Source organism: Caretta caretta, chromosome 4 (assembly GCF_965140235.1).
Source record: "Caretta caretta isolate rCarCar2 chromosome 4, rCarCar1.hap1, whole genome shotgun sequence".
Lineage (NCBI taxonomy): Eukaryota > Metazoa > Chordata > Testudines > Cheloniidae > Caretta > Caretta caretta.
This window is the reverse complement of record NC_134209.1, coordinates 143255913-143400091: the sequence shown is the minus strand read 5'-3', so window position 1 is coordinate 143400091 and position 144179 is coordinate 143255913. Positions and strand designations below refer to the sequence as shown.

The 144179-nt window shown below is 42.2% G+C and overlaps 1 long non-coding RNA gene across 1 annotated transcript; it reads left to right on the top strand.

Moving 5' to 3' along the window:
- Positions 1-66902: 66902 nt before the first annotated feature.
- Positions 66903-126150, top strand: LOC125635096 (uncharacterized). Its single transcript, XR_007356143.1, has 3 exons — positions 66903-66975; positions 124871-124995; positions 125873-126150. It is a non-coding gene; the product is annotated as an uncharacterized LOC125635096 (long non-coding RNA).
- The last annotated feature ends 18029 nt before the right edge of the window (positions 126151-144179 follow it).

Genomic DNA, 144179 nt, shown 5'->3' with positions numbered 1-144179 from the left:
GGGACCCTAGCTCAGGCTATGAGGGACTGGTTGGAATGCTAGTTTGATGGCTACTGCTCACACTCTGCTATATGGCGTGGAACATGAACTGCTCTGTACTAATTGAGAGCTCTGGAGGGAAAACTTTAGGTTTGAATTAATTGGGACACCTTGTCTAATATGAAGGGTCTACATTACTCTACACATCCATCTCTGATGTTCCTCAGGAGGTCTTCATCCACAGCTTCCTAGGCTCCTTCCACAAACACACCTAGTGGTTCTGTATTATCCCTATTGTTCCGACCCTTGTAGAACTGTATCCCTTGTCCACTCCCGCTCACCTCACAAGCTGGCATAGAAGTATGGGGTATGTGCACACTGAACCTTAGGGCTTGCATCCAGGGGTTCTATTTGCATGTGGTGGGGACAGGGAGCAGATTTGTTTGACCTTGCCCTGGGAGTTCAAATGAAGAAGATGGATGTCAACGGTCTATCCCCAAAGCCACCCTGAAGCTCCAGTGTTAATGCAATATTCTGCCACATGGAGTAAGTGTAAAATTTAAATCCTCGACTGGTAGAGGATGGGAGGGCTCAGAAGGCAGCATGCTCAGCTCTTGGCAAGTGGGACCAAGGGAAGAATCTCTTCCCTCATTGCTCCTTCTGTGGGAATGACTGAGTGCATCTGATGGGCTGTGAAAGCAGTCTATATCCAACCCCTCTCATTGTGTTGGTAACTGTTAGGATATAGATATTCAGGCCTGTTTGTAAAGGCCTATACTTGAAGAATTTAGGTGTATTTTTATTATTTGGCTAGTTATAGAGGTATAAAAGAGAGAATCAAAATCACTGTCTGCTGGTGTAAGGGCCTTCTCTTACTGTGACAGTTTGAGGCCCTGTTCTTAGGCTAAGGCCTTTGGGCTAAGCAGCAGAGGCAGCCATAAGCTGGGAAGCGACCGGTCACATCCTCACATTCCAAACTAGTTACATTGAAAGAAGGTGCTATTGGGCTCTTAGGAATACAATCCTGTCCTGATAGTGCCTATCGCCTCCAGAGAAAGGGAAGTGCCTAAAAAATGTAAAAGGAAACTTAGTTTGATAGCATCCTGTCTGGCAAGAACTCACTTATCAATAGCTGGGATGTGAAATCCTCACTTCTGTATTGTTTTGTCATTATAGTTCCAACTTTGCTATTGTTTGTCTGTATAATCTCTGTCTGGTACTGTGATTGTTCCTGTCTGCTGTATAACTAATTTTGCTGGGTGTAAACTAATTAAGGTAGTGGGATATAATTGGTTACATAATCATGTTACAATATGTTAGGATTGGTTAGTTAAATTTCAGGAAAATGATTGGTTAAGGTATAGCTAAGCCGAACTCAAGTTTTACTATATAGTCTGCAGTCAATCAGGAAGTGAGGGGGTGGGTGAGTGTGGGGAAAAATGGGAACAGGGAATGTGGGTAAAAAAATTGGAATCATGTTTTGCTAAAGGGAGAAATGGGAACAGGGAATGGGGGTAAGGAAATTGGAATCATGTTTTGCTAAAGAGGGGAAATGGGAACAAGGACACAAATGTAAGGCTCTGTAGTGTCAGAGCTAAAAAAAAATACTAAAAAAGGAAACTGGAATCATGCTTGCTAAAAGTTCACCCCAATAAACATCGAATTGTTTACACCTTTGCACTTCGGGTATTGTTGCACTCTGTTCATGCGAAAAGGACCAGGGAAGTAAGTAGGTGAAGGAATAAGCCCCCTAACAGTAACAACAAAAGGGTGTCATGGCCTATCTTCCTCATCTGAAGGATGATTACTTTAATGAGGGATATGGGGTGCACCTTGAGGCTGAAGGATATTAAAGATTGACATAGAATATGCAACCCTCCAAACTAACTTTTCTCAGAAATGTTGTGAGATGAGCAATGTATTGTGTGGTGGAGTTGGTCTGAGTAACTGTGCCCCAGGAAAAGATATTTTTTGGCAGAGGAGAAAGGAATGTTAAATTCTATTAAATCCAAAACCTAATCTTGTGACTGGATGACACAAAATAACCACTTGGATGGAATGGTTTGGTGGTGTCAAGTTTGAAATAAGGCCCACCAGTGCCAGCAGAGTTGAGTCAACCCTTCCTTTTTTAGAGAAAAAGTGACCTCATGCAATGTACTGTGTTTAGTTTATGACCTTTAACAATTGCCATGGCCTGACTTATTTCCCTCCCTCCTCCCCCACCCCCCCCGGAAAGCTGAGCACCAACAGCACCACTGAGCCAAAGGCCCTGAGACCCTGTCTGCTTGGTGTGGACAGGAAATATCCCATGCTACCTCACATCAGCGATGTTGTTTACCCTAGCATTGTTATAAGTAGTAGGAGTAGTACAGAAAATCGGGGACTCCATCAGGATCAGGACCCCATTGGGGTAGGAACTGTGCAAACAGAGACGTGTCTGAAATTCCATTATCGACATCGGTGATCTTCCTGATAACACCATCCTGGCCACTATGGATGTAGAAGCCCTCTACACCAACATTCCACACAAAGATGGACTACAAGCCGTCAAGAACACTATCCCCGATAATGTCACGGCTAACCTGGTGGCTGAACTTTGTGACTTTGTCCTTACCCATAACTATTTTACATTTGGGGACAATGTATACCTTCAGATCAGCGGCACTGCTATGGGTACCCGCATGGCCCCACAGTATGCCAACATTTTTATGGCTGATTTAGAACAACGCTTCCTCAGCTCTCGTCCCCTAAAGCCCCTATTCTATTTGCGCTATATTGATGACATCTTCATCATCTGGACCCATGGAAAAGAAGCCCTTGAGGAATTCCACCATGATTTCAACAGTTTCCATCCCACCATCAACCTCAGCCTGGTCCAGTCCACACAAGAGATCCACTTCCTGGACACTACAGTGCTAATAAACAATGGTCACATAAACACCACCCTATACCGGAAACCTACTGACCGCTATTCCTACCTGCATGCCTCCAGCTTTCACCCTGACCACACCACACGATCCATCGTCTACAGCCAAGCTCTGCGATACAACCGCATTTGCTCCAACCCCTCAGACAGAGACAAACACCTACAAGATCTCTGTCAAGCTTTCTTACAACTACAATACCCACCTGCGGAAGTAAAGAAACAGATTGATAGAGCCAGAAGAGTTCCCAGAAGTTACCTACTACAGGACAGGCCTAACAAAGAAAATAACAGAACGCCACTAGCCGTCACCTTCAGCCCCCAACTAAAACCCCTCCAACGCATTATTAAGGATCTACAACCTATCCTAAAGGATGACCCAACACTCTCACAAATCTTGGGAGACAGGCCAGTCCTTGCCTACAGACAGCCCCGCAACCTGAAGCAAATACTCACCAACAACCACATACCACACAACAGAACCACTAACCCAGGAACTTATCCTTGCAACAAAGCCCGTTGCCAACTGTGCCCACATATCTATTCAGGGGACACCATCACAGGGCCTAATAACATCAGCCACACTATCAGAGGCTCGTTCACCTGCACATCCACCAATGTGATATATGCCATCATGTGCCAGCAATGCCCCTCTGCCATTTACATTGGTCAAACTGGACAGTCTCTACGTAAAAGAATAAATGGACACAAATCAGATGTCAAGAATTATAACATTCATAAACCAGTCGGAGAACACTTCAAACTCTCTGGTCACGTGATTACAGACATGAAAGTTGTGATATTACAACAAAAAAACTTCAAATCCAGACTCCAGCGAGAAACTGCTGAATTGGAATTCATTTGCAAATTGGATACTATTAATTTAGGCTTAAATAGAGACTGGGAGTGGCTAAGTCATTATGCAAGGTAGCCTATTTCCCCTTGTTTTTTCCTTCCCCCCCCCCCCCCAGATGTTCTGGTTTAACTTGGATTTAAACTTGGAGAGTGGTCAGTTTGGATGAGCTATTACCAGCAGGAGAGTGAGTTTGTGTGTGTATGGAAGTGGAGAGGGTGAGAAAACCTGGATTTGTGCTGGAAATGGCCCACCTTGATTATCATGCACATTGTAGGGAGAGTGGTCACTTTGGATGAGCTATTACCATCAGGGTAGTGAGTTTGTGTGTGTGGTCTTTGGGAGGGGGGTGAGGGGGTGAGAGAACCTGGATTTGTGCAGGAAATGGCCCAACTTGATTATCATGCACATTGTGTAGAGAGTTGTCACTTTGGATGGGCTATCACCAGCAGGAGAGTGAATTTGTGTGGGGGGGGTGGAGGGTGAGAAAACCTGGATTTGTGCTGGAAATGGCCCAACTTGATGATCACTTTAGATAAGCTATTACCAGCAGGACAGTGGGGTGGGAGGAGGTATTGTTTCATATTCTCTGTGTGTATATAAAGTCTGCTGCAGTTTCCACGGTATGCATGCGATGAAGTGAGCTGTAGCTCACGAAAGCTCATGCTCAAATAAATTGGTTAGTCTCTAAGGTGCCACAAGTACTCCTTTTCTTTTTGTGAATACAGACTAACACGGCTGTTACTCTGAAACCTGTCATTATCAACACTGCAGTGCACTGTTTCTGACAGTGCACAGGGTGAGATGGCTTCCTTTCAGCAATGTATAGGTGATGCCAGATCCTACCATGACAGTGACACTGAGCACCCTCAGTTCCTGCTGAATTTGACAATCGTTGAGTGGTTCTGCCGAGGACGCTTGGATCGAGCTCATGGTATGTAAACACGCCAGAGGGGGAAAGCATCATATGAATATTACAGGCCTGACTTTCAGAGGTGCTGAGCACTGATATCTCCCATTTACATCAGTGGAAGCCATAGGTCCTCTGAATAGGAGGCTCGAGAAAACTGGCACCAGAGTTGTAGGCTTCTTTTCTTGCACCTTCCCCCTTGGAGGAATTTCCCCACTGCGAGCTGAAAGGGGATCCTTGTCTATAGCTCTTGGTGTTGACCACTGGTCTAAGAACTTACTTCCCCTATTGTCCTAATATTATCTACAAAAATAATTATTTCCCTGGTATGTTGCAATACATGCTCTTTCAACTTTCTTCTTTGGAATAGCTCCTACTTGCTTTAATTCAGATGGATATACTGTAATGTGCTTCTCCCCTAAACCTCCCCTGCTTGTTAGCTGATCTCGCTTTGTGTTCTGTCTTTCCAAAGATTCCTTTCTGTTTCCTGAGAAGAAACCTTCATTTGTAGAGGAGTTACTGAGACACTGGGGCATTGTATTTAATTAGCCAGGGGATATTTTGAAGAGGTTATGGTTCATTAGTGATGTTGATCTTTACATTGTCTGTCTTAGCATTGAGGGTTTTCAGCTGGATTGTTCAGATGTTTCCAAATGAGTTTCTCTAATTTGATGGCTGGTCTTTTTTCTCCTTAAAGAGAAGGGAAAAAAGGCTGGCTTCAAAGCATGTTACAGCAAATGCTAAGCAACACTGCTTTATCTCTCCTGAGTTGCTCTGGATGCAAAGCAGGGCTAATGATAAGAACTGTAATTTGGCAGCCTGTAATAGCAGTCTAAAATACCTGGATTGAAATACGGACTAGTAGAATTGAGCGAATCATGCCTTTCTGTGCCACAGATAGGTGACTACGTAAGTTAACAACTTACATGCACTTAAAGAAATCTGGCACGTCATAAAAAGAGAAATATTGATCAGATGGGAATCAAGGGATGCCTGTAAGCCTTTTGACTAGAGTTGAGTTTGATTCCTACCTACACGATTTTTGTCCACCAGCCCCTTCAAGTTGCAGGTATTCTGGGCAACTCATTTCCATTCCTCTCCTATTAAAATTAGAAAGATCCCTTTCCCGCCTCCCATCTGTGAATAAGGAAATGAATTAAGTCATCTTAAATTAATATCAAATATTTATATGATGTATCAGCTACAGTAGAAAAATAGGGAACTTAATGGACTCTAATATTGTAACTAAACTAAAATATGTATAAAAGATCTCATCTCATCCAATCCTTTTTTCAGAGAGATGCTGGATAGAAATAGTTAGAGCAGAATGGTGCAAAGTCAAGTGTCTGAACACTATAGCCATACTTATTTGTAAGGAACAGCCTCCTTTGTATCCTATGCTTGACTCTTGAGGCACCCAATTCCCATCTGTTTGTAACGGGATTTGATTACCTAACCCTCTTCAGTGCCTTTGAAAATCCCCAGCCAAATGTGACCGAGAAGAGAAATGGCTGTTATATTCTTCCTTTAAAGTGTTACGTGGCCAGGGATGCGTTAATGTTGAAGCCTTGGCTTCTTCCATGCAGTATTGAGATCTCATCATAAAATGGAACATATGTGATTTTATAGATCACCTGACAGCATCTGGTAGTTGTCTAATGTTAGTCTTGTGCAGAAGCACAGCTAATAAAACTGTATCAAGGCTATGCCTATATGGGCCTGGATTTACCCTCTCTGAGGCTGTATATATCCCCAAAACTTTAATAAAGCAGTACATTATATACTGAGGCTCTGATTCTGGTTTCATGCCTGATTGAATCTGTGGTACCTCTGGTTACTTCAGTGGAGTTACTCCAGATTTACACTGGAGTAACTGAAATCAGAATCTAGTCCCAAGTGATCTTATTCTGATCTCGCCTACATTGAAGTAAACAGATTAATAAAGTCCAAGAATAAAAGTGACTGGTGTCTGTGATGGAGACTCCATTATGCCCCTTGGTAAATTATTCCACTGATTAATTACACTCACGGTAAAGCTTCCAAACAGGCTTCATCATTTTCGTTGTTAGGAGAGGGATGGTTGTGAGTCTATCAAAGAAACTAAAGATTTGAGAGACCTATTAGAGCATCCAGCCAGTACACAATTGTGCCTTATTCCACGTGTCTATTTGGGCCTGATTCACCAGTGCATTACCCTTGCGTCATGCTGTTGTCATTCTATTGAAAGTAATGGGACTATACTGGTGTAAAATTGGAGTAACAGGCTGATGATTCAAGTCTGATTTTGTCTCTTTCAGCAGTGCCCATGGCAAACCATTGCTAGTTTTGTTACTGTTTATTCAAATATGCAAAATCATGTATCTGGATGCAAGCAACAGCTATCCCCAGCACCGAGTTACAGAACCACTTATCCTACAAACACAGTCTCTTCCACCTCTTGTGAGTTGGGAGTTCGTTTGATATTTAACAATTTGGTCTAATGGTACCATCATAAATCTCCAATCCAACCATTCTTGGAGGAAGTTGCCTCCATTTTCAATAATGCACAGGGCTCTAAATTTACTATATAGGCATAGAGGTTGTATAGTTTTTTGTTTTGTTTGTTTTTGGGGGCGAGGGGTGTTTAAAGGACCTGGCAATTCTTCTGCTTAAGGAGTCTGGGTTGGCTTAGTTCTTCCTTCAGCTCCTAAGCAGAGAGCAGCTCTGGAGGAAGAGAGACTATAGATTTGAGCAGCTTTCTGAGCCCTGCAGTGCAGTGTAAAAACTGGGGCATGTAACTTGGAAGACACAGTGGAGAACAAACTGAGAGAGGAGAAAAGCAGGCACAAGGGGAAAGGTGGAAGGGAAAAAACCCCAGAAATGAATAACTTAATCTTATGGAGAGAGTTATAGTTCAGTTTCTTCTGGTTGCTGATCAAATAACATCACTCATATTTGACTTAGTAGCCCAAAGTAACTCAGACATAAAATTCCCTCCCAACTTCTCAATTTCCTCTTAGCTCCTCCCCAACACCATTTATAAGAAACAAATGAAATTAAAGGTCTTCAAGATGGGAGCATCTCTTTGATGAGACCTGCATGAAGAGATGGTACATTATATCCCACTTCCTAAGGTTCATGGTTGCCAAAGTCCCTCACCAGCAAGGATCATAGCAAATGGGCTGCTGGACCGTTTCCCCTATAATTTCCCCTGAGCGGCAGCCCATGTATCAAATGGCCACCATCATTTTAAATGTTGTGCTATCTAGACCTGCTTAACTGTATTGAGCATTTCTCTCCACCAAGCCTTCCATCGTTAAGGACTGCTTTAAGTCATAGTCTATTTACCTCAAATGGGATCATTACCTCACTTTCAGTTCCTACTTTATAGGTTTGCTGCCTGGCATTTGGATCTGAACTTGTAACTTTATTTTCATGCCTTTCTCTTTTTCTCTGCATCAAATAAAACACTTCAACCCAGTTTCTGTGTTTGCAAGGTGCTATATACCATAAATTTAAATTAGCATTCACCTAGAGGTGAAAGTAAGCCTGTACAGTACGGCGTACCGACAAGAGCCAGTACGCCGTGCCAGACTGGACCGGCTTCCCCAGGCTGGCGATTTAAAGGGCTCAGGGCTCCCTGCAGTGGCTGTAGCCCCGGGCCCTTTAAAGTGCCATCCAAGCCCCACTGCCAGAGCCCTGGGGTAGCGGAGGCAGGGCTACGGCGGTGATTAAAGGCCCCAGGCCTCCCAAACACAGCTGGAGCCCCAGGGCCTTTAAATCTTGATTTAAAGTGCCCTGGTATTTAAAGGCCCCGCCTCTTATGGTTGAGGCCATGCCCCCTGCTCAGGACTCCGGCATACGGGTAAATCCTTTAAGTTACTTTCACCCCTGCATTTGCCACATATCCAACACCACCGTTTAATTGGTTTTCTGCTCATTGCATCTCTCTCGAGCTCACACATGTATACTCTTGTGTGTTTCCCTTCCCTCTCCTACTCAGGATGCGGACGGAACATGAGAAATCAAAGTCAGTGGCCAGGCCACGGCTGTTTGAACCAGCGTGCACTGTACTGACAGCTGTATTGATTGGCTGCAACTTCCTGAGAGGTAACAGCTCATCAGCTGCAGTGTATGTTCTTCTCAAGTCCGTTCTGCACTGTGTGGAGCAGGCAGTCTCTCTACCCAGCTTCGTACTGTGTGCTGTATTCTCATTTCTGAGTGTCAGCAGTCCAGTACCCTACCAGTCCAGTACCCTATTCACAGGACAACTTTTGCCTCTCTGCAGACTCAGACATAGAGGAGCCAGGAGGCATGGCACACAGGATGAGAGGAGTAGCTATCCTCGCTTAGATAGCAGCTTTGGGGAAATCACAGCAAGGCAGAAGTCAGGAGATTGTTGGGCTTAGTTTGTGGTTCTAGGGCAGTGGTTCCCAAACATTTCAGCATCACACCCCCTTTTTAATTTTTGATAAACCCTCATGCCCCCTCACCTCTCCTTTACCATCATCCAACCCCCCCGATCCTTGTCCCCTGACCGCCCCCCTGGGACCCCACCCCCTATCCAACCCGCCCGGCTCCCTGTCTCCTGACTGCCCCGACCCCTATCCAGACCCCCACCCCCTGACAGCCCCCCCGGGACTCCCACACTTATCCAACCCCACTCCCTGTCTCCTGACCGCCCCCCCCCCCAGAACCTCCACCACATCCAATTGCTCCCTGTCCCCTGACTGCCCCACCTTTAGACCTGCCTCTTATCCAACCCCCCTGCTCCCCACCTCCTTACCAGGCCGCTCAGAGCGGTAGGACTGGCTTATTGGAAAGCCTGGGAGGTGGGCTGGTGCAAGCTGCAATGCCCGCGCAGTGACATGGCTGTGGGGGAGGGTGGACAGGAGGGGAGGGACCAGGGGCGAGCCTCCCTGGTCAGGAGCTCAAGGGCCAGGCAGCCTCATGTCCCCCTTGGAATTTCTTCACGCACCCCCAGTTTGGGAACCAGTGTTCTAGGGGGGGTTGGTGTCCTGTGATATCCAGGAACTCAGACTAGATGATCTGGTGGTCTGTCACAGGTCGCTCTAGTCACCACTAGGACAGCACTTCCTCCTGATGGTTCCGGGGATTAGCTGGGTCAGGCCACTCCCGCAGAGTCTGGCAAGGGAACCCAGGCCCACCCTCTACTCTGGGTTCCAGCTCAGATAACCTCCACACAGCAGGCCAGGTCCATTCCCTGCACCTTGATGCCTTTCCTTGAGCCACTTCCATATCTTCTGGCCTTTCCCACTCCTCGGGGTTTGCCGGACTCTTCACTCCCTCCTCCCAAGGTGTAACTTTAGGCAATTTGTTTCTGTAGTCCCTCATACACTCCCATGGTGGTGCTGCAGACTTCTCCCTGCTGCCCCTCTGCTTCCAATTTCCTGTCTTTTTGGAGACACCCCACCTGTGAGGGAGAGGAGAGCTCTCCAATTAGCTGCCTCTAGCATAAAGCTCCCTAGTTTGCAGCATAATTAGCTGATTAGGCCCACCGGGCCTAATTTGGCTCTTGTAGAGCCAGTGTGGGGAGCACACTGCATGACATGGTCCCTGCTGGCCTTAAACTCTATGACCTCAGTAACATGGGAATTTGCGAACAGGACTATATGTGTTTGAGTAATGGAAAATATAGCCCCTTTATTTGTCATGCAGTAGTACCACTAGAGGGCTGATCAGGGATAAGGATTGCCTACCTTTACACAGCCTGCTTGGATTACAGGGGCCAAGGCTATTTTTGCCTAGAACTTGGTAAAGAGGCACAACTGAATGCTTAACTTTTACAAGATAAATATTAGCACATTTATTGCTTTCCAAAATGATTATGAAAAGGCTGTAAAGATTATTTTTAATCAATCCCATAAAAGCAATGATACATAGAATATCAGGGTTGGAAGGAACCCCTGAAGGTCATCTAGTCCAACCCCCTGCTCGAAGCAGGACCAATTCCCAGTTAAATCATCCCAGCCAGGGCTTTGTCAAGCCTGACCTTAAAAACCTCTAAGGAAAGGAGATTCTACCACCTCCCTAGGTAACGCATTCCAGTGTTGCACCACCCTCTTAGTGAAAAAGTTTTTCCTAATATCCAATCTAAACCTCCCCCACATGATACCTATTAACTTGATAATGACTTCTAATGGCACAAAGTCCATCCATACTGTCTCTTATGCACTGAAGACCACATTCTTGTCTACCGTGAGAGTGGACAGGACATGAAATGCTTTGCCAGAGGATGAACTGTCCCTGAGAGATGACTGCATTATTCCTGATTCATTTGAATGGGCACAAGGAACAATAGCTCAGAATAAACTCTTTATTATAGCAAACATAATGACCTGATGGAGCTTGTCACGGAGAGATGTTCTTTCATTTACGATAAGGGGAGTGTTCCAAAGGAATCTTCGTGGTGAATATTTTGAGAGTGTTTGTTCTTGTGTGTCAATAAACATTCCCAGGCAGACTGGCGGAGAAAAGATTGTCCAGTAGTTGGTGTGGTAGACTGGAATTCAGAAGTCCAAGGTCCAAACCCCTGCTGTGTCACAGACTGTCTGGTTTGGCCTCCCTTTCTGCCTCAGTCACTTCCCCATTCATTAAACAGGGCTAATAGCACTTCCCTACCTCCCGGGATTGTTGTAAGGACAAATACGTTGACGGTTGTGAAGTACTCGTGTATGACAGCGATGGGGGCGAAGTAAGTACCTTAGATAACTTTTCGGAGCTATAATGCCTGCTGTTTGGGTGTGGACAATTCTCGTGCACTAATGAGTGAGCAGACCTTTCCCTCGGCTGTATGTTCTGTTGATGTAATAAAGCTATGAAGTCTGCTAGAGGAGACCATGATGGAAGTTTGCTTTTCAAAGTATATCTTCTGGTGCGTGGGTGTAAGTGGGCAGATGTCTGGTCTGTGGGGACCAGCCACCATCTGGAAGTAGCCTCCCATAGGAGCTTAAGAGTCACAGTGAAGCAGGCATAGATTCTAGCATGTAACCCATGAATTGTATCTTGTGCTAATTCACAGAATTCATGCGCTTCCTCATCTTGAACACACCCCCTCCTGTATCTTTAAATTTATTAAGTTGTCTTTTTTTTTAAAGGGATTGCAAACCTGCTTATTAAGCTCACCTTTGTACATACAATAGGGTTGATAGTTCTCCTGTATACACAAAGCCATAGTTATTTTCCTTCCATAACCTCTGTGAAATAATTTCATCTTTAATTTATGATGAGATTGTTATATTATAGCAGAACGCTGTGTTCCAGGCACTTTTTCCACTTCTACACAAATGTTTGACTTTGGAAACAATATTTTTGTATGTAATAATGTTGAAAGATGTACTTATTGTTGGCAAGATATTGCTACTCATACTTCAGCTGAATAGTACCTTCATCCATGAGTAGTCCTACTGAAGGCAATGGGACAACTCAGAGTAATGTGCTGAATAAGGGCATCAGAATCTGTCACTCTGATGTTTCTCTGCATTTTTAAAGCACCTGTACTCTGTTGTATAAGGGCCTGGGCCTCCAGGATGCTGAACATTGAGAGCTCTTATCTAGGTGAAAGGTGGAAGAATTAGGCTTTAGGTACCAGTACCTATGTCTCATAGACCCTATTCCCTTGTACAGTTTTCTTGTAGAAGAATCGGTAAAAATGTATGTAACTCTGCACCAAACCAAGCTGCAACACTCCTTTAATCAGAGAAGCCACTTATGATAGTGTGACAGCTACCAATTTGGCTGAAACACCAGGGATTGAATTGGGGATATCCAAAGCAAAAAACATGAACTGCTATTACCAGCAGGAGAGTGAGTTTGTGTGTGTGGTTTTTGGAAAAAAGGGGGGGGGTGAGAAAACCTGGATTTGTGCTGGAAATGGCCCACCTTGATTATCATACACATTGTAAGGAGAGTGATCACTTTAGATAAGCTATTACCAGCAGGAGAGTGGGGTGGGTGGAGGTATTGTTTCATGGTCTCTGTGTATATAATGTCTTCTGCAGTTTCCACAGTATGCATCCGATGAAGTGAGCTGTAGCTCATGAAAGCTTATGCTCAAATAAATTGGTTAGTCTCTAAGGTGCCACAAGTCCTCCTTTTCTTTTTGCGAATACAGACTAACACGGCTGTTACTCTGAAACCTGATGAACTGCTACAGTTTGAGCAAAAGAGGCTACCCTTCTCCCGCTGGGGCTGTAACTTATTCATAGCCTTTGTGACTCTGGCACAGAGGGGCACCTGTATCCTACAGTGATGAGGTGGATTATACCATTCTGTGCGTTCCTTCTAACTAATATTAAAAACAAAACAAAACAACCCCCAACAATTTGACTAAGGCAGTGAGAAGTAGTTTGGCAAAGTTCTAATGACCAGTTTCAGTAAGTTGGAAAGGGGAATAGTAGAAAGCTAAATAAGTGAGATTGGTAGTGCTCTGTAAAAGCTAAAACAGACTGAGTTTAGCAGCATGCTGTCAGTTTCATGAGACAAACGATTAATATTCAGTAATGATTCCTGCCCCCTCTCCCCCTGTTAAAATGCAAAGTTGCACATTTTTTTCTGGGGGAGAAGGGAAAAAAAGGGGGGTGAGCTTAAATAATTCAGTTTGAATACTGTGAATATATCCTCTTTTTTTTTTTAGCAGCTCTGTTCAGCACAAAAATCATGCAGTCCAAAATACTCCCATTCATGACTTCACACTGACAAATATTCTGATGGTATCCTCTGGTGCTTAGCAAATGGTTTCCCCATCAAGAATGACCAGCGTTGCTGAAAATTAGTCAAAACAAGACACTTGCTGTCAGGTTTCATCATCATATTTGTGAGCATATTCTAACCTAATGCAAAGCTAGCACAGGAGAATCTCTGAAATTAAAGAAAAAAATAATGGAAACTAGAATCTTTCCCCCTCCAGTGCTATATGGTTGTGTCCATAAGTTATAAAGCAAAGCAGGAGTTGCTTTTGGCAGTTTCTAATTACATATGTCTTGGCTATTGCAATGCTTCTGATTCTTTGGCTTACTCCTATAAGTACCAGCCGCTCATTCAGGCCTTGATTGCCAGCAAAGCACTCAAGGCTAGGTTTTCATGGAATGCTAAAGATGCGTGCCCAAGTGGGACTTTCAAAAGTGCTTAAGGAGATTGGATGCATAACTCCCCTTGAACTCAGTAGGACTGCTCTCATGTTTAAAGTTACATGCTTTATGTATCACGCTGGTGAAATCTGGTGGTTATTCAGGCCCCATGTGATCTTTATCTGTCACTGGATGAAGCGAGCTGTAGCTCACGAAAGCTTATGCTCAAATAAATTTGTTAGTCTCTAAGGTGCCACAAGTACTCCTTTTCTTTTTGTGAATACAGACTAACATGGCTGCTACTCTGAAACCTGGTTAAGCCTCACCACCCTCGTGAGATATAAATAACTACAGGCAAAAAAACGCAAAATTAAAAGTTATTGGGGTTGCAAATTCAAACACTTGAAAGTTGAGGAATGCCAGATAGGTTCTATAGACAAACATTAATTGTGCCTCAGTGTGTGTCCAAGCTGGGCACTTAATTGGACAGGGATCCTACAGAACAAATAGTATATGGAGATGTAATTAAAGATCATATCATGCAGATGTAAGCAGAGTCAGGATGAGCTCCACCCTGACATCTGGTGGTGAGGCGTGGCAAGTTGTGGAAAAGAACTTCAGGGGCTAATCTCATTTGCATAGGCACACCCACCCCGCCTAGAATGAGGCCATAGCTGCCCAAATGGTCACTTTGGCTGCTGTGGGATCCCCAGTGTCTCTGTTATTGGGGAAGGAAGAATAAATTGTTGTTATCCTGATTATGGGAATCAAGGACAGTGGAACTGTACATAAATAAATCTACATAAATACAGTGGAACTGTACATAAATAAAAGGTATGATCCCACCTAATGGAATCCTTACACATGCTAGTTCTAGGGATACTGAGGAATTGCTTAACAGGCCATGCATTGATATTTTCCTAATGGAATCTACGTCTCAAGTAGACACTTTCCGATGTACAGAAGATCCCATTACAACATGTGATTGTGTTTGTAATTGGTGTCAGTTCATTAGTGGCATAGTCAATGAGGCTTGTGCCTTTTAGAAATGTGTACAATAAACAAGAGAAGTAGCTGTGGTGAAACATTAATCAACTTTTTATTGAACTGTTTTGGCCATTTTATAGACTGATTTGAGACCGTTAAAACCATGACTGTGTTCATAGAATCATAGTATCATAGAATATAAGGGTTGGAAGGGACCCCAGAAGGTCAAGGTGTTGAGCAGATGATAGTTATTTGTGCTAATGATGCCAATCTACCAGGTTTGATATTGTATTTTTGTGACAAGTACACTGTGGGCATGAAGGAATGGTGCAGTGGATACCATCTAACAAGGATGCAGATGCAGTTTGCTGGTGTTGGCGGGGGAAACTAGGAGGTACAGGGGCTTGGGAATGGGATGATGCCCGTCTATCTCTCTCTCATCAATTCTAATCCAGTTTGGGTTGGCAGTGACTCATAAGACATTCCGGCTGTTTAATGGTCTCTGGGAAATAAGTTAGAGCTCTCAGTTCAGTTTCCAGTGAACAGTTGTCCATGAACCACAAAAGCACAAACACAACTGGCATTCCTGTTGACAGTCTCCGTAAAGAGACCAAGAATTTTTCTTTCACCTCCATGGATGTTTCCCATTGGTCAGGATAAAGGCAAACAAATGGGGCAGAAGACTGCACTGTTCTGTGGATAAAGAAATCTTCAATCCCCGGGGCTGTCAATCCAGCATACCTTCCCTGACATAAACAAAAGGAAAAAAGAAGATCCACACAGGTACGGTGTGACACACTTCTACTTGAGTTGCTGATAACCGCTATAGAGGATATGAATCAAGCCATAGATTTGACATAGATCCATAATTTTGAGCTGACTAGTCACCATGTAGCTTGCTGGACTTCTGTTTCAGCTTGACTAGGAGAGTTGGCTAGAGAAGATAAAGCTGTTAATTTGTTTGTTTCTAATCCAGATGAAAGAGCAGAGAGAGTGGATCAGACCCAAGCACAAATGCTGCTGATAAAAGTGCATCAATTTTCAAAAGCTGAATCTGAGAAATTAAAAAAGGACCCAGAATGGATGGAGCATCTGCTCAACTTGCTGTGATACTCTCTTCCCTAGAAATAAGCCAAAACATGAAGTTTTTGCTCAATCCCACATTTTTAGTGGGTCACTTAAAATGAAACCTGCTTTTAGTCTTGGGCTTGAGAATCCAGAACCTGATGCAGGAGGTTCTGAAAAAATAAAAGCCAACAAGCATATTTTTTTCAAACCAAAACCTGGCCCCATCCACCAATCTCCCAGAACCACAAACAAAAAGTTTTTGGTCCCAGAACCAAAAGTGGTCCCAGAACCACAAATAAAAAGTAAATAACAAGCTGAATACATGTTTTGCCTATACTTAATTTAAATTGGTATAGGCCCTACACTAAACTTGATTTGTATACAAGAATCAATGTGAGCTCCACTTGGGAGTCACTTGCATGTTTGGGCCCTTAGCAATGACAGAATTGTCATACTGGTGATGGTGTTGGAAATGCAAGTTCTGTTAGAAGCATTCTGTTCTTCTAGTAGTCAAAGATTCATCATATATCCTATATCTACACTCCTGTCATGGAAGGATCACATCTCATGGTGAGCGGCTAAATTGGTCTCCTCATTCATTCAGTCCTTGTCCTATCTGCTGAAATTGCCAACCCAGGTGCCTGATTCAACAAACTATCCTTGTTCAGCTAAGCACTTAACTTTAAGCACAGACTTAAATCCCATTGATTTTGAATACATGTGTCTATGCCTTGCTAAATAAAGGCGTTTGTCAAAACAGCTGCTTAAATGAGATTGGTGAAAATATTTTATCGTATTAAGTCTATATGGACATAATGTTTTCTCTTATATCCTTGTATCTTAATTTTGCATGAAGTTTTGGAAGAGTGTCTGCTCCTTCCATTGTAAGCAGGATCAACAATAAGCAGTATCCCTTTTCTCATACTCAGCCCAGTGTGTGACCCTGGCTAGTGATTGTCAAGTACCACTTATCTTCCCTTGTATCTGAGACTTTAAAGACCACTCACTGGGAAGAGGAAAAATTGAATGAAACCGCACGGTGGTTCATGTAAATATTTATTTATGCTACTCACCCCATTGATTTTAATGGGCCAAGTTGCATGACTAAAAACTATTTCCACAAGTAAGGGTTTTCAGGATCAGGTCCTATATCATTATTCTGTCACTCAGGGAACACCGATTTCTTTCAAGACTCTACTTCAGTTTGCACATAATGAAAGTTCTGAATAGTTGTTTTTTCTAACATCCTTGCTCAGCTGATCATCTAATACCAGAGGAGTGTAAAGCATTACTCCAGTGTATAATTACACTAAATAGATTACAGTAGGCAGGCATTCTATAGCTTTGACTGGGACAGATTCTTTTGGGTTTACAAACCTGATGTATTATGTTCCTGTTGCTGGCGAGAGGTAGCAAGCATCTTCCACCCTTGCCTTTGTAGAATTACTTAATAAGCAACAAATTCGCAAGATGCATTGTGGTTCAATGGCCAGAGCACTGGTTTGTGACTCAGACCTGTGCTCGACTGCTGGTAAGTGGCAGAGCCAAGAATGTGAACTTGTACCTGTCACTCTGAGTACAAATCTACATTGTAGTGTCCATTTCTGGGCAGATGCCGATACTGTATGAGGACGGTCCAGGACTGGTTCATTATTTTCCATGATCTTGTTGCTTGTGCCGAAGACTTTGAATAATGTACTTCCAATTTTTTGCTGTTTAATTGTCAAGCAGAATATTTCATTCTGACTACAGCAATTATATTTCTAAATACCTTTCCCATCAACTCAGCAACCAGGCTTTTTTGCTGCTGTAAACAAGCAAAATTATGGCAGTAATTAGATATAATTGTTTTGATTTCCCCCCCACACCTACCGAACAGATGCAATTGAGCGTATTTTCTCTATATCTAACAATGAGGTCAGAGGGAAAGCTTGTTTTTTCTTTTTCAGTTCAAAACCACAAAATGTACATAAAAACTGAACTGCACTTGTCTCGTAGACCATAAACCAAAAGTGCTTAAGGTCATCGCCTGGATTTAGTGTAAAGAGTTGACTAATAGGAAAGCGGAATGGTCCTTTAGATAGGGCTCTGGATTGTGATTTGAGTCATGGAATTCTGTCCCTGTCAATGTCCTGCCCTCTGACCTGGGCTAAGTCACTTCTCCTTTTTCCATTTTAATTTTTCCATCTGTAACGTTGAACTCTCCTATGCAGCAGTGATAGGTAGAAGCGTGCTCATTCTCCCTAATACATAGCAGGAGGGATAGCTCAGTGGTTTGAGCATTGGCCTGCTAAACCCAGGGTTTTGAGTTCAATCCTTGAGGGGGCCATTTAGGGATTGGGGCAAAAACTGGGGATTGGTCCTGCTTTGAGCAGGAGGTTGGACTAGATGAGGTCCCTTCCAACCCTGATATTCTATGATATAGGAGTGTATGTCACATAAGCAGCATCACATTGACATGAGGCCAGATTTTCCAAGTGCCATTGTTTTCAGTGAGCCAACAGGGTGCTGAGCATCCTGGAAAAGCTGGCCAATAATGTGCTGGTGTCAACACGTACACAATATTGTCATGAGCTTGACCCTAAACCAAACAATAGCACTCATCCACATAAATAGCATGTAGCAAGAGTAATAGAATCCTCCTACCCAACTTGGTCATCATAGTCCCTTGGTTCCATAAGAGCCCACCTGCAAACCTGGTGTGGCCTGTTCTGATAAGCCAGGCAAACATACTGCTCTTTCCCACAACTAGGTGTAAATGTTCCAAAGAACAAACATGATTTCCAGCTACAGGTCACAAATGGCACAAAACCCAGATATTTTTTTCTTAAAAAGTGATACATAACCAAACTGGGAAATAGGGCCACTGCCACTCACCAATGTGTAGAATGTATATGCATGCGATGAGGCAGAGGAATGATCATTATGTGGTCAAAAGAAACAAAAAATTAGGGAAAAATCTGACTCGGACAGACAGGGAGAGAGAGAGAGAGAACACGCTGACTTGTTCCATGACTGTATTTCTAAAGTATCCAGCACCTTGGTTTCTAAGCACCGATTGGCAATGGTTATGGATTGTCAGTCTGGGCAGGTAGCATACATATGGAACTTGTCAATGTGCAATTGAACACTACTGTGGCAATGCTCACAAAAGTGTTTTGAAGTCAAATCCAAACAGTCTGGTCCCCCATTCTCATGTATATCTTACCTCCATGCTGCCCAAGAAAAGCAGTAATAAAAGGGGGATATGACTGCACGATAACAAACCGAGACTTGCTCATCTACAGAGAGCTCCAAAACACTCCAAGGTGCCGCCTTAAGTCCGGGATCCCCTTCTGGTTAGCAGCCAAAGCTCTCAAAACCTCAGGACTATCACCAAAAGACAGGTGGTGGAGGTTGTGAGAAAGGGATGTGTCCAGAGTTAAGACCTGATCACGGCTCCTACCAATCAACCACTTGGCTTCACCATGCTATCTAAGATATAGATCACAGTGAATTGTATCAGAACCTCACACAGATGCTTCAATTACCTACTATACAAATGGAATATGAAGGGGAGCTGGTGTGTGAATGTGGAGAGGACATCCAAACCACGGAACACCTAATAAACAGCTGCCCTCAAAGATATTTTTCTGGAAGGACAGTCTTGATTCATTCCATGTCACTGCAAGCCGCAGAGAGGATGAAACAATTGGATGTCAACCTTTAATGTTGCTTTTCAAGTTTCTATGTAAAAGAAGAATTAACCAACTAACTGAAATCGAATGGTCCGTAAGGAAAAAGAGAGTATGGAAATGTCTACACTTAAATTTTGCTCCCGCCGATGTAACTGCCCCACTACACCAACTTAATAACTCCCCGTCCACAAGCGGTTTAGAGTCAGAATTCATGTAATTAGGTCAACGCAGAGTCAGTATACACACTGTGTTGCTTATGTCAGCTCTTACTAGCTTTCAGGAGCCATCCCACATTATACCCTACGCTGACAGTACAAATGATACAAGCGCTGCTGGTGAGGACGCACACTGCCAACACAAAAAGCAAAGTGTAGACACGCACAAGCAATGTAATTACTGTGGTGGCTGTATGCCAACGTAAGTTAGGCCAACTTAATTTTGTAGTGGAGACATGGCCTTACATTGGAAGCTTTTTGTGGTAGGGGCTGTCCTTTTGTTCTGTTTTTTGTCCAGTACATAGTACAATAGGATGGTGGTCCAAGAGTGGTTCTCCTAGGCACTACTGATAAAAACAAATAATAATAAATGGCAACAATATACTTCTAACAGTCAATTAAATTGTGGGTGTGCTTGGACCTCGCTCAGAGCATCTTGAGTTTTCACTAGGGGTTTCCCATCTTATGGCTCCTTTAAACTGACCCTGCTTAGGCGGTGAGATCTGATCCGATTGCTGCTTGTCATCCTTCAAATTTGTTTACTTGCTTGCAGTCTTTTCTGGGACTGCACCGTTGGTAAGTAGCCATCAGAGGAGCTTGTGCTTCGTTTTAATAGCGCTATCCCATAGCACTGCTCGACATAACTGTTGTAAAAAACCGAAGTTTCCCAAAGAAGCTGTTCCTGGAAAGCTCCCTTTTGATTTTAAAGGAGAGCTGCTCTAACATCACAAAGCATGGCACAGCAGGAACAACAATAGCAGCAACAAAAAAGACGAGCTTGAAGCGCCAACTGTTACTGCTCCTTTCCCCCGGATTGTTTCAAATACTTTGATTAATATTGATTTAAATCAAGGAGTGCATTTTTTTGGGCATGGGCGGGGAGGAAATGCACTGTAGCTCAGGCATAACTATATGTCTCCTTTTTCACTTTCAATTGCCTTAAAAACAGGCTGCTCGGAGCTTTGTTCTCTTCAGCTGCTTGCACTTCAAAAAGAAAGCTAGAGATAAGTGTGTACAGGGGAAGTTAAATAGTACTTCAGAAAGTCTCCTCCCGGAAAAAAAAAAAAACAATTGCTAGAATGTGCTAGGAAAAAAAATACTGCAAGCAGCTACTGCTGCTCCTACCAATATAGGAGTGGTTCTTGCTCATAGAGTAAGTCCTACTCAGCAGGAGGAAGGATGGAAGAATCTGGTTCTTTCAGATAACTACAGTATAGCCCTGATGACCAATGTTGGTCCCATTTTTAAAAAAAAAAAATTCTCTGTGTTTGCAGAAATTTAAATAATTACTAAAGTGCATCAGTGACAGAAGAAGTGAGATTTTACAGCAGGTGAGCTTCACTCTCCTAAACAAGTAATGGTTCATCTAAGATCCTCTTTTACATGGTTCATATTGAGGCATATCTGTGCAGGGCCTCGCTAATGAGAAATGTTTTCTCTGCTGGCATTAAGCATGGAGCAGGAGCTCAACCACAAGCTATTTACTCTCCATTGCAGTCCAGTTAATTAACTCAAAAAGAAAAGGAGGACTTGGGGCACCTTAGAGACTAACCAATTTATTTGAGCATGAGCTTTCGTGAGCTACAGCTCACTTCATGAAGTGAGCTGTGGCTCACGAAAGCTCATGCTCAAATAAATTGGTTAGTCTCTAAGGTGCCACAAGTCCTCCTTTTCTTTTTGCGAATACAGACTAAGACGGCTGTTCCTCTGAAACCTGTCATTAATTAACTCAGTTACACAACATGTATCCCCTCTGACTTTACCCAGCTTGCTCTGTGGCATTGGAGGTTCTAAAGAGGAATATTGTTGCCCCCTCCTCACAACACAGATATATAATTAATAGGGGGGCCCCTTGAGCCGCTCGCGGCTGTAAGTAATTACTTAGTCTGCTTATGCCTACTGCCCGCTGTGTGTGCACTGCCCTGTTAAAGGGTCCAGGGCTGTCGTTGGTAAACACCGCAGCGTTGTTCTGCCAGCGGAAGGACATGGGGAGATTTTCAACGACACAAATGACAGTTCAGCACCCAACTCCCGTTGACTTTCAGTGACTAGTTAACTCCCTCTTGTGCCTTTGAAAATCTGTCCCCTGAAATATACAAAAGTCTAATTCTACTTACAAGGTCCAGTGGTTAAGACAGAGAAGTGGGGGAGAGGAGATCCAGGTCCTGTTCCTGGCTTGGTGACTCACTCATGGCATGACTTTAGACAAATCACTTACCCCCTCTGTGTCTCTTTACTCCATCTGTAAAATGAGGACTGTGTTACAAGATGTACAGAGCAAGCCATTTGCAGCGCATGACAAGTTGTACTGGGGCTACAAAATCCATGAACTATGCTATGTACCTTTCAGCGCCATCTATTGGCACCTTATGTATTAACTATTAACATAGAATTATAGAATATTAGGGATGGACGAAACCTCTGGAGGTCATCTAGTCCAATCCCCTGCTCAAAGCAGGCCCTATATATACAGACTTATATACAGATTTAGAGCAGTCTTGTGAGGGGACTTGCCCACCTTGAAGAGGGTGTGTGCCCATCATGATCAAAGAGGGTCCCAAGCTGAAGAGCTCCTATCTGCCTTGAATGTCCCCAAAATTCAGGGAGAAAGGGGATGTGTTTGGATTTGGGGTTTGGTTCTGAATCCATATGGAGGTGACGGCTAGCTGCCAAATTTGTATCCACGTCTGAAGGCTCAGATCTGAAAGTGCAGAAGTTTGGATGCTGGATTTGGGTTCAGGGCTATTTCTAACTATGATGAGATGCGAGCCATGGACAGATGGAGAAACGCGGTGCCCAGTGCTTGGTGTTCATAGCCAGGCCAGACACTGAAAGATCTGTGAATGGTGAGGGATGCTGTTCAGCTCATTGACTGCTCCCACCAGAGGTACTGGAATTCTGTGGGTGCTGCCACAGATCTCTCAGCCCCACTCCTCCATAGCCTGCTCATACTACATCCAATCTATGTTGCAGTTCAAGCAAAAACCAGAAGAACTGTGCTCTGCACTGTGTGGCATATGCACCATCCTACAATTTGAGAGTCCCCCTTTCCTCTATCCCACCATTTCTGTTCAATGGAAGGCTTGGTTCCTCTACTATGGGTTGCTCTTCAGCAGTGGAATTGGGACAGGATATTTCTGCCCATTACTTCCCCTTCAAAGAGAACATCTAGAAAAAAGCAAAAATTTCCGTTCCTGGGGTTCATTTTTAGCAATCAGACGCAAGTGTGATGGTATATGTACTGTTTCTTTAAAGCTGTAGCTAATAACCAGGCAGGAGAGAGTTGGATCTAGTCACAGGTTTGACAGTGAAGGGCAGAGAGAGGCAGAGTTGCTTTAGGGATAACACTGTTCTCTGGCTTGGAACAAAGCTCCTTGTTAAGTGGTAGAGTAAAGTGACTCTAGTCACATGCCATGATGTAGCTGATTAATTTGGGCAGAAGCATCCCAGGTACATGAGACGCTCTGGCCCAGATCCACAAAGGGACTTAAGTTTTTTGACACCCAACATTGCAACGCCTACATTATAGGTGCTCAGAAAATCTCTCGAATCCACAGAGCTTGGATTAGGCTCCTAGGCTTCCCCCTAATGAATGGGGAGAGATAGGTGACTAATAATGGGATCCACAAAATCAAGTACACTAGGCCTGTCTCCCTGCCTGGCCAGTAGTGGATGCTAACAAGTACAAGAGAAGTGTAGCCTAAGCCCTGCCCCTTTCTGCAACTTGGATGCCTAAATCCAGGTTGGAGGGAGCACACCTATCAGATCAGACCCCATAGGTGAGAAGGGAGGGGTGGGGAAACTCCGATCTGTATTTGGATTGAGGATTCCGGTGGAGCTTAGGTGTCCAGGTGCCCAGGGTCAGGCTGCTGAGCACATGTCGAGAGGCAGAAACTTAGGCACCTAGGAGGCTTTTATGGCAAAAAAATAGCCCCCCCCCAGGATTTTAGGTGCATACAGGGTTTTTGAGGGTCTCGGTGGTGCCTACAATTTGGATTTGGGGAGTTAAGTGCCCAAGTTTTTTGTAGCTCTGAACCTTTGTCAGTGGTGTTTGTTGACCGTTGTTCACATTTCTAGTGAACCATCTGAAGCCTTCCTGTCAGTAATGCTTAAGGGTCTAAATATCCAAATTCAACTCCAGCTGGTTCCCACCCTCCCATGCCCACCTCATGTCCATGCACTTACAGTTAATGGACAAATTGCTCTCAGAATAACATGATTGGAAAAACACATTTAATATTTTACTGCCAAACAGTTTGCTTCATCCCTCTGGCTAAAATGACTGAAAATAGAAGTCCAGGAGCCAATAAGTGACATTACTCAAACAAGTATGAAAATCTAGCCAGGTAATTGAGATATTTGTGTCTCAAATTATATATAATATGCACACAAACATATATTTCCTAATGGCAGAGCATGGCTGAAAACCAAGTGGAGCATTTTGTCTATCAGGAGGTAAGCAGCTGCAGAAGTGATAACATAATTGAGAACAAACAGCACCCATTCTCTCCTCATTATTTCTGTGTGTTTTAATATCGGGTAGGATTAATGGGGTGTTGTGATTTCTCATTCACAAAGCCATTTCAGTGGTAGACCACAGAACCAAAATTACCATTTGCACTCACCTGATGATTCTGTTCATGATCAGAATAACAACTACACAAATCCCACTTCAACATACCTATTTTACTAGGGCTGTAGTTTACAGGGCAGGCTAATGCTTTCCTTGTGTAAAATCCACGTCGGATGCAAAGCAGCAGAAGTTATTCTTGCTGATTTGAGTCTGTGCTTATGCAAAACAGATATAGTAAAAGATGTTCCTTCATACTCTGTTGTGGTGGAGTGATTTAAATCTGTTATTTAAATCACCAATTTAAATCCTGATTTAAATCAGCAAAGAGGAAACTTTAAATAATCCATTTAAATCTTGTTTTGTATTTGTACTATTTAGTTAGTGTCCTAAAGTAAGGATGGATCTCATTGGTCAGTAACCAAAATGATTTGCAACTAAATACAGCCTTCACACTAAAGTTCATACTTCTATTTGCTGAGCAGGAGGATACACTATAACTATATACATTTATTTAAGCATTTACACAGTTTAACATACATTTATTCAGATTCTTAATTGTACATGTTATGTTTGTTTTTTTTTTTTTTTTACTTTTTAATGATATGTTTACTGTGGTAAATGGACAGGATCTTATTTACTAGATTTTTTTTAAAAATTGTGGTTTTGTGTCAAGCTTCATTTGGATAGAAATTGGAATTCAATTAAAGTCAGCATTTTAAATTTGTTTTTATTAGTTAAATAAAATTACCTCAAATTTTCTGGATAAGTAAGAAAAAAATAAATTTAGCAAAACATAGTTTTAAATGCAAAACAACTGATTTATTAAATAAAGAAGTATTATTTGTAGTTACTGAATTCTGGTTACTGTGTCCTTCTAGAGTTTAGAGATAGTAGATCTCATCTGCTCACACCTCATTTTAATCACAATTGGAAGACTTCCTGTTTTTTCCCCTCCTAATCAGTTTCTCAACTTTCAATGAACTAATCACTGAACTGAACTAGTTGAATAAACTGAAATAAAGAAAATATTCTCTCAAATGTTACCTCTTCTGCAGGTGCAGTCCAAAGCTGGTTTAGGACTTAAACACGGATTCCAGGTGCTTAGCCAGTGATTACACCTAGTTCAGTGCTTAGACTGATTTTAAAATGTTGTCAGCAAATGTGTGCTGATTGAATTTTCTTTATTTAATTATTTTAATAAATTATAATATATACAGGCCTTAAAGTAGTTTAATTATTTCAAACTTAATTTTAAACAGGTTTCTTTTTTTAAAAAAAATCTAATTTAAATAAAAGCCCAATTTAAAATAATTTAATCCATCCACTGAGAACAATTAATCAGCTATGCTTTGCTGATTATATGATGTGGCTGCCTGTGATCGGACTTGTGATAGGAAGTCCTTTCTGGTTCTGTATTTCTAAAGTGTTCTGTCTTCACAGTGAAAATGGAAGGGATCCAATTAAGAGTGGAGGAGGCTGTGCAGCATTTACCTTAATGACTTTATAATAGACTTTAACTTCTGTATGTAGCTTTGTGCTACCATAAAAGAAGAAAAAGGGAGTATGAGGCTATGACATACCTAGAATCCACCAAAATGGGACCTACAGGAGTCTGTTGATTTTGTGGATTAAAAAACCCAGGCCATCCCATTCCAGTATTTAATTTATTTCAGTGGTGATTAATTGCAGAAGACCCCTTCATTACCATGACGCGGCAGACCAGTTTGATATTCCTATCCCAATGGGGAGTAAGCACCATGTGCTGCCATGCAGGAAATTGAGAGATTGAGACCAGGAATGTGTTCTCTTAACTGGCAAGGACACGGGAGGGCTGTAGGTATATCACACATGGTTGTGGGAATGTAGGAGAAGCATGCCTTGTATTGCTCCATGATGACCCTGAATATAGTGCTGCTAAAGACCTTCAAATGAAGCCCATCATGGTAGGTTTGTGGCTGTAGTGGAAAGCCTGAAGGACTGGGCTGAATAATGGTGGGGTGGGGGTAGGGGAAATGATGTGACATGTTGGGTCTCAGGTTAAGGAAAGACTTTAATGAAGACAGTACAATTCAGTGTTAAGATAGTTTGCAGGTATTAGATATAATCAACATTGGGCAACTGTCCACTAATGTCCCATGCCCTAGTCCAGTATGCACTGGCTTTCATGTAAACCAAAGACTGTCTCTAATTTCAGTTTCAAGTCATGGTCAGACACATGGTGTGGTTCTTTAGAGGATATTATATGGTTGAATTCTCAGGATTCTGAGATACAAAAACAACCACCACCAGAAAAACTCTTTATCACCCTCATGGAAACAAACCAAAAAACATGGCTTAGTGTTACGGGGATGGGGGAGCCATTGAAAAGCTTGTGTGTCTAGAGTTTTGTGTGCACTTTGGTGCTCTTAACAAGTGACAGCACAAAGAGCTCCACGTATCCACAAACCAGGCATGAGAGGAGGGTTCAGTTTATAATGTTCATCCAATTCATGGGATCACTGCCTAAGACAGCCAGGAAGTGAACCAGTTGCAACAGTGTTTGTTTTTTTCCCCCATGAGTGGGACAGCTGTTCAGAGGGAGCTGTGTGGAGATCACCATGCTAACGTCACACTGGCCACTGCCTAGTCATCAGATAGTATCTTGAATTCTAGTGCTGTGTGCAACTGCTATATGGTGTTGGGCAAAGTAGGTAATTTCTGCCTCCGTTTCCTTATCTATACATTGAGGGTGATGATAATATCTCCTGGTAGGGGATAGAGATGATTATTTAATCCTTTGTAAGCTAAAATAATAAAGCACTACATAATTGCAAAGATTTATTATCTGCCTAAATAATGTGATGGGTGTAATTAGAAAAAAAAATCCTAAAGAATAAATAGATTGAGTAATGGTTTGGGTTTTTTTTCAAAATTTATTTTCTCGAGAGTTTAGGTATACAAATGAAGGTTAATTAGAAAAGCAGGCAGTGAATCATGATCAGATTAAATGGGGTGTGTATTAGCTCAGTCTAATGGACATGCACAAGAACCTAGAAGGCACATGAGTTGAGAATCACAATTGAAAGCATGGTATTTTTAGCTAGAATCAATAGAATTTCCTTCCACTCAATTAATTTGTGCATAATGTGGGGAAGGAGCATCTACTTTTCTTGCTGTCCTCCTTATGGCAAGAGTGAGACGTTATACCAACATTCTGACATGCAGATGTGTTTGTGAAGGTTTTAAGGTATATATTTCAGTGGAGATAAATGTACCTGTGAGGGGAACTGTCAGTCATTTATAAGGTGGATAGACAGCTGGCTAGATTCTCAGGGTCAACAGGTAGTGATCAATGGCTCGATGTCTAGTTAGCAGCCAGTATCAAGCAGAGTACCTCAGGGGTCGGTCCTGGGGCCAGTTTTGTTCAACTTTATCAACGATCTGGATGATGGGATTAATTGCACCCTCAGCAAGTTCTCAGATGACACTAAACTGCGGGGAGAGGTAGATACGCTGGAGTGTAGGGATAGGGTCCAGAGTGACCTAGACAAATTGGAAGATTGGGCCAAAAGAAATCTGACGAAGTTCAATTTGGGTTTATTGTGGGTCACTACTCTTTAAAGGATTTAGTGAATGGACTTGTATGCAAATTTGCATTTCGGAAAATATATGTGAAGTAGTTTGGAAGTCTCAAGCTAAAGAATTGCAGCTGTCTAGACTGTCTAATACATGAAGAAGACAACAATGTGCAAAACTTCAGGTGGTCTGTCTCCACCTGCTGGCAGGGAGGAGTGATACTCAGGTGCTAGATTGTTATGAAATACCATAAAGAATATGATTGGGGGAAAATACCATGTGTTTCACTTATTTATTTTCTTGCCATAATATTTCTCCTGAGCTAAGAAATTATACCTCCAAAATATCTGGGAACCTGAAGGGAAGTAAATGCAAATGAAGCACTGAGAATTATGCTGTGAAAACTACTGTTTGCACAAGTTAAGCTAACACATTATAAGGAAGTTGTTGTATTTACAGTAAAACATGGTTTTATTTTAATTTATAGACTACTTTACGTTCATACTTTTGTATCCCAAAAGGGCCATAATGCAGAACATAAACAGAAAAAACAAAATGCAGCAAATGTATCTTGGCTTCATTTGTGTCAAAATTGCAATAAAATGAGGAAATATGTTCAGCATAAATGCTGGTTTGTTTTTATTTATAAATGTTACAGTCTCAGTTTCAGGTTAATTATCTTCATACTGGTTGCTAGGCTATGGGTGGGTCTACACTTAAAAAGCTGCAGTGCTTCTCCGTTGGTGTAGTTAATCCACCTCCGAGAGGTGGTAGCTATGTTGATTGGAGAAGTTCTTCTGTCGACATAACAGGGTCTACACTCAGGGTTAGGTCAGTATAACTGCATTGCTTGAGGGTGTGGATTTTTCGCACACCTGGTGTCAAGGTTCCTCCCCCACTCTGAAAGCTAGGGTACAGATGTGGGGACCTGCATGAAAAACCTCCTAAGCTTATCTTTACCAGCTTAGGTCAAAACTTCCCCAAGGTACAAAATATTCCACCCTTTGTCCTTGGATTGGCCGCTACCACCACCAAACAAATACTGGTTACTGGGGAAGAGCTGTTTTGGAAACGTCTTTCCCCCCAAAATACTTCCCAAAACCTTGCACCCCACTTCCTGGACAAGGTTTGGTAAAAAGCCTCACCAATTTGCCTAGGTGACTACAGACCCAGACCCTTGGATCTGAGAACAATGAAAAAGCATTCAGTTTCTTACAAGAAGACTTTTAATAGAAATAGAAGTAAATAGAAATAAAGAAATCCCCCCTGTAAAATCAGGATGGTAGATACCTTACAGGGTAATTAGATTCAAAACATAGAGAACCCCTCTAGGCAAAACCTTAAGTTACAAAAAAGATACACAGACAGAAATAGTTATTCTATTCAGCACAATTCTTTTCTCAGCCATTTAAAGAAATCATAATCTAACACATACCTAGCTAGATTACTTACTAAAAGTTCTAAAACTCCATTCCTGGTCTATCCCTGGCAGAAACAGCATATAAACAGACACACAGACCCTTTGTTTCTCTCCCTCCTCCCAGCTTTTGAAAGTATCTTGTCTTCTCATTGGTCATTTTGATCAGGTGCCAGCGAGGTTACCTTTAGCTTCTTAACCCTTTGCAGGTGAGAGGAGTTTTTCCTCTGGCCAGGAGGGATTTCAAAGGGGTTTAGCCTTCCCTTTATATTTATGACACCTGGGCAAAGAGGTTATAGTTTAGACCTATAGTTAGTAGGTTTATAGTGTAGACCTGGTCTGTGGGTTTACACCTTGTTGCTGGCTCTAAGTAGCACAGTGAAGAGTGTGATTTTTTTAAAAACTAGACAGACAGATAAATATCTCTCTAGTAAATAGATCAAGTGGAAGGCCTTTTATTCTGCAATCTATGCTGCTTTGACCTCAAGCCACCATTATATGCAGGTGCATCTTGTTCTCGTTAATTCTGCGCTCCTTATCTATCTGGTAAAATGTCCTGGTTTTCCTTGCATGTGAACCAAAGAAACTTTAAGTTGCACATGTAGAATGTGTACTCAGATGCAGCCCTTTTCTATTTCTCTGTAAATGGTATATGCAGCTGTGGTTTTTCCAGGGTGACCCAGAATGTATCTAGCTAGATTTCATTTGTTGGCACACAGTAAAACTTGTTTGTTTTTATCAACAAATTAGTCTGACAATGGTAAAGTGGGGAGAAAGAAAACCAGAAATTGCCTAAGACTGATGTAGGTAATTTTATTTTAATAGTTGCAAGTCATTTGAGAATTATTTTCTTTACAAAAAAAAAAAAAAAAACAAAGACATTTATGTTGGAGTCACTTTTTCTGCATCTCTTTTAAGGACCCAACACATACAGATACAATGTTGATTGAATGACAAAGTCAAAGTCATTTGATCAGAGTTGTATAGTCTGTGTTTTATTGCTGCTTACTGAAAGATGCATTGTTTGTTTGTTTCTGTTTTTTTGTGAACAGTGTCTAGTACCAACAATACAATGGATCTGAATAAAATCTATCCTGAGAGAATAAATAGCATGGTGACACTTCCATTAAGATCTGATGCAAAATATTTTGTGATGAGGTTCCCAACCACAGCAATTCACAGAATATATATATATAATAAACAAGGAGATCAAGTTCTAAAAAGCAACTCAATCCACACGCTCCACTCTTTTCCCAAAGAATCACTTCCACAATCTGGCAATGTTGATGTTATAATATGGCAGCAATGTAAACACACACAAACACATCAGGCTCCAGATTTGGTTCAATGGCTGCAAGAGACTAGGTTGACCCAATTAGGATAATTTTCCAAGACATTGGCCCATTAAGTGTACTATGTGTACATTGGAGTGTGACAAGATAGTATCTTTCTTAATGTCTCAATCAATGGAATTCAAAGCTGGGAATAAAAGTCTGTTGTACTGAGTGGCAGTCCTCTGCTCTTAGCACTAGACAATACTCTGAACAGATTATGTTTATAGGTCAACATCTTTATTTATGATCTGGATGGTGGGATGGATTGCACCCTCAGCAAGTTCACAGACGACAATAAAATGGGGGGAGAGGTAGGTATGCTGGAGGGTAGAGATAGGGTCCAGAGTGACCTAGACAAATTGGAGGATTGGGCCAAAAGGAATCTGATGAGATTCAACAGGGACAAGTGCAGAGTCCTGCACTTAGGAAGGAAGAATCCCATGCACCACTACAGGCTCGGGACCGACTGGCTAAGCAGCAATTCTGGGGATTACAGTGGATGAGAAGCTGGATATGAATCAGCAGTGTGCCCTTGTTGCCAAGAAGGCCAATGGCATATTGGGCTGCATTAGTAGGAGCATTGCCAGCAGATCGAGGGATGTGATTATTCCCCTCTATTTTGCACTGGAGAGGCCACAACTGGAATATTGCATCCAGTTTGGGGCTCCCCACTACAGAAAAGATGAAGACAAATTGGAGATACAGAGAGTCCAGCGGAGGGCAATGGAAATGATTAGGGGGATGGGGCACATGAATTATACGGAGAGGCTGAGGGAACTGGGCTTCAGAAGAGAAGAGTGAGGGGGGATTTGATAGCAGCCTTCAGCAACCTGAAGGGGGGTTCCAAAGATGATGGAGCTTGGCTGTTCTCAGTGGTGGCAGATGACAGAACAAGGAACAATGGTCTCAAGTTGCAGTGGGGAAGGTCTAGGTTGGATATTAGGAAAAACTGTTTTATTATGAGGGTGGTGAAGCACTGGAATGGGTTACTTAGGAAGGTGGTGAAATCTCCATCCTTAGAAGTTTTTAAGGCCCGGCTTGACAACGCCCTGGATGGGATGATTTAGGTGGTGTTGGTCCTACTTTGAGCAGGGGGTTGGACTAGATGATCTCCTGAGGTGTCTTCCAACCTTAAAATTCTATGATCAGCAAGTTGAAATAAAGAGGATTGATTTCCTATAGCTATTGCACTCAAGTGTACATCAGGAGGTTTGCTTTAGAGAATGTTTCCCCCCCCTCTCTGCACTGTGTTTGGGTTCAATGAACAGCACAACATTTGCATTTGCATTGCTGATTTAGAGGAATTCAGCTCTATCGCTAAACACTATTTCATGGGCCTTTTTCACAGCAAGGAACCTACTGATTCACACTGAAAAAAATAAAAAGCGTTTCTGGAACAAGTGACTCTGAGTTTTGTTCTACAGTTGGAGAGCTATTGAAATATTTGAATTTGGTACATCACAGGCTATTGGGTATATAAACCCACATGATGTTCAAAAGAAGTGTGTGTCACCCAAGAAAACTTCTAAGGATTGCACAGGTGTATTATAGTAGGCAGCTTGATGTACAGGTGAACTATTACCTTTATTGGCTAGAATCAGAACTCCTGAACTGAATAGTTTAGGCTTTATACAGCTAGGCATTAATGAAGTTTCTCCATCAGCTATGGTTTTACAGCATGAGGATGGGATGTCTACCATTGCTATCACTATGAAGATCCACATAACCCATGGTGTGTAGTGCCGTGAGAAGTCTGGGGTCCAACATAGTCATGAATTTGCTACAGTATCACTTTATAAAAGCTGTGAAGGTAAATCAATGCTCCTATTTATGTTTTCTTATAATACAGGAAAGTGAAGATATTAAATGGGTCTGCAAGACAACAACTGATTAAGCTGTGGAACTCATTGCCACAAGATAGCAAGAAGGCCAAGAGTTTAGCAGGACTAAAAAATATGCATTTGTATGAATTATAAAAAATAGACAGTGACATGAAAGCTAATTGTCCATTGTGGGTTTTCTTGCATCTTTCCCTATTGTATTTAATGTCTAAGCTCAGACATCTAGATGGACAACTCATTTGATCCACTGTTTCTGTTCTTATTTTAAGCTACATAGCATACAAGTTTCAAAAACCTGGAGCTGGGAGAAGTAGTTGGGATGAAATAAGAGTTAACTCTAAATTGACTCCAATCTCTAACTACACCTTTGTAAAAAGTCAAAAGTAGAGTTAACTTTTTCTCCCTGGGATGGGGTTTATTGCCCATCAGGGGCCTCAGATGATGGGGAGTGTGCCCAACTGAGAGAGCCAGAGGGCTCCTGGCTGGAGGGACATGGACTAATTGACAAAGCCAGAAGCAGCTGTGACTCATTTGCCTCTGATCCTCTCAGTCTGACTAAGGGATGGGAAATAAATTGCTAGGCAAACACGATGATGTTAGGGTTGTTTGCTAACTTGCTATCTAGCCGGTCTAGAAAAGCTTTGGGGAGAAGAGGAGGAACTGCAGAAGAGCAGGTTTGCTGACTTATCTAGTAACTTGACAGACAGAGCACTCCTGTTACTTTAACAGCTTGCTTTCAAGTCTTCCTTCCTTGTTTTGCTGAGGAAGAAGGACCTCCAAAAGATGGCCTTTATTTGCAGCATGGCTAGAGGCTGAGCTTTGCTTTGAAAAATAAAGGGATCCTGAAGGCAGTGTTTGTTTATAGCCTGGCTGCTGTCTTCACTACCCTGAGCACGGAGGAAGAGTTGCTGGTTGTGGGAAAGGCCATGGGAGGGATTTAATGGAAAATCAGGATCCAAGACTGACATGTCCAGATACTGTACAGTGCAGATAGGAACTCCCCTCCCTCATATGGAGGGATAGCTGTGGGAGTTCCCTGCTATATACTATATACACCTCTGTGTTTCTAGCCTCCATCTTGGCCCACAAGGGATACAATAATATTGAAAGGGGGTGCTCTTTATTTCTTGTCTCACCAGATGTACCAGGTACTCCAAGGACTGAGAGAAACCTTGTCCTTATGAACTTTTTTGATCTTGTTTCAGAGGCTGAGATAGTTTGGCCAGGCTTTGGGTAGGCACCTGACTTACTGAGTGCTTTGGAGAACCATACTTATTGTGCCTTCAATGCAAGGATCTTAAAGAGCTTTGTAACATTAATGAATTCATCCTCGCAACATGCCTGAGACAGTGTGTTTTCTTATCTTCAGTTTACAGATGTGGAAAACTGAGGTACAGGGAAGTTAAGTCGCTAAGCACCCTCAACTCACGCTGACTTCAATAGAATTGGAGAGAGCTCAGGAGTTTAAATATTTATACCCTAGGGGCCAAATTTTCAAAAAAAATCAGGGCCAGATTTCCCCCTGCTCTGGGCCCAATTACTGCTGAGACTTTTTGAAGTGTCTGGTGTAAGGGACTTGCTTGGGGAATGCAGCAAAACTGTGGCAGAACTGGAAATGGGAAGCCTTCCCCCCCAACTCCCTGTCAATGTCTTTAGCCTCACAACCGTTCTTTTAATCGTTTTCCAAATCAAGCCTCCATCCCATCACTAGCAAAACACCCACTGAGAGGTGATTAAAGGAGAACAGTGAGAAGAACAGCATGTTTTGTTTAATTCTGTCTCTTCACGCTGGTATCCAAACAATGCGAAAACATACATCAACAAAATCTGTTTGGTGGAGAGGAATGGTTCACATAAAACTGGCTGAAAAGCTACCTATTCATCAAGAGGTTGATTAAATGAACTCTTTTCCTATGTGGGAATCTTTCATTACTAAAACTGAAAAATGAGAAGATAAGAAATTTTGTTATTGATGGAGATTATGGTTCTGTCTTTACTTTATTGTAATGGTTTTAACTGCTCACTTACAATGAACCAGGCCAGCCAAAGTGGTCTCTGGGGGTTATATTTATTGAATTTATGTCTATAAAATATTACCTTGTATTAATACACATTTATATAATGCTTCTCAAGCGAGGATTTCAAAGCACTTACATTTTAATGAAGCCTCGGCACTCCAGTGTGATAAGTAGTATTACACCAATTTTACAGAGAGTTAAATTGAGGCTAAGATATTAAGTGATTATCCCAAGGTAACACATGTTCATCGCAGAGCTGGGAAAAGGACCCTGCAATCTTTACTCTGAGTCCTTTACCTTAATTACTCCCAAATAGATCTGTATTTACCTCCAAATTACTGTTTGTAGGATCATAGAATGATAGAATCATAGAATATCAGGGTTGGAAGGGACCCCAGAAGGTCATCTAGTCCAACCCCCTGCTCAAAGCAGGACCAATTCCCAGTTAAATCATCGATCATAGCTCCTTGTTGCCCAAGTCATGGACCAGAACTACAATCTGCAAGACAAAGTACAAACAGAATAAAGAGACAGTCCCTGCCCCAATGACCTTCCGAGCTAAGCATAAGCCAAGGGACAACAGAGGGATACACACAGACTGATGGGGTAATACAAAGAAACAATGAAACAATATTGCCCAGCATGGTATGGAGTGGTCTCAGAACACCCATTGCCAGCAGCCCAAATCAGGATCAGGGTCCCATAGGGTTAGCCTATGAATAAATACATGCAATGACATGTTCCCATCCCCACAGAGTTTACAATCTAAGGCCCTGGTTCTACATCAAGATCCACTAACAGAAACCTGGTGCGTTGTCCCACTGAAATCTACAGCATCAGTGCCGACATGAATTTAATTGCAAGTGACTTTGCTTCGTTGTCTCCCACCCACATACCTTGATCTTTCAACATGCCCCTGTGCTTCCTTTTAGAGTGAACATTTACCATGATACCAGCAATATGCAAAATGACTTAACTCACTGGCAACATGCGGGTTGTGCACCTGCCAAAACTACCTGGTGCATTCCGGTGGTAGTGAAACAATGGATTTCCATATAGTGCCTGGTTATAGATGAAAGCCTATGAAACAGACATTCAGGTAAAAGTTTATTTTCTGTTGCTTTCTACTGCTGGAAACCAGCTGGCTTTATTGTGAACTGAATTGTCTGGCATGCCCTTATCTCCTACATGCACATAGGGAAATTTAAAAAAAAACAACCTCATTCATGTGTTTAAAATAAATTGTCTCTTATGTAATACTCCTCAATGAGGTCTCAAATCGGAAAAAATAATCAGAAGAAATAGCTATGTGAGAATGAAAAGTATGTTGAAAGGAGCCCAGGTAAAGGTCTGTCAGGCTTTCCACTAACACAGCATTCTGTAAACATAAGAACATAAGAATGCCCCTACTGGGTCAGACCAAGGGTCCATCTAGCCCAGTATCCTGTCTTCTGACAGTGGCCAGTGCCAGGTTCCCCAGAGGGAATGAAGAGAACAGGTAATCATCAAGTGATCCATCCCGTCGCTGATTCCCTGATTCTGGCAAACAGAGGCTAGAAACACCATCCCCGCCCATCCTGACTCATATCCATTGATGGACCTATCCTCCATGAATTTATCTAGTTCTTTTTTGAACCCTGTGTAGGTAGATTGCTCAGAGTACCCGGCAAACACTGTGAAAATGAAAGGGAGAAGGCTTAAAAATAAATGAGAAATAGACAAAACGTAAGGGGGAGCATCATAAGAAGTGTGAGAAATAATGGCAGGCAAAAAACATTGAGAAAGGGGATCTCTGAAACAACTCTTCTAGAAATGAGCAATTCAAAACATAGCAGCCAATCAAATAGGTCCACGTGTCAGTTGGAGAGTGGCTGTTTTACATTGGCCAGATTCTACAACCCCTTATTCAGGCCTATATTCTTTAGTCGTGCAAATATTGACTTCCGTGAGCCTTCTGCTTCTGCTGAGAAAGGGCTACTCCTCTGAGTAATGGTTTCAGGACTGGGCCCCAGGATGGAAGAATGCTCACATACTATCTAACATATGTAAGCAATGGAGAGGTAGTTTTGGAGTTCTCAGCACAGAGGTGATGGCTGAACCTATAGGACTGAATGAGATCACCGAGGGTGGGCCAAGTAGGGGACGCTGAAGAAAGGGTGGGGAAGGTGCCCCTTCCACTCCCAAATGAGCCCTCAGCCAAAGGAACTCAGGATGGGGAGAATATAGAGGAAATAGGAATGGGCAAATGTGTCACAGGCAGCACCCAGGTCAAGGAAAACGAAAAGGAAATGGCTTTTTTTTTCTCCAGCATGTTCTTTTTGTTTGACTGGTTTGGGGTGTATGTGGATGTTCTTTAATTTGTGGCTGCTTTTCCTGCATTGTTGTTCTGGGTTTCATAAAGGTTCTTTTACATATCTTTCACTCAGAGCAGGGTTCTTGCTCTCACATAGACCAGCCTGTTAACGTCTATGGGCAGAGCGTAACCTATCCGAGTTGTTAAACTCCGAAAGCAGGTCTAATTGCCATTTTTGCAGCCTACAGAGAGTATTAACTCAAGGCTGAGGGTGGGGGTATACCTCAGTCAATGTGTTTGTGTCCATATGCTCCTTCAGTATGCTCCATCCTTTTTGGAACAGGACACCTTTTGTGCCATCAGCGACGTGTAATTTCACCCACTTGCTCAAGTCTTTGAAGACCACTTTAATTTACTTTTACTCTGGTGATTGGTTCTGTTTGCTACACAAATAGCTCTAGGGCCTGTGACTAAGGATTTAGGTGACACACTCTGATTGAAATCAACTTTGTCATACCCACACACCTCCTGTTGCAAGCCATCTCTTTTAACGTCATTCGCTTGTTCTTTTTCTATGAGCTTGTCTTCATGTTCAGGACTCACGTGAGCACCACGTCCACTGACATTCGTACAGGTGTGTTTTGGGTTTTCACCTTTGTTGGAATACTGAAACTGACATAGGTGGTTCATTTCCTCACCACCCACTTCGTTCGCCAGTCCCGTTCCTTTCAGCTGGTAAAGACCTTACTTTGTGGTAGTAAAGATCCTAGGTTTGATCTTTTGTGTGTGTGTGTGTTTGTGTGCACGTTGAAGATCCTAGGTTCAGTCTCCTCTGATGATTGTTACAGTGGTATTGTTACTGGTTATTGCAATATTGCAGAGGGGACTTGAACACCTGTCAACTCTGATACTTGGGGACAAACTTGTCTCATAGGGGGAGTACGTATTATGTTGGCCTTGGGAGTGTGATTGTTCCCTTCTTGTGAGTGTTCCTAAGCCTGCTCTTATAGTAGGGGCCTGTGTTTTGGGTACTGTAGGTCCAAGAGCGGTCCCTACTGCTAAATTTGCTGACTGCACTCTGTGTGTGTGTGTGGTTTATTATACAGACCTTTTGTTAAGAAAACATATTCAATTTGCTTCTCAGATGGAAGTTATCGGGTCCCTGTTATGTGTTCTTGTCTGAGGAGTCTTCCTGGTGTATTGTACTTCCTTTCTCTAAAATGTTAAATGTCTTGATTTGCATCTGCATGCATTGATTGAACGCTTGTTCTCTTGTTTGCATGCGTAACGGTTGCATTTCATCCTTCTCCTTTTCATTGTGACTTTAGTCCCATGTTATCCTCTCCAAACTATTGTTCCATAGGCCCAATTTTCAAGTCATTTTACTTTTTTATAACATTATCTATTTTTCTTTGTCACTGTCAATGGTGACTTTTTTTCAAAATTAAAAAAAGGGCTTTTATTTTATTGTCTTCCCATCTCATTTCAAACACTTCTCACCTTTTGAAATCTCGCATTACACATTATGACAGTGCATAAATGACATGCTGTCTTTTGTTTGGAAAATTATCCCATGCAATCCCATGTCAAATTACAGTTTTTAGAACCATCACATGTTTATAGCAATTCAGCGGTTAAGCAAAATCTGCCGGAATATTATTATGCGGATCTGTGTGGGAAGCTTGGGAAAAAAGAGCCAACGTGTTTTGTTTTGTTTATTTTTTACTAGGCAGAGCCATTTCCTGCTCTCAGTTACACCAACATCTATTGACTTCGTTGAAGCTAGTGGATATTAATAGAGGTGTCAATTATAATAGGGCCACAGACCTTACACACAGAACCTGAGAGTGAGGGAAAAGTTGTGGTGGTGAGGAATTGTAATAATAAGGAGAGAGGACACTTATTAGGTCATCTAGATCAGTGTTTCTCAATCTTTTTGATACCAGGGACTGGCTTGCTGCCTTCCTACACTGTGTCAAGAAGCTGTCAGGACAGGTGCCGATCTATGGACTGGTCGTTGAGAACCACTGACCTAGATCTTTCCACCCCCAAAAACAAACTTACATCTTCATGGCATTTGACCAAATATCCTGTCTTTATATTGAATGGTGGAATCTCTGACCCCACATTTTCAAACTCGGGCACTTAAACATTTAAATTCTTCAGACACCTAAATAGGTGTTCTGATATATGTTTACTTTAGGATGTGCTAAACTCCTCTTGACATCCCCTCTGAAAACTAGGCCGTGTATTTAAGTGCCCAAATATTAATTTAGTTTAGTTTTGGTGTCCAAGTTTGAAAAATCTCAGCCAGAGATTCACTGTAAAGACTAAAGGAGTATGACCACTTTAATCTTTGACCTAATGCTTCCAAGTATATGACCTGACTCTCTTACTCTCTCAAATAATCTCGCTGTAGCAGTAACCTTCCAATGAGTGAGGATTACTCACATAGGGAAGGATTGCAGGATCAGGGACTTCTGTAGTGTTTTTTTCCACTCCATGTCAGAAAAAGGTAGTTCCCCTGGAGGGTAAGATGAGCTGATTCCTCTTTTTGAAGACCTCTGCTTGGAATGGATTAAGAGATGGGCACTTCCTCCTTTCCCTCTGTCTGACTGTTCACTCCCCTTTCTTTTTTCTGTCTGCATTATCTTGTGCTTTTCCGCTTCTTTGTTCTGTCTTCTTCTATTTCTTCTTCTTTTTTTTTTTTTGCTCTTACATGCTTTCCCCCCTTCTTAGCGCTCTCTGTCCCCCAGCTAAAATGAATTGAGTTTTGCATTTAGGCTGGAATTTCTGAAGGAACGGTCCCTAAATCCCATTGAAATTGCCTTAGGGTCCTTTGAAAATCCCAGTTTTAGTTCTGGAATGGGCAAGTTGGATGGTCATTCTTATGTCTGGAGGGAGGGAATTTGACAGCCTCGGTCAGGAAGGTGGGGGGTGGACGTGGGAGGATCTGGTTGCCTTAAAATGATAGAGTTAGGCTGTGACATCTGCTATGTTGTTGTTATGTATTGTGACAGAGCCTAGAGATACCAATTGGATATCATGGCCTCATTGTGTTAAGTGCACACATGCAATCAGAAGGCATTTGAGCAGAAACTATAATTGAAGCATATGACAAGAAGTCATCTTGGTTGACATATCGGGAATTGAACCAGGAACCTGCAAAGCTAAAAGCATGAGCAACAGCAGCTAAAGAGTGAAGCCTCTGTTGCTGTGGGCTGTAGCAACTTACATTCTGTGTAGTTGGTACAGAGGGGACAACCTGTAACACACCCACCAGTGGGTTAAAACAGCAGGCGGAGAAAAATCAAATTGAGGGAGAACGTTATAACTGTGACATTGACTGGGTTTGACAAAATAAATAAGTCCCCATATATCCCCCTAGGGTGACCAGACAGCAAGTGTGAAAAATGGGGACAGGGTTGGGGGGTAATAACTGCCTATAGAAGACAAAGCCTTGAATATCAGGACTGTCCCTACAAAATCAGGACATATTGTCACCCTATACCCACCATCTACCTACGGACTAAATTCTACCCTCAGGTACATCTGTGCAATATTGCTGAATTCATTGTGAATACACAAGTGAGAGCAGAAATCAGCAAAGACTCCTAAACCTACACATTTTACCTGTTCCCTTTTTGTAGGATCTTCCCTCTTTGTACCATTTCCTTTCATTTAGAAAGATTACAAAGCGAGAAGGAAGATAAATGATCTTTGGCGACTTAAATATTTAAATAATGGGGCCTTGTATAAAATGAAGGTGATGTACATGTGATTGATTAGTGCATGTTGTTCTCAGTGAATTTGGAAACGAAAATGTAGGTAGGAGTGGGGGTTTCAATAGCAAAGAGGAAATGGTTGTCATCAGGATTAATGTTAAATGATCATTCATGTCTGCCTTATGTCATACCAAATTTTCTTTAGTGGAATTTTAATAATGTAGGCTTTATTTTATATTATGGCAATACAATTCTGTGGGTATTTAGTTGTGTTGGTTAATTTATAAGAGTTAATTTTAAATGCAGCTGCTATATTAGGAAATCTGTCCTACTGAAATGATAACCCAATTTTTAAGATATTTTTTCCATTGGAAATTGATCTTCCCTAGCCCCCTCCCCACACTTCCTGCTGTTGATGTATTGTTTGTAGTTAGGCAGTTGTAAGCGAGAGGGAAGAGGTGTTTGGGTTTTAACCACAAGCATTTTTAAAACAGGATGTTATAGACCAATTGGTCTATAAAACAAAATTACTCCCTATTATTTTTGCTTGTAAATTCATCCTATAAACATTCCCAATAAATGGTGTTAAGATATTATGATAAATATAAACTAAATTGGATATAATCTTGTCTGAGAGAGACTGAGAAAATTTCCTTTTGCAAACATTTAATTTTTCTGCTCATAAGTTTTTTTCCCATCCAGTATAATTATTTTACATTCATCCCAAGTGATCCTCTGTTGCTTTACAAACAGGTATTACTTCCTCTTGCTACTGAAATTTAGCCACCTGTGTGTCTGGATGTGGCAGGTACTTAACAGTGCTCAGCTACGTGATACCTACTTCTGTTCTAAACTGTTGTAAGTATTAAAGGTGGACAAATAATGCCAAATATTTTCTGTCAACATTCATTCAACTACATAAACATGCAGGCAGCAAATACACTTAACAGCCATCATCTCTGGGGCCTAAACATGAGATCTCCAGAGCTGCAATGGGAGCTTCTGTATTTTGAGAACAAGAATTCTCTTCAATACAGTTTCTTATACCATTCTCATCAACTTAGTTAGTATCTGAGTGCCTTCAAACAATGCATTAGGTGATGTGACTAATGTTTTATCTCTAAATCCTCTACCTGGCTGTTGTAGCAAATTTATACTTTCTGTGGATCAGGGACAGAGGAGATGCAAACCACACTCAGGGCAGTGGCTTTCAAGTGCTCACATTCATTTTGTGCTTGGTTTCAGCACACATTAGTGCAATAATGTTTTACTGGCAGAAAGGGTCACAGCATATGAAATTCAGAAAGGGTCACAGGCATTTGCAGAAATTGAAATTTGAATGCTTGTGTATGCTCATCCATTCAAAGAACAGAAACTATATTATGTGTCTATCTTTCCAATCAAAAGTGATAAGCAACACATCTCGAATCTCAACTATTTGCAGTCAGTCCCAAGGGTAAATTGGGAAGAATCCCATGCACCGCTACAGGCTAGGGACCGACTGGCTAAGCAGCAGTTCTGCAGAAAAGGACCTGGGGATTACAGTGGATGAAAAGCTGGATATGAATCAGCAGTGTGCCCTTATTGCCAAGAAGGCCAACGGCATATTGGACTGCATTATGAGGAGCATTGCCAGCAGATCGAGGGATGTGATTATGCCCCTCTATTCGGCACTGGTGAGGCCACATATGGAGTATTGCGTCCAGTTTTTGGCCCCCCACTACAGAAAGGATGTGGACAAACTGGAGAGAGTCCAGTGTAGCGCAACAAAAATGATCAGGGGGCTGGGGTATAGGACTTATGGGGAGAGGCTGAGGGAACTGGGCTTGTTTAGTCTGCAGAAGAGAAGAGAGAGGGGGGATTTAGTAGCAGCCTTCAGCTATTTGAAGGGGGGTTCCAAAGAGGATGGAGCTAGGCTGTTCTCAGTAGTGGCAGATGACAGAACAAGAAGCAATGGTCTCAAGTTGCAGTGGGGGAGGTCTAGATTGGATATTAGGAAAAACTATTTCACTAGGAGGGTTGTGAAGTACTGGAATGGTTTACCTAGGGAGGTGGTGGAATCTCCATCCTTAAAGGTTTTTAAGGCCCGGCTTGACAAAGCCCTGGGTGGGATGATTTAGTCGGTGTTGGTCCTGCTTTGAGCAGGGGGTTGGACTAGATGATCTCCTGAGGTCTCTTCCAACCCTGATATTCTATGATTCTAAAATACTGGTATCATAAATATAAATCTTTTAAAATCCCTCCTGGCCAGAGGAAAAATCCTTTCACATGTAAAGGGTTAAGAAGCTAGGATAACCTCGCTGGCACCTGATCAAAATGACCAACGAGGAGACAAGATACTTTCAAAAGCTGGGGGGAAGGAAAAAACAAAGCTCTGTCTGTGTGATGCTTTTGCCGGGGAGAACAGGAATGGAGTCTTAGAATTTAGTAAGTAATCTAGCTAGATATGCGTTAGATTATGATTTCTTTAAATGGCTGAGAAAATAAGCAGTGCTGAATAGAATGGTTATTCCTGCCTGTGTGTCTTTTTGTAACTTAAGGCTTTGCCTAGAGGGATTCTCTGTCTTTAATCTAATTAACCTGTAAGGTATTTACCATCTTGATTTTACAGAGGTGATTCTTTTTATTGTTACTTCTATTAAAATTCTTCTTTTCAAGAACTGAATGTTTTTTTCATTGTTCTTAAGATCCAAGGGTTTGGGTCTGTGGTCACCTATGCAAATTGGTGAGGATTTTTACCAAACCTTCCCCAGGAAGAGGGGTGCAAGGGTTGGGAGGATTTGGGGGGGCAAGACGTTTCCAAATAGGCTCTTTCCTAATAAAATAAACCCAGTTAGACGTTTGGTGGTGGCAGTGGAAGTCCAAGTGCAAAGGGTAAAATAGTTTGTACCTTGGGGAAGTTTTAACCTAAGCTGGTAAAAGTAAGCTTAGGAGGTTTTCATGCAGGTCCCCACATCTGTACCCTAGAGTTCAGAGTGGGGAAGGAACCTTGACAACTGGGGAAAGATCATGGTGAAATAAACTCAAACATCATCCAATCCAACTCCCATTAAAGTCAAAGGATTGGACCTACTGGACTGAGTTCAGCAAGCTACTTAATCACATGTAGGGGACTGGACTAGATCTACAAATCTGTGATTCAATATATAGTCCCATTGACTTATGTAAGACTAAGCATATGATTAAAGTTATGCACATGCTTAAGTATCATGCTGAATCTGGGCCATAATGAATGAAATCAAGGAAATGGTAACCTGCTATTAGGAAAAAGAGGCTACATTTATTGAATAAATGATTTATAAGTTACGTACTCAGGTTTCATAAGGATAGCCAATCAAAACTGTAGGGTAATTGACATGGGAAAAATGTAATTACCCAACTATAGTTGTGAGATAAAAAATAAAGTAAAAGAAAGACTTTCTTCAATGAGGTGTCCTGTTCAAGAGAGCACATTTAGCAGCCCATAACACTATGCTGAGCGTAGTGTCTGAGTCACCGCAGAATCAGAATGCACTGGACTGAATCACCAAAACCTCTTTCTGCAGGACACTGTGGATTTTCTTGCAACTCTTTCATGCAAATACTAGCCAAACTTGATCTTGTTTAGATTGTGCAAATCAATGAGGGCAGAGAGCTAAACGGTGTGACTGAAGATGTTTAAGAAAGTTAAGCAACATGCAGCCCAGGAAGGAATAGATTCCGCCATCCTTATTCACGTTGAGTGGGACCATATTCTTGAAGCAGTCTTGTTAACAGTCCAGTGGTACTGCTTGTAGGCAGAGCCTGAAAACCAGTGGCAGGATCTAGCCCATATTTATTGACTAGTTGGTATTTTTTAATTTTTCGAGAAGGACGGTACATCTAAGGTATACCAAAATACCTGAATGTTTTGTGTTATGGTATGCATTGGTGCCTCTAGTTTTTTAATTACTTTAACATGAATAAAAAGCACAGATGCACAATCAGTGGGAAGTGAACTGGTTAGTTAAGATTATTTAATGAGCATAAATTAGGGAGTTGACATAAGCAACATACTATACCAATACTTTGTTTCATTTAAAGTTCTGTTCTTCTCTCATTCTAAACATTTTCTTATTTTAACATTTAGCATTTTAAAGTTGTATTCAAAAAACATGCCAGTTTCCAGGTGGCTCATCAGACAAATCATTTTTATTCTCAGAAATGTGAACTCTCTTCATTACTCTCTGAGTAAATGTTTCTGTTCCATTAACAGTATTGACTTTGTCATGAAATGAAAGCAATTCCATTTCAGATTATATTACAAACTGAAAATTGTTGCCACTTTGCCTGCTGCTGTCACGATAGTTTCCATTCTAAAGACTTCTAAATTCTAATTCTCCATTCTAAATTCAGCAGCTCTCAGGTGTTTTAAAAAAAGAAACCCTGGCTTTGAACTGAAATGTAACACCCAAGATATCTGCTCAAGGTTTTCTCCCATGGAGAGGCTACCCTTGCTTACGTTTGAGTTCTTTTTCCTGGAAGTACGTATCCAAACTGTATTACACTGTATTTTTTTTCAACCGTGTTACACCATTAATTTCATTGGCATAAAATGGGAGTAATCCAGTGATAAATCCATCTCTGCTTATTGAGCTGAGGGATGGGGGAGGAACAAGATGAAGAGAAGCAAAGCATGAAGAAGTGAGGAAGATCAAAAATGAGATAAGCAAAATGGCCTGACAGCGATATCTATAATTTTGGTGTAACTCCATTACCTTTAATGGAGTCACATCTGGCTTTTATACCAGGTCACGGAAGAGGAGAATCAAAACCAAAGAGAATGAGACTTTGCTATGCAGGAATCAATACCCTTTCTGCTGAACTACGGTTTGATAGGAGGAAGAGTTGTGCTTTGTTTGCAGCTCTCCAAAATTATCCTGCCCATCCTTGGGTTCTGGATGACTTTGTTAGCTTAGTCCATGAAAAACCTAAATCAAGCAAGTATCCCCTCCTGTGGATACTATTGCCTTGACCCCTGGGTAGTTGTGAACACCTGTGCAAGTTGGGTACAGAATACCACCCAATTCTGACTGGAAGCCTGTTATACATACTGTGCAGAAATGCAAATGTCTACACAAGGAAAAAGGGCAGTGAAGGATCAGTCCCCCCTTGAATCCCTACCGAATTGCTCCTGGACCTCGCCCCTTCTGCCAAATCAGATTAAATATGTGGCTAGCAGGGACAGTAGTAAAGCATGTTGGGCTTTAAGAATGTTTGACACTAGTAAAGGCCCTAGGCCTCCACTTCAGCTTAGAAATATTGGTCTCTTGTCCTCCTGCAATTCTGAACCACCTCCTGACTCTCATTTCCATTTTAATGGGTCTTTTTTGTTGCCTCTCCCTCTTTCATTGACAAAATGATTTACAATACTCTCGGGGCAGGAATCTGTGGGGTTCATTATCCACTTTCTTTCCAAATGACACTCAGGGGAGAAGGCTCCCACACAGAAAACCTTTCACCCACATCTGCAGTACTCTTTGAAGGAAGGTTCCCATAGTCCACTTCCTAGCCATAGCAGCAGGCCATGGCATTCACCTCTTGGTCTGTAGCTTGCCTGGAGTATGGCTCATTTTTGCATGATGTCACTAAGACAAAGGCCAGGATACAGCCCGCGGAGCATCAGGCCCTATTTTCGGTTGGAGTGTAGGCAAAGATTCCAGTCAGTCTTATGTATTATCCCAATCTTAGTCTATGTTCCAGAATAGGGGAAGATCACAGTGGTTAGAAGAGTGTCCCTGCATTCAGGAGCCCTGAGTTCTACAGACCAGAATAGAGGATGCATTAAAAACCGTTAGACATCAGAAGAGGACATTTGATAGTAAGTGCTTTAAAAACCCGTCTGACATCAGTAAGCATTGTTAGCGGGTAAAGGAATAAGCCCTCTTACTTCCCTGGTCCTTCTCGCATGAACAGAGAGCAACAATAACCGAACTCCAAAGGTGCAAACAATTCAAAGTTTATTGGGGTGAACTTCCAGCAAGCATGATTCCAGTTTCATTCCTTAGTGTCCTCCTTCCCAGCTCTGACACCACAGAGCCTCACCTGTGTCCCTGTTCCCATTCCCCTCCTTAGCAAAACATGATTCCAATTTCCTAACCCCCATTCCCTGTTCCCATTCCCCCTCCCTTACTTCCTGATTGACTGCAGACTATATAGTAAAACTTGAGTTCTGCTTAGCTATACTTTAACCAATCCTTTTACTGAAATTTAACCAACCAATCCTAAAATATTGTAACATGATTATTTAACCAATTATATCCCACCACCTTAATTAGTTTACACCCAGCAAAATTAATTATACAGCAGACAGAAACAATCACAGAACCAGACAGAGATTATACAGACAAACAATAGCAAAGTGGGAACTATAATGACAAAACAATACAGAAATGAGGATTTCACAATTACATCTATAAAGACATAAGGGTTTCCATTGATAAGTGAGTTCTTACCGAACAGAAAACTGTCAAAATAAACTTTCTTTGACATCCTATAGGCTCTTCCCTTTCTCTGGAGGTGATAGATCGGATCACCTTTCTAACAGCCCCAGATTGCCTTATTTCAACGTGACTAGTTTGGAATGTGAGGATGTGACCATACACTTCCTAGCTTATAGCTGCCTCTACTGTTTAGTCAAAGATCTTAGCCAAAGAACAGGGCCCCAGATTGTCACAGTAAGAGAAGGCCCTTACACTGGCAGACAGTGATTTTGATTCTTTCTTTTATACCTCTATAACTAGTTAAGTGATAAGAATACACCTAAATTAGAGTATAGGCCTTTACAGACAGGCCTGAATATCTATATCCTAACAAGCGTCCTGAGTTTGACACTCCTGTCTTTTTTGCCAAATTGACTATTTTAAAAAAATCCACGTGCTCCTTTGATTAGACCTTGCCTGTCGGCATCAGCCTGAATGCAATTTTTACAGCCAAATAAGCCCCAGAAAATCAGGATTCCTAATGGAAACCCTTCTGCAGCTTTAGCCCTTCTGGTGTGAACAGTGGTGCTCAGTGGTGTACCTATATTGTTATCATAGAATCATAGGGTTAGAAGGACGACCAGGGTCATCTAGTCTAACCCCCTGCCAAGATGCAGGATTTGTTGTGTCTAAACCAGTGCTTCCCAAGCTATCTGATGACCGACAATTTTTTTTCCAAAGTGCGCGCAGACCGGCAGCCGATGGCTCGCGGACCGGCACCACTTTGAGTACTATCCATTATAGAAGCCTATCCAGTCTCCTTTTGTGAATGATGCATGTTGTAAAGGGTGGGTGGGCACAAAGCTGCCAGATACTGTCTGTGGTTCACATATTTTCAGGTCATTCCTGCATTGTGCTGGGTGAGATGCAAGACAGAACATCCCAGAACATAAACATCTGTGTTGGGCCCTGAAGTCTGCTTATGGTAGCACAGCATTCAATCAGATCATCTGTATAGCTAAATCTGAGTGTGTAGGTAAGACCTGTGTCCTGCTTCCACCTGTCATCACAGCTGCCAGCACTGCGGTGTGCCGCTTCGATCTCTGGGAGCTTGTAGTGGAGAGGCAAACATTGTTGGCCGTATGCCGCCTTTGATCTTTGCTCAGAACTTCACCACTAAGAGTTTTGAGCAAAGATCAAAAGTGGCATATGGTGCACAATGCTTGCCTCTCCACTACAACCTCCCAGAGACTGGAGTGGCACACTGCAGTGTTAGCAGCTGTGATGACAGGTGGAACCATGATGACAGACAGAACCATGACATAGAGCGACACGAGGAAGAGAAGTAGAATACTTGCCTTTGTGAATTACATGCTGTAAAGAAGGGACCAAATTCTTCTCTCACTTACCAGGACAGATGTAAATATGAAGAGAATTATATTACAATAGAACACAGACACTCTTACTTAGATTGGGCCCTACTGTGCTAGGTGTCATACAAACCCCGATTAGACACAGGCCCTGACTTGAACAGCTTACACTCTAGACAAGCCAGACAAAGGGCGGGAGGGGAAATGAAGGCACAGAGGGGTAAAGCGAATCATTGCCAAAGGGGGTGTTTCATTCACAAATACTGTTTCAGTTAAATACGTGAAACTTTGTTATGTCCTGTGGACTGCTCTGTCCAAGGGGCTACATTCCTTCTAATTAAACTCCTCATGTTCCCTGTTCCTCTGGTATCCCGTCAATAACAGTCCCTCCAGAGAACATTGGCCCTCTAGCTCCCATTCCACTGACCATGATACATCTCCCCTCTTTTACAAATATTTTAATATACAAATTTAAAACAAATAATTGAGGGTCAGACCCCACTCCTTGTTAGTTTTGGCCAGAGATTGCTAGCAGAGAGACAGGTGACAGACTCAAATAGTTACACTGTCTTTGAGATGGTTTGGTCTCCACAACAGGTTATCATACTGGGAATGACTATCTCTGTCTCCCTGTCACCTGTCTCTGAGTCTGGTCAGCTATCTCTCTGTGGAGTTTCCTCTCTCCCTGTGAGGTTGGCATCCAAATGGTTCTCTGACTCTCCGTTCTCTGGTGATCTCTGTAGCCTTTCTCTGTGGGTTGGGTCTACTAGCTTGTAAGTGGTCCCTATTTCTCTGGATCACTTGTCCCTCTTGCATACTCACCTCATATGACTTGGGTGTCACTGCACCCCTCACAAAGTCATTTGTCCACTCCTGATGTCTCTCTCATGGCTGGATCCTCACAGGAGGGCCTGTCTCCAGGGCTGGAAAGTCCTTAACTGACCTGTTGTATTGTAGTGGCTGCTTTCTCTGATTGTTTAGATTCATAAATTCCAAGGCCAGAAAGGACGATTGTGATCATGTACTCTGACCTCCTGTATAAACAAGTCATAGAAATTTCCCAAAATAATTCCTAGAACAGATCTGTTAGAAAAACACTCAATCGTGATTTAAAAATTGTCAATGATGAAGAATCCACCACAACTCTTGGTAAATTGGGCATCTCCTCTCAGCAGTATCTTCAACCTTCTGGCTGCAACAGGTCTCCCCTCACTGGTAGCAGGGTTTTGAACTGGACTGGACTATTTGGCATCCCTATGATGGGGTATTCCTGTGGCCAAAAATGCCAACAAGAGGTCTGAACCAGTAGAAACTGCCTTGTGAACAGGCTCTTAGCTGTTTTCATAGCTAACTCCATCTTACCATTAGTCTGTGGGTATGCTGGGGAGAAGGTATGGTGGTCAAACTCCCATTTGCATGCAAATTCCTTTAATTCTTCTGAGGAAAATTGGGGTCCATTGTCAGTGAATATAGTGCTGGGAATGTCATACTTCACAAACTGGGCCTTCAGTTTGCCAATCACTAACTTGCTCCTTGTATCAGGCAGAGCATCGATCTCCACAAAATTTGACTAATAATCCCCTGCAATCAAGTACTGCTTTTTCTTGAAGGTAAGAAAGTCTGCACACATTTTCTCCCATGGTTGGTTGGGTAGCTCATTTGGTAACAGAGTCTCTTTTTGCAGGCAATTATCACAGGACTGGAAGGAATCACACCCTTCTATCAAGGAGCAGAGTTGTATATTAGTTTCTGGCAGTAAAAACACTCTCAAGCCTGTCTAAGATAGCTGTCATATACCCCATATGATTTTTTGCTTGACGTCCTCACATAATGAGATAGGGACAACTGGTCTCTGTCTCAAAACACTACTTCATCCCGCACGCTCCGCTCATCTTTAATTTGAAAATATGGTTCTGCGGTTATCAGTACTTGCCTTTTGTCTTCTGGCCACCCTGCTAGTATCACTCACTTGACTGTCTGTAATTGGGTGTCCTTATCCATAGCCTCTTTGATTTTCAACAGCAAAGCTTACAGAAATCCTACTGAGGCCTAACGAAGCATGTTAATGTAATGTTAATATCCTGATCCCATTCCCCCAGTTTGCTAGTGCTGGGTATGTGTGCCCTACTCATGGTGTCATCTAGCACCAGTAACCATCCTGTACGATATCTGATCTCTACCTGATAGCCCTGGAGGACCATCAACATCTTTTCTAAGAAGGGGCTTTCCCATGATTGTCTCTAGGGATCTGTGGTGTGATTGCACTATTATTGGGTGGCCTTTGGTATATTGATGGAATTGATCCACTCCAAACACCCCAGTCAGAAGTAATTTTTTTTCTATTTGGGCAATTCCCCTGTTCATTCTCCGACAGGGATTTTCTGGCATAAGTGATGGGTTGATCCTGCAAAAGAGCTACGCCCCATTATTTCTTCGATTGATCATGCTGGTGGGTCAGTGGCTCTCCAGGTTGCTAGTACTTCTGGATAGGGGCACACACTATCATTTCTTTCAACATTTCAAATGCTAGCTGTTGGGGACCTGCCCAATCCCACTCAGCATCCTGCCTTGTGAGTTGACATCAGGATTCTGCTACTGCAGCCAGAACTTGGACAGAAAATGTTATCATTCCTATGAAGTGCTGTACCCCTTTCACATTCACAGGACCAGGTATGTCTCTGTCTGTTTTGATGATGTTGAGATTTGCTTTCAGTCCCTCTGCTATGAACAGATAGCCAATGCGTGTCACCTCACTCTGTTTGAATCATATTTTTTTTTCTAGGTTGAGTTTTATGTTCTTATCCCTGCATCACTGTGGAAAAGCTTGTAGTTTTATGGTTTGGTCTCATTCAGCTGCTGTATCGTTGCTCCCTTCACCTACAAGGAGGTTATCATCTGCAATTATTTTCACCCTAGGCAGTCCTTCCAGCACTAGGTGAGTCTTCTCTGGAACAACTCTGGTGCTGGGTTTATGCCCACTGGCATCTGTAGCTATCTGTAATGACCAAAACGTGTTGCAAAGGTTGTCAGCATGCTGGACTCTTTATTAAAGCTTACTGGCAAAACTTATTCCTCACATCACATCACACACATGCACGCACACACACACACGTATCCCACACAGATTATGTCATTGGAAAGTTCTGGTAAGATGTCATTAATTGTGGGTGGTGGATAGTGGTATCCGTGTCAATGCCTGGTTCAGTGGCTTTGGGTTTATGCAGATGCATAATTTGCATCATGGCTTCTTTCGATACCTCTGCTATGCAGACTTTTGAGCTCTTTGTGTACCTGATTATTGTATATATCCTTGTTCATTAGCCTATTTGTTTATAAGCCAACCCCCAAAGATGGATAGGTAAAAATAGCAAAAACTGTATGATCCTTTTTTAAGCTGAACTTATATTTCAGGGGTTGACAAACTTTGGCTCCCGGCCCATCAGGGTAAGCTGCTAGCAGGCCTGGACATTTTGTTTACCTGGAGCATCTGCAGGCACGGGGCCCCTCAGCTCCCAATGGCCACGGTTTGCCGTTCCCAGCCAATGGGAGCTGCAGAAAGCAGCGCGGGCCGAGGGACATACTGGCCGCCACTTCCTGCAGCTTCCATTGGCTGGGAACAGCTAACCACAGCCACTGGGAGCTGAGGGGCTCTGTGCCTGTGAACTCTCCAGGTAAATAAAACGACAATGTATTAGATATGCAATTCAATAATTCCATAGAGCTTAAAACCATCAAATTTTGGAGTAGACCCATTGATACGCCGACCCCCGCACTTTGATGCTTCACTTTTTTTAACAAAAAAATTCAGCTTTTGAACGAGTATATACTGTATGTAGTGCCACTGGAATTTTCCTTTGTGGGAAGCACGTACGTTCCACTGTGGGATCTACTTCCAGTTACAGCTTTTCTCTGAGGCAGCCATCTCCTTTGAAAACATCCCCATATGCTTTTAAAATTGTCTCTACTGTCTACAGGACTCCCCATTTTTTCTTCTGGCACTGCAGCTATAAATTCTGACACTGCACCCTGATCAGAACCACAGCTTGCATGGCTCTGTTCTCCAAGAGCAGTCTGGGATGCTTACCATCCACTACCACTCACTCACTTCGGTTGGTACTGCCTGTTATTTTTAGGGTTAGTTACTCTGAGGTCACATTTCCCTATGGGCTGCATTGTGCTCTGGTTGGACATTATTAGATTGTGCCTGCTTTTTGTAATGGGTGTGTTCAAGTCCGATTCACCCCGTGGAAGCACATTGCAGAAAGCCCCACTATCTAGCTGAAATCAAACAGGGCATTTCTCTGTTGACATTGTTGCATGCACGGAGGTTGGTATTGTACCTTGTTGCTTTCCTGTCCTGGAAGCCTGACCTGATAGTCTCTTGGATTTAGAGAGTCATGACGTCGTCACCACTGTCTAACATGCCAACCCCCTCTTGTACAAGTCTGACTCAATGTTTCTGAGATTTTCTGCTCTTGTATTCACTGATAAAATTATTCAACTTACCACATTCCTTGCAATGCTACCTTAGTGCAGGGTCTTTCTCCTTTACCTGCTCCTGGTGTCTCTCACAGTCAATGCATCTCACTATGGGTATGGAACCCTACCTACCTGCTCTCCTTCACTGTTTTCTCACTTCTGGAGGTGTTATGCCTTCTCGGGCTTTCATCCTTTCTCTTGAAGCTTCTGCTCCACTTCCCATGTCTAAGCATCTGTCTGATTTAAGATCACCTTCCTGGAGCAGCTGCTTCTGCAGGTGGTGATCCCAGGTGCCACAGACTATACTGCCTTGAATCAGGGAGTCTATCAAGCAGGCAAAATTCTGTGTAGCAGCCAGTGTGCATAGGGCAGTAACGTAGGGGTCTATCCCCCCGCCTTTGAATTATTATCTAATGAAAACCCTATGCTGCTCCACAGATTTTTTTCTGCCCTGGGGAGCAATAGGTCTGCTGGACCCTGAGGACTGCTGTGAGGCTTGAGGCAGCGATTAGCTTCAGAGTGGGGCAGATCTCTCTGCCTTATTCCCCCATAAGATAAAGGAACAATTTTACTTTCCTGATGATGTCATCCTCCTGCATGGCAAGGTCCGTGGACCGCTCAAAATCCTCATTCCAGTGTGCCCATTGCTGGGTTTGTGTCTGCAAAATCCAGGGCTCTGGGGGATTTCAGGGTCCCATGGCTCACACTGCCAGCCGCTGCTCTTCAAAGCACTCAACAGTTCAGACACTGCCACCAATATTTCATTTACAAAGAGTGACGCTGAATTCAGGATAAATTGAACAAGGGAAATGTCACTAAACCCTGTCCATGTCACAGAATTGCTTCCAGCCTAATTCCCCACCCTGTCCCTTTTCACTGGTGTCCCATCCAGGGAACACTGGCCTTATGACTCCAGTTCCACTGATCAGAATACAGGCGAGTGTTTCTAGTGGAATTTCTAGGCCCAATGTTGTGCAATATTTTCATCTATGATCTGGAAATAATTATGAAATCCCTGGTGGTAAAATTTGCAGAAGAATCAAGAATCAGTGGATGGGCAAATAATGATGAGGCAGGGCATTTATACAGAGTACTCCTTATTGCTTGGTAGTCAGGCTCATTACAACAAAATGTGTTTTAATACAACTACCTTGGAACAAGATATGCAGGCCAGCCCCATGGCATGGGGGATTGTATCCTGGAAAGCAGTGACTCTGAAAAGGATTTATGGGTCATAGTGGACAAGCAACTCAACCAGAGCTCTCAGGATGACGCTGTGTCAATAAGGGTGAATGTATGCACCCTTATTGACACAGCAGGGAGTGAGCAGGAGCAGGGAGGTGATTTTACCTTTGTATTAGTGAGACAGATACGGGGAATACTGCATACAGTTCTGGTGTCCACATTTAGAAAGGAAGTTCAAAAACTGGAGAGGGTTCAGAAAAGAGCCACAATCATGAGTTGATGACTGGAGAAAATGCCTTACAACAAGAGATTTAAACAGCTCAGTTTGTTCAGTCACCTCTCAATCTTCTTTTTGGTAAACTAGATTACAGTGTGTAAGTACTTTCACAGGGAGATAATACCAGGTACTAAAGGGCTCTTTAATTTAGTAAACAATACATGACAAGAACCAGTGCCTGGAAGCTGAAGCGAGACAAATTCAATCTGGAAGTAAGGCATGATTTTTTTAACAGTGAGGTTGATTTAACATTTTGGAACAAAGTACCAAAGGCTGTGATGGATTCTCCATCTCTTGATTTTTCAGGTTGAGATTAGATGCCTTTCTGGAAGTTATACTTTAGTCAGAGTAGAGGAAATGGTGAGGGAGATGGAGTCTTGAGGCAGGCTGAAATGGATGGGCAGCCAGCTGAGAGACCTGAAAATAGTGATGATGTAGCCACACAACTTTCCATGCTTGGAAATAGAACAGCCCCCTGCTGGTTCCTCAGTTCTCTCTCTAGAAATTGTTTCTGTCAATTTTAGTTTCTCATGTACTAGGCAGAGAAGGCAGAATAAAGGCAGGGTAGAAATATATTGTACCCCAGGTGAGACTTTTGAATGGTATTTTATGCAGCTTTAAACTATACATCTGTTGACAATATCTGGGGACATGCTGTCCATGTGCAAAAACATTAGGATTCAAGTGTATATCAGGAGGGGAGTACTGCCTAAAGGAACTGCAGATTGAGATGGGAATTTATTGAAAATGTACATTTAAAATATTAAATAGGAAAACTATATTAAGTGGCACAAACCAAAATAAATTGGGAAATTGAATCTGTAAATCTCATGAAAGAACTTGTTTATCATTCTATTTCCAGCCCAGTTTCTGAATGAGACAGGTTTGGATAAGTTCAGCTAAGATACAAATGTACTTTTGCATGCTTATCCTAACAAACCTCTTGAGGTTCACCGGTATCATTAATCATAGTTAGGGATAGGAAAACATCAAAAGGTTCAGCATGCTGATTCAGTCCAGATACACAGTCAGAAGTCTTCAAATACTTTTTTATATCTTCACAAGGGTAAGGCAGTAAGGAGACCACAGAACAGATATTCTATGCAGCCTCCACTTAGGCAAATAGCATTTTGCAACTGTATTAGCTGTTGGGCATTTCAGCATGAGTTTGCGATTAGCATATGGGAGCTGTTTCCAGATTTTCTAGAGTACGCTGTGATCTTGGCCATGTCACTCAGCTTTATTCCTTTATATATGTATATTTATTGTGACAGGGTCAGGCCAGATGGCTACAGGAGTGTGGTAGAAGGCAGATATATTAGCCCCAGGTTAAGCAGGTCCCTTTTCCCTGGGTAAGGTAACAGGGAAGGTTCCAGAACAATCAGGAACTTTGTGGAAACAATTAAGGCAGACAGGCTGATTAGAATACCTGCAGCCAATCAAAATGTTGTGAGAATCAATTAAGACAGGCAGGCTAATCAGGACACCTGGGTTTAAAAAGGAGCTCACTTCAGTTTGTGGTGTGCATGCGAGGAGCTGGGAGCTAGAGGTGCAAGAAGCTGAGAGTGAGCAGGTGTACTGTTGGAAGACTGAGAAGTACAAGCATTATCAGACATCAGGAGGAAGGTCCTGTGGTGAGAATAAAGAAGGTGTTGGGAGGAGGCCATGGGGAAGTAGCCCAGGGAATTGTAGCTGTCCCGCAGCTGTTACAGGAGCCACTGTAGACAGCTGCAATCCACAGAGCCCTGGGCTGGAACCCGGAGTAGAGGGCGGGCCAGGGTTCCCCCCATCCCTCTATACCCCCAACTCCCGAATTGATACCGGAGGAGTTGACCTGGACTCTGAGTTCCACCAGAGAGGAAGGTCTCTGGCCTGTTCTCTGATCCACTAAGTGGATCAGCAGAGACTGTGAGGATTGTTGTTCTTCCTTTTCCCCATGCTGGCCAATGATGAGGCGAACAGAGTGAATGGCAGATTTGAGCCATGAAAGTGGCCAAACTGAGGGCTGCCGTGAATGTCTGAGGTGAGCAAATCAGCCAATAAGCACAGGACCCACCAAGGCAGAGGAGGAACTTTGTCACACTATATTATACATAAAAAGAAAAGGAGTACTTGTGGCACCTTAGAGACTAACCAATTTATTTGAGCATGAGCTTTCGTGAGCTACAGCTCACTTCATCGGATGCATACCATGGAAACACGGGATGCATCCAATGAAGTGAGCTGTAGCTCACAAAAGCTCATGCTCAAATAAATTGGTTAGTCTCTAAGGTGCCACAAGTACTCCTTTTCTTTTTGCGAATACAGACTAACACGACTGTTACTCTGAAACCTATATTATACATAGTTTTTTTAAAGCCAGAAGGGATGTCAGGGTTCCCTGGCCACTCTGAACTCTAGGGTACAGATGTGGAGACCCATATGAAAGACCCCCAAAGCTTATTTCTACCACTTTAGGTTAAAAACTCCCCAAGGCACAAATTCTTTGCCCTTGGAGGGTAGGCTGCCACCACTAAGTGATTTAACAAAGAATCAGGGAAAGGACCACTTGGAGTTCCTATTCCCCCAAAATATCCCCCCAAGCCCTTACACCCCCTTTCCATGGGAGGCTTGAGAATAATATCCTAACCAATTGGTTACAAGTGATCAAAGACCTAAACCCCTGGGTCTTAGGACAATAGAGAAATCAGTCAGGTTCTTAAAAGAAGGATTCTATTTAAAAAAAAAAGGTAAAAATCACCTCTGTAAAATCAGGATGAAAAATAACTTTACAGGGTAACAAAAGATTCAAAAACACAGAGGATTTCCCTCTGGGCCAAACTTTAAAGTTATAAAAATAAAACCAGGGATACATCTTCCTCTCAGCACAGAGAAAATCACAAGCCAAAACAAAAATAAGCTAACACAGTCCCTTGCTAGTACTTACTGATTCTAATGGAGTTGGATTGCTTGCTTCCTTGATCTGTCAGGCAAGCACACAGAACAGACAGACAAAAACCTTTCCCCGCTCTGCCCCCCAGATTTGAAAGTATCTTGTCCCCTTATTGGTCCTTTGGGTCAGGTGCCAGCCAGGTTACCTTAGCGTCTTAACCCTTTACAGGTAAAAGGATTTTGTGCTTCTGGCCAGAAGGGATTTTATAGTACTGTATACAGGAAGGTTGTTACCCTTCCCTTTATATTTATGACAAGGGATCATTATGGTAATCCAGGCTGTCTGCCTGCCTAATACAGGCTGTTGAATTTCACCAAATGATTCCTGCATCAAGCCCATTATAACATCTGGTTGAGCTACACCATATCTTTTGGGAAGACATCTAATCTTGATCTGAAGACTTCAGGTGATGGAGAGGCCACCATATCCCTAGGCAAATTGTTCCAATGGTTAATTTGCCCTCACTGTTAAAGATGTGCCCCTCATTTCTAGCCTGAGTTTGTCTGCCATTATCTCCCAGTCCTTGAATCTTCTCTGCTAGATTAAAGACCTCACTATTGCCAGAAATCTTCTTTCAATGTAGGAACATTCTTAGAATGTGATCAAGTCAACTCTGAACCTTCCCTTGGATAAACTGAATAGATTATGCTGGTTTTGTGTCTCACCATAAGACAGGTTTTCCCAGAAGATAATCGTAAGAGGGATAATATGTTCATATGTTGCAGGAGTATTGTGAGGCTCATTTAATGTCATAAAGCATTTTGCAGTGCTTGGTTAGAAGATTCTCTACAGGTGCAGATCACTATGGTGGAGTTGGTGTTGGTGATGTCTGAGGATGCACAACTGAAGACCTCACGATAATAGGGTCTCTCATAAGGTTTGTGATGCTTCTTGTTCAGTGTTCAAGTAGAGAAAGAGAGAGACAAGACAGTGCAATGGTCGGGCTTCATTCTTGCTTCCACTTCTATTGTCCTCTCTCATCTAGCACCATTATGTCTGATCTACTGCATAACAGTAACCAAAGAACCTCACCCAGTGATTCAGTCCCCAAGCCCATAACTTCTGGTTGAGCTAGAGCATATTTTACAGGGCATGGAGCTGGAGTACAGCTCAAGGAAACATATTCATGCTAGCTCGGCTTGAGCTACTGCATTAAAAATACTAGTGTAGCTGCAATAGACTCTAGTAGACATACTCTACTCTCTCATGCAGACTTTACTTGGTACTTTCCTTGTTGTTTTCTATAATCTAAAATAAGTCTCTTCAGACTGAAAGTACATACCTACCTCTCTGGTGCATGGAAATATAACATTGCATCACAGGTTATTGAGTCTGGAGTAGCCCCAAAGGGTAAGGACCTAGTTTTCAGAAGTGCTGTGAGCTCACAAATCTGATTAATTTCAACTGGTGTTTGGATGCCTGGCATTTTTGAAATCAGACCCTAAGAACAATGGGATTTGATGCCACAGTCACCTCATCTGTGTTTTCTAGGCCTGAGACTCCTACAATGTATCGTTCAGGATACCAGCAAAGAAATGGCGCTGTTTAGGGAGAGACAAGAAGTCCTTATCTAAATCAATTCCAAAGCTGAAACTTTGATTTTAATTTGTGTTATTTGAGCCAGCATGAGTCCAGTTCTTATTTTTAATGAATTAGTTTGTTTTCCTATTCCTTATTAATCCCCAGTTTGAAAAATGTAGAGGGTATGTCTTGGATGCTCAAATTAGCTAGGTGACCAAGGTTACAGAAGGATGGAAAGCATCAGAGATTCTTGCTGTTCAGACCTTTTAGTGTCAACTAATCTCTTATAGTTATTTTGGCTCATGAATTTAATCACAATTAATACAGTACCTACCTACACACACAAATGTAATTTCTGCATTTGGAAATTATAGGCTATATTAAATTCTTGGATTAAAAAATCACATGGGTAAATGTTATTATGTAAATATTGAATTAATTTGCATTTTAAAAGGTTTTCATCCCAAACCAAAATAGATTGAAGAAGTAAAACAGATAAAGCAAAGAAAATAAGAAAAAAAAACCCAATTGCTAATAATGCCATTTATTAATATTAACAAATCAAAAGTTACAGGGTCTCCCACTGAAAGAATGTTGCTCACTTTGTAATTCAAATGAAGATACAAAGGCCACTCAGTTTTAGATTCAGAAAGGAAAAAATGTCTCTCTAGTTTGCAAGCCATTGACGTTGTGCTATGTACATTACTACACAAATAATTAGGACATTTTTCTTGTACATCTACTGATTGGTGGTTCTTTGGTGCAAAACTACTTTGAGGACCCAGAGTTTCTTTTTTTGTTGTTTCTTCATGGGAAGAGATAGGAGGATTTAAAAAGAAGAATGTGTTAAGGCATCTAAACGTTGCTGACATAACTGCTATCAGTGTCAAGCGTGTACAGCCCCGGGGTGTAACTATGAATAATGGGATAAAACTCAGGAAAGAAAAATGTAAGCCAAATATCAGTTGGGGCCACTTTTCTGAGTAATTGAAAACTGGGCTGGACAAAGAAATGTAGATTATATTATAGAGGGCAGTCTTGTATTGGCATGAGGGATGTACTAGATTATCTATACTTGTGTTTTTTTTTCCATTTTTAACTTCTCTAATATTTATGACTTGAGCAATGGGCTTACTACAGTGTATACAACAGAGATCAGAGTCTCTGCTATGAGAATGGCTTTTTAAATTCCAAACTAAAAAACTAAGTGGTTTATGTACAATGTTGCCTGGAGTGTTTGAAACACAGATGATTACATTGTCAAAAAATGAGCAGTGATTTTTTTCCAGTGCTTCAATTTTTGGTTGGCCAACTTGAATTATTAAGGTGCCAAGAAAAGGGACCTGATTTTCAGCAAGTGTAAAGGACTCACACTTTTAAAATCAGACCTTATTGAAATGTTTCAGGTTGTTCTCTCAAATACGGAGTCACCAAAAACCTAGGAATAATACTAAGTATCATCAAAAATGAGGAGGACTTGTGGCACCCTAGAGACTAACAAATTTATTTGGGCATAAGCTTTCTTGGGCTAAAACCCACTTCATCGGATGCATGCAGTGGAATGGCAACACCCATTTTTTCATGTTCTCTGTGTATATATCTTCCTACTGTATTTTCCACTGCATGCATCTGATGAAGTGGGTTTTAGTTCACGAAAGCTTACGCCCAAATAAATCTGTTAGTCTCTAAGGTGCCTCAAGTACTTCTCGGTTTTTTTGCTGATACATTCTAACACGGCTACCACGCTGAAATAAATATCATCAATATCATGATGATAGCATTTTGGCCATCATTCTGTGAATCCCAAAGATAAGTTATTGATCAAGGGATTCATTCTAAGGATCGTATCTATTTACAATCTTGGAAACATGAATTTACTTTCTCTTAATTCTATTTTCTCCATTATTCTGTTTTTGAGACTCCTCTGTTAAACCTGCTATATATCTTCAGCTCATTCTCCGGCAGGTGCTAAAACCCACTCTTTCATTCTTTTGGGAACTGTGAAAATAAATAATTATATGCACAGTATAACCTAGTTATGGTTCAGGAATGGTGTCTACAAATGCAGAACACTGTGCCCCAAAATTCAATGGAAAAATATTTGCAATAGTTTTCCAGGCCATTTCATAACCCACTCATGTAACTTTTTGTGAATTTTTCACATTGTGACCAATTTTGCTTTGAAATGTGAAAGCTTCCATTTTTTTGTAAATGTTATGAGAAATTTAACTTCATCCAAACAAAATTTCAGATTTTGAAAATATTGATGACATTATGTAAAACAACAACAAACATTTGAGTTAAACAATTTTATATACAAAATACATACATACAAAATATACAATTTTACTCAGTAATCATCCTGGTTTTGATTAAAAGATTTTCGGGGTTGGGGAGAATTTTTGTTTCATTTTGTTTTGCTTTCCTTTAAATTGGACCTTTTTTGTATATCCACAATGAACCCTAGTTAGCAAGGGAATTCACCCCAAAGTCATATAACTGTAAATGACTACTTTCAAACTACTACCGAGAGAAGGGAATAACCATCAGTGATTATAATATGAATCCTGTTTGGCCTACTGTATGTGAAATGATTTGGTGTTTACATATGAATTTCTAATGGACCAAAATCACAACCAGGTAAAGGATTGAATGGGCATAGAAAAATAACTGCATACTTCCCCATAACAGAGGCAACTCTAAAACAGAGCTGAGTCATAATGCTGGGGCAAAAAATTACGTTTGTCCTGCTTGTACCATGCTTTTCATGGAGGACTTAACATCTGTCAATCTCACACCTTTAGCAAGAATTTAGCTCACTTAAAAATGAAGAATAATATGTATTTTAGTTATTTTTAACTCATTATCCTAAATTTCAGCTGTGAAATTTACACTATTTCACCGTAGTTACATTCATAGAATCATAGAATCATAGAATATCAGGGTTGGAAGGGACCTCAGGAGGTCATCTAGTCCAACCCCCTGCTCAAAAGCAGGACCAATCCCCAATTAAATCATCCCAGCCAGAGCTTTGTCAAGCCTGACCTTAAAAACTTCTAAGGAAGGAGATTCCACCGCCTCCCTAGGCAATGCATTCCAGTATTTCACCACCCTCCTAGTAAAAAAGTTTTTCCTAATATCCAACTTAAACCTCCCCCACTGCAACTTGAGACCATTACTCCTTGTCCTGTCCTCTTCTACTACTGAGAATAGTCTAGAACTATCCTCTCTGGAACCACCTCTCAGGTAGTTGAAAGCAGCTATCAAATCCCCCCTCATTCTTCTCTTCTGCAGACTAAACAATCCCAGTTCCCTCAGCCTCTCCTCATAAGTCATGTGTTCCAGACCCCTAATCATTTTTGTTGCCCTTTGCTGGACTCTTTCCAATTTATCCACATCCTTCTTGTAGTGTGGGGCCCAAAACTGGACACAGTACTCCAGACGAAGCCTCACCAATGTCGAATAAAGGGGGACGATCACGTCCCTCGATCTGTTCGCTATGCCCCTACTTATACATCCCAAAATGCCATTGGCCTTCTTGGCAACAATGGCACACTGCTGACTCATATCCAGCTTCTCATCCACTGTCACCCCTAGGTCCTTTTCCGCAGAACTGCTTCCTAGCCATTCGGCCCCTACTCTGTAGCTGTGCATTGGGTTCTTCCGTCCTGAGTGCAGGACCCTGCACTTATCCTTATTGAACCTCATCAGATTTCTTTTGGCCCAATCCTCCAATTTGTCTAGGTCCCTCTGTATCCTATCCCTGCCCTCCAGCTTATCTACCACTCCTCCCAGTTTAGTATCATCCGCAAATTTGCTGAGAGTGCAATCCACACCATCCTCCAGATCATTTATGAAGATATTGAACAAAACTGGCCCCAGGACCGACCCCTGGGGCACTGCGCTTGACACCGGCTGCCGACTAGACATGGAGCCATTGATCACTACCCGTTCAGCCTGACAATCTAGCCAACTTTCTACCCATCTTATAGTGCATTCATCCAGCCCGTACTTCTTTAACTTGCTGACAAGAATACTGTGGGAGACCGTGTCAAAAGCTTTGCTAAAGTCAAGAAACAATACATCCACTGCTTCCCCTTCATCCACAGAACCAGTAATCTCATCATAGAAGGCGATTAGATTAGTCAGGCATGACCTTCCTTTGGTGAATCCATCCTGACTGTTCCTGATCACTTTTCTCTCATGTGAGTGCTTCAGGATTGATTCTTTGAGGACCTGCTCCATGATTTTTCCGGGGACTGAAGTGAGGCTGACTGGCCTGTAGTTCCCAGGATCCTCCTTCTTCCCTTTTTTAAAGATTGGCACAACATTAGCCTTTTTCCAGTCATTCGGGACTTCCCCCGTTCGCCACGAGTTTTCAAAGATAATGGCCAATGCCTCTGCAATCACAGCCACCAGTTCCTTTAGCACTCTCGGATGCAACTCGTCCGGCCCCATGGACCTGTGCACGTCCAGCTTTTCTAAATAGTCCCTAACCACCTCTTTCTCCACAGAGGGCTGGCCATCTATTCCCCATGTTGTGATGCCCAGCGCAGCAGTCTGGGAGCTGACCTTCTTAGTGAAGACAGAGGCAAAAAAAGCATTGAGTACATTAGCTTTTTCCACATCCTCTGTCACTAGGTTGCCTCCCTCATTCATTAAGGGGCCCACACTTTCCTTGGCTTTCTTCTTGTTGCCAACATACCTGAAGAAACCCTTCTTGTTACTCTTAACATCTCTCGCTAGCTGCAGCTCCAGGTGCAATTTGGCCCTCCTGATTTCATTCCTACATGCCCAAGCAATATTTTTATACTCTTCCCTGGTCATATGTCCAAGCTTCCACTTCTTGTAAGCTTCTTTTTTATGTTTAAGATCCTCTAGGATTTCACCGTTAAGCCAAGCTGGTCGCCTGCCATATTTACTATTCTTTCGATGCATCGGGATGGTTTGTCCCTGTATCCTCAACAGGGATTCCTTGAAATACAGCCAGCTCTCCTGGACTCCTTTCCCCTTCATGTTAGTCCCCCAGGGGATCCTACCCATCTGTTCCCTGAGGGAGTCGAAGTCTGCTTTCCTTCATTACTTCACTCTTCTTCTTTTTAGCATCTCACTTCCCTTGCTATTCACCCACCACCAGCTTCATTTATTCATAATGCCATAGGAGAGCTGTATTTGTCTGTGGTATTCTTAAAAACACTAGTTTGCAAAATGATCTTTGCAAGAGAGAATTATGCAGACAAAAAGAGAAGTTGGCAACACACAGTCGGCAAGGAGAGATTATGTGAGGTGACTTCATCCTGACATTTAAATGCAGGCAAATATTCTAACAATATTAGTAGAACATGGGATGTCAAGAATACACAGGAATATTTGTATTCTATTAGCAAATAGGTGTATTTGTATATTTAAAAAACATCAAAACCAGAAATGCCTGGGTGGGTAAGGAAAAAACTGCTAAGGAAATAATCCTCTCAAGTGAAGAAAACAGTATTGTACCATGTAACAGATGAAAGCCTCTCTCTTTGGTATGAAAGAGATAAAATAGACAACCAATAAATATTCCATAATCCAAATTCATTGTTCAACCCATATATACCTAGCTCCTGGCCGGCAGCCCAGATATAAACATCAATGGCCTATATGTAAGCACTGCCTTCACGAGTACTGAAAAATACTATACTGAGTTGCTGTGTAGCAAACAATACTCTGTATTGAAATAAATAGAATAGTGAAATATGAACACATGCTATCAGCAGCAGTACACAGGGCTTGATCTAATTCAGTCCAAATTCTGGATTGTTAGTTTAAATCTAACCCAGCAATGTGAGATTTCTCTTACAATATGTACAGAACACACAGTAAAATCCAGGCACCGCTATTCTACTCATTCTGGTCACAATAGTATTATTTTAATAGGGCAATTTAAAAATTGAGATTCAACAGTCTTGCTTTCTATCGTGATCTGGTTCTTGTACTTTCATTTTTATCATACGCTGGTAGAGTTCCATTTCTCTGTGCCATATTAAACCCTTGTTCCTGATCTGATCATATGACTGGAAAATGTACTATTAATTTGTTGTGATATACAACTTTACTGTAGCACTGTCTCTGCTTAATGTTTGCTCACAGGGGTTGAAATGTGTGTGTGTATTTAAATAAAATAAATACACAATTGGAATAGATGTGGAATTACATATATTTATGTTGTGAGTTGTATTACAGCAATGTTGATGTTACACAAAATTAACCAAAGGAGTCAACATTTATAGTTAAGGCTCAAACCTTCTATAGATAACTGTAAATAACAGAACCAAAATATATAATTTTGAAATGGAGCCTCACTGTTTGTGAAGTAGGTATTGGAGGCTTGGTTCATTGCTGTAGATTTCCATAACTCTGAATCCTTAACTTTTGTTTAAAGTGGCTTTTGTATGTGAATTCTCATTATTTATGAGAGAAGGCTTTATTATGCTAGCATTGTCACATCAAGCGTTTGACCTAATCAGCTGCTTCAAAACAACTACTGCAATATTTAGAAGAAAGTATATGGAGAACTTTCCCATGTCCATGGGACTACGTTACACTCTTAGCATGGAAACTGTTGGGACTTCTTTGGAGTTGACTACTATCTCAGTGTAAATTCAGGGGGAATATGTTAAAGTATGGATGTCAAATTTTTCAGTTTTAGTTAGATTCACATGAGTTTTCATAGGCATGGGTAGCCTCATAGGAGGCACATAAAGGAGTTAATTAACATGATTATTCAAATGGTTTTTTGTGACTAAAACAGGAGGGTATGTCACCCTCTTTCATGTCCAACCATCAGCTGCCTACTACCACTACTGGCTTGCTGGTAGTTCCACCGAATATCTGGAGCTTTCAAAATGGCTGCCAGCACTTCCTGTGCAAAAACATATCTAGGAGGAGGGGGTGGGGTCATGTGGCCACCCTTTTGATGTCCTGGTTTTAGTGGTAGCTTTCAACCACTACCGTTTCTGCAGGAATGCACCAGGGTATTAGCCCTCTTTGCTTTCACTTAAAAGAATGTCTCTAGGTCAACAAGCTGACAGCCTAATAACTTGCCAAATATTTTTTCCCAAGTTTTATGTCTTGTTTATTTTTAAGCAGTTTTTTTGAATCTCGGGCACCACATCCTCCATATGTCCGCTTAGATCAGAGCACAGGCATGCATGGGGTTTTAAGGATCCTAAGTGTTGATTTGCACCATGGCTGTGGAATTAAGTTCCAAACTTAAAATAATTGGGTATTCAATCTTCCCTACATTCACCAGATCAATGTGAGTATGATCCTGCAAACCCTCTGCTTATATTAGTAGTACCATTGACTTTAATGGGAAATCTTGAGTGAGTAGAGTACACCTGTGAGTAAGGGTTTGTGAGGTCTCGGTCCCTAATAGCATTCAGCAATTTAATAATTGCTTGCTATCATAATAGTTTTTAATGAATATTCTCTTGGCAGTGCTGCAAGAATTAAATAACACCACCACATACACGGTCTGAGGGGAAAAGGAAGAGGACTGTGACTTGGTGGCTCTGCATTGTGATGGGCTCTGCCGCAGACTTCTAATATGACCTTGTTATTCTGTTTCTGCATGTGTACAGTGGTGACCGGAAGCTCTATCTACCTCCATAAGGCTGTTGTGAGCTGCATTTGTGTTTGTAAAGCATTTTCGTAGCATTCGATGGGCAGTCCTATGTAAAGTATGGAACGTTGTTTACATGCAAATAGAAAATTGGAATAACTGAGAGTGCAACAATGTTTTGATCTAAATGAACACTCCATGCCTAGTGTTAGGTTAAAGAGTTCTTTCCCCCAAGAATCAGTCAGACACAGACAATACTGAAGGGAATTTATTCACAGTACTGGGAAGACTGACAAGCAGCTTCAAAAATATGGTACCATAGTGGTAGGTTATATACATTCTCTTATCCATTCATTTGCATTTATCTGTACGTACAGAGGCAAACATTGTTACAAATCAAGAGAGAATCCTAAACAAAGATAAAAATAAGAACAGTATGTATGTATAGAGGTCATCCTAATGCATCAAGCATCTATGGCTACCTTGCGGGGGAAGGAGGCGGGATAGGTAGGGTAGGGATGAGTGCTTACAGATATCCAGTGGGCTGTGAAGGGAGGGTTTGTCCTGTTCTAAGAACTGAGTTACTGGGCAGGCATTGACCATATAAGCTTATCGGTTGTTTACAGTTGTCAGTGCCTTTTGAGTTACTGAAACATTCCTGCTTGGTCTGCGGTTTCTGTCTTAGCTGTTAGCTAAATTTTAACACTTTCCTGAGTTAAATTGAACTTTTAAGTGAGTATAAAGTCAATACTTTAAATACTTTGATATACATGATCTGTTTTAGGGTTGTCCGAGGAAAGGGGGAGGGACAGGGGAATTGGGGGAAGGGGGTAAAGGTAGGAAATATAATAAGATTTTTAACCGTGTTTAAAGTACCCACACATGACAAGAGAGGTTATTAACACAAATATAGAAGCAGTGGCAGCTGCTGTTTGGACAATTGTCCACCAGAAGATGGGGATGTACGATGCATTATGAGCAGAATCTTCCAGTTGGGTGAGGGTTTGATTGGAGAGCTGGACTTGAATGCAACCTTTGGTGATGTGGTTATGAACGGTGGTAGACGCAGCAGCCAGGACCACTTTAAGAAGTAGCTCCTTGGCCAGTTGAACTGGTGTATTGTCCAGGTGTAGATTGTTGTACCACCGAGGAGCTGTTGTCATTCCAGTGAACACACGGCAGGGGAGGTGCACATCACCTAGGGTAAATGAGTCAGTAATCTGTAGGCACATGGAAGCATTTGCTTGGCACTGTAATGGTCCATACATGCAATAAGATGCAATGGTGATGAAACACCACTGGGTAGTGGATACTTGTACAGCAACTTCACTGTCTGCAAAAGGAAGGACATCCACAAGAACAGAAGAGGACTAGGTCAAAGGGTGAAGGGTAGAACAGGAGCACACGATGTAATTGTGTGTTTCTGTGCAACAGTCCGAGGTTGTCATCAGTGTAGCATTGTCAGGGGATGGTGCCAGGTATCCAGACAGCCATACTTTGTACACCATATTATTAGCCGCATATTCAATAGACTTAAAACGGGAAGAAGAAGGAAACATATGAGTAGGAATGACAGAAGGATACACAAGAAGGAAATTGAAGGAGGAGGGTGAGTCTGGAGGAAGTAGAGAGGCTACTATTAGTTGTGTAGAGATGCCTGCAATGTGGGCAAGGGTGTGGGAGGAAAGGGTATGGGATGGGGGAAAACCCAGGCATACATCTAATATGTTTTCTTTTGCAATGTTAAACAGATTACGAGCCAGCATATCACCAGCATGACCTTTAGCTTGTGACTTGGCCAGGTTGACTATAGCATCTGAGGTTTTCTCAATGATTTTGTAAAAATCCTCTATCGTTACATCAATTGCAGTCAGAGCATAAAATAACCTGGTGTTGGTATGCTTAAGGGCTTGGGTGGTTTGGCCTTTGACCCAAGAATTGTATGACCTTGCATCCTGAAATTGGGGGTCCTAGGTGTGTGTGCCCACATCCCCTGAAGCTAAATACCCAGTTACAGTCCAGATTTGGTGAGTTGCAGGGAGGGAGCTGAAGACTGCTCCTGGGCTGCGGTAGTGGATTGAGACTTTGGAGCCTGGATGTTTTTGAAGGGGAGCTGTAACCACAATAGGTCCTAGGTGGTTCGGTCTGGGGGTAAGCCAAGTGTCTCTTTTTTTTTTACCCATTCACCGCTGTCTTTTGTAGGGAGTTGCACATACTGGCCAGTTTTGAAACAGGTATCTTGTATAACATGTACCAAGGGCAGGTCCCAGGAGGCTGCATCAAGTATGTATGCCAGGAGGATTAACGTAGGGAGTCACATTTGTTACCTAAACGGATACAATATAAACAAAATGAATTTATTTATACATTTTAATTCTGGTTTTAATGGACCCATGTTGGAATTCCTTGCACTTTCACAGGGGTATTTGTGTGGGCCAATACCATGTGTGGGCCAGAGTATTTTGGCTGAAGTACCGCGGGATTGTATGTTCTTACCATGACCTGATCTCCCTCCTGTATGTCCGCTCAAGAGGGGATCTCTAGAGAGTCGTGGACTTAAGAGGGTGCACTTCCACAAGGAACCAGTATGCCTTGCTGAAGTAAAGAGTAAATAATATTACCTACTGCATCCACAGCCTCAGGTTTGAGAGGGTATTGCTCGGTAGATGGAGGGAGTTGATTGGTAACCTGGATGGGTGGGCAAAGATGAGCAGGCATTGAACTGCAAGACAGCTTATTTTCTGCCCAAACAGAGGGGAACCTGGAACATAATTCTTGAAAAGGATTAGATGTACCCCAAGTAAGAGCCACAGATTTGGCAACAGAAGAGCGGGATGTATCATTGCGGAGGGGGATGGTATGAGCACGCATAAGTTTATCAGTAAATGTAACTGTACTCTGAGCGAGGTTAAGAATTGCTGCAAGGTCGCAGAGGGTATCCATGCCCAAAATAGTCCCCTCTCCATTTGGAGCTACATTAACAAAAAGACTGAGTCCAGGGGACTAGATTAGATTTTACAAGAACAGGGTAGCTTTTGTAAGCCATGAGTTGTGCACCTCCCACCTCTGAAATAGTAATATACTGTTTAGTAGTGGGGAGGGGGAGGTCAGTAATGGAAACAGACGCTTCCGTGTCCACATGAATTGTGCATGGCCGGCCCCTTATCCATGCTTGTAAGTGTGGCCTTGAGGGATTTATATCTGCATCAGCAGTACTGACAGGAAAGGGGGCCGGAGGGAGGGCGCTGGATCCTAGCAGGCCATGGAATTTAAAAGCCTGGTCATTTCCTCTTTACTCAGGTGTGAGTAAGGGTTGGCAGCTGGTTGAGATACCGGTTGAGGCCGGTTGCCCAGGGCTTGGGCATTCAGTTGCCCAATGTCCGGTTCCCCAGATGCAAAACACTGTGAGGAAGGGGCGGGGAGGGTGGGAACTGGACCAGAACCAGATTGTAAGGGCAGTGAGGTGCTTCAGGGAGTCAACTGGTCGTGATTCTGTCCCTGACTAGGCTTTTGGGTTTTGCATTTGCAGTTCTTTTGGGTATGTCCAAAACATCCACAATTATAACAGTTTACATTATCTTTTTCTGTTACCATGGCAATGCAAGTAGACTTGCTCTTTATCTCTTTGGGCTGTCTGGCTTCACATTCAGAGGCCCAAGGATTCATAATCATGGCCTGGGTTCACTCCCAAATTAAGGGCTGTTTGTAGGTGGGAGTTAAAACCTTCCTTTAAAATCTTTTAAAATGCCTGATCCGTTTTCTTTGGGTCCGCAATCCCTGCAAATTGCTGGAATACATCTTCCATTTTCTCTCACAATATTGAGAGGCAGGCTCATCCTTGCATTGTACGCAGCCCAGGATCAGTCCCCAGTTACCAGCTCAGTTCCCCAAGGCTTCTTGGACGGCTTCCTTAAACTCAGTGCAGGCACGGGTCATATCATTTTGAGATTCAAATTTAACAGAGGCCCAAACACCATTTTGGTGTCCTTGTGTAGGGATTGTGGCTCATGATAGATCGGGGCATTTACCTTTTGTTAAGATATAAAGATCCCTGGGATGTAACATATAGGTGGTAACCATCTGGCTTATTCTTTTCCAGAGTATCGAATATGGGTCTTTGGGCTTTAGATCAGGGAGATCTTTCAGTAAGCCCCTCATTTCCTCTGTGCTGAGAGGCGTGTCCTTATAAGTATTACAAGCCACTCTGTTTTCACCTGTCCCTGACCACCAAGTGGTCACTTGGCAAGGGGCCAAGGGAACACTGGCACTTAATTTGAGGTTAAAAGCCGGGGGGGAGGAGGAGGAGGAGGCCAATTATCTTGATCTTCTCCCATGTGTGCCGGGTTCCAATTTTGAATTTGTTTCTCATGGTGTTTCCAATAGTTTTGTTTTGGTCTTTATGAGTATCGCTGCTTGGGTCAGTAAAAAGTACCCTTGCGTTGTATGCTAGCAACAATACAACGTGCAGAGGAGTTGTTGTTTTTTAGTTTTGCTTTTAGAGCCTTGTTTTCTGCTTCAAGCTTGTTGAGCTTGCGGCTGCAATCTGCCTTTTGATTCAGCTCTGATATAAGAGCTTTTTGGAGTGTTTCCAACTCTTGTAATTTTCTTTCATATTTGCAATACATTATTAGGATCCCTTTCCCTAATCTTCCTTTCATCTGACCAGACCACCACAACTCGCTATTCATCGTACTCGTACCTTCATTCCATCCATCTTTTGAACTTTCTCATGTTTGCCTTTTATAAAATCAATGAGTCTCCCTCCCATGGAGGGCATCACTGATGTTCCCCGGGGCCAGTCAATGAGTCTCCCTCCTTTATAGGCTATCATTGGTGCACCCTGGGGTATGCCAATGAGTCTCCCCCCCTTCCTCCCCTCCCCCGTGGAAGGTATCATTGACACATTCTGGGGCAATTCATAAGGCATTGTATCCCAGCTTCCTGAAACCCACTTCAGCGGCGCTTCAGGGGAGACTGACTGAGCACACCCTTGTACTGTTTACTGCAGCACACACCCTTGTGCTCAGTACTTGGCGATGCAGCCTTCGCCTTCAGCGATCCCTGCACCCCAATAATCTTGGCCACAAACACAGTCCCGTTCAGTCCTCTTGCCTGTGCATCCTATATGTGGTTTGTATGAAAAAAGGGGTGTGGAGGGGTGCCTCGGGGAGTCCCGAACCAAGGTGTGCACTAGAGGTGGTAAGTGGCACCTCTCTCCCTGGTTGAGAGAAACTCTCCAAGGATTCCCGATCACACCCTGCTCTCTGCGCCAAAACTGTTCAGCAAAAGGTTTCTTTTCCCCAAGAATCAGGCAGGCACAGACAATACTGAAGGGGGTTTATTCACAGTACTGGGAAGACTGACAAGCAGCTTCGAAAATATGGTGCCATAGTGGCCAGTTATATACATCTTCTTATCAGTTCATTTGCATTTATCTGTACGTACAGAGACAAACATTGTTACAAGTCAAGAGAGAATCCTAAACAAAGATAAAAATAAGAACAGTATGTACATATAGAGGTCATCCTATTGCATCAAGCATCTATGGCTACCTTGCGGGGGAAGGAGGAGGATAGGTGGGGTAGGGATGAGTGCTTACAGATATCCCGTGGGCTGTGAAGGGAGGGTTTGTCCTGCTTGGCCTGTGGTTTCTGTTTTAGCTGTTAGTTAAATTTTAACTTTTTCCTGACAGTATCTATTGCTACTCAGTGAAGAGGGGGATGGGAATTCTTCCAAATACAATGACCACTCTCAATTCCGATAGCTAGTACCTTCACTGATCCAGATTTATGGCAATGGGTATAAGCAGTACACAAACTCTAAAATAGACTCACTGTTCATAAATTGGCTGAGCACATGGTATGTTGTGCCAACGCTTCCACTTCTTTTACTGCACCACTTTAAGGCCAGGACCTGGCTATATTTCAGAAGAATAAAATAGAGCTTGTAATTCCATCAGTCTACAGGTAATACAATAGTCCTGCAGTACTCTGAAGGGAAACATTGACTCAGTACTAACTGGTATTCTGTTTTAACTCACCTCCTATATGACTGATTAGGGAACTATACCCGAGGACTGTATTACAAAGAATGGCATACTTGACTGCACATCAATAAATGTATGAATTCACTGCAGAGAGCCTGGAGATTTTACCACTAATTCAGAAAGAAAACAATCTACAAAAGGAATTCAAGCTTGAACATGGGCAGTTGCACGGCCAGTTTGCAGAATTGCAAATAGATGAATGCAGCCATGTTTTTGTTTTGCCATTTTTTACCTGCTTTATCTCTGAGCAGACTTGTTCTGGCCAAATTCTTTCCCTTGTGGTGTTTTCTATTCCCTTCGTCCCTCACCATCATATCTGACTGCCAGGTTGTAGATACTGTGAAAAATTCATTGAGGAAAAAAGGTCAGATGAATGTAACTTTACACAGCTTTAGCTGCTAAATGTCAGTGTGTTTGCTTTGTAGGGATGCATGTGTGAAGTGTTTTGCATTTCCGGGTCAAATGAACTATCAAAATTCAGTCCAAATCACCCACTCTCCCCTGGTTTCATGATGAACCCATAGAGAATATTATGTTTCATATTGTTGAACATAAAGGGTATGACTTACCTCTTCATTACTTCAGTTTTGCCCCATTTGTAACTCCATTGATCTCAGCATCTGTGTGATTTCAGTGATATTAACCTGACATAAAACGGATGTGATGCATTGCTGAATCAGGTCCAATAGCCTTAAATAGAGTATTATCCAAAGATGACTGTTCATTGACTTCTGTAGGCTAAATATGGTGATCTTGGTCCAGTTCCCAGTGGATGGAGGTACTGACCACCGTCACAATTGGCACAGATAAGCTCCCTCATTTGGCAGTGCTGGAAAAATGGTTCAGACTGGATTATCTTTGAGAAAAGAGAGTCTTTAACCCCATTATAAACAGGATTGAGGCACAGTGGCAATGAGTCCTGAGAATGCTTTTGTTGTTGAGCCACTGGATTGAGATTCCAGAGAGCTAGGTACAGCCCTCTCTGCTAAGGACTTCCTGTGTGACCTTGAGCAAGTCACTTCACTTCTCAGTTTCCCATTTGTAAAATGGGGATAATTTATTAGTAGTATTTATTTGTATTATCCTAGCGCCTAGGAGTCATGGCCTAGGAACCTATTGTACTCGGTGCTGTTCAAACACAGATAAAAAAGACAGCCCCTGCCCCAAAGAGTTTACAATCAAAGTATAGGACCAGAGAGAACAGATGGAACAGACTGGGCAGTACCAGGAGACAATGAGCCAATATTTATCAGCACGACAGGCAGCAGTCTCGGAACACCAGCAACCTAACTATTCCTTCCTAGCTCACAGGCATATTTTGAAGATAAATGAATTAATGTTTGGGAGGCATTTGAATATTACCTATGGTGGGGCATATCATGCATAGATTTTATGGATAAAAAGAATGGGTTTCATTCTCCATTGCTCAATCAGCTGCATTTTTTTAAAAGGTGAAGCACATAGTATATTTCAATTGTTTTATCTGAGCTACGGTGGAACAAGCTGTATTTGTGATGGTCAGCACTGTGGCAAAATTCAGGCAAGAATGGCTCTCATCATTTCGAGTGCATTATAGTGACTTGCCCCTGTGATTGTCAGTGAGTTGTGAATAAACCACAACAGAATAATGGATAGACGTGTGCATGGGAAAAATCTTTTCATGTTGGGGTTCAGGGACAACATCTACAATGACATATGGGTATGTAAAAGTCATGCACAGTGATATGCCAGTGGGACATGATACTTACCTTAATATAATTTCTTGTGGGCCGTAAAATATACCATTTTATAAGGTATGTTAAATTTAAAATCCTGTTGTTTTTTTTTTTTTAAAGCAGTGTTAAGATATAGTAAAATCAATATGAATCTTTGGGAGTGAAAGTCTTTTCTGCATGAGCCAGCCAATAAAACATTAAGATCTCAGGGCAAAAAAATTTCTAGTAACTAATAAATTATAATAAATTTAATCACTTGGTGAATTATTAGAATATTGCCCTTTTTGATTCCAGGACCGTCCCTTGCAATCTGGGAAATGTGTCACCTTTTACTAACAAGAGGCCCAGTGTCACTGACCATTTTACAACGTGTCCAAATGTAGAGCACATTGTCATGAAAAATAATTAATACCATAAATCTGTACTAGTCTGTGCTATACAGTAAAATATGACAAATAGTCTTTTCTCCAGGTCTAGCCATTGTTTCGCTCACTATGAATTCTCAATACCTTGTCAAGTGTAAACTGAAGATAGAGCAAGCTGTGGATCTCATCCATAAACTGGCCTATCTCCATTAATTGACTTTCAGAGAATTAAGCCAATTTACCATCGCTGAAGGGTTGGTTTTATAAACCTGTTGGAATTTTGGCACTTCAGACCTAGTTTTCTCATTGGTTGGCAGTGTAACAAAAGAAACTATTGGAATTTGTACCATTGGTAATTACCATTGGTATTAATGTGTTTCTATAGAAAAATAAGGCACGTTGCCTCACTCAATAATATGAAATATGTGGAAAATGGACTCAAAATTATGTGAGGGGTAAATCTTTTTAAATGAATCTAGTTGTAGTGAAAAGTGCTGGACAGTCAGACTATAACAGTTGCCTACAGGCAGGTAATAATCACTGGCAAAATGAGAGCATACAATTATCCACCTCATCAAAGTGTATGCCTTCAAAATAAGGCGTCAATTGATGTCCCCTCTGCCGTGCTGTTTTTGGTACTTGCTGAGGACTTAATGATTCTTTAGGTGGATATGAATAATATTGTCAGCCTGAGCTTTTTAAAATCATACCAAAAATCTAGATGTTAATACTAGGCTATTAAATGATTAATCTGGTTCTGCTGTTGCATAATTCAACACCCCAACATCCCTTGTTAGTATGACATAGCATTATTTCCTTTTATTGTTTGGAATGTCAGACCCACATTTTCAAACGGAGGTGCCTGAAATCTAGTAATTACCCACATATTTTTACTGTAACATTTCTACACAGCATCTTTTCATAAAATTTCATACTCTCCTCCCTGCCAACATTCAGACTCTCTTATTCTAGCATCATGTCCCTTTGTGTTTACAATGTAAGTAGTCCTACTATCTATTCTCTTTCTAACCTCTGCCATTTCCTTGTGGAACTCTTATGTTTCAAACCAAATTTTAACCAAAGGGAACAGCATTTGTCAAATTGCATTATAAATCTGTATCTAGAACTTTCTGTATAGGGGGAGATTTGGCAGCAGCCACTGGATCTGTCCGAAGAAATAAAGTAATTTTGCTTATTTTTTCCACATCTGGGAGCTGAGAGTGCCCTTTCTTTATATTGTCTTACTATTCTTTTAAATCTAGGCATGTTCTCATATTTGTTTGGTTTCTCTTACTATTGCCACTGCAATTGGTTTCAGGTTTTTTTTTTTTTTTCACTGTGGCTTCTAATTGCACCATACTTATTAATTCCTTCAGAAAGTAATTTCTCACAACAAATTTCTCCACTCAGAATTTTCCTGGATGGAAAATAAAATGAGTTAACTTAAGGTTTAAATAAGCATGACGTGTGTCCTTAATAGAATAGAATTCAGATTCCTCCTCAAACAGCAGTTCAACCAACTAAGCTGAGTGTCCATATAAAAGACACATCAGCATCCAGCAGTGTGTTCTGGTGGCTAGCACACTACACTGGACTTCAGCAGAGTTGAGTTCTGTTCCCACCTCAGCCCCTAACCTTCTTGGTAACCTTGACCAAGTCATTTAGTATCTGTGTGTCTCTGCTTCCCCATCTGTGAACTGGGCAGAGAAAGGTCTTCCTTCTCATGAAGGATTTTGAAGTTTTTGAAACGTGGCTTAGTTCTGATTTGTAACAAAAGGTAAACATTTCAAAATTATGTGTGTACGGGGATAGCTGCCATGGACTGTGGCAGTTCTGGGGTCCCTGGCTTCAGATCAGTCAGTCTGGTTTGCTGCTCTGCAGCCACAAACCCTGGAAGCCTGGGCTCCTCATGAGGCCACCAGGCAGACTGCTGAGGAAACAACAGAACCACACCTGGTTTCCAGAGAAACTTTATCAAAATCAAAGTGTTTCTGTGTAATGTTTCAATTTTAGTGAATTGGCAAATTCCATCGAAGAAAGCTTTTGTTGGACTATTTCCGTCCAGTTCTATGGCTGTATTTAAAGAATCCTTATTTAGGTTGCAGGAACAAACAATCCCAAAGTATGGCAGGCGACCAGCTTGACTTAACAGTGAAATCCTTGCTGATTTTAAACACAAAAAAGAATCTTACAAGAAGTGGAAGATTGGACAAATGACCAGGGAAGAGTATAAAAATATTGTTCGGGCATGCAGGAGTGAAATCAGGAAGGCCAAATCACACCTGGAGTTGCAGCTAGCAAGAGATGTTAAGAGTAACAAGAAGGGTTTCTGCAGGTATGTTAGCAACAAGAAGAAAGTCAAGGAAGGTGTGGGCCCCTTACTGAACGAGGGAGGCAACCTAGTGACAGAGGATGTGGAAAAAGCTCATGTACTCAATACTTTTTTTGCCTCTGTCTTCACGAACAAGGTCAGCTCCCAGACTACTGCACTGGGCAGCATAGCATGGGGAGGAGGTGACCAGCCCTCTGTGGAGAAAGAAGTGGTTCGGGACTATTTAGAAAAGCTGGACGAGCACAAGTCCATGGGGCCGGATGCGTTGCATCCGAGAGTGCTAAAGGAGTTGGCAGATGTGATTGCAGAGCCATTGGCCATTATCTTTGAAAACTCATAGCGATCGGGGGAGGTCCCGGGCGACTGGAAAAAGGCTAATGTAGTGCCCATCTTTAAAAAAGGAAAGAAGGAGGATCCTGGGAACTACAGGCCAGTCAGCCTCACCTCAGTTCCTAGAAAAATCCTGGAGCAGGTCCTCAAGAAATCAATTCTGAAGCACTTAGAGGAGAGGAAAGTGATCAGGAACAGTCAGCATGGATTCACCAAGGGCATGATTTAGTTGGGGATTGGTCCTGCTTTGAGCAGGGGGTTGGACTAGATGACCTCCTGAGGTCCCTTCCAACCCTTATATTCTATGTTTCTATGCCTGACTAATCTAATTGACGTCTATGACGAGATAACTGGCTCTGTGGATGAGGGGAAAGCAGTAGATGTGTTGTTCCTTGACTTTAGGAAAGCTTTTGACACGGTCTCCCACAGTATTCTTGCCAGCAAGCTAAAGAAGTATGGGCTGGTGAATGGACTATAAGGTGGATAAGAAGCTGGCTAGATTGTCGGGCTCAAAGGGTAGTGACCAATGGCTCCATGTCTAGTTGGCAGCTGGTATCAAGTGGAGTGCCCCAAGGGTCCATCCTGGGGCCGGTTTTGTTCAATATCTTCATTAATGATCTGGAGGATGGTGTGGATTGCACCCTCCACAAGTTTGCAGATGTCACTAAACTGGGAGGAGAGGTAGATACGCTGGAGGGTAAGGATAGGATACAGAGGGCCCTAGACAAATTGGAGGATTGGGCCAAAAGAAATCTGATGAGGTTCAACAAGGACAAGTGCAGAGTCCTGCACTTAGGATGGAAGAATCCCATGCACCGCTACAGACTTGGGACCGAATGGCTCAGCAGCAGTTCTGTAGAAAAGGACCTAGGGGTGACAGTGGACAAGAAACTGGATATGAGTCAACAGTGTCCCACTGTTGCCAAGAAGGCCAATGGCATTTTGGGATGTATAAGCAGGGGCATTGCCAGCAGGTCAAGGGATGTGATCATTCCCCTCTATTCGACATTGATGAGGCCTCATCTGGAGTACTGTGTCCAGTTTTGGGTCCCACACTACAAGAAGGATGTGGAAAAATTGAAAAACATCCAGCGGAGGGCAACAAAAATGATTAGGGGACTGGAACACATGACTTATGAGGAGAGGCTGAGGGAGCTGGGATTGTTTAGCCTGCAGAAGAGAAGAATGAGGGGGGATTTGATAGCTGCTTTCAACTACCTGAAAGGGGGTTCCAAAGAGGATGGATCTAGACTGTTCTCAGTGGTAGCTGATGACAGAACAAGGAGTAATGGTCTCAAGTTGCAGTGGGCAATTTAGGTTGAATATTAGGAAAAACTTTTCCACTAGGAGGGTGGTGAAACACTGGAATGCGTTACCTAGGGAGGTGGTGGAATCTCCTTCCTTAGAAGTTTTTAAGGTTAGGCTTGACAAAGCCCTGGCTGGGATGATTTAATTGGGGATTGGTCCTGCTTTGAGCAGGGGGTTGGACTAGATGACCTCCTGAGGTCCCTTCCAACCCTGATATTCTTTGATTCTATGACATCCTATGAAAAGTGTTATATGACACCGCAGTATTATAATTGCACCAGAGTCTATAAAGCTTATTATATTAATTATCTTTATGGTAAAGAACATTGTGATGAGGCGTTCTTGCCCTCCACTGGACACGGATGGGTTGACCCCATGCTCTGTTCGTGAAGACAGAGGAAACCACGCCTCTTTGTCCTTGGTGGGCATGTTCTAGCTGAAGCATCAGTATAAAATGGAGAAGCCTGTTGGAGGGCTTTCCCCTCCCCCCCTCCCCTGGTTCTTGTCACACAGACAGAAAGCAGAAGTCCGAAGTGCAGGCAATGCAATGTTCATTGGGGCTAGCTCCAAGCAAACATGTTCACAGCTCTACACACCGGCAGAGTCTGTTCCCCAGTGTTCCCTTCCCAGCTCTGATGCCGCAGAGCGTTTACCCCATGTCCCCCTTCCCAGCTGTAATGCCATAGAGCCTTGCCTGTGTCCCTGTTCCCCAATTCACCCCCCACCCCCATTCCCATTTCCCTACCTCTGCCTTCTTAGCATGCCCAAATATACCTGCAATGCATGCACACAGCCCTACCTCTTACCTTGTATGGCCATGTTCAATTTTGGGGGGTCGTGGGTCTGGGTTCTTCATGCCACCCCTTTTGTACCCCATGGGAGGGGTAAGGAGTGAGTTTGTGCTCTGGCCAAGCCCAGGCCTTTCTTCGACTTTTAGTGTTTCTTATGCCTCCCCCCACAATCCCCCTTGCCCCTCCTAACTGGTTGCTTGATCTTGGCTTGAGAGAAGAGCCAGGCAGCCTTCCAGTGTATGCTCCTATATTACACTCCCACCATACCGTGTAATACTTTAACTGCTCTATCCCTTATCTCTTCCCATTGTACTAAAAGCCCCATCTCGCTGTGGAAATGCAACACACTGTCTTTGTTCATTGTTCTTCACAAATATTAATATAAGATATAAGAGTATCAAAAATTCAAACCCAAAATTCTATCTTTGTCTGTTAAAAAAAGTCTATATACTAACACAGCCCAGCTCAGTCAGGGTGGGCTGCTGAGGAGAGAGGATACATGTTGCAGGCTCCCGCCCAGGAGCTACTAAATCCCCAGACTGCGGAGGTCAGTCACATTGAAACCCAGGTGGATACCCAGCTACCAGAGGATGCCCAGGAGACATCAGAACCATTGGGAACTTCACAGGCTGAAGACCTAGGAGAACTGTGGACCATGTCAATGGAAGACAAGGTCGGAAGTAGCCATGGGAGACTAACCATTGACCCTATTGTAGAACTGAGCAATAAGTCAGCGTGTTACAGTCGGATCCCCACTGACCCAGTAGTGAATACACTTGCTGCTGACAGGGCCCTGGGCTGGGCCATTGGAGTAGAGAGGGCCTGATTCACGCTACCCTGGCCACTCTCCCCCCTACCCCCCTCTGGCCATCAGGCCACACAACCCTTCTAAGGAAGGCAGCCATATTTACTCTGCTGACTAAACTGTGAAGCCGTGTGAGAAAGGGCAGCCATATTGACTCTGGCTACTAAGCCATATAGCCCTGCAAGGGAGGGCCACCATATTGACTCTGGCCACTGGGACGCACAGCCCTGTGAGAGAGGGCGATTGTATCAACTGTGGCTACTGGATCATTCTTCTCTGAGGCTAGGTGGTCTCAGCCGCAGAGCTATCATAACTTTTCTCCACCCCAAAGGAGGACAGGATATGCTTGCCCCGCGACAAACTGAAAACATGTAGAATTTGAATAGTTTTGTTACCTATGTATGTATCTCTGGCAAACCAGAGAGAGTCCTGATTATATTCCCTGTCATCAGCCCATGAAAATGATCAACTTGGTCTATGATTTACACACAGTGTTCTAATCATAAACTATCTTAAAATGAAAACGCACAAGGCAGACTGCCATCACTTGCAGAAAGAACTTGTCATAAATCAACAGCTGGAACAGTGTCAGTTCCTAAAACCAGATTTTTAGTCTTAAAAACATTTGTATATTAAAACTTTACTTTTTGGGGGGGGGAGGGTGCGTACGTGTGTGTGTTTTGATCAACCATAGAAAACCACAAGATGCATGGATGGGTTTTATGTTTTAGGGGCCATATCCATTTAGAGAGGTTTTTTTCTTAGAAATAAGATACCAGTAAGAATTTGTTAAAATTATTTCAGAGTAGCAGCCATGTTAGTCTGTATTCGCAAAAAGAAAAGGAGTACTTGTGGCACCTTAGAGACTAACCAATTTATTTGAGCATAAGCTTTCATGAGCTACAGCTCACTTCATTGGATGCATTTGTTTGTTTTTCAAATGGATATTTTGCTCTACTCTGGCAGGAGTATTAAAAACATGAGCTTTCTTCGTGATGATTTCAGACTGAGCCCTAATATGCTGTCCTAATACAGGTAACCATCCTCTAAATAATTAAAGTGAGTTTTATGTGCCCTGTTCTATGATAAACTTTCTTCTGGAAGGAAGATCCATGTTGTGGAGAAACTTAAGTTTTTAGAATATTGCCACAGTACAGCAATGGTAATCCCTTGAGGTCATTTGCTGTTCATGGTTCCAACTTTTACTTGCACAAATTGCAATTTTGGCATTTTCTGTAATTTGTCACCCTCTGCTTACAGTTTTTGGATCCAAATAATTATAGTGGTTAACAGGACATAGTCTTCTCTCAGCCTGTGTTAAACAGAATTTAAGAGACACCAACCTGGCAAGCAACAGACCTGGGTTCTATTCTACTCTGAGCTTTGTCATTAACTTGTGGTTCTAACCTCTTGGTGTCGCACTCTGTAAAATGGGGATCATGAGGCTTATTCACCTTTGTAAAAGTTCTACACATACTAATGAAAAATGCTATGTATTATAAATATGCTGTATTCTCCTATCCTTATAGTCGCCATGGAATTCATAGTCTGGAGTGCCTATCTGGAGGAGAGATCTCCAGTGTAATGCTTTACGTGAACAATGAGGTTGGATAGATTAAAATTGTAAGGATTGGAATTACACCCACTTCCTAACTCAGATTGAGTCCAAATCATCCCCCCCTGTGATTTAAGACATGGAAGCAGTGAAAGGCACTTTATGTACTGACCTAAAATGACCAAAACATGAAACACATGGGAAAGGAAGATAAGGAGCAGTATCCCTCAAATTTGCAGAAGACTCTGGGCATGTGTCATCAGGATGAGAAGGCATGCATTTAAGAGAGGATGGCTGGTTCTGTGGGGCTTTGGAAGATCTGGGTTCAGTGGTCTGCTCAGTCACAAATTCCTCATGACCTTGTGCAAGTCACTTAATTTCTTTGTACCGCAGTTTCCCATAGAAATAACACTTCCTTCCCCCACCTTTTTTTTCTTTACTTTCTCTATTTAGAATGTAAGCTCTTTGGGGCAGGGATTTGTACAGCACCTTGCACAATAGCATAGCATAACCTGATATGGTGATGGGCTCTAAGCACAAATGTAGCACTATTAATACATTTAAGTACTAATAAATGTCACATTTTACACTGTGCGTGTGTGTGTGTGAGAGAGAGAAAGAGAGAGAGAGAGAGAGAGCGAGGCCCTTGTCTTTGTTATGTTCTGTAGTTATCTCATGGTCCAATGAATAACCCTCAGTGCCCTAAGAAGTAATTCTATTCAATGTAAATGGGTACAAAAAATATCTAAAAGCATTTAGCTGGTAAAATCTGGCTTAATTTTCTGTCCCAAATCAAATCATGTTAATTCAAATCAACTTGTTGTGTGATCTGATTTTGAGAGAAAGTCAAGTTCTTTCCCTCCTTGTGACTTATGCTAGCGATGTGAAGAAACAAATTAACTTTTAAGGGGCCAGATAGTCAGCTGCAGTAAATCAGTGCAGCTCCATTGATTCAATGGAAACTTTCCAATTTATACCAGCTGATGCCCTGGCCAAAAAAAAAAAAAATTGTTACTCCATCCCAAGATTTCATAAAGTCAGAAAGTAACCTACCCAAAATCTTCTCATCTTATCATTCTGTAGCTTCCTCTGGTAGTGTTGTGTTTTGGTTCAGAAGTCTTTGCTGTTTTGAGTAATTTCAATAGTAATACGAACTCTCTCATGTCGTGGTGGGAATCTGCTATAGACCACCGGACCAGGGGGATGAGGTGGACGAGGCTTTCTTCCGGCAACTCAGGCAAGTTACTAGATCACAGGCCCTGGTTCTCATGGGAGACTTCAACCACCCTGATATCTGCTGGGAGAGCAATATAGCGGTGCACAGACAATCCAGGAAGTTTTTGGAAAGGGTAGGGGACAAGTTCCTGGTGCAAGTGCTGGAGGAACCAACTAGGGGCAGAGCTCTTCTTGACCTGCTGCTCACAAACCGGGAAGAATCGGTAGGGGAAGCTAAAGTGGATGGGAACCTGGGAGGCAGTGACCATGAGATGGTTGAGTTCAGGATCCTGACACAGGGAAGAAAGGAGAGCAGCAGAATACAGACCCTGGACTTCAGAAAAGCAGACTTTGACTCCCTCCGGGATCTGATGGGCAGGATCCCCTGGGAGAATAACATGAGGGGAAAGGAGTCCAAGAGAGCTGGCTGTATTTTAAAGAATCCTTATTGAGGTTACAGGGACCACCCATCCTGATGTGTAGAAAGAATAGTAAATTTGGCAGTCGACCAGCTTGGCTTCACAGTGAAATCCTTGCTGATCTTAAACACAAAAAAGAAGCTTACAAGAAGTGGAGCCATTTCTTCAAGTGGAAGATTGGACAAATGACCAGGGAAGAGTATAAAAATATTGCTTGGGGATGCAGGAGTGAAACCAGGAAGGCCAAATCACACCTGGCGTTGCAGCTAGCAAGAGATGTTAAGAGTAACAAGAAGGGTTTCTTCAGGTATGTTAGCAACAAGAAGAAAGTCAAGGAAAGTGTGGGGCCCTTACTGAATGAGGGATGCAACCTAGTGACAGAGGATGTGGAAAAAGCTAATGTACTGAATGCATTTTTTGCCTCTGTCTTCACGAACAAGGTCAGCTCCCAGACTACTGCACTGGGCAGCACAGCATGGGGAGGAGGTGACCAGCCCTCTGTGAAGAAAGAAGTGGTTCGGGACTATTTAGAAAAGCTGGATGAGCACAAGTCCATGGGGCCGGATGAGCTGCATTCAAGAGTGCTAAAGGAGTTGGCGGATGTGATTGCAGAGCCATTGGCCATTATCTTTGAAAACTCATGGCGATCGGGGGAAGTCTCGGATGACTGGAAAAAGGCTAATGTAGTGCCCATCTTTAAAAAAGGGAAGAAGGAGGATCCTGGGAACTACAGACCAGTCAGCCTCACCTCAGTCCCTGGAAAAATCATGGAGCAGGTCCTCAAGGAATCAATTCTGAAGCACTTAGAGGAGAGGAAATTGATCAGGAACAGTCAGCATGGATTCACCAAGGGCAAGTCATGCCTGACTAATCTAATTGCTTTCTATGATGAGATAACTGGCTCTGTGGATGAGGGGAAAGTGGTGGACGTGTTGTTCCTTGACTTTAGCAAAGCTTTTGACATGGTCTCCCACAATATTCTTGCCAGCAAGCTAAAGAAGTATGGGCTGGATGAATGGACTATGAGGTGGATAGAAAGTTGGCTAGATTGTCGGGCTCAACGGGTAGTGATCAATGGCTCCATGTCTAGTTGGCAGCCGGTATCAAGTGGAGTGCCCCAGGGGTTGGTCCTGGGGCCGGTTTTGTTCAATATCTTCATTAATGATCTGTAGGATGGTGTGGATTACACCCTCAACAAGTTTGCAGATGACAGTAAACTGGGAGGAGAGGTAGATACACTGGAGGGTATGGATAGGATACAGAGGGCCCTAGACAAATTGGAGGATTGGGCCAAAAGAAATCTGATGAGTTTCAACAAGGACAAGTGCAGAGTCCTGCACTTAGGACGGAAGAATCCCACGCACCGCTACAGACTAGGGACCAAATGGCTCGGCAGCAGTTCTGAAGAAAAGGACCTAGAGGTTACAGTGGACAAGAAGCTGGATATGAGTCAACAGTGTGCCCTTGTTGCCAAGAAGGCCAATGGCATTTTGGGATGTATACATAGGGACATTGCCAGCAGATCGAGAGACGTGATCGTTCCCCTCTATTCAACATTGGTGAGGCCTCATCTGGAGTACTGTGTCCAGTTTTGGGCCCCTCACTACAAGAAGGATGTGGAAAAATTGGAAAGAGTCCAGCGGAAGACAACAAAAATGATTAGGGTAATGGAACACATGACTTTTGAGGAGAGGCTGAGGGAACTGGGATTGTTTAGTCTGCGGAAGAGAAGAATGAGGGGGGATTTGATAGCTGCTTTCAACTACCTGAAAGGGGGTTCCAAAGAGGATGGATCTAGACTGTTCTCAGTGGCAGCTGATGACAGAACAAGGAGTAATGGTCTCAAGTTGCAGTGGGGGATTTAGGTTGGATATTAGGAAAAACTTTTTCACTAGGAGGGTGGTGAAACACTGGAATGTGTTACCTAGGTGGAATCTCCTTCCTTAGATATTTTTAAGGTCAGGCTTGACAAAGCCCTGGCTGGGATGATTTAGTTGGGGATTGGTCCTGCTTTGAGCAGGGGGTTGGACTAGATGACCTCCTGAGGTCCCTTCCAACCCTGATATTCTATGATTCTATGTTTTTCTCTATACGTATATTCCCACACTTAGTTATACTATTTGCTTTTGTGCTGCTTCACAGTATTTATTTCACAATTTCATGTTTAAGAAAATCAATCCAAACCTAATTTTTCTTAAAGTCAATAAATAGCTTGTGGAAATTATAGTAAATGAAAAACATTCTTGCAGATAGATATTGACTTGACAAAATTTTTCAGTTATATTCATCTCTTCTTTCTCTCGTGCTTCTGAACTAGTCTGTAGCCACTTTTGTGGAATATTTTGTGGAATACTAGTCTGTAGCCACTTTCCAATGGAATACTTTTTAGCAGCAACAGTCCCTAGTGATCCAAGATTGTTTTAACATACCGGTTTCAATAGGGTGCTAACTGGGAGGTTTTTAAGAGCAGGTTAGACAATCATCTCTCAGGGATGGTGTAGATATGTTATGGGCAACCTCTGAGAAAGTTTGTTTACACTGACCGTCCACAGGCATGACCGCCCGCAGCTCCCAGTGGCCGCGGTTCACCATTCCCGGCCAATGGGAGCTGCAGGAAGCAGCACAGACTGCAGGGACATGCTGGCTGCCGCTTCCCACAGATTCCATTGGTCGGGTATGGCGAACTGGGAGCTGTGGGTGGCCATGCCTGTGGATAGTAAATGTAAACAAACTTTCTCACGGCCCAACAGTGGATTACCGTGACAGGCCGCAAGTTGCTCACCACTGGTCTAGATAATACTTAGTCCCGCCTTGAGTGCAGGAAACTGGACTAGAAGACATTTTGAGGTCCCTTCCAGTCCTACAATTCTACGACTTGGCAGACCTTGGTTTAATTCCCTGCTTTGCAGAGGCTTCCAGTGTGATTTTGAACAAGCCATTTAGTCTGTCTGTGATTCAGTTCGCGGTCTGTAAAATGGGGATAATAGCACTGCCCTGCCTCGTGGGGATGTTGTGAGGATACATTAAAGACTGAGGTGTTCAGATACTGAGGTAATGAGGGTCCTATAGGTACCAAAGATAATTAAAAGGAAATAGGGGAGTGTGATAACTGCATTTTTGAAGGTTGCAAACACCAGTAACTGCTTAGTGTATCTGGAATGATATAACTAGGAAAAATGGAATGGAATTGAGGGAGAGAAATGTAAGCTAGATATCAGGATCCACTTCCAAATGACTATACCTATTTAACTGTGGAATAGTCTCCTAAAGGAAAAGGTTAATGCGCAGGAACTTGAGATGTGAGAACAAGGCTATACAAAGCAGAGGAATATGCAGAACAGAATACACTGTATTATACAGAATGATGCTGTGTCCACTGAGGGATGAACTGGATGGCCTATAAGTCTTCTTCATCTTCAGTTTCTATTGTTCTGTCATTTTGTGATCATTTGTATGGGACAGACACTTGGCATTCAGGTTATCAGTCTGGATGTGACATTGCAGAGTTCATGTGTTCTGATAATGAAGGCTCGAAGTACAATAGCTGGTTTTGAAGCGGTGGTTTTATCTGGTTATGCCATTGTGTTTTCAAAGGAGTCTGTTCTAAACCCCCTTTCTAGTGATTGAGGCCCAGATCTTCAAGAGATAAGCACCTACATACTTTTGAGGAACTGGGCCTGAGGCTTTAGATTCAGCAAAGTTCTTAAGCACATTCCTAACTGTAAGCATGTGGGTAGTGCCCTGGAGTATGCTATTGAATCAGGGCCACAGATTGCTGGGGGGAAAAACATAATTTGAACTCCGCTGCAAATACTATTTTCTAAACAAAGTTCCGGATAAAACCTTATTAAACTTTATCAGGGACAGCAACATCGGCCTTTTTAGTGTTGCCAAAATAATGCTTTGAAATCACCAAAATATTTTGATTTGAAGTGTGTCTGAGTACCCACAATAGGAGGCTTCCCACAAGTCACAAATTTGTCAAGTCATGAATTATTCATCTGAATGGGTCTGAGCTCGGTCTCAGTGATCTTATGATAATATCAATTATGAAAATAACAATTAAGATGTCAAGAAGAAAGGAAACAATGCCAGTGCAAGTTTATGGAGACAAACACTCCACTGTCTTGCAAGCCTTTGGAGGCCATGTTATCTGATGTTAAAGCAGAAGGAAATAGTGACAGTGGAAGAGTACAGGGACCAGCCGCTGCTGTCCTTCAACCCCTTTCTCTGTCCTCAGAAATACTTAGCTGCCTTTTAAACACATGCACAATTTGCAGCTGTTTATTTTAAGAGCCCTTTGAGAGCTTGATCCACAATGGTTGAACTGCGCTGAAGTGCTTAAAGTAGGGGAGTCTATCATAACCTCAGCCGAAGTAAATTTTCATGCACTTGGTACAGACAATTCACAATTTCATCTATACATATATTACATAAACACATGCCATTTTAGGTCACTAAATTATTTATATTTGTTGTTGTTGTTTTTAAATGAGGCAACAGGCCTCATACAAATTATTAAAAGAAAATACAGAAACACTGCCTCATCTCAAGTGATTTCAGCTCTGAGTGATTTTTAGGTCTTAACTGGCAGGGCAGAAACACAGTCCTACCACAACTGATTTCAGCTCTGATTGAGCATTTAAAATAACAAAGAGGCTCCTAATGAAGCCTGTTTAGCTCTTTTTTTGAACAGTGGGGGGAACACATAAACCAGTCCAGGGAGGACCCTTGGGGGAGGGTCCACATCTCAGGGCTGGGACACCTGTCCCCACCCCTCTTACTTTCACAGGGCTCTGGCATTCGAACCCCTAGCTTAAGGAGGTCCTTTCAACTGAAGGTGACCCCCCTCATTTGGCACAGGTTAAGCACAGTTCTATTCCCCTTCATTCACACCATAATGACAACATGTCCATAACAGCATTTCACTACCCCTGCATTCAGTACTAAAGTGATTTGTAACCCAACACCAGCCAAAGTTGATTTTACTTTGAGCAAAACACCTCTCTATCTGCTGGATATCTAAGCAGATCAGCAGCAAACTGTGGTTGCATGAACACACCTAAAGTCTCTCCCACTCCCAGCTACCTGCCAGGGAAGAATTCATTCAGACCCTGCTTATATCCATATTGATGAGGCAGCAGAAGGACCAAGTGGACGACTCCACATGAGGCAGGAGTTCCTGTCTGGTCATGTCTTGTAGGTGAGCTAGGTACGGGGACAGAACTGGAATGGCCTTCACATCCCATGGAGCCTCTGATATCAGTAATGATGATAACAGGAATGGGTCTTGTGCTGAGGGAGGCGATTAATTGTCAGGAAGACATATGGGGTGTTCTCAGGATGTCTCATCTGAGGTTGCCACCTGAAGGAGTGGTCTGATGGTAAGGAAGGATAGAGGAAGAGAGGGTTGCAGAGCAATGGGGATGGCTGGATATTGGGTGGGAACATGTCTAGGTCAGGTAAGGGTCAGTCTTTCCTGGAAAAGGATTTTAGTGGAGTTTTGTGTGGAGTTTTATACATATTGGAGAACACATTTTGTAACAAAAAGAATATTTTTACACCTAAGTAATGGAGTGGCCATCCCCCAAATCCTCTCTGCCCATCTTACTTCCCCATCCATTCTTGTTGCACCATGTCCACATTACAGCATGAGCACATCAGTACTGGGACTGTCATCCTACAGATTGGGGAAAGGCTTAGCGCTTTTTAGGCTCATTTCACAAAGTGACATGTCCCTCAAATCCATGCACTTACCACTGTTTGGGGAACATTGCCATCTTCTAGGCAGTAGCCCTCAGATGTGTTTTAGCAGGACTCATGTGTCTACCGGGATTTTGTGGGCTTTCTATAAAGTAAATCTGGTCCCAGATTAAACATATGTGGTGCCTCCATTTGATCCAAGATTAAACATATAGATTATAAAACCAGAAGGGACCACTGTGACCATCTAGTCTGACCTACTGTATAACATAGGCCCAGGAACTGCACAAAAATAATTCCTAGAGCAGAACTGTTAGACAAACATCCAATCTTACTTTTAAAAGTTGTCAGTGATGGAGAATCTACCACAATCCTTGGTAAATTGTTGCAATGGCTAATTAGTCTCACCATTAAAAATGTATGCCATATTTCTAGTTTGAATTTGTCTAGCTTCGACTTCTAGCCATTGGATCAGGTTATAGCTTTTTCTGCTAGATTGAAGAACCCATTATTAAATACTTGTTCCACTTATAGGTACTTACAGACTGTAATCAAATCACCCCTTAATCTTCTCTTTGTTAAACTAAATAGACTGAGCTTTCTGAGTCTATCACTATAAGACGTCTTCTAATCTTTTAACCATTCTCGTGACTCTTCTCTGAACCCGCTCCAATTTGTCAACATCCTTCTTGAATTGTGGATACCAGCAGTGGACACAGGATTCCAGCAGTGCTTGCACCAGTACCAAATACAAAGGTAATATAACCTCGCTACTACTACTTTAGATTCCCTGGTTTATGGATCCCAGGATCGTATTCGTTCTTTTGGTTACAGCATCACACAAGAAGCTCACATTCAGCTGATTATCAACCATGACCCCCAAATCTTGTTCAGAGTCACTGTTTCCCAGGATAGAGTCCCCCATACTGTAAGTGTGGCTTATATTCTTTGTTCCCAGATGTATATACTTTCATGTAGTCATAATAAAACCTATATTGTTTGCTTCTGCCCAGTTTACTAAGCAATATATATTGCTCTTAATCAGTGACCTGTCCTCTTAATTACCACTCCCCCAATTTTTGTGTCATCTTCAAACTTTATCAGTGATGATTTTATATTTTCCTCCATGTCATTGGTAAAGATATTGAATAGGTCCAAGAATTAGTCCCTGTGGGATTCCACTGAAACCAGACCCAGTTGATGACTATTCCCCATTTACAGTTACATTTTGAGACTTGTCAGTTAGCCAGTTTTTAATCCATTCAATATGTGTCATGTTAATTTTATATCATTCTAGTTTTTTAATCCAACTGTTGTGCATTACCAAGTCAATAACTTACAGAAGTCTAAATATATTACATCAACACTATTGCTTTTAACAACAAACTTGTAATCTCAGAAAAAAAAAAATCAAGTTAGTTTGGCAGGATCTATTTTCCACACACCGTGTTGATTTGCATTAATTACATCACCCTCCTTTAATTCTTTATTAATCGAGTCTTGTATCAGCACCTCCATTATCTTGCCTAGGATCAATGTTAGGCCGACAGGCCGATAATTACTTAGGTCATCCATTTATCCTTTTTAAAAATTGGCACGATGTTAGCTTTTTTCCAGTCTTATAGAACTACCTCATTGCTCCAAGATTTATTGCAAATCAACATTAACGGTCCAGCAACTCCTCAGCAAGCTCTTAACCTGCATCCAGGAATTTTATCTGTACCTGCTGATTAAGGAATCTCTACCTTTGGTAGTTTCTGTTTAACATACTCCAGAGATATTAATGGAATAGAAAGAGTGTTTATCATCACCATATGATGAAAATATATAATCTATTTCCCCCCAAATGCAGTACAGAAATATTAATAGAGCATCTCTGCCTTTTCTGCATTATTATAACAATTTTACCATTTTCATCAAGTAATGGACCAATACTACTCTCGGGATTCTTTTTGTTCCTGATATAGCTAAAAATAAACTTCTTACTCTGCTGACCATAGATATTTTGTTGTGTCCCTTGGCTTCCCTTGTCAATTTTCTACAATTCCTATCAACTTCCCCTTTCTTTCTTTTGTTATATATTATTTTTTACAGCTGTCTTCACTTCCCCTCTAAACCACGTTGTTTTTTTAACCAGCACAATCTTCTTCCTTAATTATGGGATTATGGCTTTTTGGGCATCTAGTAAGGTGTTCTTAAATGGTTCCCAGTTAGTATTCACATTTTTTTTCGGATTAAATTCTTCTTCCCATATTGTTTGGCTCATAATGGTTTTCAGTTTTGTGAAATTGGCCCCATTAAACCACCAAGTATATATTTTACTGGTCTGGACTTTAGTCTGTTTGCACAATATAAATGTGATCAAGTCATGTTCAATTGTCCCTAAGTTACCATTTATTTTTAGTTCTATGATCAGTTCCTCTACCTGTTAGGATGAGGTATAATATAGAATATCTCCATGTTAGCTGCAAAATTTTTTGAGTTGGGAAATTGCCATCTATAATGTTTATAAATTCCAAGGATGTTTTCATACTGGCAGCATGAGACCTCCAGCATATGTCACTCAAATTGAAGTCCCCTATGATCACACAATTTTTATTCCCTGCATGTTACGGATAGCTGTGTAGGAGGTGGTCATCCTGTTCCCTAATGTGATTTGGAGGTCTATATCAGACACCAACTAAAACCTTATCTTATGCTTTATCTGTTAGGGCATTGATCCATAAGCATTCAGGTTCATTTTCTTCTGAATTATCAGTGATTTGGAAATGGGTAATGCCATTTTGGATGTGAAGTGACACTCGCCATCCCCTTTTGCCCACTTGAATCTTCCTAAATAGGTTATAATCATTGATTTTGCGCAAATCATCCCACGAGGTTTCGGTAATACCAACTAGATCGAATTTATGTTAATAAATGAGCAATTCCAATTCCTCTTGTTTGTTACTCAGACTTCTAGGATTAGTATATAGGCAATTCAAGAATTCCTTTTCTTAATGTCTTTTGTTTTCTTGATTATTTTTTTTTAATATGTGGTGTCTTCAGTCTCTCCATCTTCAGTTCAATCTCTAGTCTCCCTGGAAACTTTGCAGGGAAATGCAGAGCAAGCCATATATGATAATAGATGTAAAGCTTAAAATATGGAATCTTTTTGTTGCCAAGTGCAGTAACATCTCTAGGGCACCCATACTCTGCCTATGGAAAGGTTTCAGAGTAACAGCCGTGTTAGTCTGTATTCGCAAAAAGAAAAGGAGTACTTGTGGCACCTTAGAGACTAACCAATTTATTTGAGCATAAGCTTTTGTGAGCTACAGCTCACTTCATTGGATGCATACTGTGGAAAGTGTAGAAGATCTTTTTATATACACACAAAGCATGAAAAAATACCTCCTCCCACCCCACTCTCCTGCTGGTAATAGCTTATCTAAAGTGACCACTCTCCTTACAATGTGTATGATAATCAAGGTGGGCCATTTCCAGCACAAATCCAGGGTTTAACAAGAACGTCTCGGGGGGGGGGGGGGGGGAGGGTAGGAAAAAAACAAGGGGAAATAGGTTACCTTGCATAATGACTTAGCCACCCCAGTCTCTATTCAAGCCTAAGTTAATTGTATCAAATTTGCAAATGAATTCCAATTCAACAGTTTCTCGCTGGAGTCTGGATTTGAAGTTTTTTTGTTGTTATATCACAACTTTCACGTCTGTAATCGCGTGACCAGAGAGATTGAAGTGTTCTCCGACTTGTTTATGAATGTTATAATTCTTGGCATCTGATTTGTGTCCATTTATTCTTTTACGTAGAGACTGTCCAGTTTGACCAATGTACATGGCAGAGGGGCATTGCTGGCACATGATGGCATATATCACATTGGTGGATGTGCAGGTGAATAAGCCCCTGATAGTGTAGCTGATGTTATTAGGCCCTGTGATGGTGTCCCCTGAATAAATATGTGGGCACAGTTGGCAACGGGCTTTGTTGCAAGGATAGGTTTCTGGCTTAGTGGTTCTGTTGTGTGGTATGTGGTTGCTGGTGAGTATTTGCTTCAGGTTGGGGGGCTGTCTGTAGGCAAGGACTGGCCTGTCTCCCAAGATTTGTGAGAGTGTTGGGTCATCCTTCAGGATGGGGGTGTGTGTGAGAAAACCTGGATTTGTGCTGGAAATGGCCCAACTTGATTATCATACACATTGTAAGGAGAGTGATCACTTTAGATAAGCTATTACCAGCAGGAGAGTGGGGTGGGAGGAGGTATTTTTTCATGCTTTGTGTGTATATAAAAAGATCTTCTACACTTTCCACAATATGCATCCGATGAAGTGAGCTGTAGCTCACGAAAGTTTATGCTCAAATAAATTGGTTAGTCTCTAAGGTGCCACAAGTCCTCCTTTTCTTTTTGCCTATGGAAAATGCATCTACTTGCACTACTTCTCATGCTAAGCTGCACAATATTGTTCCATCTTTAAATGTGAAAAGAATAGATTTTATTGAAAGTATCTGATGAGATTTCAAACTTGAGATCATTGGCTAAGGTACAGTGAGTTATGGTATACTTAGGTAAAATAATGTGTTGCGCCAGGAATACTAAAAATAGCTGAGTCAACAAGGCGGATAAGAATACTGACTGCAAGATTGACCTTTGTTGGCATGTGTCACATTCCAGGGTGCAATCCAGACTGGTGAGAGGCTATGTCACACCTACCCTGCAATCTTGGGTCCCTCACCATGCTTTGCTGTTGTAGCTTCCAATCTGAGCCACTCACAAACAGCATGCAGGTCACACCCTGTGTATCTTTGTATAGCTCCAGACCTGATGCAGCAGCCTGACCCCAGCAGCCTGTCAGCAACACACCACACTCTGGCTCCTATCAGCCTCAGTTACTACTTGTAGAGTGGCCCCAACACACTTCCAGTCCCAAATTTCCCCCAAAAATGTGTGTTCTGCATTTTCTAGCCCTCTCCTGGACAGTTCAGTTATTAGAGATCGTTTGCCCCCATAAGAGGTCAATATGCAACTCTTTGCTACCTTAACTGGAGTTACCAAACTGCTCAGATTAAACACAGCACTGGATTAGTTTTGATTAAATGTAAAACAAGTGTATTTAACAAAGAGATTTTAAGTGAGAGCAAGTATAAAGCATTAAAGTCAGAAATGGTTACAAGAGAAATAAAGATAAAATGCTTTCTAGTATCTAAACATAACAAACTAGACTCAGTTCAAGGTACAATCCTTACCACATGTTCCCAGCAAGAGGGCTGTCCAGATTCTCAGGTCAGAACCACTCCCAATGTCCAAAGCCTGGTTCCTTTGTCATCTTAGGTGAAAGAGAGAGAGAAAGAAAGAGCACGCCTGGGGTGTCCCCCCACACCTTGTGTCCAGTCACCCTTTGAAATGCATTTTCCCAAGGGTTATTTCTAGATAAAGTTCCTTCCCACTGTGAGGATGGAGACACTCTGTCTTGTGGTGATAAAGGTTCCATGTTGTTGTTTATTAAAATGCAGATTGATCTGTTCCTGTCCCCCTCCATTGCCAAAGAATGGCCACGTGACCAGTGATTGACAGTCAATTTTGATGACACCTGACTAGAGGCGTCAACTTGTCCTTTTGTCTTTGAGGAACAGGGTTAGCCCTTCCCCAGACTTGTCTGGTAAACACATTTCAGTCATAATTTCAGTTTATGTTCACAACTTTACACACCATGTTGCTACATACATTTCACCATGGTATAATTGACCAGTAAATTATTAGTTTTCCAATGATTCCCCACAAGGCATATTTTGCACAAAGATTATTACAATAGTGTTTAGAATGTGCACACAGGGTGCATTCAGTCACAACATACCTGAACTCAGTCCTACCCTTGTCTACCTGCAAATCAGTCTCTTGAACTGTCACCTCTGTAGGTTTGTTCATGTGACCCATTATACATGATATACCTGTCCCAGGACTCATCTGCAAGGCCCCGGCCATCTTAAGTCTCTTAAGTCATCTTAAGGCTTAAGTCTCTCTGAAAACCGTCTTCTGTTGTGCTCCCTTTATTGAGTCTTACTGACTTGTGTCACACATAGCCCCAGTAAATCTCCTTCTGATGGATACTCAACAAACTGCTGTGGTAGGAACGTAGGATACCAATACACTAGATCCATTAACTTAAGTTTCCCTTGGTTTAAGTAGGCTGCAGCACTGTTTTTTTTTCCCCTTGGACTCTTTGACACATTTTCTGGGCATAGGTTCTCTATCTGCTACCCCTTCACAGAACTTGGGTCCTGCAGCCTAGTCCCCAGGACCACTGCTGTCTCCCCTTCCTGAGTCTCCACAGTAGCTTAAGTACATCTTCTCCATGAACTCCAGCCTTGTAGGTGCTCTGGGTTTGCAGTTTTATTATCAGGGACATGGGATAGTGAGAAGCAACAGACACACAATGGCTCTGTTTACTTGCAAACCTTCCTGTGTACGTGTGGGCAAGCCCAGGAAGAATGGAGGTCAGTTCAAACACAGCACTAGAATGGTTTAGATTTAAAATAAAACAAGTCCATTTAATTCCAAAGAGAGAGGTTGTGAGTACAAGTATAAGGATTAAAGATTGAAATGGTTACAAAATAAATAAAGATAGAGAACTTTCTAATGACTAAAACTTAACAAACTAGGCTTTGTTCAAGGTAAAAGCCTCACCCCATCTTTCCAGCAAGATGCCTGACTGAACTTCTAGGTCAGGATCTATCCCACAATGTCAAAGGGCTGGTACCTTTGTCTTCTTAGGTGAAAGATACCTTGGGATTCTGTACCCCTCTCTTTTAGCATCTATTGAATCTTTGAAATGGATTCTTCTGAAGGATATCCACAGATAAACGTCTATTGTCAGCTGTGAGGCAAGCAATGTGAAGTCTATCTTGAAGGATGTGTCCTGCTGCCTTGTCTCCCAGTGGAAGCTGTCCATTATAATACAAATTATTTAATTCCTGCCCCCTTCAGTGTTTATGAATGAACATTAAACAGATGATTGTCAATCTCCTCCCCCACCATGAATAATATGAAGTTACCTCCACCCCTTGTAAGCTTGATGATCTGTTGATGCAAGATGTAAATATATTCTTATAGTCTTTCAAAGTACTTTTGCGGTAACTCCCAGGTGGGGAAACTGCATTCCTTTGTCCAGGATGGGATAACTTCTGCTTGGCTGGCAAACACATTTTAAGAATTATAATTTCAGTTTGTCTATAACTTTGCATCAGTTGCTTGCACCTACATTATGCAATGATATTAGTAACCAGGGAGATAGGAGCATTTCATTGATACCTTATATGACACTTAGATACATCTCATAACATTAAAGAACTAGGGTACACTAGAGATGAAATGAATTACTAGATATCAGGGTGTATGTGGCCCTCTGCTCTTGGGTTGTTCTTAATGTTACAACAACAACATACCAAACCTGAAGGTCCAAAGCCCAATATTGCCCCTACTTTAATTGTAAGACATCTATTGACTTAAATGAGTGAAGGATCAGACCCATCAAGCAAGTAGCACACAGGCAAACCTATAGTCTCTGATTCTGTAGCCTTACCAAATGTCAACATCTTTCACTCAGAGAGTTGCTTTTGTTTGTAAATACATGAAAGACTATCTTCCCTCTCCCAACCGGAACAAAATTTAATGAGCCTGAATATTAACAAATGAACAAGCCAAAAACAAAAGTCAGGAATGAGGGAGTGTTTGTTTTGCCCCCGCCCCATGCCCTCTTTCCAGGCCTTTCTTTCCACTGCCTCATTTACTTCTGTTTTATTTACAAATAGAAGCAATTAGATCCTCTGATCAGTCTTAGTAATTATTCACCTCCTCAGACCTAGCAAAGCATCAGATGAAGGAGCAGATATTTTATCCAAATGTGAAATGATCAGCATGAAAAGCTCTGCCTGGAACTGGATGGTAAATGTAATTCAGCAAAAGCCTCTGGCTCCATTTAAATTAACACAATTAGGACTTATCGAACCCTCCCCCACAACCACTGTCAAACTGGATAAACAAACTTTCAGCAGTGTGTGAATGTGTAATCAAATAGCATCTGAAATTCACCGTGAGATGTGTCTGTGCTTTGGACACAAGGTCAAATCATTATTTTGCTTTGCTCTTTTGCTTCTTATTCCTCAACTTCCAGCTCAATACTTTATCTGCCCTGCATTCAGAAGAACACAAGACAAACAATGAAAACTAGCACATAGAAAGTAGCCCAGATCCTTGCGGCACAATGGGAATAAAAGAGGCATGAAAATAAATAAATAAACTGGATTTCAAAACTAGCCTGAAAGGTAACAGTGATTCAGTGTGACAGATTTTACTATTATTAACCTTGGTGAAATATTAATAAGATCTTCTGTTTATAGTCCCTGTTTTATTTCACAGGCTCTTGAACTGCTTTCCAAAAAGGAATGGCTTCCCCAACATAAGTAACACATCCACTTCTGAGGTTAAATACTACATCTGATTAGCAAGAGATAGCAATACGTACAGCACTTAAAAGTAGGATGGGGAAAAATCATTATCCAGTTAAAATTGCAATAATAGTCCACGCTGGAATCTGACTTGGCATTAGGATTGACACCCAAACCTTGCAAAAGAGCTGGCAGCACAAAAACTACTTCTGTTTAACAGGCTGGGGGATTGGATTAGCATTCATTCAGAGGGGAAGACTGCCCACTCCCAAATCACCAACACATTGTTTTAAGGTCTCCCAGTCAATTATTGACCTGGCTTAATTGTGCTGAATTCATGAGAGCTAACACAATCACAAACCCCAACAGGTTGTCCTTTAACATAACTTCCAGCTCATTCCCCCCCGCCCCCTCCCCGTGATGGAGTATTCATCTCTCATTTGCCCTGTAAGGGTTCTTGAAGACCAAGAAAGGGGCTAATTAACTCAATAAGCCACAGCTGAGGGGAATCAGGTGCCCCATCAATCCCCTGAGGAAGGGAGATAGCCCAGCTGGTGAGGAAAGAGCTGGGCTGAAATAAAAAAGACAGGAAAGGGGCATAGAAAGGGGTGCTGCTGGGGAAATCTGCAGTTACTGCATAGAAGAAGGGAGGAGGTTTTTTGAGACTACAGGGATAGGCGGCCTACAGTTGCTCCCTGGAGGAGGGAGTTAGGAAGCTTGAAAACCCAGAGAGGGCGTGTGTGTCTGATGGTAGGATAGAGCACAGGGAAAGTCTCTAAGGTCTATCAAGGAACAGACCTTGACTGCTAGCTAGAGGTCCGTCAGTTGGAACCCAGACTAGAGGGTGGGCCCAGGTTCCCCTGCCAGCCACTGAGGGAATGGCACTATGAGGTGGTGAATAGAAAGACTGCCTGAGCCTGTTTGTGGGAAGAGACTTTCCAACCCCAGAATGGGAAACCATGGCACTGCTGAGGCCACACCTGGAGTATTGCGTCCAGTTTGGGTCCTCCCACTACAGAAGGGATGTGGACAAATAGGAGAGAGTCCAGCAGAGGGCAACACAAATGATCAGGGAGCTGGGGTACATGACTTATGAGAAGAGTCTGAGGGAACTGGGCTTGTTTAGTCTGCAGAAGAGAAGAGTGAGGGGAGATTTGATAGCGACCTTCAACTACCTGAAAGGGTCCAAAGAAGATGGAGCTCACCTGTTCTCAGTGGTGGCAGATGACAGAACAAGGAGCAATGGTCTCAAGTTGCAGTGAGGGAGGTCTAGATTGGCTATTAAGAAACACTATTTCACTAGGGGGGGTGGTGAAGCATTGGAATGGGTTACCTAGGGAGGTGGTGGAACCTCCATCCTTTTAAGGCCTGGCTTGACAAAGCCCTGGCTGGGATGATTTAGTTGTTGTTGGCCCTACTTTGAGCAGGGAGTTGGACTAAATTACTTCCTGAGGTCTCTTCCAACCCTAATCTTCTATGATTTGGTGACCTGTCTGGAGGGCTGAGTCACAAAGAGGCAATAGCATCTCATGGAGCGAGAGAGTGTCTGCCAACCCAGAGAAAGAGACAGAGTGCAACCTTGTGAAGTGGTGTTGATCTTCTGAGCTATTCCCCAGAATGAGCAGGAGGAGGCACCATCTTAGCAATGAGTGGAGCATCCTGTCACACCCCCTCTTCCTGTTCTCCCATAATTAACGTAAACATTTGGCAAAGCATTTCAACCAGTCTGAATAAAAAATGTCTTCCTCTCTCATTTGGTTGGGTTTCACTTCCTCCATATGCAGTTTCATAAACCCTCCAATCATCCATGTGGTCTTCTAAGAAAAATGTGATAGATAAAACCTGAATTTCTAAGGCACCAAAGCAAACTTTCAGGCCTTTACACACCCAAAAAACATGTTTCCCGTTTGCAGGTCACGTTTAAACAATAATTTAGGCTTAGATTGCCTGCAAGGCTGATTTCTTCATCTCTGACCTACTAAATCATTAACATTCCTTCACAAAGCTAGAAGTGTCCCAAAGGTAAAATGTATAAAAGAGCCAGTGGCAGGACATTCTCATCAGTGGGCTCATGCCTCTGGAAGGCAATTCCACAGGATACATGCTTAAACCACAAGATTGCCATATTTTTATCAAACTGCATGATATACCTCTTTGCCCCATTAACTGTGGGGGTATGAATACCTTTTGCTCTGAACTGACTGGCCCAGTGTTTCTTCAACTTATGGGCTTGATTCTCGCCCCATACTAATGTACATCTGTTGCAACTCTATTGATTTCAATGGAGTTATTCCTAAATCACCCCAGTCTGAGGGGAGAATTGAATACCGTCAAAGCGGCAGGGACTAGTATTGCGCTCTCTCTTTGTCAGAAATTTTAATAGACCCCATTTTAAAGCATGTAAAGTGTATTGGTGTAGCAGGCACCTTATAAATGCATGTAACAATCATGATAATAATAATAATACCTAATTTTCTAGCAAGTACAATGCGGCATATTGAGTGTCAAGAATTTTTCCTTGCTAGGGCCGAGTAGAAAATGAACAGTATTTGTAATTAGTAGTGTCAGTTTGTTAGCTGTTGTGCGAAGGGATCGGATGGTAGAGATAGTGACACAGGTTGATGTTTCCAGGAAGATCAATCAATATTAGCATTTTGCCAGTGATATGTGGTTGATTTTAGACTCAGAAGAAATGATAGCACTAGTGACATGGGCGGTGGGGCGCACGTGTTGGTAATGCGGCGGAAGAGAGACAGGCTGACAAAGAGCATGGCAAGGAAGAGGAGGTGCAGTAAAGAGACGAATGACATCTGTCCGACTGTCTACAGGTAGGCAGTGCCGCTGAGAGTGGTCTGGGACATGGGACTGCATAACATAAGGGAAAGAAACACTCTAGAAAGAGTGAGAATGTTGATTTTTTTTTCTTTTAACTGAAATTTAAAGTGAATTTTTAGTGCTTATGAATGCTGTTGGACGGACAGCCCTGGAGACTGAAGTCCTCTGTTCAATAGGACATGTATGACATAAGCAGCATCAGCATGAGTTTCTCTCCATTATAGCTTAGACTTGTTCTGGAAGGCCGAAACTCAGGGCTAGAGGGAAGCTCCATCTCCAGTTGTTGGCATATCTGCGGGCCTTGCCAATGAGGGTTTCAGCTAGAGACAGTTGTGGTGGTGATACTTCCTGTTATGTGAACACCTGTCCACTAGAAACTATGTAAGTTCACCAGCTCATTTCACCAAATGGTCTTCAGGTCATAGTGACTGTTGTTCACTGCAGACCTGTGCTTTATCAGCTAGTCACCTAAAAGTGACTGCAATGGTGGACAGACCTGTCTCCTAAGTCATGTAGCCTCCAGAATAGAGCAATATTTTTAGTAAAAGACTCAGAGGCCAGCATCAAATCTGGTGCCAACAAGTGCAATTTAACAGTCTAATTGGCACCTTTGTTGGCATGTTTTCCAGAAATGCCCCATGATGTATCTGTCCTGGAGGTAAAACAAAAATCTTCTGTCTGCAAAGATATCAGCCCAGCACTTTCCAAAAAGAATTATTCTGAAGTCTATGGAGTTGCAATCACTTAGCTTCTCAAAGATTAAAACATATTCTTTTTTCAGCCCAGAAGACCACCAAATGGCCACATTAGTTCACAAGCTAATGAATCTAATCAGGTGACTGTCTGGTTAGAGCTGGAGCAACATATGTGTTCTAAGAGGAAGGAAGGTCCAGTGATTAGGGTGCTAAACTAGGACTAGGGTGATCCAGTTTCTATTTCCTGCTCTGCCACAGATTCCCTGTGTGGCCATGGGAAACAGTTAGAGCCAGATTTTGGAAGCTACTTAAGCAGCCAAAGATGTAGAGAGGTACCTACTAGGATTTTGAAAAGCAGATAAGTGCCTAATTCCCATTGACTTTTAGACACTTTTGATGCTTAGACACTTCTGAAAATCCTACTGGGAGCTTATCTGAATCTTTACAAATCTGGCCATCAGTGTCTTGGTTCCCCATCTGTAAAACTTTCCTACCACAAGGGGTGGTGTGAGAACAAACACATTAAAGATTGTCAGGAGCACAAATACTAGGATGATGGAGATAAGATAGGTACCTAAGATTGAAGGCACATGCTGCTGGACCAGTAGTTGACTGTGATTCATGCAGCTACCCTGAAAGATTGGCTATGCCAGTATTTTTGAATATATGTCTGAGGGAATGACCTAGTTTGTCAGCAAGGCTTGAATTTGACCACTAAAATAGAGAGAGGGAGAGAGTTGTCATATGTCAGTCTCTTTGGCTCAGAGACATTTATTTCTGTATGGATGAAGCAGGCAGAAAGCCTTTGAGCCCTGATTGTGTTAGAACAGTGATTTTCAAACTGGAGTATGTGTACCCCTGGGGGTACATGAGCTCTAATAGGGGGATACATGAGAAAAATTATGTAATGATGGACAATGTATTGTGTTACCCTTTACAGATCTTTCCCCCCTTCCTGTTTTCATAGGTCTATTATGGATCCTATCTCAGATGAGTGCACATAGTAGACTACATGATTTGGAAAGGGGTATGCAACCTAAAAAAACTGAAAACCACTGTGCTAGAATAAAAGATTCCTGTATTATTGTTCCACATTTTTTTGGTCTTCCTGTTTTCCAGCACTGAATGAGATTCAGATGATGGCATCACTTCTTCTGCCTGGGGTCAGGGGCTATTGCGCTGCTCCAAGTGTCATCTTTCGGATGAGATTTAAAACCAAGGTTCTGGGTGTAATGACGAACAAACACTCAGTAATCTAGCTTGTCAGCAGAGAAGGCACAGCACTTTTCATTAACTGCACAAATACTCAGTACAGCCTGTGGCTGCTTAGTTCTCTGGAAACACATGGAGCATGCTAACAGGCTTACCACAGATATTCTGACAGCCACACCCATACTGTCACAGTTTCAGGGTGGCTGCACCTCTATCTCCCCCTTCATGGTCTACCCCAGAATTTCCCAGTCAGGTTGAGATTTCCAGCTGTCACGTGTCTCAGGGCAGGGTCCCTTTCCCTACTCTCTACTAACTGGGGGTTTGAAAGATGCACAGCTCCCTGCCTCACACTGTGATATCCCCAGCAGGCCAGTCTGTCTAATGGAAAGCACCTGTGCATTTTTGTTTTTGCTCTGAGGGCTATGATCAGTGTATTGCCAGCAGTTACAAGTCACCGCAAAGCCTTTTCTAAGCAAGCACATTTATTCTTAAGTAAAAGCATTATAAAAAAGCACGTCAAAACAACAAACAGATTTGAACACATGGAACATACCATGAGTCTCCCAGTGGTCTGATGGGGCCCTAGTAGGATAAGGTCTTTCCAACCCTCTGCAAGGGTGAGGGCCTGGATAAAAAGTCCTATTTGCTGGATCAGAAAGAAGGCCCCAAGTCTGTTTAAACCCAAACTTTTTATATCAAAAGCCCTTTTGTTTTCTGGAAAAAGCAGTGTGAGCCAATATAAACCAGACTTCCCAGGGGATGGTACCTCTCTGGAGGCATTTAGAACCTAAGTCATTCACCTTAATTACCTCCCATTGATTTTAGCTCACATAGGAGCTGTGGTAACTCTCCTCCATTGAGTAGAACACAATCACAAATAAACCATTCATAGATTTAATTGGTCTCCAACGTTACTGCATGTGATTGCCATGTCTGACTCACTAACCTTAAACCACGTATTACAAGCAGCCTGATACCTCTCCTTTCATTAAAGGCCCCATGGAATTTTGTATCACAAGAGAGATGACTCCTACCTATAGACAGGAAGGATGACCCAGTAGTTAGGGCATTAACCAAAGACTTGAGAGATGTGTATTCAATTCCCTGATCCATCACAGACTTCCTGTGTGACCTTGAGCAAATCGGCCTCTCTGTGCTTCAGTTCCCACTCTGTAAAATAGGGACAAAGCACTGCCTCACAGAGGTGTTACATTAAAGATTGTTATGTGCTCAGACACTATAGTGTTGGACAATATAAGTACCTTAGATAGATACAGTCAGGGTCCTGGACAAAATTCATTTAATTAATTGCAATCTACCTACCTAAATTTCTCTGTAACTTAGTATAGTATAGTGGTACATGCATGTATATTGTATCTTTCCATAAGTGCAAATCTAACAAGTTAGCAAAATCATATTCTGTTTAAAACCAAAACTAATTTTCACTGGAAGGCCATGTACTATATTCTCAGCAGGAGCCGTTCTCCTCCAAATTTCATCTTTCAAGCCTCAGCCATTTGGGCTGTAAGGTTGCTTTAAAATAAAATTGCAAGGTTTTTTTGATCATTCTTTAGAAAGATAATTCTTTATTTCTAGCGCAGGCCCAGTCATGACCAGAATCCTGTTGTGCTAGGTGCTGTATAAACACAGAACAAAAAATAGACCCTGCCCCCAAAGGGCTTAAAATTTAAGCAATGGAAAATGCTTTGCAGCCTTAACTATAGAGCTTGGTGCTGTTCGTTTCTCTTTCTCCCCCTGTCTATCTCTCTCACTTGAATTTATTGTTATACTAAGATTGGGTTATTGTTTCCTCAGAGGATTTCACTTCAACAACCAAACCTTGAATTGTGATTATAAGAAGGCATTGAAGGTTGGATGCTATGAGAGGTTATAATGGATACTTACTGTACCCTCTTAATAAATCTGGCCTTTCAACCTCTTAAAGGGATTTGTGTCAGCTGTGTAGCCTGAACAGTGCAGTTCTCTTGAGGTGGACGCACTGAAATGCCTTTATATAGTGCCGCAATTTAAAAATTAGAGTGGTCTTTATAATGCATCTGCAGAAGAATAGAAAGGAGACGATAATTAGCTGTGGCTCTTTCAGCTACCTCAGAGCTGAAGGTATTATAAAGTGAAAAATAGGAATCGTGAACTAAATCTGATCCAGATGTTGTGGTGTCTGATATTACCCTTTTAATTAAAACATTTACAACAATGATCCCAAAGGTTATGTTCGCATATCAGTTCGGAGGACAGCTCCCTCATAACCTCCGCTTTCCTTGTCTCTTGGCAGATGATTTTAAGGGGGGCACTGATTATGAATAATTTAAAATGAAGCCTTTTCATTATTGGACACCATTCCTCAGGGTTATCATGGGGCTACTCAACGTTAGTGTAATAATAATGATAATGACATGCTACTATAGCAAATTTCATCTCAAAGGATCCTGAAACTATTTCCAGACTGAAGTACACACTTTCCATCCAATAGTAACCGTCCCATCCCAATGGAAGTGCAGGGTGAAACATGGCAGCCATTTAACAGTGCTCAGTAATGCTATGAGACAGTGTTAGCACAGGGTGTGAAGAAGAATAGTGCACCTAAATGAAAAGGGGAGAGGCAATATAGATATGCAGATTTTTTTACAAAGATTTCTTCAATTATATGATTTTTGTTTAGTTGTCTCCACTGGCAACAAAACCACCCTTTACAAAGGAGGATTTGTATGCAATATTAATATCTTTGGAATGATAAAACAGGGTTACCTTGATAACCACATCTGATTGTCAGAGGATTACACAAGCGTAGATGCCAGGGATTAAAAAAAATGTATAGATCACCTATTCCACCCCAGCCACTGTACGGTTGCTCCCTAGAGTTTATTCTCGACTGCTTTCTGAAGTCTAGTTTGAAATTTCTTTAAAAATGGGGCGTCCTTTATTTTTCTTCACAGATGGCAGTATCACAATTGTATACTCCCCCATTCTTAATGCAACACCCAGATTTGAGTGCTGTGCAGAGAAGCTAGGGTTCTTACTTAAATCTAACACACATGTCAATCTGTAATGAATCAGTGGCCACAGACAGGGCCTGAACCCACCAACTTCCTCATTTCAATGATCTGAGAGATTCCTGCAGGTATCTAAAAGCCAGAGAGGAGTGTACACAACACTGATGTGAAAAGCAGATAGACAGTAATTGGCCAAGATTCTCAAAAGTCACTGGTGATTGGGGTGCTTTGATTTTTTGGGTGGTTAACTTGATACACCTTAATGAAGGGGCCCTCTATTGAATCAAACAAGTGCTTAACACTTTCTGATAATCAGGCCTATTTAAGATATGTCTATTTAGGCACCCAAAAAAACCACTAGTCAGATTTGAAAATATTGGTCATCATCTCTTCTACAGAGATGAGGAAAATACAAACAATTGCTTTTAGCCAGTAAGCAAAATCTACAGGCAAATTCACTGCATGTACTGATAAGACGAACTACATAGTGTATATACTGGATGCCCTGTAGAACTAGAGGCTAGGAAAGGAACCAATGAGTGGAAATAAGATATTCTGACCACTGCTTTAGCAATATGAAAATTATTTTGCATCATATGGTGCCTTTCATTCTGAGGACCTCAGTGAGCTCTTTCTATTAAGGAATAACTTAATCCACCACTTATGGGCAATAGAAATGTACCCAAACCAAATGCTGGGACCTCCACAACCTGCATTTGTTTTAGGGTGGAAATCCAGATTCAAATTTTGAAGCTTCAGATAGTTTCTAAAATTCAGCCAACTCTAAAAAAGACCCGTTCAGATATCGCTTACAGCAGGGTAAATTGGTAGTAACATCATTAGAGTCAATGGCAATCACAATGGATTGAAACTAGTATAAAACTGGTGTAAATGTGATCAAAATCAGATACATTCCATCTAATAACACTGCCCTTTGGTCCTTTCACTATGCTATGGTGATAATTCAATATAGATTCAGAGGAGTACCACCTACTGAACTGCCAACATCCCTTCCTATGGCACCCAAGTATTAAGCTGGTCAAATTCTACTTAGCTTATAAGGCCAACAACTGCCTACCCTCCCCTGTGGTAAGAAAATCTTCTCTGAGGAGCAGAGTGGATGAGGTCATTGGCCTGCGCTCTTTCCCCTGCCCGCCCCTCCCCCCCCATCACAGTGACTCACAGACCAACACTGTACCAGTTACTATCCACTTGGCATAATAGCCCTTTTAGGATGGGGGGAACTGGCAGACTACAGTGCTCTAATTCACCCCAGGGAGCCAACTGGCGATGGGATGGTCCCATGATCAAAGGAGTATAATGGACAGGTGTGATATCAGAACTAGCTATAACTCCAGAGTGAACATTAGTGACGAAATCTAGACATCACTAAAACATGTTGAATATGTGTCCATGTTTCCAGCTGTGTAACATTTAGTTGTCAAATCCAGATAACTTAATATTGCGACACATGCTTTCATCACTGAAATATTTAGTCATCAAATTCTTCGTGAATACATGTGTCTGCCACTGAGTGTTGTTGAGTAACAAGTCAATTCTCAGTAAAACCTTGAAAACTTAAGCACTCGCTCAAGATTATCCTGCACCATAGGGGCTGGAAGTAGGGGTGCAGCAGCCTGAAATGATTTCCATCATGTACAGGGTTTATAGTTTGGTTCAGTGGCTCTCAGAACCCCCACTATACAAACTGTTCTTGCACCCCTGTCCTGCACAACGAATTCTCAATAGTGTCATCTCTCTGACTAGGACCCAGATGGTGTACTGGGTCGGGTAACTGCTGGGGAAAGGATATGCAGTGTTGTTGGTGGAGGGGTGGACTTCATTGGGAATGGCATGATGGAGTGAGATGCAGATCAGGGGCCCATGAGAAATCTGTTGGTGAGCAGAAAGAGGGGATCTGGTCTTCAGGAGACCAAGCTGAGGGACAAATCCAAAGGAAAGTGTCCTAACACATGGGTGTACTTGGTGGACAAAGGAGGACCCAACTTTAATGTACACCAGGTAGACAGACTTGAGTAAGGGACAGCCACTTTTAAACCTGGTGGAGATGGAACATCAAAACTTAATTTACTACCGTACATTAGAACTTTCATCATTTTTCTTTCATTGAATAATCTTATAGACAGTAGTGCTGATGCATATTGCATTCTTCATTAATTCACTATCATACAGCACTTTGTCTTCAGAAACAATCTTCAAATAATATACTTTCTATGCAGATAGCCTCAATGAGATGTAAAACTTTCTTGGAAGAAAACTGGGGCTGTGTGAATTTCTGAACATTCATTTAAAAATAACCTCATTTTGCCTGTTTTTTCACTAGTACAATCAGGGTTTACGTACCACAGCATTGGACACCTTTAAAAATATATCGGGTGGGTAAGTAGGTAAATAGTTTTTTTTTAAATGGTAATTTGGCTATGGAAACAACAGAAATGATGTGTGATTGCAGTGCGAGCAATTCACTTGAGAAATGACCAATTTTCTCCAACTTTCTCTTGCTTTTATCATGATAATTTCTTGTAAGTGGAGCTAATTTAGAATTTGAAATAAAATGAACAAATGTCCTGTAAGTTGAATTCCACTGTATACATCTGTCGCACCTCTACAGTGGTGTATTTAAGAAAAAAAAGTCTATGTCGATCACCCTTTCATATAGAAACCAATTACATGCAGAAAATGCCTTCTTGACTTTCAAAAAACCTCTCATTTGCAAGCACTGTTTGAATAGAAAACTTGGTGTCAGAAAAAGTTCAGTGTCAAAACCACTTTCATGTGGAAAACTTCCAGTGCCAAAACACCTTTCCCTTCTAAATAATTCTACATTAGCAGTCACAGTGAACCGGTTAGGTTAAAAATTTCTAAAATACTATAATTGTAAACACTTATCAGCTTCAATAGACCTCTGTGGACTTTTTTTCCCCCTCAAAGAACTAACGGTATGTGATACCAAGCATTTTGTATGACTTCTTAAGAGCCATGGGACAAATTCTGCATTGCACTGTCTGACCCCATTGACTTCAGTGTGGGTTTCTACTGGTCTAGATGAGAGTACAATCTGACCATACATCTTTGTCTGACTCCCACAGAGTTCAGTGGGCTTTGGATCAGGCCCTAAAGCAGGTCAAGGACACAAACCCTTTAGTGGGTCAGATTCCATTCTGTTGAAGGAAGTGGGATATTTTAAAATATTATTTGTATTACTAAAGTGTCTAGCAACCCTAGTTATGGACCAGGGTTCCATTGTGCAAGGCGCAGTACAAACACAGAACAAAAACACAGTCCCTACTCCAAGCAGCTTCCAAGCTAAGTATAAGAAAAGAGACAACAGAATATTATAATATTTTAGTAGACAGAAGGAGGCGTATGAGTAAACAATGAAACAATATTGGTCAGCATGATAGGCATTGGTTTCAAGCTTTCTCAATCAATAGACCATTGAGTGGGAGAAGAATCTGCTCATGGATACACTACTCCTATCCACCCCCCCCCCCACTTCTCACAAAGTTTAAATCTTCAGGCTACCCTAGGCACTAATTAATCCATAGAGCCTCAGATAAGCTACCAAAGAGGCCACCTTTCTCCCTGCCTTACACCCATAGCTGCAACCAGTACTGCTGTCAGAGCTGGAACCCCCTCCATTAAAAAGAACAATAGAGGCCAGAGATTGGGAAATCTAGGCTCTACTGTAATACAAAAGCATAATAATTGTTGCACTGTAGCCGAATAATTCCTATTGAATATTTGTATTGTCATCAAAGAACAAAATGACAGCTCCTGCCCCCAAAAACTTGCGTATAATTCAAGAGACAAGAAGTGGAGACAGACAGATGGAGAGCACAGGGAAACAATGAGACAATGCTGGGCAGGATGATAGGCAGTGATCTCTGCACACCAGATGCCAAACTGTTGTTGAGTTTTTTGTAGACCTCACGACAAAGAAGAATGTCAAATCAGTTAGTAATGATAATCAAGTCTCATCTTCAGGGTGTAAATGGACCAGCATATGAGTCAGGAAGGATATTTTGCTGCCATGAACAGTGTTATAGAATTGGTTGGGTGAATCATTGCTATTGCTTTTGCCATTTTTTTGAAATACCAGGCATTGGCCACTGATGGTTGTGATGGAATATCAGAAATGGTGGTCAAATGATCTGATCAAGGCCACTTTCAAGTTCAAGCTAAGTGAGGCCAGAATCAAAAAGATCTGATATCTGTCGGTCTGTCTATCTATCATCATTATAAAATCATTAGAGGCAAAGTCTGTCAGGATCTCTCATTCAACTTTTAATAGGCAGAACTGAATTTAGCAATTAATGTTACCATCTGTTATTTTCTTTTTAAATAATTATGTATTTTATCTTCAAAGAGGGAATGCTTTGTACTAATCCACTTTGGTGATGCCTAAATCACTTCCTATTGGGATAACGTTCAACTCAATTCCTTTGAGTCTTATGAGATGTCTTGACTGTCACCTGCCTCATTCAACAGCAGGGGAGATCACCAAGGTGTTTTTATCAGTTCAGCTCAGAATAGATCTGTGAACATAATGGAAACTATGAGCCTTAAATTAAAAAGAAAAAAAGCACCAGATGATTTAGCAGACTGCTTAGATGTTATCAGCATTGTAGAGAGGAGTTAATATCGAAAAGGGCAGGTGGGTGGTTAATTCTATGGAATGAATTAGTGGTCCCCTAGAATCTGAGCCAAGAAAACCAGAACCATCTTTTCTAACTAAACCAGATCTGCCCTTTTTCCTGGCTTGGATTTGGCAGTCCCCCAAATTTATTTGCTCCTAGATCCCTTCTCAGTGGAGTTATTTTATTAGGGATGTTTGTCTTCAGTCCTTTGATAGCTAGCTGTGTTCCAAAATAAATAAATTTCTTCTGCCACTTCTCTGGTTACACTGTGATTTTGATTTATGCACACAGAGTTTAAATAATTTGGGGAAGGGCATATGTCATGATCATAGAATATTAGGGTTGGAAGAGACCTCAGGAGGTCATCTAGTCCAATCCCCTGCTCAAAGCAGGACCAACCCCAATTAAATCAAGGTTTTGTCAAGATGGGACTCAAAAACCTCTAAGGATCTAACTATCCTCTTTGGAACCCCCCTTCAGTTAATTGAAGGCTGCTATCAAATCCCCCCTCACTCTTCTCTTCTGCAGACTAAACAAGCCCAGTTCCCTCAGCCTCTCCTCATATATCATGTGCCCCAGCCCCCTAATCATTTTTGTTGCCCTCTGCTGGACTCTCTCCAATTTGTCCACATCCCTTCTGTAGTGGGAGGACCCAAACTGGATCCAATACTCCAGGTGTGGCCTTACCAGTGCCAAATCAAGGGGAATAATCACTTCCCTTGATCTGCTGGCAATGCCCCTACTAATACAGCCCAATATGCCATTGGCCTTCTTGGCAACAAGGGCACACTGCTGACTCATATCCAGCTTCTCGTCCACTGTAATCCCCAGGTCCTTTTCTGCAGAAATGCTGCTTAGCCAGTCGGTCCTCAGACTGTAGCAGTGCATGGGATTCTTCCGTCCTAAGTGCAAGACTCTGCACTTGTCCTTGTTGAACCTCATCAGATTCCTTCTGGCCCAGTCCTCCAATTTGTCTAGGTCACTCTGGACCCTATCCCTACCCTCCATCATATCTACCTCTCCCCCCATTTTAGTGTCATCTGCCAACTTGCTGAGGGTGCAATTAATCCCATCATCCAGATCATTAATAAAGATGTTGAACAAAACCAATGAAAAACAATAAAATGATACAGACAACTTTCAGAATTGTCAGATGCACGCCTCCTAGCCCGGGAGTTGTCAGCCTTGAGACTTTCAAGTATCTAGACATCATTTCTGCAATGATCCCGTTTTTCACCATTTACCCTTTTTCCTCCCCATTTTCCCCACCCTTGCTCCTTTATTATGATGGAGGTAAATTGTCCATTCATTTTTGGGAAGACACAGTAGTACTCCTTTCAATAAATTACCTTTCCCACATCCACAGAGGTCTCTGCCTTAGTAATCCTTTGTTCTTCATGTAGTTGATTATTTTAGTCACAATTTCTCTTTGTGTTAAGCTTTCAAGGGATGATAACGATTAATTATTTGCATTACTGTAGCACTTAGGAACCCCAGTTATGCATCAGAACCCAATAGAATTAGGTGCATCAACAACCACAAAACACAAAGATGGTCCCAGCCCCAAATAAGCTACAATACTGTAGTACAACCTCTTGCATAACACAGACCGTAAACCTCACCTAGTAATTCCTGCATCGGACACATAGCATCTTGGGGATTGATGCTTATCAAAACGTGGTCCTGTCCCCCACTGTGGCTGGTCAATAGTCTGTTGTGAGTGAACCATCTACTGGATCCCATATGCTGCTAAGACTCCTGATTCTGGGAAGTGCCTGTCACTATTCCTCACTTTGGGTCTCTAATGCTACCTTTTCTTGGGATGTGGGGCTCCACAGCCCAGCTGCTTTAGACCCTGAAATCAATACCTCAGTCCCCCCGAGCCACCCAGTTACTTATATACCTTCCCACAGAGTTCCACTTCACTGAGCTTCTAAATTAACCTCTTCAGGGACAGTATGGCTGGCAAGGAAGGAACATAGTCTTAGCAAAGAAATGTCTTAATCACAGTCACTTTTATTCTTTAAAACACTATAGAGTTAAGCTGTACAATAACAAAATAACAGTCCTGAGACTCTCACCCCATTAGTCTGATCCTGCTTCTTCTGAGAGTGTCAGAATCACAGAAATGTAGGGCTGGAAAGTACCTCAAGAGGTATCTAGTCCATCCCCCTGCATTGAGGCAGAATTAGGCATAGCTAGATCATCCCTACCAAGTGTTTGTCTAACCTGTTCTTTAAAAACCTCTAGTGACAGGGATTCCACAGTCTTCCTAGGGAACCTGTTCCAGTACCTAACTATCCTTATTGTTAACAAGTTTATCCTAATATCCAACCTAAATCACCCTTGCTGCAAACCAAGCTAATTATTTCTTGTCCTACCCTGAGTGAACGTGGAGAACAATTGATCATTGTCCTCTTTATAACCATCTTTAACATATTTGAAGACGGTTATCACATTCCTCCACAGCCTTCTCATCTCTGGACTAAACAGGCTCAGTTCTTTCAATCTTTCCTCATAGGTCATGTTTTCTAAACCTTTTATCATTCTTGTTTCTCTCCTCTGGACTCTCTCCAGTTTGTTCACATATTTCTTAAAGTATAGTGCCCAAAAGTGGGCACAGTATTCTAGCTGAAGCCTCACCACTGGTGAATAGAGTCAAAAAATTACCTCCTGTATCTTACATATGATACAGGATACATAATACATCCTAGAATTACTTTTGCCTTCTTTGCAACAGCAACATATTGTTGTTTCATATTCAAATTGTAATCCACTACAACACCCAGATCCTTTTCAGCAATACTATTGCCTAGCCACTTATTCCCTATTTTGTAGTTGTAAATTTGATTTTTCCATCTTAGGTGTAGTATTTTGCACTTGGCTTTATTAAATGTCACCTTACTGATTTCAGACCAACTCTCCAATTTATCAAAATCCCTTTGAATTCTAATTCTGTCCTCTTAAGTGTTAGCAACCCCCATCTTCAAATTTTATCAGTGTGCTCTCCACTCCATCATCCAAGTTGTTAATGAAAATATTTTGTCTGGGTCCAGTCAGAATTTTAAGCAAGACAGACCCCTACTGATCTCTCTCTCTCTCTCTCTGTCTCTCTCTCACACACCTAGTCTCCTAGGAGGTGATAGATGCGCCCCAGAGAGCTTTCCACTTTAATAACAATCTCTGACCTTTTTGACTATTTTCCCAGGATGAGGAAAACCAGCCACTTTCCCCAACCAGGCTTCTGTGTAGAGAATTCATAGTTCTTGTAGATGTGCCAGTAGGCAAGAGAAAGTCAGATCTAATATCTCTTGCTGGAGCTCTCTCACTGAATGTCTTTCTTGAGATAGCCCACACCCCTTCTGAGCAAGGCCACATCTGGAATAGACTGATCTTGTCAGAGCCAGAATGGTTTTATATCACAGAACACAGTTTGGTAGCTAGCACACAAAATGGTAGATACAAAACAACACAGAGTTCACAAAACAAAATGGAGTTCACAGTTTGATACAGACATATCCCCTTCTGTCGGCATGCTACTTTCAGTAGAATTATTCTGCTTTTGACTTCATTGGACTTATTCTAGATTTACACTAGTGTAACTGAGAGCAATAAATTGCCCTAAAATTATAAACAGATATTATAATTTATTCAGGATGAGTCATGTTTCTGAACATGCACATTAAGATGCTGAGCAAAATTAGTGCAATTTACCTTTAAATAACATGAAGAACACAGTTATTTCTTACAGAGGAGAAGGAAATACTATGTTTGTTTCATTCTCTCTCTCTCAGTACTTATAAAGCTCTCATCCTACAATTTAAGGGACTCCTATGTATTTAAAAATAGAAATACCAACAGTCTCTCCCTTCCCAGTCTGCAGAAAAAAAATAGCTGGATAAGTTTATAAGGCTTTTGTTTATGGCTTGTTTATGTCTGCATTTGTAAGTAAATGGGTGTGTTGTGTCTATGTTTGTGTGTGAGACAAACTTACTGATGGAAAGCTAAGACAAAGAAGTTACGTTCCATTTAGTTCTGGGGTCATTATTTGCTTTTGCTGGAATGAGTTCCATAGTTTAGTTCCAGCAGTTCTGATTGAGGCAGTCTTGAGATTCCTCATATTGCATGACAGCTCTACTGCGGAAAGTAACGGCTGTGGGTGGTTATGGTTGTGGAAGGAGAGGTGACCTGCCAACTAGTGAGAGCAAAGTATGTGAAGGTTTTTGAGCATCAGGTCAGAAAACTGAATTCAGTATTCAATGGGAAGCCAGTGCAGAGAGTAGAGCACTGGAGAGAGACTAAATAGATGGGCTATTTGCATTTCGTACCAGCTGGAGCTTTTTCAGGGCATATGGCTTCATTTGTAGAAGTATTCTACAATTCCTTCCAAATGTATGCCAAGCCATGCAAAAAGAGTTACAAAAATAGGCATGTCCTCCTAATTACAAGACTTTCATTGGATAAGTGATTCAGCTGAAAGGTATGTACATTCACATGTTGCCAGATATTTCTATATTGGTGTCTACGGGCTGCTTTACAGATCCTACTCAGGATGGCATATAATTTCACAAAGGGCTAATGTTAACTTATGGTTACTAAACACTATAAACTAATCCAAACCAGCTCTATGTCTATATTTCATCTGACCCAGCCAGTGCTGGTGAGTGCCTGAATTTGGTAGAGACTGGACCATAGATGAAGGTTACCTGGCTGAAACTCAATCCACAAAAGATGGAGTGATGCTCGTAGTACAGAGGGAACTGCCAAAGATGTACCAAGGATTATCTGGCCCTTACGGACACAGGAAGGTGAAGGATGGATGTTAAATCATCACTTGTTTCTTGGGCTGGATCCCCAGCTGTCATTAGGCTGACCAAGCTTTTTAAAATCTCCATCTGGCTAGGAGATTGTGGCCATGACTTTGCACCCTGAGGTTATAGCTTCCTGCAATGTGCTCTGTGTAGCACACAGCTACACCTGAAGTCAGTTAGAAACTGAAGCTAGTACAGACTGTATGTCAGCTTGCTTGTTAAGTGGCATTTCTCATCAGGAGTAAAACTTACCCCACACGTCTAGGAGGTTAATGATTATTCATTAATGATCTGGAGGATGGCATGGATTGCACCGTCAACAAGTTTGCAGATGACACTAAACTGGGAGGAGAGGTAGATACACTGGAGGGTAGGGATAGGACACAGAGGGCCCTAGACAAATTAGAGGATTGGGCCAAAAGAAATCTGATGAGGTTCAACAAGAACAAGTGCAGAGTCCTGCACTTAGGACAGAAGAATCCCATACACCGCTACAGACTAGGGACCGAATGGCTCGGCGGCAGTTCTGCAGGAAAGGACCTAGGGGTTACAGTGGACGAGAAGCTGGATATGAGTCAACAGTGTGCCCTTGTTGCCAAGAAGGCCAATGGCATTTTCGGCTGTTTTAGTAGGGGCATTGCCAGCAGATCAAGGGACGTGATCGTTCCCCTCTATTCGACATTGGTGAGGCCTCATCTGGAGTACTGTGTCCAGTTTTGGGCCCCACACTACAAGAAGGATGTGGAAAAATTGGCAAGCGTCCAGCAGAGGGCAACAAAAATTATTAGGGGACTGGAACACATGACTTATGAGGAGAGGCTGAGGAAACTGGGATTGTTTCGTCTGCGGAAGAGAAGAATGAGAGGGGATTTGATAGCTGCTTTCAACTACCTGAAAGGGGGTTCCAAAGAGGATGGATCTAGACTGTTCTCAGTGGTAGCAGATGACAGAACGAGGAGTAATGGTCTCAAGTTGCAGTGGGGGAGGTTTAGGTTGGATATTAGGAAAAACTTTTTCAATAGGAGGGTGGTGAAGCACTGGAATGCCTTACCTAGGGAGGTGGTGGAATCTCCTTCCTTAGAGGTTTTTAAGGTTAGGCTTGACAAAGCCCTGGCTGGGATGATTTAGTTGGGGGCTTTGAGCAGGGGGTTGGACTAGATGACCTCCTGAGGTCCCTTCCAACCCTGATATTCTATGATTCTAGGTCCTGAACTGGTTAGTTTTTTGTGGGCAATTGAATAAAGTTTTAAATGCCCTGGGACCTGCTTATTTGAGCAACTGTCATACTACCACAGTTGTAATTAACAGAGGGGCTCAAATGGAGCCTCTGGGGATTATGAGTGCTGGGGAATCTGGCAGGGTACTCTCTACGTTCCCTTTGGAATTCACTACCTTTTCCTTAAACCAAACTCTGATGATCTGCAAACCTATGTCCACCCAGATCTTTGAGGGTTTGCATTTGTGTATTGACGGCTGTGATCTGTGGTTGGGATAGAACTCTGGTTTTCATTTGATTGTTTTGGAGAGGCTGCTTCATTAATTCTTGTCTTGTATTTGTGTATATGGTTACTGCACTGAAATCCCTAGATAGGCACTTTTGTAAATGTACTCACAGATTTTAAGGCCAGAATGGACCCTTATGATTATTTATTCTGACCTCCTGCATAACCCAGACCATAGAATTTTACTCAGTAATTCCAGTACCAAGCCTATAAATACAGATATATACAACCAAATAAATAAATTATGGGCTGGCTTAGCATCGGCCTCTTTGCAAGTCACCAAGAATTTATGCTCATAGCTAAATCCACCCATTTTTGGACAATTCTCCGTTAAAAACACAAGCCCCACAGACCTACAGGGCGACATGCATAGAAAAAATTGTCAAATAGTGGTAGATCATTAGTTAGGAGAAGAGTTTGAAGTTAATGAACTTGATTCTCAAGTCCAGCAGCACTGCCCTTGGCAAGTGACCGCAAGTGTGGGGAGAACACAGGGAACTTTAAGCCACCTTTATACCCTCCTGATCCTGAGGTTGGTACCCATGTGCCCTAGGGGCTGTTTTGCAGTCTGGGTATTGTTGGAATGCAATGACGTTCTAGCCATAGCTCCACAGCTGAAGGTTGTGATATGAAGCTGATTCTATGCTATTGTGGGATTTCTCCATGCTGGTGGGCTATTCTGCTAGCCAATTCCATTGGTTCTGTGGCCTCAGAGCAGGAATGCCATTCGCAATGGGGCAAAGAGGGCAGTTGCCCCCTAAGATCCTGATTTGCCCCCTCCCCCCAGATTTTTCATAGGTCTCAGTCTTCCACTCTTTGTCCCCCTCCCACCTGACTTCACAGAATATAATATAATCATATAGACGGTTCTATAGACTGGTAGAATTTGCCCCTTCCCTCTACCCCTGAGTTTTTCTGAAATGATGCCCTTCCCCACAGGAGGAACACAAAGTGGCTGTATAGGTCTCTGGCCCATCCCTTTTATGGTCTGAACTGGAGCTGAAAGCCCGTATTCTGGGAAGCATCACATATTGCCGAGACTATTGAATTCTCTTCCAAGTGAGGTCCTATTACTCTGAGAAACAGTCCCTTCTAATCTACTACAAGGAACACGGAAGGCAGGAGGTGGGGGCTGGAAACAAGGAAGGCAAGACATTGTAAATATAACAGTCAGAAAAACTCGCATACACTCTCTCCTCCCTCCCACACACACACGAGTCAGCACCAGCTGTAGGCCCAATTAAACTCTGCAGTTCACAGGTGTTCAGAGGAATGATTATAACATAAAAGCACATTTCTCTTTAGGGCTCTTTTTAACATTTTTTAGTGCTATTTAAATTTAATAGAGTCAACCCCCTTCCCCGAAAAAAAAACAAAAACCAAACCAAACAAAAAGCCAATCACATCAACCAACACAGGGAGAATTATACAAAAGAAGAAAATTACACACCCGTGCCTGTAGTTTAATTGAACATTAACAGTCAGTTGTGGTGAGTGGCAGTATGGTCTAGTGGAAAGGGCCCAGACCTGGGAGCTAGGCCCAGTGGTTCTCAACCTTTGAAGATGACTGTACCCCTTTCAGGAGTCTGATTTGTCTTGCATACCCTAAGTTTCACCTCCCTTAAAAACTACTTGCTTATAAAATCAGACCTAAAAATAAAAAAAAAAGTATCACTGCACAGTATTACTGAAAAATTGCTTCCTTTCTCATTTTGTCTGTATGAAATTGTAGTTTGTACTGACTTCACTAATGCTTTTTATGTAGCCCATTGTAAGACATCTGGGTACGCGTTTCCCTGGTTGAGAACCACTGGGAGACCTGGAGTCAACTCCTAGTTCAGCCATACCCTTCCTATGCAACCTTGAGCACGTTTCTTAACCTACCTTGTTGTTTATCAGGCCCACATCTGTAAATGAAAATGTTTTCCTACCTTGCATGGATGTTGTGAGATTTAATAATAACCACAGAATCATAGAAGCATAGGGGTGGACGGGATCTCAAGCCACCTGTGCTGATGCAGGACCAAGTGAACCTAGAACGGCTGAAGACACTTAGATACTGTGGTGATAAGGGATACATAAGAAACTTGATAGAAGTTGTCTAGTGGATGGGGCACTGGGCTGAGAAGCAAGAGATCTAAATCCTATTCCTGTCTTGAGCACTAACTCCTAAGAGACCCTGGAAAATTTGCTGTACCTGTGCTGTCTTTTTCGAGTATAAACTCTTCAGAGCAGAGACTACCTCTTACTAAGTGTTTGTACATGGAAAATGTCATATTTACAGTCTACAAGAAAAATAAAGGTCAGCAGCTTTATTTACAGTTGCTGCCAACAAGAACAGAGCTGGGAAAGATAATGGAAATCAAATTATTCAAGGAAAATTATACAGGGGGAAAAATTGCCAGAATCCACAATGGATGTTATTGACAATGAACTGTTGGCCCAGCTATAGCCAAGAAGACACTGTCATTTCCACAGGAGTTCATAGTGTTGAGCTCTGTAATAAGTTTCTTTTATATACCTCCATTCCTCAAAATAATTGTTCCTCAGAAGGCATCAATAATAATAACTCTACCAGTCAGCGCTAGAAATTAGTGGTGAGGATTCATGATGTTTTGAGCAGAGAAGGATGTCTCAGGTTGAACGCCATAGAATCTATCTCAAATCCTGATTCAAAAAAAAAATCCCAATATCAACCTCCTTAGATAGCTATTGTTCTTTACTGGAGAGATAACAATACAAAGGGTGGAGGACAAGATCCTGGAAAATCAAGATGGATGTATTTCTGTTTTAACCATAAGCCATTGGACTTGATGCAGGAATCACTGGGTGATATTCTCCGGCCTGTGTTATACAGGAGATTCGATTTGATTTTCACAATCGTTCCCTCTGGTCTTAAAATCGATGAAAATTCAATATTATCTGCCCTTGCATTCACAGTGGCAATTGGGTTACAGACAATAATTATAAGAGACAACCCCAGTGATGGGAATCCAAACATTTTCTTTTACTGGCAAAGCCTTTTTATATGTCAAACCTTGAAGATACTCTATCACCAAAAGATATTTGTTACCTACCTTTGGGAAATACTGAGGACTTCAAGTAAATTGCAAGTGGGGACGGATGAACATAAGAACATAAGAGTAGCTACACTGGGTCAGACCAAAGGTCCATCCAGCCCAGTATCCTGTCTACCAACAGTGGCCAATGCCAGGTGCCCCAGAGGGAGTGAACCTAACAGATAATGATCTAGTGATCTCTCTCCTGCCATCCATCTCCACCCTCTGACAAAAAGAGGCTAGGGACACCATTCCTTACCCATACTGGATGGAAACTCTTCAGGGCAAGGGCAGTCTTTTTAGTTCTCTATGCAGCATAGTACAAAGGGAAAATATAGTGCCCATATACAAAAGGGGAAATAAGGGCAACCTGGGGAATTACAGACCAGTCAGCTTAACTTCTGTACCTGGAAAGATAATGGAGAAAATAATTAAGCAATCAATTTGCAAACACCAAGAAGATAATAAGGTGATAAATAACACTCAGCATGGCTTTGTAAAGAATAAATTGTGTTAAACTAACCTGATAGCTTTCTTTGACAGGGTAACAAGCCTTGTGGATGGGGGGAAGCAGTAGATGCAATATATCTTGACTTTAGTAAGGCTTTTGATACTGTCTCACATGACCTTCTGATAAACAATCTAGGGAAATGCAACCTAGATGGAGCTGCTATAAGGTGTGTGCATAACTGGTTGGAAAATTGTTCCCAGAGAGGAGTTATCAGTGGTTCACAGTCATTCTGGAAGGACATAACGAGTGGGGTCCCACATGGATCGGTTCTGGGTCCAGTTCTGTTCAAATATCTTCATCAATGATTTAGATAATGGCATAGAGCAGTGTTTCCCAAACTTGGGAAGCCGCCTGTTCAGGGAAAGCCCCTGGCGGGCTGGGCGGGTTTGTTTACCTGCCGTATCTGCAGGTTCGGCTGTTCGTGACTCCCACTGGCCACTGTTTGCGGCTGCAGGCCAATGGGGGCTGTGGGAAGTGGTGGCTGGTACATCCCTCAGCCTGCTCCACTTCCCACAGCCCCCATTGGCCGCAGTGGTGAACCACGGCCAGTGGGAGCCGCGATCGGCCGAACCGGCGGCGGGCTTGCCAGGGCTTTCCCTGAACAAGTGACGTCCCAAGTTTGGGAAACACTGGCATAGAGAATACACTTATAAAATTTGAGGATGATGACAACTGGGGAGGGGTTGCAAGTGATTTGGAGGATAGGATTAAAATTCAAAATGATCTGGACAAACTGGAGAAATGGTCTGAAGTAAATAGGATGAAATTCAATTAGGACAAATGCAAAGTACTCCACGTAGGAAGGAACAATCAAATCAGTTGCACACATACAAAATGGGAAATGACTTCCTAGGAAGGAGTACTGTAGAAAGGGATTTGGGGGTCATAGTGGATCACAAGCTAAATATGAGTCAATAATGTGCTGGAAATGGCCCAACTTGATGATCACTTTAGATAAGCTATTACCAGCAGGACAGTGGGGTGGGAGGAGGTATTGTTTCATATTCTCTGTGTGTATATAAAGTCTGCTGCAGTTTCCACGGTATGCGTCCGATGAAGTGAGCTGTAGCTCACGAAAGCTCATGCTCAAATAAATTGGTTAGTCTCTAAGGTGCCACAAGTACTCCTTTTCTTTTAGTGTAACACTGTCTCAAAAAAGGGAAACATCATTCTGGGATGTATTAGCAGGAGTATTGTAAGCAAGACATGAGAAGTAATTCTTCCGCTCTACTCCACACTGATTAGGCCTCAACTGGAGTATTGTGTCCAGTTCTGGGTACCACATTTCAGGAAAGATGTGGACAAATTGGAGAAAGTCCAGAGAAGAGCAACAAAAATGATTAAAGGTCTAGATAACATGACCTGTGAGGGAGGATTGAAAAAATTGGGTTTGTTTAGTGTGGAGAAGAGAAGACTGAGAGGAGACATGATAACAGCTTTCAAGGACATAAAAGATTGTTACAAGGAGGAGGGAGAAAAAATGTTCTTCTTAACCTCTGAGGACAGGACAAGAAGCAATGGGCTTAAATTGCAGCAAGGGAGGTTTAGGTTGGACATTAGGAAAAACTTCCTAATTGTCAGAGTGGTTAAGCGCTGGAATAAATTGCCTAGGGAGGTTGTGGAATCTCCATCATTGGGTATTTTTAAAAGCACATTGGACAAACACCTGTCAGGGATGGTCTAGATAATATTTAGTCCTGCCATGAGTGTAGAGGACTGGACTAGATGATCTCTTGAGGTCCCTTCCAGTCCTATGATTCTATGGGGCCCTGATCCAAGACTGTGACTCCCAGGTGAAACTGCAGTACAAATAGATAATAATTAATATTTGAACACATTCGCTTACAACACCCATTCCTTTCCAATCGATACAGCAGTCCTTGTTACAAATCAGATGCATAGATCAAATTGGTATTCACATTAATTTTGACATTGCCTGTTTACTTGACAGCATCCCTTAAGCTACCATAGTACTGTAACTCACTTCATTATTGTGGTGTAAGGAGAAATCGAGCCCTTTTCTCTATTGTGCTATTAAAATTTTCTGAAGAGAAATGCCTTAAAATAATACTGTGGTTTTATCAGGAAGGGAATAAAAGGGCTGGAGTGTTGAATGACCTTCAGGGTGGGGCTTTCATGGGAATTAAGTAAACCAATGCTCAGCTTTGAGACCTCAAACTGAACCTCCCTTTTAAAACAGCCAGTGCTTTGCATTTCTGGTGTGCTGATAACTATACATACCCACATCCATCTGTAGATTATACAATCTTATGAAAAGGATCCTGCTAAATAATCTAAACCCTTTTCAGAAGTGATGAATTTGCATGAGATGGAATTTTTCTTAACTTTTGAATATAAGGAAGTTTAAATTTCACTAAAAATATGTCATCAGTTCTTCTTAGAATATGTGCTATTTACTTATGCGAAACAATCTGTTCTACCTTGCATTAAGCTGTGACACTTCAGGTACCTTTCCTAGACCTGAAGAATATCAACATAATTAATTATCAGCTCTCAAAGACAGAAAAAAATCCACAGCTGCTATAAGAAGAATGAGAGGCACAAGGTGGGTGAGGTAATATATTTTATTGGACCAACTTCTGTTGGTGAGAGAGACAAGAAAGATAGTGGGTATGTCTACATAACAATTAAACACCTGTAGCTGGCCTGCGCCAGCTGCCTTGGGCTCTAAAATAGCAATGTAAACATTCAGACTTGGGCTGGAGCCCAGGCTTTGGGACCCTTCCCGCTTGCAGGATCTCAGAGCTCGGGCTCCAGCCTGAGCCCAAACATTTACACTGCAATTTTACAGCCTCGCAGCCCAAACCCTGTGAGCCTGAGCCAGCAGATCCTGGCTAGCCACAGGTGTTTAATTGCTGTGTAGATAGACCCAGTGTGTTCCAGTCATTCCACGTCTGAGAGTCAGGACTGCTGGGTTAAATTCCCAGTTTTTCTATTGACGCTTTCGGTGACTTTAGGAAAGTGACTTAACTGCTTTGGGCCTCCATTTTCCCATCTGTAACATGAGGATGATCATGAGGAACACACGGATCGAACATAACTTTTTAGTGTTTGTAGTATATCTTGAGCTCAAGAGATGAAACATGTTAAGTAAGCGCCTTTGGGTTCAGAAGCCAGGGCCAGATCCTTTGCTATTGATGAGGCGTGCACAGAGTGAATCGAGAGATCAACAGAGCAAAGGGAGCATAAAGCTCAGCTTTGCACTTCCTGATCTGGAGCCCCAGCATGTGAATGCTTCCCCTGCAATAAGTGAGCACAGTATGAGGAACATATCAATTCTTCTTCCATATGCAAATATGACTGATAAGGCTGTGACATCAGTTAGGGTGTGAACAGAATTTTCAAAAATGCCTGCATGATTTAAGCATCTAAGGGCTTGTATACATGTTGTGTGAGTCCGCACTAGAAGGATGTAACTTCTAGTGCACAAGCATGATGCGTACTAACTGGCACATGTGGACCCTGCTGGTGAGCACTAGAAGTTCCTCAGTGAGTGTTTATGTGGTCCTGTTTCAAACAATACTGCATTAATGTATGCCAGACAACTTCCTGAAGATGAAAATAGCACCTAGTAGGATTTTCAAAAGCACCTAGGGACCTAAATCCTATTGAAAGCAATGGGAGCTGGGTGCCTAACCTGCTTTAAGTGCTTTTGAAAATCCCACTAGGAAGGAATCTGCATCTTTAAACTCTTAAATACCTTTGAAAATCTAGCCTTTGGAGATTTAGGCTATGTCTACAATGCAGCTGGAAGGCGTGATTGCCAGCCTGGGTAGACAGTCTCCTAATGGTATGTCTATTCTGCAGATGGAAGGTGCGATTCTCAGCATGGGGAGACATACGCTTGCACTAGTTCAGCTCCAGCAAATACACTAAACAGCCACTTGAGTCCAAGCCTGCCTGAGATCCTGGGTTCCAGCTTGGGTGGCTAGCCCGATTGTCTGCCTGTGTCACAACATCCACACTGCTATTTTTAATGTGCTAGCTGGAGCTGGGCTCGTGCACATCTGGGACTCACACTCCCAGCAGCAGTGTAGACATACCTGTAGGAAACGCGCGCAGAGTGTCAGCAGGATTAAATTTCCAAAGGGCCTACGTTACCTTTAAAAATTGGACTTATGTGCCTCACCCAATTAGGTGCTTTTGAAAATTGTACTCTCTGTGCCTGACTCAGAACTCTCTTATCCCTGATTTACTCAAGTGTAACTTCATTGTACTCGGTGAAGTTACATTGATAAAACCAACGTGAGATCTGAATCATGCCTTTTGCTGTCTTAGCTTTTTTATTGGCAGCTGGCTTCACCAACAATGTTGGCATCATGTCAAGAAGCCTTTCCCCCAAAAAACATTTGTTTCATGTTTTCAAATTAAGTTCGCAAACATTTATATTGCACAAAGTCCTTAGTGTAGTCAAAGCTGGTCCTTTCTTTGTTTGTTTGTCTAGCATATAAATCAGCACAAACATTAATTAATCCCAGAATTTAAAGTCAAAGTTTTAGCTATTTGTTTGCAGCCTTAGAATGCTTGATATAATGGTACATTTTATTAATAATTGCTGCTTATAACTTGGTAAAAACAGTTGCAAATCCTGTTTTGCACTATGCACCTTGCTCTGTTGGTGGATGAGGGAAGCAGCTAGAATACGGGTGGCCAACCTGTGGCTCCAGAGCCAAATGCGGCTCTTCAGAAGTTAATATGCGGCTCCTTGTCTAGGCACCGACTCCGGGGCTGGAGCTACAAGCACCAACTTTCCAATGTGTCAGGGGGTGCTCACTGCTCAACCCCTGGCTCTGTCACAGGCCCTGCCCCCACTCCACCCCTTCCTGCACCCTCCCCTGAGACTGCAGTGCCCTCGCTCCCCCCACCCCCCGAGCCTCCTGCACGACGCGAAACAGCTGATCAGGAGGTGCAGGGAGGAGCTGATGGGGGGGCGGGGGGGCTGCTGACGTATTACTGAGGCTCTTTGGCAACGTACATTGGTAAATTCTAGCTCCTTCTCAGGCTCAGCTTGGCCACCCCTGAGCTAGAATAAGGGGATGGTGGTTTTGTATTTAAAGGCCACATCAGTGGAAGATGAGGAGTCATAAGGCTACCCCACCTCCCTGTAATGCCTCTCTGTGTCTCACCGCAGTCATGGGGGGATAGCAGGGGCTGCACGGGTGTAGTCATTTTGGGCCACACTTTCAATGATATTTAGGCTCCCAAAGACCCAGGCGGGCACCTTGTGAAATTTTCAACAGCACCTAAGCAGGTTAGATGCCTAACTCCCAATGACTGGTTTCCTCTCTCACATACAGCAGGCTGGCTCTTTGACTGAAGTTGTAAAGATTCGCACCTTTAAATCTAGAAGCCTCCAGTTCAGTCCCTGTGGTTGGGCAAGATGGAGGCTGTTACAGATGGTCTGCCACCCCCACATGATTAGGTAAGTTGTGGGAGGAAAGGGGGTGGCGGCAAGAGGTTCTGCTCCTCCCTCAAATGCACCAGCCAGAAGGAAGGGGTTTGGAGTTTACTATCAGTCAGAGCCAGTCATAGATTGTTCCCTCCCAGAAGCAAGGGAAGAGCAGGGAAGGACTTGACTTTGGGTGGCACAATTGCTTCCTTGGGCTGTTCCTAGTTCAGGCAGCTACTTGCAGCCCATTTCGCAGGGCCAGGAGCAAAAGGTCAGCTGCTCTCTCAATCTTTAGTGAAAAGGTTTAAAAGAACGATCAAGCATTAATTGTGCAATGCTCACAAATGTCTGAAGGGAAGAGTGGAACTCAGTTCTGCCATCCATGATGACACAGTAGTATGCACAGCCAATCTGTGCACGTCTTGTCTTTACACTGACTATCCATTAGCCATCATTCTCCTATCTCGCAGAAGCAAAAACATCCTATAATGTGATACTGGCCAAATGAGACAGACCCCAACATTCAGCGAGGAGAAGAGCAAAGCAAAACTCTCTGAAATTCTTAAAATCCCACGGGATGATTATGGCTCGCTTATAGGGGTGTCAGGGGTGAGGCTTGTTGTTGAAGCTGCATCCTTGCCATCTTCAAATGTGTGTGTGGAGGGTGGGGGTGAGCCAGGGAAGAGACCTCCGGTCCCTTGATTATATAGAAATGGTGGACCTACCACCTCTTACAAGTGGCACAAAGGAGCTATAGTTGTTATTCTACTGGAATTATGTTGGGGTACAGATTTAATCTTCCCCCAACCTCCCTGTAGACACATACATTCTTCACCTATACTAAACCCAATTGCTTATCTAAAGATTATGCCAACCAATGGTGCCCTTCTGGCTATTCTCTCCCCACCAGGTCTGCTTTCTCCCAACACAAGCCTCCTTTGCAACAGGATCTTCCTCATTACTTGTATATATTTGCATGGAGGTGCCTTGCTGTGCTGAGAGCATTCATCTGGCCAGGTAGGTTACCCCTAAAAAAAAAAAAAAAAGGAAAAGGAGAAGGCATTTTGATAGAGGGTCCATTTGACTTCACATTGAAGATCAGGTTTGTAGGTGTTTTCTATAGGTGACCCAAGTCTCACAGCCATAGAGGAGGGTTGGGGTTACCATCGCTTTATAAACTAAAAATCTAGTGTCTGCTCTGATGTCGAGCACCAGCACGTTCTTTGGAAGATCCTCGACATAAGGTGGGAGGATTGCCGCACTAATGTCCTCACAGAGGCCGACAGCTTCAGCGTTGAGGCCCTGATTATCCAGCACAGCTGAGGTGGAGCGGGTACTGTGTGCGCATGCCTGATATACGCTTACCAAAACAACAGCTGTATGCCCAGCTCACCAAAGAAAAAAGGAAATGAGGAGGCCAAAAGAAATGCTTTATAGACATCCTCAAGATAAACATCAAGCACTGGGGCACTGACACCAGACACTGGGAGACAGCAGCCCAGGATAGGGATAACTGGCAAAGACTTGTCAGAGAAGGAACGATCACTATTGAGTAAAATCCCCTTGTCCTAGATGCAGAAAAATGCTGGAAAAGGAAGAACGGATGGCCGTCACGCAGCAATCGTGGCCCAACCCTGACTTCCAACACCATCCACAATGTCTGCCAATGAGCCTGCGGTTCAAGGATCAGACTCCTCAGTCACCAAAGGACCCATACAAAAATAAAACCTGTGAAAGATCATCCTTGACCTTGAGGGATCGCTGCCACTGAAGATCGGGGATAGGGAAATAGTTTTCACAACCTCCTTTTGAAGAGATTGAATGGGACTAATTTTCTCCCCCTAGTTTCTCCACCCAAGCAAAACTGTCACAGCAAGTAAGTCAGGGAGATCGGGAATAGCAGCTGGGAACAGTGAGAACTAACTGACGATTTTTCCAACATTACAAAACATTTGGTTCAGGTTTGTTTTTAGTGAAGAGCAAAAATTCTGGGGTGCTTTCATTATTTCCAAGCCAATTCACCCATCCTTAAAAATATATTTCAGCTATTTTATTTGATTAAAAAAACCCCAGACATTCTTGTGCCAGATTGATTTGCTCCTTTCAAACTGAGTGAAAGTAAAGCAGGTAAGCAGGTTCCTTGTTTTGTTTGGTAGCTGGAGGCATGGCCAGCAGGCAGTACTGCTTAAATAATTGTCGCCCTGAGCTTGGTTTTGCAACAACTGAGTAATTACTTTTTCATTGGTTCCTTTAAGTTCAGAGAATTCTAAGCTTTGGTTTCCAGGACATTTTCTCCAGGGTGATTCATTTACTGTTGCACTCACTATGTGCACAATGGGAGTGAAGTTGCAATAAGTTATAACTGGTCACAAGTGGTGTTTCATGAGACACTGTACATAAAGTCCTTGTTCCATCCTCTTTTTTTCTGTACAAGCATCTCTTGCTTGTCTTGTTTTGTTCATTTGCCGCAGGTTTCTGTATGGCATCAAATGCGCTTTATCTTTTAAGCAGGCTATCCTGCCCTTCAGGACTCATCCATGAATCCTCATGATTTTATTCTTCACCAGACAGTGATGTGCAGCTGCTGCTCCCCACCTTGCTCTGCCCATAGGGGAATAACCATCTCATCCTTTTTAACTATTGCTTTAAAGAAAATAAAAAGGTGTGAGAATCAATGTAACCTTCTCTGAAATTTTTAAGCGCTAAATTAGAACATTAGAAGAGAGGAGTTGTCCTGCTGCATCAATTCAGTGCTCCAGCTATTATTATTATTTAACATTTTTATTGTAGCAGTGCCCAGAGGCTAACTAGGTCAAGATCCCACTGTACCATGAGCTGTATAAACATACAGTGAATGACAGTCAAAGAGACCCCAAGGAGATCTAGGGATCAATTTTCAAAAATGTCTAAGTTCTATTTCAAAAGTACTTTAGGACCTTGGGAGCCCAAAGTCCCATTGACTTTCAATGAGACTTAGGCATTTTTTGAAAATGAGACTTTGGGGCTTGTTTACATGGTGCTTTAATCTCCACCAGAGGGCTGTAAATTCTAGTGTACACACACTGGTAGGTCCAGGTGGACACTGCTGGCATAAGTGAAAAATTCCCTAGTGCATATCAATGGATGAGACCTCTCAGATGCATAATGAACAGGGAGGGGGTTTCGATTTTTTTCATGCAACCAGAATCCAGGAGGGCCTTATTTCAGAAAGCAATTAAGAGACCTCATTAACAGCTTTAATTTTCTTAATAGTAGTTTTACATTAAGGGAAGTTTAACAGTAAACCCTTTTCCCCTTGGGTAAATTAAAAGAAAGACCCTTAATCCCTTGAATGGAGATCCTATTGGTTTAAAATGTACCACATTATAGTGTCCCACTTCCAAGTCTCCAGGAAGGTTTGCAATAAAAAAAGAGGGTTACCACCATTCTAGGAGGAGTGGGGAGTAGCCATAGATACAGGATGTCTATGTATCTTTGTTCATTTCAGTTATAATAGGTACACATCCTGTATCATAGATCTATCTACACACAATTGCACATATCCTGCCCCCAGGACTCCAGAAATCATTTCTTTTCCAGCTCAGTGCATTTGTAGTAGTAAAAATCTTTCCCAGAGCTGCCATTTGTTCTAGCCATGGGGTTTGGTTGGAAAGCTGGTGTTTTATCTTCACTGTAGGCCTTGTGGACTCTGTGCCTGATGCTGCTGTTCAATACAAAAAGGAAACCTTAGGCTTTGCACCTTAATTTCACTTCAAAAGTATCTCTGGGTGTGACTGCTAAAAGTTCCTAAACTGTTAGGCTCTCAATCTGCTGCTACTGACTCTCAGTGGGACTTAGGTGCCTAACTCCTTGAGTTGCTTTTGAAGATCACATTCTCTGCTCCTATAAACACAATGCAACATTCAAAATATCTGACATTAGGGTTTCATACTGCTGCCCATCTTCAGGGTATCTGAGTGCCTTCCAAGGAAAACAGAGCAACAGCTAAATCCTCAGTGAATGTAATGGAGTATCTGGCTCTTTTCCATTTTGAGGATTAAAATCACTGCCTGAGGTTGATGGGATTTTGGCTGTTGTTTTAGTTAGTTGCCTTCTTTCAGGGTGTTTTTTTTTTTTTTAACAGGGGATGTAAGACAATAGAGCTCCATCATAAAGGGGATGTGTGGGTAGAAAGAGGAATCAGTGCTGAAAGCGTCATTCTCACTAGGGAGGAATGGTCTTTTTGAAGAGGAAGGTCTTGCAGCATTTCCTACAGATGGCCAGACTCTGGATTTGCCTCATCTCCTCTGAAAGGTCCACTTGACAAAGAATGCTTTGTCTCTAGCCGTCACATGCTTCATCCTGAGCTTTGTGAACTGCCTTGTTCTAGAGGAGCACAGCCATTGTGGTGGTTCATGGATGAAAAGCCTGTAATTGGTGTAGCTGGGACTTAATCCCTTATTTGCTTGGAAGATGGGGAGCAAGAATTTAAAATGACATCTGAAACTGGCAGGGAGCCAGCAGAGAAATTTGCGCCTGCTTATGGCAGTCTAGACCAAGAAGGAGGAGGGTAGCCACATTTTTTTTTAATGGTTGGAACCTGTGCAATGTCTTCACATCCAGCTTTGGCTACAGTGAATGTATTTAAATAAGTGTTTGACTCAAGATGGGAAGGAGGATGTCAAAAAAGGTTATAAATCATTTCAGGCCCTCATCTCATCTTCAAGTTGGTATTCATTCATGAATGTTCAAGGACTATTTGCAAAATCACACCTCGGAACCTGATGTTAATAGCCCTATAGAGTTAATGGGCCATACCTTTAGCTGGTACACCCCAATGTAGCTCAGGGACTTCCCCACATACACCAAGCCCCTTCCTTCTCCCCATTAAAAACATATTTCCCAGGAAACTTTGAAGCTCTAATGACCATGCACTATTCTATATAAATCTGTCTTGTATTTCCTGGCTGGTTCCTTTCCATTATTAGGCCCTCAGAACAGAGACCTTTGACACTGACCTATCTCTGTGCAGTGCCATGTTTATATATAGTGCTTCATAAGTGATTTATTACCAATAAATAAATGCTGTGGGAAGGAGGTGAGGGGAGGTATGATCATTGAAAATACTTGCAGAAGCAAAAAATTATGTTGCATTAAAAATGCAAAACATCCAGAATCCTTGATCCAGGCCGGACACTTAACAATGTTGTATTTATTGAAATTGTCACAATTAGAACCTACCTCTTGCTGTATTTTGGGGGATGGGGAAATAAAAAGTAAATGTCTCCCTGTTTTGTGCTTCCCTCTGGTAATTACTCAGGGAAGCCATCAGGAAAGAGAAATACTTTCCTACAATTTAAGAAGCAGAGATCTATTAAACATGAATGTGCCATTCCTAGCGAGAGTATGGAAAGGGTGAGCTTCAGCACTAAACTGATCATTAGCTTAGTCTCTGTCTTTGTTCACTTGACAGAGAATCAGAAATATCATTTCCAGTGCCCTATGCATGCAGTAACAACCAGTACCCCCCATGTTTTAGAACCTGACAGTACAAATGTTGGCATAAATGATTGTGGTGATGTGTTTAAGCCTAAGGCACTTCACCTCAAACTTCCATTTGAAAGACATCTGATGATAGTGGATGTTCTGCTTAGAATCACAAGCACCAAATATTTCTGTTTATCAGTAAAGAAAAGAGGAACTTTCACCTTCTGCTTTTTTAAACTGTGTTCTTCACTATTATCTGAAGGGAGATATCTTAGAGTCAATGTGAATAGTTCTCTGAAAACATTTGGTCAGTGTGTAGCCGCCATCAACAAAGCTTACAGAATGTTAGGAACCATTGGGAAAAGGATAGATCATAAGACAAAAAATATCATAACGCTACTATGTAAATCCAAGGTACACCGACACCATGAATACTGCATAAAGTGCTGGTCACTGCATCTCAGAAAAGATGTATCAGAAAAGGAAAAGGTACAGAGAAGGGCAACAAAAAATGATGAGGGGTCTGGAACAGCTCTCATATGAAGAGAGATTAAAAAGACTGGAACTGTTCAGATTAGAAAAGAGACAACTAAGGGACGGTATGATAGAGGTCTATAATATCATGACTGGTGTGAAGAAAGTGAATAGGGAAGTGTTATTTACCCCTCCACATAAAACAGGAGCCAAGGTTCAACCAATGAAATTAATAGGCAGCAGGTTTAAAACAAACATCAGGAAGTACTTCACACAACATACAGTCAAGCCGTGGAACTCATTGCCAGGGGACATTGTGAAGGCCAAAAGTATAACTGGGTTCAGAAAGAATGGCATAAGTTCATGGAGGATAGGTCTATCAGTGGCTATTCGTCAAAGTGGTCAGGGACGCAACCCCAGGCTCTGGGTGTCCCTAAACCTTTGTCTGCCAGAAGCTGAGACTAGGTGACAGGGGATGATCACTCAATGATTGCCCTGTTTTGTTCATTCCCTCAGAAGCATCTGGCATTGCCCACCATCAGAAGACAGGATACTGGACGAGATGGACAATTGGTCTGAGACAGTGTGGTCATTCTTATGTTCTGGATTTGAACTCATGTTGGAGATTTTGTGCAGAGCAGCTGTATCCCTGCATTTGCAGGATGAATATTTAAAATTCATGAAGCCAATAATTCTCTGTGAATGAGTGCAGGCAAAATAGGCAGCTCCATTCTAGTAACAGGGTGCTGTGTGTACAATCAGAATTGCATTGTACAGGAAAGATGTTCTTGTGGCTCAGGCATAGACTGGATTGTCAAGAAAACGGGGTGATATTGCTGAAGTCATTTTGGACCTGTCCACGCTTGAGGAAATTTTCTGAACAATTTTAAAACCAGCTCAGCTAAACTTATTTTCAAACCAGTTTCAACCCTCCACCCTTACTATATGATCCCCTTTTAGAATGCAGAGACGAGGCTCCTTTGGTAATTGCTTAGTGAGCGTTCACACTAGAGAAACTGCTGGGTTTTTTTAGTTCCGAATATGGATTTAAATGACTGTTGCTTGTAAAATCTAGAATGTGCCTCTCCCCATGTCACAAGCATGAGCCCTGGCAGCAACTCTATATGACGTGCGGGAAGTGCTGAACATCAGAAGAGACAGCATCAGCATCTTGTACCAAAGCGGCTCCACAATGAATATGTCTTTGAGTTGGTAATGGAAAAGATGAGCTTTACATTGTGCTTTCAGCGAGAATGCTTCCTACAGCTCCAAAGTTGGAAGAGTCCTCTTTTGGGACATCTCTCCCACCCCTACCTTGTACTACAGCTGGTTTCATTACCTCTAAACCATCCCAGATGGGTATTGAGTCTTGCCCTGAATACCTCCAATGAAGGTTATTTCACAAACTCCCCTATAAGCTAATTCCATTGCTTAAACAGAAATGAGATGATCTTTGAAGGAATGCTTTCTTAACCTACCAAATGAAACACCGAGCTGTAAAAAACAAACATTGCATCAGCTGAAAGGAGTTGAGGCAACCAAGCCCAGAGAGCAAAATGTCCTACAAACAACAAACCAAAAGGGATTTCCCTCTAGTGAGATCTTTTATACTGGTAGTATATATCCTGCATAGAGAAAATGTAAATACATGAGTAAGGCATAAAACCGTTCAAAGAAATACATGCCCTTTGTATCAGTTTCGCAAAATAAATAGCTATAAAAACAAATTAATGCCTGAAAAGAAATAAAGCTGTTAAGTGAATAAGTTACATACTTGCTATCTAGGCACTTTCAGTGCAGTAGTTAATGAACAGGGAACAAAACAAGTCCTGCATTTTTTTTTCTTTTCAGAGCTGTAGACAAGGAAAAAATATAAATGTAAAGTGAATTGAATAAGCCTTCATGTAATTTATTGGATTAATTTAAAAATACACCTCATAATGACTTCTTATCCTCTGAAAAGTTGCAGGAGATATTTAATGCCTGAAAGGCCTGATGCTGAGCAGTACTGTATGTTCAGTTATCGTAGGTCATACAAGATGAAGAAATAACATCCTTAAAAGGTTTTTGTGTCTCAGAAATGCACACATGGGTAATTTTCCCTGACATTTTAAAAATTTAATTTAGGGTTCTTAGGAAAGAGACATAATCATCAAATAGCAGCTCACTAACAAAAAAGGGTTTCCATCCATAGAAACCCCTTAATGGTTCTAAATGCAATGCTTATGCTGAAAAATTATTGACTTCACAGCCGTGAACTTTTAACACAATTTAATTTGTACATGGAGCAATATGCATCATTAATAATTTGCAATTTCCAGTTTGCTCGATGGTTTCTGCCTTGCATCTCAATCGCCTTGACCAAGCCATTTTGTGCTGTTTTATGCAGCCCTTAGATTGTATGCAATTTCCACAACCTTTTTTAACCCCATCACATCCAGTTTGCACCGTGCTAATGCTGTTGGACAACAGTCTTATTAAATGGTGCTTCACACGGACAGTACATGCACCTGGTTGCTGTGATCTGCATTCAGCTTACAGGTGATTTTAATTGACAAAGCCCAAAAATGGTTCAGGAACTGGCTGCCTCAGGCTGTTCCAGAACCAGAAAGCAGTGGAGCAGTACATCCACACTAACCAGCTCTGTCAGGTGCAGTATTGTCTTGCATGCACAATAGCAGTCTGCTCCAACATGGAACCGTCATTGTTTCCTGGGTAGTTGTCCCATAGCTACATGACGTGGTATGTGTGAAAAGCCTTCTGGGAGTTTATGTCAAAAAGAGAGTGAAATTCCCATAAGTCCCTGCTACTTCCAGGACAGTTTTTCATTAAAAAAAAACAAAACAAAAAAACCCCACACATTCTTTGTTCAGCCAGACAGTGTTCTGCTAGAGCACCTACCAAGCATCTTTGGCAGCCCAGTGGAGGGCCAGAGAGCAAGACCCAGCGGGTATTAGTTTTCCTATTGCATTGTTCATGCCTTCCTTTGCCCCCAAGTGACTGGATCTGTGCAGTATTTCCAGATGAAGTGCAACCCTGGCTTTTGTGTCTGGACCATGCCCAGCATGCTGGGGGGCCAAGTATCCCCAGAACTTTTGACTGAGGAAAGAGACTTTTCTGTCCCTCTGTGGGGATCTCACCCTGACTTTACAGTGCATGAGAGAGACAGCATTGCCCACTGTGGAAAAAAAGCATAATGATTGCCCTGTGGAAGCTAGCTACACGAGTTACCAGTTGGCACCAGTGTGGGCCTGGGAAGCCCAGAATGAGTGGTGGTACCATGGAGGGCTGCATGTCATGATAAGGAGTGTTTAGTATCAGGGGTGTCTGATGATGGAGAAAGAGCCATCACAGGACTGAGGCATATGGAGTGACTGAGCTTCTCCAGCTATGTGGGAGCTAAAGCTGAAAGCCATGTGCCCATGCTGTGTTTCCTGTACCAGCCCCAGGGGTAGACTGACCACAAAGAGAGATTGTTGATGGAAGCCATGGTGGATCATATGGCCAGTTCCGTGACATTTACATAGGATGGTCAGGCAAAATTAATGATGTTGGAATTTTTAAAAGCTCTGGATTTTTCAAGAGACACAAGCCCCAGCTTTCAATGCTGGCATTAATGGGGTGTCTGTCACCACAGTGGGTTTTTTGCTTTCTTCCCATTGTTGCCATGGCTCAGAAAACATCTTCTGGCTAGGCGCACCAGGACCGGTAGCAATTCACATATAAACTCAGCATGTGCAACATGGTGACGGGGGGATTGTGTTTTTAGAAAGTATAGTACAAGGAGGTTATTGATGCTTAGTGACAGTGCAATTGGTGGTGTGGCTGTTATAATATCTGCCTTTTGAATTTTATATAATATCTGGAGAAATATGGGGCAGATATTCAATACACTGTGGAGTGAGAAGACAGTGGGACTTGCTGATAATTATGCATAGGTGGAAAGAACCACTTGAGTCCATAGCTTACATCAACCCACCTTGCATTAAGGCAGCCAGCATGCATTAGGAAAGCTCAGTACACCTATCTATTCAGGGAAGGATTTGGGGGGATGAACACATGGACTCAGAATTAAGAGCCAGCTAATAGCATGGGTTGATAATTTTAAAATGAAAAAAGAAGACCTCTTTAAAAATGAGTTTTTCCACACAAAAAAGAGGGGTTTTTTTCATGACATTTTTTCATGACATATTGTATTAATATCTTTTTCAAAAACATTATGGAAAGCATCACTGAAATGTTTCATTCTCCCCACCCCCACCCCCCCAAAAAAAAATTCCATACCATTTTCAATTACTTTTTTAAATACAATTTTTGAATTAAAAACTTTCTGGAACAGTAGCCTGTTTTGAATCCTATGAAATGGCAACAGCTTTGAAATTTTTAGCAATTTATTTTTCATTTTCCTAACAGCTCTAACTGCGAACAAACATCATGGCTTGCTTTGCTAGTGACATTCAAGAGTAGCTGTGAAGTTTTTTTATTTTTCCCTAGGTCTGATTTACAAACAATCTGATCTAAGATGAGGCAGTCTGTGGAGGAATTAATTGGGGAATGCATTGTTTCAGCAATAAATATTATTAATTGTTGCTAACAAGTATCCCTGACTCAGGGATGGATTTATCTTTGTGGAAATGTTATGGATTTTTTATTTACAATTGCTATATGAATTATATAATTTAAAGAAAGGTAGTTTGTGGAGGAATTAACTGAGATTGTATTGGTGCTGAAATAAAATACACTTGATGGACTCTACTCAGAGATAATTAATCATAATAAACTTTAATAAACACAAACAGATAAAGGCTGGCTGCAATAAGTAACCAGGTGGTACTGAGTGTTATCTTAGGAAGGCATAAATTGAGCAGTATAGGAACAGGAAATGCATGTCCCCTGGAGTCCAGTTTTCTTCCCAATGGAGTACAGACAATGGGAACACTGGAGTAGACTTGCTTTGAGGAAGGTTAACCACCGTGCAGAGCTCCACTGTGCCAATTCACATGGTTACTAGAAGTAAAGTGACCCACTGAACATACCCTATTGTGAGTTGGGCCACAGAAGCCATCACAGCAGCCAGGAGGCAGCTGTACTGAGTAATTTCTTCCACCAAGCCTCTGTATAATCCTTCAGTGAACAGCCTGGTTGCTTGGACTGTGTGATAGGATTGAATCTGCCGGTCCCTCCGTAATGGTAGAAAGTCCTTCAGTTTGGCTAGTAAGGTTTTTATGTAAGTGGTAATGCCAGCTGAGTTCTAGAGAGCCTATTCCTGATTGTTTCAAAGTATGTTCTGGGGTTTTGACAGGGGAACAGTTCTGTTTGTATTATGATTTATATTAAATGTAGGTATGTGTGTGTGTATTTTGCTTTGCAGACATATAGGAAGGCAGTATCCCTGCTCTAATGAGGTAGCAATCCAGCAGAATAAATCTCAGCTTATTATCACTTTCTCTTGTGACTGGAGAAGAGTGAACTATTTTGAACTATCCAAACCTACTGTATCTGCTAAAAGTCTCTCTTGAGAGAATGCACCTGCTCATGAAACTTCTGCCACCATTCACAGCTAGAAATACTGTTAAAAAGATATTTTTGTGATATTTTGGCACTTACAGATCTGATCCCAATTCCCTTTGCTTTGGGCCTGGAAGTGCAGAAAGATAAAGGACTTATCTGAACTTTAAAAAAAGAAAGAGAGGAACTTATCATTTCTAGAACTGAGTAATGGTTTGGCGAAGTTCTTAACTGTACTGAACCAATTCACCCTTCCATTATTATGGCTTGGTTAGGGTATAAACCCAAGTCATTATAGTTGTAAGGAAATTGTGTTAACCAGCTGAGCTGCCAACTAATGAAAGACACTGGGATGAGAGGGATTATCTTCATTGCTTGCTATGATGTTCTAAATGTTTCACTGATAAATAAAAAGATGAATAAAAAACTGCTTTGCCTCTTTGTAAAGAATAATCCATTTCTGAACAGTAGAGAGATAGAACCAATAGATTTCTTTAGAAATCTACCAGGGTTCTATAAAATTTTACTGTAAAAGCAAAGAGTATGATGGCTTTTCTATGTGCTTTTTGAAACATCCTTTAGAATTTCATAAAGAGATAATTTGCTATTAAATTCTGTAGTATGGCTAAAATAAAAACTCTACAGAAAGGTCAACCGGTTCTATTACATTCAGCAGAACTTCCCCATATACTTTTTTAAAGTAGCAGGTCAAAGTTTTCTAAACCTTTGTCATCTCATGTGTCTGGCTGGGTCACAGCTGTTTTCATCTTGCTTTTATGTTGCTCTGAAATCCTCCTTGCTTATGCATTCTGTGCCTACCTGAGTGCTGAAAACTCATTCAATCTGTAAGGTGAATGCCTGTGTTAAGTTTTGAATAGCTTGTGTAACTGGTAAGTCAAAGCAGTTCTATAATTCCTTTTGACTGGTTGGTATTTGTTGCAGTTTCAGTCCATTAAGCACATTCTCTTTGTCACATGGGAGATACGAGTTCAGTCTGCAAACTTATCTTAGTTTTCTAATGCAGCAACATATATTGAGCTTTTAACGTGCACTCATTTTAATTAGAAAAGAGAGTTTGTTAAAGACAAAAGGCCCATTTTCTCCCCTTTGTTTTACAGGAGGGACTCCTATTGAAGATAATAGGAGTTACCCTGGAGTAATAGATAGAATTATCATAGAATCATAGAATATAAGGGTTGGAAGGGACCCCAGAAGGTCATCTAGTCCAACCCCCTGCTCAAAGCAGGACCAATTCCCAGTTAAATCATCCCAGCCAGGGCTTTGTCAAGCCTGACCTTAAAAACCTCTAAGGAAGGAGATTCTACCACCTCCCTAGGTAACGCATTCCAGTGTTTCACCACCCTCTTAGTGAAAAAGTTTTTCCTAATATCCAATCTAAACCTCCCCCACTGCAACTTGAGACCATTACTCCTCGTTCTGTCATCTGATACCATTGAGAACAGTCTAGAGCCATCCTCTTTGGAACCCCCTTTCAGGTAGTTGAAAACAGCTATCAAATCCCCCCTCATTCTTCTCTTCTGCAGGCTAAACAATCCCAGCTCCCTCAGCCTCTCCTCATAACTCATGTGTTCCAGACCCCTAATCATTTTTGTTGCCCTTCGCTGGACTCTCTCCAATTTATCCACATCCTTCTTGAAGTGTGGGGCCCAAAACTGGACACAGTACTCCAGATGAGGCCTCACCAATGTCGAATAGAGGGGAACGATCACGTCCCTCGATCTGCTCGCTATGCCCCTACTTATACATCCCAAAATGCCATTGGCCTTCTTGGCAACAAGGGCACACTGCTGACTCATATCCAGCTTCTCGTCCACTGTCACCCCTAGGTCCTTTTCCGCAGAACTGCTGCCTAGCCATTCGGTCCCTAGTCTGTAGCTGTGCATTGGGTTCTTCCGTCCTAAGTGCAGGACTCTGCACTTATCCTTATTGAACCTCATCAGATTTCTTTTGGCCCAATCCTCCAATTTGTCTAGGTCCTTCTGTATCCTATCCCTCCCCTCCAGCGTATCTACCACTCCTCCCAGTTTAGTATCATCCGCAAATTTGCTGAGAGTGCAATCCACACCATCCTCCAGATCATTTATGAAGATATTGAACAAAACCGGCCCCAGGACCGACCCTTGGGGCACTCCACTTGATACCGGCTGCCAACTAGACATGGAGCCATTGATCACTACCCGTTGAGCCCGACAATCTAGCCAGCTTTCTACCCACCTTGTAGTGCATTCATCCAGCCCATACTTCCTTAACTTGCTGACAAGAATACTGTGGGAGACCGTGTCAAAAGCTTTGCTAAAGTCAAGAAACAATACATCCACTGCTTTCCCTTCATCCACAGAACCAGTCATCTCATCATAGAAGGCGATTAGATTAGTCAGGCATGACCTTCCCTTGGTGAATCCATGCTGGCTGTTCCTGATCACTTTCCTCTCATGCAAGTGCTTCAGGATTGATTCTTTGAGGACCTGCTCCATGATTTTTCCAGGGACTGAAGTGAGGCTGACTGGCCTGTAGTTCCCAGGATCCTCCTTCTTCCCTTTTTTAAAGATTGGCACTACATTAGCCTTTTTCCAGTCATCCGGGACTTCCCCGGTTCGCCACGAGTTTTCAAAGATAATGGCCAATGGCTCTGCAATCACAGCCGCCAGTTCCTTCAGCACTCTCGGATGCAACTCGTCCGGCCCCATGGACTTGTGCACATCCAGCTTTTCTAAAAAGTCCCTAACCACCTCTATCTCCACAGAGGGCTGGCCATCTCTTCCCCATTTTGTGATGCCCAGCATAGCAGTCTGGGAGCTGACCTTGTTAGTGAAAACAGAGGCAAAAAAATCATTGAGTACATTAGCTTTTTCCACATCCTCTGTCACTAGTTTGCCTCCCTCATTCAGTAAGGGGCCCACACATTCCTTGGCTTTCTTCTTGTTGCCAACATACCTGAAGAAACCCTTCTTGTTACTCTTGACATCACTGGCTAGCTGCAGCTCCAGGTGCGATTTGGCCCTCCTGATATCATTCCTACATGCCCTAGCAATATTTTTATACTCTTCCCTGGTCATATGTCCAACCTTCCACTTCTTGTAAGCTTCTTTTTTATGTTTAAGATCCGCTAAGATTTCACCATTAAGCCAAGCTGGTCGCCTGCCATATTTACTATTCTTTCGACTCATCGGGATGGTTTGTCCCTGTAACCTCAACAGGGATTCCTTGAAATACAGCCAGCTCTCCTGGACTCCTTTCCCCTTCAAGTTAGTCCCCCAGGGGATCCTGGCCATCCGTTCCCTGAGGGAGTCGAAGTCTGCTTTCCTGAAGTCCAGGGTCCGTATCGTGCTGCTTACCTTTCTTCCCTGTGTCAGGATCCTGAACTCAACCAACTCATGGTCACTGCCTCCCAGATTCCCATCCACTTTTGCTTCCCCCACTAATTCTACCCGGTTTGTGAGCAGCAGGTCAAGAAAAGCGCCCCCCCTAGTTGGCTCCTCGAGCACTTGCGCCAGGAAATTGTCCCCTACGCTTTCCAAAAACTTCCTGGATTGTCTATGCACCGCTGTATTGCTCTCCCAGCAGATATCAGGAAAATTAAAGTCACCCAATTAGAATTAGACCTAAAATGTTCAGACACATATCCAGTTTTCTTTAAAGCTGAACTCAGGCTGTCACTGTGTCAAAATCACATGTTTCACTTTACCTGGGGTTCCTGTAATGCTTTTTTCTTTAATCCACTATATTTTATTTTGAATTTTAGGTTCAAATACATTCAAAGGACCTTATTTATCATCATATTACCATATCCCAGTTATTAAAGTTGTACCTAAAAGCCCCAACTAAGAAAGGGACCCTGTGATGGGGTAAAATGCCATTATGAGCTAGAAAGGGGTTCTTAGTCAATTATGCCACAGGTGCAATAGATGTACCTAATTTGTTGCTGCTGGGCCAGAGGGGCAGGACTGGGAGGTAGCAGGTGAGAACTTAATGGACACCTGGGACTTGTTAAAGAAGGAGAGTGCAATATGAAGGGAGGAATCCCAAGGACTCTGGGACAGTGCCTTTCACACAGTCGAGCAGGAACATCAGAGAGACTCCTCCTTAGAGGTCCATGCTCACCATGGGAGCTGGAGGAGAAGATGACTGAGGAGTAGCAGAAGGAGATTGAAGATGGAGCCCAGAGAAGGGTAGGTTTCTTGAGAGACTCTGATGACTAGTTTGAGCTTTTGTTGTCGTGAAAGGGTTGAACTTGGCTGCCTCTCCGCCAGAGGGCTGAATTGCACACAGAGGTAGATGACCTGCACGTGGTGCTAGAGATGCAGAGGATTATAACATCATGCCCTGGTGCAAGGGGGTGCTCTCATGATGGCTGTGTACCATAATGGTCCCCACTGTGCTAGGTTTGAAATCAGTGGAGAAAAATGGAGTGTAACCAAAGTCACCAGCAGCACGTCCTGCTGGTCACATCAGGGAATTAGCATTCCAACCTCTAGAGCACCCTCTTCAGGCTAGTCTCTGGCCTTGCTGCTGGCTCCCGTATCCCTCCCAGGACTCTGGTACCCCTTTCTTCTGGGTGCTGCCCCCTGGCAGTACCCCACAGTTCTGGGTCTCTCCCTCCCAGGGGAATCCCCCACCCACTATCCCTACCTTGCCTCAAGTTGTAGGCTCCTGCCAGTCACCAGCTAGCCCCCACACCCTAGGGCAGACTGCAGTATGAGCCACTCATCACAGGCAAGGTTGGGTTTGGACCTGCTGCCTCTACCTACCCGTGGCTGCCCCTGCAGCGCCCATACTTAATAGGCCTTTCCAGGCCTGCAACCTGGGGCTTTCCTAGACCAGAGCTCCCCAGCTCCCTTGGCCTTTCCCCAGCCCTGCTCCAAACTAGGTCCTCTAGTTAGGTCTCTGCAGCCAGGTCCCTCCCTCTCAGAACTAGAGAGAGTACTCTTCCCTGGCTTTCATAAGGCCTGCTGGGTCTGTTTGAGGCGTGGCCCACAGCTGCGGCTGCTCTGCCAATCAGCCCAGCTCTTCCCCTGCCCTAGCCTTCTCCCAGGACTATCTTAAACCCCTCTGGGCCCAAGCGGGTTTTCCAATACGACCCCGCTACATGGAATCACACTGAAGTCCTTGGTGTAAGACTTGACTAAAATAGAAGTGAATCAGGCCCACAGTCTCGCCATTGAGTTTCACCTGGTTTGTCAGTGAACTACTAATTTAGCATGAATACAGTGCATAAATCCTCTGAAATTTGCTTGAAAGTTTAATAGATTTTAGTGACTCTTTTCCAAAACCTGATCTCAATTTCACATTTGTATAGATGCATGAAATTAGGCAAGCTTGACACGGTTTCATATATATATATATATATATATATATATATATAAAGCAATATTTTAGTGGCCAAAGGAATAAATGTAAGGCCTTATCCCTATTTAAGGCCTTATTTCTATTGAAGAAATGTTGCAGTTTTGAAATTCTGAGAATGTAAAAGCAAAGAAATTAAAAGTTAGGGAAAAGTTAACTGAGGATGTACTAATGTAACTTTGTAGATTCTAAAAATTTTAATTCTGTACACATATCTCTGCCCACGTGCAGCCTGTTGACTGGAAGCTATCTTACTCCCAACCTACATTGATCATACCTTGATCAAAAGTTGCATCTCAATATTTTTAAATATCCAATGTGAAATTAGTTTGGTGGTCTCTGCATGCTAGCAGTCACCAAAATTGCTTTGTAATCTCGTTGACTGTCTCAGGACACCGGGTATACAGACTAATTGTTTGACCTTGTTCACATTGAAGTCGGTTCCAAAACTCCTGTTCATATCAGGAGACCTACATAATGGGCTTCTGACCCCTGATGGAGGCTTCCTCTGGAGCAGGGCTGACAGATGGCAACCCTGTCTTCTGAGGCTAAAGAGATCATCTGTCTCTAGCACTTTGCACTTTTCACAAGCGGTACATTTACACGGATATTTAATCAAATATGTGCATGTTCATGAAAAAGGAACTAGTGGAAGAGAAAATGCATTCAGGGAAAAATTACCCACAAATCACAAGGTAGATTCTCCACAGGAATGCAGGTTTTACCACACCAGGTGAAAACATTAATCTATCAAGCCTAGCATACCCTGTCACTGGTAGTGAGAAATAATCAGGGGCTGCAAGGAAGATGGAAATAATCTACAGTGCAGTAGGTCAATTATCTGATATTAGAGGGCACTTTAATCTAGTATCCAAAGAAATGATAAGATTCAATGGCTGGAAGTTAAAGCTAGACACATTCTAACAATGGCATATACTTCAACAGTGATGGTAACTAAGCATTGGTACAGCTTAACAAGGGATGTGAGAATGGATTCTCTGTCCATCCCGAAGTCTTTAAATCAACACTGGATACTTTTTTTCAAAAGATCTGCTCAAGTTCTACTAAAAGTTACTGGACTTGCTTCAGAAATCACTGAGCAAAATTGTCTGACCTATTTATGTTGGGCAGGAGGCCAGACTCCATGATTATGGCTCCTTCTGGAAAAATCTATGGCTGACATTCTGATCCCATTTAATAATAATAATCATAATAAATAATAATACCAATATTTCATATAGCACTTCTTAATCAATAGATCTCAAAATCTGTAATGAAGGAGATTAGTGTCATTATCCCCTGTTTACAGATGGACAAACAGAGGCATAGAAAGGTGAAAATGACTTCCCAAGGTCACCAAGGAATAAAACCCAGGTTTCCTGAGTCCCAGTCCAGTGGTTTACCCACAAGACCGCACTTCCTAGAGCCATTGGGAGGTTTGCCTTCACTTCCCTACAGCCAGGATTTTGCCCTTTACATGTAAAACATTTATTCCGCAGTGATCATTTTATGCAGAGGAGAATGGTCAGATTTTCACCTCCTTCAAGGCTTGAGAGCCCTACTGTGAAAGATGAGAACAATACACCTGCTCACCCAAGTAAGTGACTTTTCAGTGGCAAGTCAGATTTAAGAGCTTTGTAGTACGTAATATTCAGCAACTGGGAGATAGGAAGGAAGGATTCATGCAAGGAGAGAGATTATTCTATAAAACATACTTGCAGGAGACACCCACATAAATCAGAACTAGGACTCGGATAGGGATTTGCTGCATTGCAGATAACTCACATAGATACTCATTAGACACTTCTAATTTCATTTAATAAAAATACACCCATCTATACACATGTATGCCCAGGGGGATATTTCCATCTATATCGATTGTTTCCTGTAGAACAAGACTGATACAAAGTTATAATTGTAAACCTCTGTTTGTTTGCAGTGATGTTGGAAAAATGATTTAGGGTAAATGTACACTTAAAACACTGCATCAGTGCAGCTGTAAGGTTTCACTGAAGATGCTACCATGCAGATGTAAGTTTGTAGTGTAGACCTGGCCTAACAAAACCCACACAAACTAAGGATGGGTAAATCAGATGTAATAAAACCTAACCAGATCATTTGCCCTAAACATGAACTAAAAATTGTGGTGTGTTTATTTGTAGTCTGAGACCAGAATCTAATACTCTTCTTCTTCACACTGAGGAAGATCTTACTCCACACACAATACTCTAGTGTCACAGGGTGAATGTCCCCTTTTAGAGGGAGCAGAATCAAATGTGACTGATTAGCTGCCTCCCAACTGGGGTTAAAAGAAGGCAGCTGGGCCATATAAAAGAAAGAAAAAGAAAAGGGGCAGGTGAGAGCTGCCTGTGATGGACAGGGAAGCTGCAGAAAGGGAGCTATTA